Source organism: Cricetulus griseus, chromosome 4 (assembly GCF_003668045.3).
Source record: "Cricetulus griseus strain 17A/GY chromosome 4, alternate assembly CriGri-PICRH-1.0, whole genome shotgun sequence".
NCBI classification, from domain to species: Eukaryota; Metazoa; Chordata; class Mammalia; order Rodentia; family Cricetidae; genus Cricetulus; species Cricetulus griseus.
In genome coordinates this window covers 53,634,437-53,771,554 of record NC_048597.1, presented here as the reverse complement: position 1 = coordinate 53,771,554, position 137,118 = coordinate 53,634,437, and the positions used below count along the sequence as shown (strand labels likewise).

The window sequence follows — 137,118 nt, the reverse complement described above, 5'->3', positions numbered from 1 at the left end:
AATCATAAAGGTCTATTTCAAACTAACAAAATGTTTATACCACTCAGTCCATCCTGTAAGCCATTTACAAAGGTACAGTTTTTATTACAAAAAGGGATTTTTCTCTAACTAAAGGCAAACTTTTGACTGCTGAGATACTAAACAGACAAACAGTCCTCAAATGCTCAGAGATCTAGAGAATATGGCATTTAAAATGTTTTGTTAAAACGCTTTCTATAACAGAGAAATAGGCCAGCTGCTGGCTCCACCCCATTTCCTCCAAGAAGACTGATGGGCACTGAAGAAACTTCATCTCGAGTCAGTGACAATGCTAGTCATTGAGCAACCCTGCCCTTCACCCTTCACCTCAACTGATACAAAGTACTCCAGACCGTGGACAAGAGGACAGTGGAATCGACTTTCCCTGCATTGCTTGGGCCAATGGTAGGGAGCCTTCCTGTAGTTGGTAATCCACAGGTCACATGCTATCAGCAAGAAGGCAGGTATCCTGCAGCCCGCTACTATGGTTGGAGGACCTTGGGGATGGCTGTCCATGCAGCTTGCTGGCAAGTCTCTGTTATTCTTTACTCATGAGTTCAGGTAAAATCTTATCCTTCTCAAGAACTCTGATGCTTTTGACGACTGGAGTCTTGCCAGCTTAAAGCAAAACAGATTTCAGGAACAGGTGTTTTAGGGTTTATCTATGTGAAGATAGGAAACTGTAAGGTGTATGAAGGTTTGGGAATGTAGTTACGAAGGTCTGAGGATGGAAAGGTCTAACACGGTGGATAAATGCAAGTTATGAAGGTCTGAGAATGGAAGGTATAAAGGTCTGAAAATGGAAGGTCTAAGATGGTAATGTAAGGTGTATGAATTAAAGTTATGAAGGTCTGAGGATAAAAAGGCTTAAGTGATGATAAAGTGAGTTGAGACATTAAAAAGAATGAAATATGTTCCTGATTTCTCTATTTCTCATGCTACTGTTCATAGTCAGTTCTACAATACCGCTGTACGATCATAACTACTAGGTCAAGACTAAGATGCTTTTCATTGTCCCAAAAAATATCTGTCAATTTTAAAATGTTAATGCTTTCAGCCAAGTTGCTTCTAACAAGAATATGCTGCTAATGTGTCTAATACTTATGTTTCCACAAACTAAGGATTCTTGTAAGTTCCAGGGAGTTGAACTGGATCTAAACAAACAGGTCAGATTCACTCCAGTTATTCAATCTTTCCCTGGTCCCAGGACTCCCTTCCCTTATGTTGGGACTCCTCGGGAACCCCTCCCTCATCTTATAATCATCCCCTCAAGTGACAGGACCTAAGAAAAAAATTTTTTTCTAAACTTAACCTTGTCCTCTGCTCTGCCAACATCTTGCCAGGTCTAAGAGGTGCCAGGGAGTTCCGGACAGCCTGGACTGCAATGAAACAACCAGCTACCCCAGGACATGGCAGCACCCCAACCTTCTCAGGTCCCCCAAAGATGGTCAGCATCCCCCATGTCAGCAGGAAACAGTCTTGAGAATTCGACGCCCTTATTCCTTAACCTGCTGTGTCTAACACCCCATCGTTTTAAATAATAAGTAGAGGTAGGAATGAAAGGTTCAGGCTTTAATGCTTATCGGCTCTACCTCTTTAAGAGACAGACACCCCACCCCCCACACCCCCTACCCCCGGCAACAGTCAGGGCATGCACAGAGATATACCATCACCACATCCCCATATCACCCACCGTGCATTTACAGCCTGCGTGAAGACTCTGGGCACGCGTGGAACCTCAGTGTGCATGTGCAGTCTTCCCTTTAAAAGTTCCAACTTCCCTGCTTTACTCTCTCTCTGCTTCTTGGCTCTCTGCTCTTCTCTTCTCCCACCTATAAGCTTTCTCTGCCTCTCTATGGCAACCGGCCATGGCGGTCAGCCATTACCCCTGTTCCTCTTCTCTCTTAGTCTCTCTACTCTGCAGGGCCTATTATAATAAACTGGTTAATATATATATATATATATATATATATATATATATATATATATCTCATCTTGTGGCTTCTCTTCTTCTTTATCTTTAAACAAAAACATCAGACAATCTACAAACCAGGCTGGCCTTGAACTCACAGAGATCTGCCTGCCTCTGCCTCCATAGTGCTAGGATTAAAGGCATCAGCCACCACTGCCCAGCTCCCCAGATGTTTTTAATGCCCTACAGTGATTATAAATGTATAACTTAATTGCTACTATCAGCAGATGATAGAATTTCAGCATTAAAAAAAAATCCATTTAGGAACTTGCTTTTGCCAGGTGTCAGAGGTGCACACCTTTAATCCCAGCACTGGGGAGGCAGAGGCAGGTGGATCTCTGTGAGTTCGAGGCTAGCCTGGTCTACAGAACGAGTGCCAGGACAGCCAGGGCTACACAGAGAAACCCTGTCTCGGAAAAAAAAAAAAAAAAAAAAAAAAAAAGGAACTTGCTTTTTCCTTTCTTCCTTTGTTTTAAATGAAAACATTTGTTTCATATGATATGCTTATTATGGTTTTTTTTTTCCTTCTCTCAACTCCTCTAAGATCCTCCTCACCTCCCTACCTATCCAACTTTATGTCCCCTATCTCTCAAAAACAAAAAAAATCAAGAAACACAAAAAATGAAAATCAAAACAAGCATGAAAATCAAAACAAACAAGCAAAAGATCAGTTAGGGTGGAGGAGCCAAAGGGAATCAAGTCTATCTCAGAACTAGATTCTCACAACAACAGAGGCTTCTCATCCCAGCAAAGACACCCAAGAGGGAGTCAGTTCTTTTGTTCTACCATATTGGCTCTGAGTATTGAACTCAAGCAATTCATCTAGTAGCTTTATTGGCTGAGCTTTCTTGTCCATTATGTTTCATTTTTTTAATATCCTAAGTCAACTTTAATTCTTGATGGGCAGGATCCACTGGCGCACACCTTTAAACTCAGTCCTCAGGAGGCTGAGGCAGGTGGAACTCCGAGTTTGCGGCCAGCTTGGTCTATACGGCACTTCAGGCTAGCTAGAGCTACATAGAGACTGTAAGGATTCAGGCGTTATGCTTGCTGGCCCCTGTCACCTGGCAGTACCCTGGTCAGCCCAGGGTTCCATGGTTGCATAGTCTGCATGCAGGTGCAAAGGATCCCTTTAAAAGAAAGACCCCGCCCACTTACTCCACCCCCCCTTTCCTGCTGTTCCCCTGGGGCAGACAGGACTTTTCCTGCCTCCCTCTTCTCTCTCTGTGTCTCTGTGTCTCTTTACCTCTTTTCTCCCCCCACCCCCACCCCTTTCCTTTATAATAAAACTTCTCACTTAAGCTCTGTCTGCCTGGAATGTTTGTCCCTCCACCTGGGTCATCCTCGCCTGCCATGGAATCCTCCAAGGTCCCCCACAGTAGGTTCACCTTGCGCTTAATTATAACACAGAAACCCTGCCCCAAAAAGTAATAAATAAATAAAATAAATTTTTAATGAAGGCAGAGTGTGCTTGAATCCATTTAGCCTTCCTTTTATTTTCATTAATAATGTCTTTCCTGCTGTTCATATATAAAAAGAAACAATTACATGAAAAGACCAAAGACATAAACAGTTAGCTTATAGACCTCCAGATTGTACAGCAAGCTTATACCAGCCTTCAGTTATCCAGAATCCTTTCTCTCTTTTCTATTAAAAGCATCCTGAATTTTCTTTGGGAGCAACCAACGAAAGCTGACATAATGATCACCTCTAGCTAAGCATAGAGCATGTGACTTGTCTTATCCCTCAGTATATTGGGAGTTTATTCCTGGTTGCAACAACGACATAGACTTTTCCAATCAGAAGGACTCCGGGGTTCTTTTGAACACCTCCTTCCCACGAATCCCACTTTTGATGAGTAATATATGTTATCACTGGATATTCTTGCCTGAAATGGGCCTGAATCTGACAGCTGCCATCATTCAGCATGTAAAGCTCAAAGAAAAAAGAAAATACCACTGAACAACCAAGAAAATCAAGATCTAGACCAGTGTTCTCAACCTTCCTAATGCTGAGACCCTTTAATACAGTTCCTCATGATGTGCTGACCCCCAACCATAAACTTATTTCATTGCTGCTTCATAGCTGTAATTTTGCTACTGTTATGAATCATATGTAAATACCTGCCTTTTCTGATCATCTTATGTGACCCCTGTGAAAAGGGTCATTAAACCCCCAAAGTAGTCAGGACCCACAGGTTGAAAACTGCTGGTCTAGATAATGTCATTTTATCACCTGGATCCAGCTATACCTGAAGCAGGAAATGCCTGAACTGTATCACATTATGAGACATTAAACTCCAGTTTTTGCATTAACTAGTATAATTTGTATTTTGTATTACTGTAAAAACCTTAAAAATGAAATTAAATGTTTTCACTGTGGTTAATTGTGCGTACCCAGCTCTTATGTGCCCTGGATCTTGTGACACATTGGGGAAGAGGAGCTGTCAGATGACTGTGGGAAATGAAGCCACCTCCCAGTAGAAATGCTGATAAGGCTGTCTTCTGCTGAGCCCAACACATCATCACTAGAAAGGCTCATGGTGGTTCATAGCCAAGTGCTCCAAAAGGTGAAAACAGGGACTGACAGACCGGCTGCATGTCTAGTCCTTACAATAGAGACAGAGAAGCTACCAAACAGAGGAAGGGAAGGCTGTAGGTGAGCACCGATGCTTAGATGACATACCCTGCAAACACGTCTCAGAGTAGCAACTGAGAATCATAGACTCACGATTTGACAGCTGAGTTCCTAATAATGTCATTTTGAGAGGTCCTGGGTGTTTCAGAGGCTGGGTGAAGTTGGCCACTGTTGTCAGGTCCTTGGGGTGTATATCCCTGGCTCCCTGCTTTCTGCTTCCTCATCCACTACAATATGAACTGAACCCCTTTGCCATGCCTTCCCCGATGATGGTTCTACACTCTGCAAAGGTGAACAAGGTAAGACCTTCCTCCCTTAAATTGCTTCTGTCAGGCTTTCTGTCTCGTCCATACCAAAGTAACTAATATACTTGTCTAGAGGTGGGTGATCAATCCAGCACTGATTTGCTAGTTTATAGCTACAAGAGACAGTGAGGATCCATAACAATCAACAAAGAAATAATGAGACAGTTGACTAGGACTTCCAGCTCACTTCCCTTCCCTGCTTTGCCGGTTTTCTATTCACTTTCTATCCATTTGCTGGTGTAGATTCCAGGTGCCTTAGTTAGGGCTTCTATTGCAGTGATGAAACAATGAGACCATAAAGCACGTTGGGGAGGAAAGGGTTTATTCAGCTTACACTTTCACATTGCTGTTGTCACTGAAGGAAGTGAGCACAGGAGATCAAACAGGACAGGATCCTGGAGGCAAGAGCTGAAGGAGAGACCACAGGGGAGTGCTGCCTACTGGCTTGCTTCCCATGGCTTGCTCGACCTGCTTTCTTTTTCTTACTTTTTTGTTTGTTTGTTTTGACACAGGGTTTCTCTGTATTGCTTTGGAGCCTGTCCTGGAACTCGCTCTGTAGACCAGGCTGGCCTTGAACTCACAGAGATCCTCCTGCCTCTGCCTCCTGAGTGCCACTAACGCCAGGCATTTTTACACTTTTTTATTTATTTTTTACATTCCAATCCCAGTTCCCCTTCCCTCCTCTCCTTCCACTCCCCCCCACCACCCCCATCTGCTCCATGGAGAGGGTAAGGCCTCCCCTAGGAAGTCTACTAAGTCTGTCCCATCATCTCCTTGAGGCAGGACCAAGGCACCTTCCCAACCCCCACACCCTTGTGTCTAGGCTGGGCAAGGCATCTCTCCATGTAGAATGGGCTCCACTAAGTCAGTGTGTGCATTAGTGTTAGATCTTGGTCCTACTGCCAGTGGCCTCATATATTGTCCCAGCTGCAACATTGTTACCTATATTAAGGGAGTCTAGTTTGGTCTTATGTAAGTTCCCCATTTGTCAGACCTGAATCAGTGATCTCTCACTAGCTCAGCTCAGCTGTTTCTGTGGGTTTCCCTATCATAGCCTTGACTCCTTTGTTAATATCACTTCTCGCTCACTTTGATTGTACTCCAGGAGCTTGACCCATTGGTTAGTTGTAGATTTCTGCATATTCTTCCATCTGTTTCTGGAGGAGGATTCTAGCTTCTCCGGGGTTGTGTATTGTAGGCTGGGTATCTTTTGCTTTATGTCTTGTATCCACTTATGAGTAAGTACATACTATATTTGTCTTTCTGGGTCTGGGTTACCTCACTCAAGATGTTTTTTTCTAGTTCTGTCCATTTGCCTTCGAATTTTAGGATGTCATTGTTTCTTTTCACTGAGTAGTACCCCATTGTGTAAATGTACCACATTTTCTTTATTCATTCTTCAGTTGAGGTGAATCTAGGTTGGTTCCAAGATATGGCTATTATGAATAATGTTTCTATGAACATAGTTGAGCATCAACTGCTTTCACATAGAACCCAGGACCAGCAGCCCAGGGATGGCACCTCCCACAATGTGCTGGGGTCTCCCCCATTGATCACTAATTGAGAAAATGCCTTACAGCTGGATCTCATGGAGGCATTTCCTCAGCTGAGGCTCTTTCCTCTCTGATGACTCTAGCTTGTGTCAAGTTAACACACAAAACCAGCCAGTACACTAGGCATGAATTTGTGTTTCAGAAAAAATAATTAGTTAATAGGAAGGCATGTTCCCTGATTGTTATACTTTACTGTGTGTCATGGGAAGTTGTTTTTAAAGTCCTGAAACAGACAGAAAATAATAAACCCAGGGAACATTCACATCTAAATATTTTATAAATGATATTAGGCAGCCACATATTTCAAATGAGTGTTATTTTCAGTCCAGGACTGTGCCTGAGAGGCAGGAGCTGTCATGAGATGGCCCCTTTCTTCACACTGTCATAGAATATACTTAGCAGCTCATATTGAAAGATGCCAGCTTTAACTATTTTACATGCTGAAGAGGAATGTTCCCAGTGAGTTCTATTACAGTACTGTTCACCTTACAAGCAATGAGCATTTTTAGCAACATTTCCTAAAAGCAAAACATTTTTCTCTACATGACAAAAAGAAAGCCCAAAAGTGTCAGCTGGTCTTGATGATGTGATGGGCTTTGGCACAGGCTGTCCGGGCGAATCCAAAAAATCAGGCTGCATATGTCTGAACCTATTTGTGTTGCTTCCTAGCTGTAATCGTTTGGAGAAGAATGGCCCTTATAAGCTCATGTATTTGAATGTTGGTCCTCAGCTGGTAGAGCTATTTGGGAAAGATGAGGAGGTGGGGCCATGTTGGAGGAGGTGAGTTGTGGATTTAAGAAGCCCACTCTTTTTCTCAATATTTCTCCTGTCTCCTATAATTACTCTCAGCTACTGCTTCAGCTCCACAAAAACCTGCCTGTTGTCATGCTCTCCACCATGACAGTCATGGACTCTAACCCTCTAGAACCCCGAGCACCGTATTAATGCTTTCTTTTATAAGTTTTGTCACGGAAATAGGAAAGTAATAAGGTCACTACCTTTTCAAAGTTCTCCTTAATTACTCAAGTTCCTCATTTTTAAAATGGAGAAACAAGAAACAAGTTGAGGCCACAAACAGGATTTGAAAATGGTATGACTATGGTGGCTACTCTGGGTTGTCAACTGAAGGGAACCTCAAAAGCTAGGCAACAAAAAACCTTTTCCATTTATAAGACAATTGGTCTCAGGTATTTGTTATAGAAACAGAAGATGACGAGCCTAGGACTGAACTTGTAAAGACACCAAAAGAGAAGAAAATAAAGAAGAAAGGTGGGTGAAAGAGGCCTGGGTTCTGCCACTCACTACCAGACTCCAGGTAGACACAACCCTGACTCTACTTAGAGTAAGTCCAAAAGAATGTAACTAATTCAGGATGTTCAAGTCACGAAACAGCAAGCCTCTCCCAGTCACTAACAGGGAAGTAGAGGTGTACATGTGATCATTATTTTCTCCAAGACATCAATTGTTATTTTGTATTCCATCACCTTATATAACTCAGTCCCTCCCATCAGTGCAGCTAAAAAAAGAAAAGGAAATAAGTACACAACACATCAGTTACTGGAATCTGCACCTCCATTTCTGAGCAATAGAAACAGCTGATGGCACAGATAACTGTGAGGCCCCGCCTCTCTCTCCGGTTTCAGTTCCTGACCAGTTGAACTTTCTTTTAATCAGAATTACTTTCTTTATCCGTAGTGAAATGATAGGTTTATTAGAATTACTCACAGGAGCTTGAGTGAAGGGGTTTCTTACTCAAAATCAAATGCATCACAGAAATGCACCACCCAACCATGGGTGATGACCCCCAAAGCTGAATGACTCCCACCCCCAACTCCCCAGATTCATTCATTCAGTTAAGAAATTGTTGAAGGTGGGCAGTGGTGGTGCACACCTTTAACCCCAGCACTCGGGAGGCAGCAGCAGATAGATCTCTGTGAGTTCCAGGATAGCCTGGTCCACATAGTGAGTTCCAGGACAGCCAGGGCTGAACAGAGAAACTGTGTCTCAAAAACAAAACATCAACAACAACAAAATCCCACCAAGTATATTATTGTATTGCTCAATATTTGGGGTTCTGTTTAAATGTATTATCTGCCTTAAGCTATTCAATCCTTAACAAAACAATGAGTAGGTCTTCTCCATTTCATGGATTCACTGGATCTCAGAAGTGGGGTGGCCAAGGATCCTTAGTTAGTGCTTGAACTCTGGCAGTCAGTCCTCAGACCACTGGAGCCACTGTTCTACTGTCCCAGGAGAGCAATGTATGGGCTCATTCACCTGAGCTTTTCAGGACGGTAAAGGCAATCCCACCTTCCTCTGGAGGCTGGAGAACAGTCTGACAGAGGCAGGCAGATCTCTGTGAGTACAAAGCCAAGCCTGGTCTACAGAGTGAGTTCCAGGACAGCCAGAGTTATGTAGAGAGATCCTGTGTTGGAAAGAGAGAGAGAGAGAGAGAGAGAGAGAGAGAGAGAGAGAGAGAGAGAATAAGAGAAAAAGGAAACATTTTTGGAACAATTTGAAGTTTTTTGCACTCTATTATTTTATTAAAAAGGAGTAAAAATGTGCAAACACTATGTGTCAATTAGAAATTTGAAAGCAATACAGGACTTCACGAAAGGCCGTTCATTATCCAGCCTAGCAATTTTAGGCAACTGCTGAATAAAGAGTGCATGTGTTTGAAGATAGTTATTACAAAGTTGTCAAAATATTTTAAAAGCTGGAAAACAGAAAAGGTGAAAAGTTCAGATGCTAACAAGAACCGTGGACCTCAAAACTACAATGGAACTGGCCATTTTGTCTGAGTTATTTGATTCCGCCTACACACATGTAATCAGGGAAGTCCTTAGCTGGCTTCAGCACAGTGAATATTTAATCAAGGTTATGGTTTCACCATGTTGGTCAAGTGCAATGACAGCTGGGTGGAGGTCGTAAAAACAAGGACTCTGCACTTTGACATCCTGGCTGGGAATTGATTCCAATGCTTCTTCCAATGCGTGACTGCTCAGTTCTTCATGAGTCATACACAGGCCAACAGAGTGCTTCCTGTGCAGGGATATTTGACCATCAGAGACAATGGATCAAAGGGGCTCGGCATGCACAAAGCTTAAGCAAGTGTTAGTTATTTTATCACTATCAAAAGACATACACACACACACACACACACACACACACACACACACACACACACCGGTCATCCACTATGTATACCATGCTGGCCTCGAACACAAAGAAACCCACTTGCTTCTGCCTACCTAGTGCTGGGATTAGATAAACACACCACCATGCCCTGTAAATATCTATATGTCTTGGATTATGTGGGTGAGCTCTTTAAATTTTTTTCTTTTTTGGTTTCTTTGTCTAGTCTCTGTCTTTGCTGAGGTGCAAACCTTCCTTAAACATTAATCTTTCTCTGCAAAAGAGGCTTGTGGGAGAGCAGACGTCAATACTGGTGCAGCAGCAGGGACTGTGGGGGAGGGATGATGACTCCCAGCTCAGTGCAGCCTGCTCTCACACCGTTTTCTGTCTAGCTCATCTCCCCAGGCCCTGGTGCCCTACATCCCGAATCTCCCTGGTCCTATTTCTTCAGTGAACTAACCTCCCGTAAAGAAAAGAGCTTGCTGATGGGATAGGGCAGGGCACTTAGGGCTGATGCTGGTGATTCAGGATGTCATCCAACTCTACCTTCATCTGCATACTAGTCTCCAGCCCACCCCGGTCACTGTGGCCTCCAAGTGTTATGTCTTTGGTGGTGACAATTTCTGTACTGTTTTCCACTCAGTTACCCCGACTGGTTAGCTGGTTCTTATCTTGTAAAATACATTATCTTTTGTTCATTGTTATTTTCCTTCCAAGTCCCCCTTTTCCTTTGCTTGTTGCCTTAATGTAATTTCAGAAGGGTGAGACACAAATAAATGTTTATGTTCAATTTCTCATTTTACAGCTACTTTTGAGTGGTCGGTAAATTGGATAAATATTCTACAGAATCACTTCTGTAGGTTTCACAATATTTTGCAGTTGAGAAAGTATTAAAACTTCTATTTGTGTTTTATCTTACCCATTAATTTAAGATTCAATGTTTTTACAATACACACTGTATATTGGTTTAGGAATAAATTATAAATCCAGGTAGTGGGGTTCAAAAGTGTTACATCAGTGGGTGTGGTCCAACATCTTAGGAAAAATCAAGGAAAAATGGATTGAGTTCCATTTCTTGTTCAGTATTATGTACAGAAGAGCAAAAAGGAGACAAAATGTAAATACCAACTATAAAAAAATTCTTTGGGATTTCCACTTGATGATCTAGTGAATGCATCTAAAAGTGTAAATGACCACAGTGTTAAAATGGAAACAATAAATGGTTGCAGTGTTAAGTGGGAATTTTCCAATTCCTCAGCTATCCAATAGTAACATGAACCCCTAAGAATCCCACAAGGTTTCCTCTCACCTCAGAGACTTAGCCAAAGCATTGGGATTCAATCTAGGAATGCTCTTGTTGAGTCTCGACGCTGAGACTTAATTTGCTTTGTAGGTATTGCTCAAGGGAAGCCTGGTGGAGAGTTAGGCAGCCCTTCTAGTCAACAATTAGTGCAGGGAAAGAACTGGGCAACCCAAAACACCTATTCTACTTTAGCATCATGAATATTCATCTTATTATCCTGGCAGTGAGGAAATCCAATACCTTTTTGTGACCACTGTTAGGATATTTCTCATCTTTTGGACCCCAATATCTGTGGCCCTCTACATCAGAAGTGCTAAGGAAAGAGTGGGTTTGCCTTGGGTGAGGGAGGGCAAAACCTTCAGCCTACTTGGTTGGTAGGCACTGTGGTGGTTTGAGTGAAAATGGCCGCTATAGGCCTACTGGGAGTGGTACTATTAAGAGGTGTGGCCTTGTTGGAGGAAGTGTGTCACTGGGGGTGGGCTTTGATATTTCAGAAGCTCAAGGTAGGCCCAGTGTCACTGTTTCTTCCTGCTGCCTGCTGATCCAGATGTAGAACTCTCATCTATCTCTCCAGCACCATGTCTGCCTGTGTGCTGCTATGTTTCCTACCATGACAATAATGGACTAAATTAATTGCTTTCTTTCTTTTATAAGAGTTGCTATGGTCATGGTGTCTCTTCACAGCAATGGAACTCTGACTAAGACAGCCACCTTATAGGATTGGCTAACAGCAAAGCCATGGGTTTCATTTCCTTGTCCAACCAAAGCCTCCTGAAGACATCATTAAAATTCATATTGGAAACCTCCACAATTAAATTTTTGTTTTGGAATGAAAAAGGGGCTTTTTAAAAAAAAGTCATATTAGTGATGAAACTGAGCAAGGGTGACAGAGTAGAGTTAAACAAAATTCAAGTGATTGGTCCATTTTAAACATCATGAAAATTCTGTTGGTAATTTTTCCTCAATATGTCTTTGAACAAAAAAGTCATGTCTCCACATATTTTATAGCTACTAGGGGATAAAAAGAAGAAAAGCTTTAGGTTAAATATTTTCTAACTATTATTCTGTCCTGCCTCCATGGGCAAGTCCACTCACAAATCATCTCATGTAACCTTTGAATTGTGTCTGACCTCTGGGAAGACAATACTTCCAACTGCAATGTTAATAACTAAGCTGGATGGTTACCCCAGCACTCAGGAGGTAGAGACAGGTGGATCTCTATGAGTTCTTCAAGGCCAGCTGGGTCTACAGAGCAAGTTCCAGGAAAGCTGGGGCTACACAGAGAAACCCTGTGCTCAAACAAAAAAAACAAACAATCGATTATTTTTTTTCTGGTCTAGCTAGCACACATGTTAGCACACAACTTTTATCCCAGCTCTTAAAAGCAGAGGCAGTGGGTCTCTATATGTTCTAGGCCAGGCCAGGCTACACAGTGAGACATTGTCTCAAACAACAACAAAAACTACTTCATTACTTAATTAATTTCTGGTTTACATTTCTGCCTATCCCTTTTTCTTTTTGCTAGGTTTATCAAGATACAGTTTCTCTGGTTGGGACCAAAGGCATGTACCGCCACACCCAGCACAAGAGTTTATTTTTAACTTATAATAATTGTTATTATCAGCATATTACTAGTACAGAGTATGGCTTCCACTGTGACATTTTTATATACAGATACAAAACATTTATCATATTTACTACCTCCATTAACTTCTTTCATTGCTCCTCTCCTTTCCCTTTCTACACACAGCCACTCCCCTCCCCCACCCCTAATTTCCCATAATAAGAGAAGACACGTAATGCTCATCTTTCTAAGCTTGACATGGTGATCACCAGTTCCTTCCACTTTCTGAGGAGCAAGGTAATTTCATTCTTCTTCTTCTTCTTCTTCTTCTTCTTCTTCTTCTTCTTCTTCTTCTTCTTCTTCTTCTTCTTCTTCTTCTTTTTCCAGGCAGGATTTTTCTGTGTAGCTTTGGAGCCTGTCCTGGAACTAGCTCTTATAGATCAGGCTGGGCTCGAACTCGCAGAGATCTGCCTGCATCTGCCTCCTGAGTGCTGGGACTAAAGGTATGCACCACCACCCCCGGGCTTCATTCTTCTTTATAGCTGAATAAAGCTTAACTGTGGGCATGCACTACACATTGTGCATTCCTTTACCCATTCCTTCTTTATGGGCATCCAGGCTGACTCTAATGTCTGGTCATTACGAATAGTGCAGTGAACTAGGCTGACTCTATAACTCGGCTAGTATGACTAGTGCAGGGACGAACAGGAGTGTGCAGACCTCAGTACCGTGAGCTGATTTTGATTTTGGGGGGCATGTTTCCCAGGAGTGATATACCTGGGTCACATGATAGTTCCATTTTAAACCTATATACTGGCCATTAACTTATGTTCCCTGTAGCTTTGTCAGCATTATTTATTTATTTATATATTTATATATTTATTTATTGCTTTGTTTTGATTTGTTTTGTTTTGTTTTTTTCGAGACAGGGTTTCTCTGTGTAGCTTTGGAGCCTATCCTGGCACTTGTTCTGGAGACCAGGCTAGCCTCGAATTCACAGAGATCCACCTGCCTCTGCCTCCCGAGTGCTGGGATTAAAGGTGTGTGCCACCAATGCCTGGCCTTTTGTTTTGATTTTTGAGATAGGGTCTCTCTACATAGCACTGGCTGTCCTGGAACTTACTATGTTAACCAGGCTGGCCTGGAACTCAATAAAGATCCACCTGCCAGTTGTAGAATATTAGTTAAAGATGTGTTACATGTTTTATGTCGAATTTGTTTAACTCTGTGAAGCTGTGTTACTTTGCCTGTCTAAAAATACCTGATTGTTCTAATAAAGAGCTGAACAACCAATAGCAAGGCAGGAGAAAGGATAGGTGGGGTTGGCCGGCCAAGAGAATAAGTAGGAGGAGAAATCTGGGAGAAGATCAGGGAGCAAGAAAAGAAGGAGAGAAGGACATAAGGGGCTACACAGCTACACAACCAGCTACACAACCAGCGACAGAGTAAGAAGGAAAGGTATAGAGAGTAGAGAAAGATAAAAGTCCACAGGCAAAAGGTAGACAGGATAATTTAAGTTTAAAAACTGCCTAAAAATAAGAAAAGCTAGGCTGGGGAAGTCATTAAAAAAAGAATAAGCCTCCATGTGATTTATTTGGGACCTGGGTGGTGGTCCCTCAAAGAGCCAAAAGAGTAAGGAAAAAAAAAAGCCAATGATACCTGCATCTGCCTCCCTAGTTCTAGGATTAACCTAGTTTTTGTTTTTGCTTTGGCTTTTCCAGACAGGGTTACTCTGTGTAGCCCTGGCTGTCCTGAAACTCACTCTGTAGACCAGGCTGGCCTCACGTTCAGAGATTTACCTGCCTCTGCCTCTCAAGTGCTAGGGTCAAAGATCCTTATGCAGCCCCTTTGGACTGTCTTTCTAGCCATCCGCCATGGCAGGTGGATGGAAGACTCGAATTAATATGGGGTTAGCTGATTAAACAACAATAAAGCCTCGTGCAGTTTGCAGCAAGCTTTTGCCTCAGCCTGGTGATTGGGGTGGCCAAGGTCCTGGGCTAAGACCCCGGAAGCCTGAGTTTCAGGGGTCTTACAGCACCACCACACCTGGCTTCTTTTTGTTTTCTTGATGACCAATATTGTGATTAGTATGAGATGGAATCTTGATGTGGTTTAAATATATATGTATATATTTTTATTTTACTTGTTTTTAATTAATTTATTTATTAACATATATGGATGTTTTGCTTACATGAATGTCAGTGCATTATATGAGTCGCTGAGGCCAGAAGAGGGTGCTAGATTCCCCTGGAACTGAACTGTAGTTACAACTGGTTGTGAACCACTATGGGATGCTGGGAATCTAACCCAGGTCCCCTGGAAGACTAGCAAGTCCTCCTAACCACTGTGCCATTTCTCCAGTCCCTCAGTTCCCCAAAGAGTTTCTAAAAAATTAAAACAAAACACAACATGAAGTTGGGTGGTTAGTGAGATGGGATGGGTCTGAGGGGTGTTAGGGTAGGGTGAATATATTGTATATAAAATATTCACAATAGGGGGAGGAAGCACACTCAGAACATACAGTACTTGTTTTACACGCACAATTTGATCAGTCTGATCCCTAGAGCCCACATAAAGGAGGAAGAAGAGAGCCGCCCCCACAAAGCTGTCCTCTGACCTCCACATGCCTGCCTGTACACACAGATCATTTACAAAATGATAATAATAAGTAAACAGTTTTAGTGGAAGTCGGCAATAAATATCTTAATTATATTGCAGTGATACCTGAAGGGGACCATCATAGGTGGATAATACTAGCTGTAATCTTGAAGACTTTGCTATATGCCAGGGGCTAAGTGACCTATACTAATTATTTTAAGTTCCACAGCACTCTTGATAATATACCTATGTGTTTTTATAGATAAGGACCTTGAAATGTTTGAAGAATATTGACCAGAGTTTGTTCAGTAGTGAGATGGTATTTGAACCCTGCCAGAGCTGGCTTTACAGTTGGTCTTTGAACCAACTAAGCTCTTCCTAGAGTGAGAAATAAATTAACTACAATGTTATGCCACAGTTTTTCCCCCTTGGTCTGATTACATTCTCGAAGCACCCTCTTAAAACTCAGTTGCAGCCCTCACAATCACCAGTAACCATGACAATTATCTTTCTCACTGCAAATTAAGTAATTACAATTCCAGCTTCATAAAGCATGTCTGTTTGGTTTTATTTGTATGAGTCAGATCAACCCTGGATAAAAAGATAAGATTTAGCAGCTCAACCTGCTGATCTCAGGACAAGGTCCTGAGCCCACATTCCAAGGTAGTCCAAGGACTTTGCTCTTCAGAGAACACAGGGAAAGCGGCCTCTCTGATATCTCACTAGCTACATCAAAAAGAAAGTCTGTTTCCAGGGGCTCATAATCAGAAAGCCTCCGAATTTCTCAGTAGGCTTGGCTTTCCCATTAGTCTTGAACGTGTGTTGTCCAAACAGAGATGAATCTCAAGGTCAGACAGGAATTGTCATGTAATTCAATCTTGTTTGTAATTCAAAAAAAAAAAAAAAAAAAAAAAAGACAGGTATTGTCTTGAAGAGACCAGCTTCCCTTTTGGCAGCCATAACGGCCGAACACGTGCTTCTATGACCTTGTCCTAGACACTAGAAAGTCAGATGCCTGCCTTGTGACAAGGAACCAATCAGAAGTTAGCTGGTGGCGCTATGCTTTACGACCCTGGGTGTGCTTTACGAACAAGTGCACAGCAATGACCTACAGAGCATAGCAACCACCCTGGGAGGGCCTATGGGCCATAACAACCAGTTGACCAATCAACACAGGTCAAGCCCTCCAAGCCTGGAGGCACACCAATCGGGAGCCTGTGCGTACCCCTAGACACTCCCCTTACGCTGTCCTATAAGATCTCTTGGGAGGCCCTAGGAGGCGTCTTTTGCTAGCCATCCGCCATGGCGGGTGGGTGAAAGACCCGAGCTAACATGGGGTTAGCTCGTTAAATTACAATAAAGCCTCGTGCACTTTGCAGCAAGCTCTCGAATCCGCCTGGTGATTGGGGTGACCGAGAATGTGGCCTGGGACCCCGGATACTTGAGTTTTCGGGGGTCTAACAGTCTTAGGGTTTCTATTGCTGTGAAGAGACACCACCATAATAGCCAAGCTCTTTCTCTGTCCCACCAGCTCCCAAATAATGACACAGAGATTTCCTATTAATTATGAAAGCTTGGCCTTCTGCTTGTCCACCAGCTCTTTTAAGTTGATTTAACCTGTTTCTATTCATCTATGTTTTGCCTTGGAGATTTTTACCTTGCTTTCATTCTGTATGTCCTGCTTTCCTGCTTCCTCCATCTCTGTCTGTCTGTTTGGCTCCTGGTGTCTCCCTGTTTCAAACACAATTAGCATATACATTAAAGATAATACAAATTTTGAAATTAATAACAAAAGCCAGTAAGCCAAGCTAGCTGTAGCTCAGCAGGGAACTGCTATCCAAGATTGCATGAAGCCCTGGGTTCAACTCCAGCCTCCATTAAAGCAGGCCTGGGGCTGCTTGTCTGCAACCCTCAGCTACACAGCAATTCAAGTGCCAGCATGAAACCCATCTAAAAATAACAAAGATCTGGGTCACTGAGATGGCTCAACCTGTGACTTTTGTCCAAGCAGTTAGTTGCTTCCAAGCCTAATGACTTGGATTCAGGCCCTGGGACCCACATGGTCGAAGAGAAACCAAGTCCTGTAAGTTGTCCTCTGACCTTTACACACATGTGCATGCATATACACTTAAGTAACATAAAATGCAAGTTAAGGCAAAATTAAAACCCTGGTAAGTAGGATATGAGACCATATTAAGGGAACAATTTAATTTCAGTGGCTAAAATGATCTCCAACAGATACCTTCTGTTTTTGCATCAGTGTTATAAATGCTTATGGTCTCTGAGTTAAACTCAGAGATACAAGAAAGAAAACCTATCAATTCAATCCCAGTTAAGATACCCACATGATTTTGGATGTGGTGCGTCACACCTTTAGTCCTGTACCCTCGAGGCAGAGGCCCGTGGATTTCTGTGAGTTTGAGGCCAGCCTGGTTCACATAGTTCTACGACAGTGAGGGCTAGATAGAGAGACCCTGTTAAGTTAGGATGGGAACTTGGACTATTACAAACATTTGGGAAACCAGTTCAAAGAATGTATTAGACACACCAGACCAAGGAAAGGATGTAACTCCCTCACCTGAACTCCCAAAGAGAAACACGGTAGCCTTGTGATGGCAACTAGAGCCACCAAGCTATGATCTTGAGGGACTGGAAGTTAGGCCGACTCCTTGATAGGCAGACAGCTAGAGGGGCCATGGCTAACTAACAAAGATGGTGAACTTCCAGATGACTGGCTTCCTCCTTTCCCTGTGGATCTGAGACAAAAGCCTAAAACAAAGGCCTTGTGGGCTTTTTATCCTGCCAGTAAGGCCTCCACTGCCCAAGGACTCATTCAAAGTGCTCAGGGCAAGTGTACACAACAGTTGTGGGAGATCAGCCATCCTGTCTTTTGTCAAACAGACCAAACCTAAATTAGGAGAGGAAAACCCTTCAGAGGCTTTAAAAACTCCCAGCCTTCAGGGAGAGGCTGTGCTGTTCTTATGTTTCCTCACCCCTCATCAAAGCCTTTCTTCAACTGTTGATTCAGTCTGCTTGGCAGGCTCTCCTTCACGGCCTAGGCTGATGTTGACCCACCCATTGTCATTCAAGCCTTAGTGGCTTTCACTTTCTCTTCTGCAAAAATGTAAACAGGAAAGTTCTGTCCTGTTCTTTCCCATGTACACAGTTGTCTTCTTAGTTGGGGCACACAAAGCCTTTATTTGTAGCAAGTTGGCCAGTTGCAAGATTGGAATTCTTATCCTTAAAAAGCCATCTTCCTTGGCAGTTGCGGAGTAAGGCTTTTATAGGAATTTTTGTGGGGAGCCGGAAGGCGAGGAGGCAGATCAAATGAGGGGTACCTAGACAGCTGCGGGTAACTGGTGCCATACTTTCCTCTGCTAGTACCTTCAGATTGCAGGGTGTCCTGGGTTCTCTAAATCTAAAATAGAGTTACAAATGGGAAAGTCTGATAACTGTATTTTTCAGTTCCTTTTTCCAGAAATTGTTCTATAGCTAATCATTAGGATATAAAGAACAGGGAGACAGTGGAAAGCAATAGAACCCCTGGGGACAGGGAATGATGCCCAAAGCAACTTCCACTGGACCTGATAGGACTTGCAAGTGGGTCTTGCTGTATATCTCATGCTGACCCCAAGCTTGCTATGAAGCTGAGGGGCTCCTCCTGCCTGGGACATCAGGCTTGTACCACCATTTCCAGAATAGTTCTAACCCATTAGATATGATTCAGTCTGAAGCTCCATCTATTGTAAAGCTAGAGGGAGATTGATGATAATTCACTCAGCCATGTGACCTCCTAAATTAATGATTTGGGGAAAATGTGCATTTGTTTTTTATTTATGCATATGTATGTGAATATGTATGTATGTATGTATGTATGTATGTATGTATGTATGTATGTGAGTATGTATGTATGTATGTATGTATGTCTGTATCACATGTATGCAGGAGCCCACAGTAGGCAGAAAAGGGTATTGGACCTCTAGGAGCTGGAGTTCCATTGAGCCATTTCTCTAGCCCCTCAAATTAGTGATTATTTTTAATTAGTTTTTTTGAAACAGGGTTTTTCTGTGTAGCCCTGGCTGTCCTAGAACTCACTCTGAAGATCAGGCTGGCCTTGAACTCAGGGATCCAGTTACCTCTGCCTCCCAAGCACTGGGATTAAAGGCATGTGCCATCACTGCCCGGCTACCACCATATTTTCATTAACAGAGATAAATTATTAAGATAGCAGGAGAATATGTGAGTTACTAAAATTCAGTCACAAGATTGGGAGGACAGTTCCATTAGCATTTCATGAAGGTGACAGTACCAGCAGTCAGATCAAGGCCATCACATGTTGGTCCCCATATCTTGGATGAGCATTACTTCTGGTTTGATTTTAGACTCTTCTGTGGCAGGGGCTTTCCATGTGCCTGGTCATATAGTCCATCATTCACATAATACATAAAGCTTTGGTCACTGGACTCATCATCATCATCAGAGCTGCTCTGGACCTTCAGTATGAATTTCTGTCAATGACATTAGCTACAAGCATGCCAACGGTTGTGCCATAGTATCTGCCAGGCTCAGCTATGATTCTCACTCCAGAGTCTGATAGGAAATACTGATCTGGTTTGATCAAACTGGTGATTTCATCAAATGCAAGCTTAAAATCTTAGATCCAGGAAGTGGGCCACTGATCTCAAGAGATATATGCTGACATTAAACTCAGCTCTAATAACAGAGATGCAGCACATCCAAACTCCCTGGAGCCATATGACCATGCCCAACACGGAAGCTGACACCAACAACCTCAGTGATGAGCTCTCTTGTTCTTTCCAAAAGAAGTCTGCAGGACATCTTTGCTGTGTGTGTGTGTGTGTGTGTGTGTGTGTGTGTGTGTGTGTGTGTATGTGTGTGTGCGCGAGCGCGCGCGCGCACACACGCGCACGTGTCAGTTCAGGGGCCCACAGAAGCCATGAGTGTCAGATGTAGATAGAGCTTGGGTTAAAGGTAGTTGTGAGCTGCCTGATATCAGTGCTAAGAATAGAACTCAGGTCCTCTGGAATAGAGTTCAATTCCCAGCAACCGCATGGTGGCTCACAACCATTCATGATGAGACCTGGTGCCCTCTTCTGGTGTGCAGATATACATGGAAGCAGAATGTTGTATACATAATAAATAAATAAAATCTTTAAAAAAAACAACTTATTTTAATTTTATGTGTATGTGTGAGTGTTTGTATACATGTGTGTTCACCACATGCATGTCTGGTGCCCATGGATAGAAGAAGAGAGTGTCAGATCCCCTGGTGCCAGAGTTACTAGCAGTGACAAGCTAGCCAATGTGGCCATTGGGAATTGAATCTTCTGCAAGAGCAAGTGCTCCTATCCACTAACATATCTCTCCAGCCTTGGGGGAAAAAAAAGAGCTTTAAACCACCTTAGCTGTTTCTTTAGACTGTCTTTGAAGTCCACAACAACATCATCAGAAGAAACTTCATTAGTTTTTTGACTCTGAATGTCCTAGGCAGTGAAGTCTTCATTGAGGACACGGCAGTCAGATTCTTCCTTGTTGAAGCTGTTCATGGTTTCTCTATGAACCTGTGGAAAACTATGAGATGGAATTAAAGAGATGGTTTCTAGCTTATCACAAAAGTAAACCTCCAGGAATTCCAAATCTTGTCTCCTTGGAGCAGCAGGGGAACCTGGCTTGGGGTGTGCCAGGGCTCTGGGTAGGTGACTTCCTTTTGTTGTTGGGGGTTTTGTTGTTTGTTTTTGAGACAGGGTCTCAGCCTTGGCTGTCCTGGAACTCACTGTTCAGACCAGGCTGGCCTTGAACTCACAGAGCTCTGGCTGACTCTGCTTTCTAAGTGCTGGGATTAAAAGTGTGCTCCATGTAGGTGACTTCTAAGAAAGAAACAAGGCAGAGGGACATTCCAAAGAGGAACCATACAGGACAAAGACCAGAAGGACAAAAGTATAGCCAGTGCTAAGGGAGAGATAGAAAAAAGCGAAACAGAATAAAAAGTGTTCTATGGCCAAGCTAGCTGCAGAACTGAGATTTTCTTAACTAGGCCAGACAATCAGCCTCAGCATTACTTCGGAACTTTTACATTCTTGGGCCCACCCCCACACCTACTGGGTCAGTAATACTGGGGGTAGGTAATTGCTATCTGTATCCAGGTGAGCCGTTTAAAAAAGTGTGTGTGTTTCCCCAGCTGCACCTACCTGATCTTATGGTCGAAGGAATTCCCACAGAATTTAGAGCATTCTATGTACAAAGATATAAGGCTGTCTTCTTTAGTGTTAAATTAAGACTTTCTGGTATGTCTGTGTGGTGGTTTGATCAGCTATATTTGACTGGTTTGTCATTAGAGCGGCACTACTAGGAGGTGTGGCCTTTTCAGAGTAGGTATGTGCTTGGTGGACAAACTGTGCTACAAGAGTTGCCATGGGGGAGGGCCTAGGTCCTGCCCCAAATGACTGGACAGATTTTGATGGTAGAAGGATCTTTTCTAATTTAAATAAAGTGTATAAAATCATTTCTATTTCAATAAAATGTATAAAATTGTTTCCAATTTAAGTAAAATTTATGAAGAAAAAAAAGTGTGTGTTTGTGTGTGTGTGTGTGTGTGTGTGTGTGTGTGCTCGCCCACGTACACGCACCATGCCTCATGTGTACAGGTGGCGTATGTGTGAGGGTGCCCAAGAGGCCAGAAGAGGGTGTCAGATCCCCCTGTGTTAGAGTTACAGGAGATTGTGAGCTGCCAAGCACTCTTAGCCATAGAACATCAATCCAGCCCTGTATCTAGTTGACTCTAACCTAAGATCAAATTTACAAAGCACTGCTTGGGGCATCAGGAGGCCACCAAAGACCACCTCAAAAAAGAGATTAGATAAGAGTTGTTCTCTCAAAACATAGTGAAGGGTGTGAATAATATTGCATTGTGTATATGAGCCCATTTTTACAATTTTTGATTATTTTTATGGGTATTACCTGCTGTGTATGTATGTGCACCATGTGTGTGCCTGGTGCCCATGGGATCAGAAGAGGGTGTCAGGGCCTTTGATTCCCAGGATTCAGGAGGCAGAGGCAGGCAGATCTCTGAGTTCAAGGGCAACCTGATCTACAGAGAAGAGGGTGTCAGATCTCCTGGAACTTGAGTCACAGACACATCTGAACCGCCATACAGTACTGGAAATTGAATGGTCCTTTATAAGAACAGCAAGTACTCTTAATTGCTGAGCTCTCTCTCTCTGACCCTGAGAAGCCTGTTTTCTTTTCTTTTTTTCTTTTTTCTTTTGGTTTTTCAAGACAGGGTTTCTCTGTGGCTTTGGAGGCTGTCCTGGAACTAGCTCTTATAGACCAGGCAGGTCTGGAACTCACAGAGATCCGCCTTCCTCTGTCTCCCAAGTGGTGGGATTAAAGGCGTGCGCCCCCACTGCCCAAATGAGAAGCCCATTTTCTTTATCCATTCACCCAGCAATGGGCACCTAGGCTAATTCCATGAGATGAGTTGCCTTTGGTGGCCTGTGCTTCAGTGGATGTTCATGTACAGGGACCTGGAGATCACTGTGTTGATCAAAATAAGTTGAACTCAGAAAGACAAATACTGCATGTCAGGAGGTGACATGAGGACTAGAGAGGACCGTGGGTGGTGGTGAAGATGATCAAAGTGCACTGTGTGAAACATCTATGACACAGACTGTTTTCGTACTAATAATATATACTTTAAACGGGGTGGTGGTAGTGAAGTGGCAAGAAGTGAAACAGAGTCACTGAGACTATTTCTGTCATCCTGGTGAGACAATGATGAGGAAGCCAAACAACACTGGAACTTGAATAGTGAACAGCTGTGGATAGGAGGGCTGCTCAAGACAGAGGAGCCACCGTGCCACCAAGACTGTATTTTAACAAGCATGTATTTTACAGTGACTCATGTTTTCCTAGGAACAATTTCTAGTAGTGCTCCCTCCATTAGAAAATACGGTGCCTGAAGTTGACTCCTGGGGTCCTTTCCAGCTTAGCCACAAAGTAAACAAAGCTGCCCGAGGTGGCCTGCTGTGTCTTCTCCAGGGGTCTTAGGAGGTGGCATCCTGTCTGGTGGTAACACATAGGGTGTGTTGGCTTCTATCTCTCTTTATATTCACTGCCTTGAGTCTGCAAATAGTGAGTATCTTAATCTTGACCTCAGTGACTGTGTTTTAGACCCCTCAGGACCCAATCAATTAAAATACAAACACTGTGATGGCTAAAGAAACTCCATTTTACAATAGGCATCCATCCTGGTACCCACTAGCCATTGTCTCTGACTTCAGTCCCTGGAAGATAAGTTACTAGTTGTCCTGACTCAGTAACCCCCATCCAGAAATGTACTGCCATTACTATCTACATGCTATGATATGACTAGCTGCTTTCTTGACTTCTGTGACCTGCTCATGCAGACATTCAAGGACTATTTTGAGGCCGCTGACCACTTAAGCTTGGCAGAGTGGAAGAGCTCTTGGCTTTCTTGTGCAGATACTCAGTCTTCTCATGGTTTTCATCTTTAAAGATCCTTCCTCGCCCTCACTTTGTGCAGTGATCTCAAGTTCACCTCACAGATTGCTGTCCTGCTAGCAACAGATTTAACAAATGTAACTAATTATAATCCTTACTGAGTCTGTGGTCTTTTCCTGGGGTGCCAAACTCCATACTACTATATATGCTAAATACTACTACTACTAATATATATGTTAAATACTACTTCTAATAATACTGCTAAATACTATTACTACTATTAATGCAAAATACTACTAGTGGTAATAATAATAATGCTAAATGCTACTACCACTGCCTATAAATGCTGTCTACCACTACTAATGCTAACTACTACCACTAATAATAATGCTAAATAAACTCCCTTTTTTGAGGAGACGGTTTCAAGGCAGGGTTTCTCTGTGGCTTTGGAGGCTGTCCTGCAACTAGCTCTTGTAGACCAGGCTGCTCTTGAACTCACAGAGATCCACCTGCCTCTGCCTCCCGAGTGCTGGGACTAAAGGTGGGCACCACCAACCCAGGCCTAAACTCCCTTATAGAGATCAAAGTGGCAACAGCTCTAAAACAGTGAGATAAGAATAAGAGTTTCAAAGAAACCCTGTCTCAGGAAAAAAAAAAGTTAAATAATAGTTTGATTTTCCTCCTAACTACATCTTCATGTTATTCTTAAGGAAATAGTAATATCTTGATTTTTTACTGTTTCTCCTTTGGAAAGGAGAGTGCCCCAATCTGCTGGTGGTACTCAGTAAGCAAGGACAGGGCAATAGGTTTGATAGGAGACTAAATCTGCTTTCTATAATTCAAAAAGCTGAAACTGTAGCCTACTTAAAAAAACAAATATTTACTGGGCTGGAGAGATGGCTTGGAGGCTAAATGGGCACCTTTTGCTCTTGCAGAGGGCCTGGGTTCCATTCCCAGCTTACATAACTTTCAACTGTTTGTAACTCCAGGACACCCTCTTCTGATCTCTGAAGGCACGGCGTATATGCAGTGCATACACATACGTGTAAGCAAAACATTCATACACATTAAGATAAAGCAAAAATCCTTTATTTGGTGTGTGTGTGTGTGTGTGTGTGTGTGTGTGTGTGTGTGTGTGTGTGGTGTGTGTATGCCATAGCATGTATGTAGCAGTCCGAAGACAGCTTACAGAGTAGCTTATCTCCTTCTACTATGTGGGCTCCAGGCATCAAACTTAGGTTGTCAAAGTTGACAGCAAGCACCTTTACCCTTTGACCCATCTCACTGTCCCTGTGGTCTACTTTTGTCTCTATAGCAACCTATACTCACTAGGCAGGAAAAATACTGGAAAATATGATATTTTTGCAATCAAAAGTGAAGCTTATGAAAAAGAGTTGTACTATGATGGTTGAGCTACACAATCAACCCAAACACCCACACACCACTCTATACTGTGCGTGTCATACGAAATACTCAGAATTCCAACCTAAGGAGAATGCAATGAGAAATGAGAGAAACCAGTCTGTTGTTCATAAGGACCTAATTTTATTTAAGGCAGATAATAACACCTTGCAGAGCAGGAACCCAAATACCACTAAGCATTCACACCATATGGAATTTGCGTATGTACATGTTATAAAATACAAGATCCAGAACTTAACAGAAACTTTTTTTTTTTTTTTTTTGCTTCTTTGAAGTAAATTTAACCACTAGATTAGAAGACAGAAAATGATCAGTTAGTCTTAATGATAAAATCTTGGTGAATCATCAACAGGAAAAGGTCTAAGCTGGATGTAGAAGTGAGGCACAGGGTTGCATCCTTGCATCAGGAGGCTGAGGAAGGCAGATCCTGAGAGATCTGTTGTGGAATATTAGCTTAAAATGTGTTACAGTTGGGCCGGGAGGTGGTGGCGCACGCCTTTAATCCCAGCACTCGGGAGGCAGAGGCAGGTGGATCTCTGTGAGTTCAAGACCAGCCTGGTCTACAAGAGTGAGTGACAGGACAGCCTCCAAAGCCACAGAGAAACCTTGTCTCGAAAAACCAAAAAAAAAAAAAAAAAGTGTTACAAGTGGCCAACAGCAAGGCAGGAAGAGGGATAGGTGGGACTGTCAGGCAGAAAGAATAAATAGGAAAAATCTGGGAATAGAGATCGGGGATCAAGAAAAAGACTTCAAAAAACCAAAACAAAACCAAATAAAAAAAAACCCAAACAAACAAAAAACAAAAACAAAAAAACACTGCCAAATGGCGGTGGCCCACGCCTTTAGTCCCAGCACTCGGGAGGCAACGGCAGACAGATCTAATTGAGTTCAAGACCAGCCTGGTCTACAAGAGCTACTAGTTACAGGACAGCTTCCAGAGCCACAGAGAAACCCTGCCTGGAAAAACAAAACACAACAAAAACCCAAAAAACAAAAACCAACCAACCAATCAAACAAAAAACTACTACATTTCAGGTAACAATTATTAGAAAATGTTAAACTAAGGCCAGGTTATTTATCTGTTAATATTTGAAAGAGACATATTAAAAAAGCATGACATAACATGTGGGGGTAAAATATGAAAACATGTTGCAGGTCTGTGGCAGGGCAAGTGCACCCTTTAGGGCAGGTTCCAAGGACCAGCGAAGATCAGAGCACACAAGAATGACCTGGTCAGAGTCCAACCAATACGTGTTGGGGTAAGAAACTATTTTCTAAAGAATGCCAAAGTCTCCAGTTCCCCTTTGGCCAAAGATTTGAGGAGCATATTTTCTTCATATGCTCATCCCTCTGTTGAGATACTAGCAACCTGAATCAGACAACAAACACACATTAAGCATCACTGTCTACTAGGCTCTGTGTCCTGAACAATAAGACTCTTCTTGTTCTACTTATTATCAAAAGTTGCCTGACCTCCTGGACATGTTTCTGTGGGTAGGAAGGGAAGTGTGGTTTTTTTTCCATTCAATTCTGTTTTTAAACTTCCAGTTTACACAAGGGTTTCACTTTCCCATTTACACAAAGGCTTTACTTGTCCAGACAGAGATTAAAAACCAAACAACTAATGTACTACTAGAGAGATGGCCATGGAACAGGATCACAGGTCTTGGGATGGAACTTAGTAGCCTTCGGTTTAAGTCCCAACACCAAAACTAAACCAACCAAAAACAAAAAGCAACAACAAAAAACCCCAAACAAACAAATAAAACCAGGCATGCAGCACATATCTTTAACCCCAGAACTCAGGAGGCTGATGCAGGCAGATCTAAATTCAAGATCAATACAGTCCACAAAGCAAATTCAAGAGCTACACAGAGAGATCCTGTCTCAAGCAAGAGAGGTTCAGTTAGTTGCCAGTGGTTCAAGTGAAAGATACGGAAGATGATTTCATGCCAGTCAGCACGCCATCAGATTTCCTCAAGAAAATTTGAAATCCTTTATCTTTTTCTTTTCTAAAATTTCTCTTTGTGTCTCTCTCTCTGTGTGTACACATGTGTATAGGTGCATATGGAGATCAGAGGGTGATGTTAGATGTCTTTATTTCTGTCCACCTAATATTTGTTTCATTTGCTTTGAGATAGAGTCTCACTATGTAGCCCTGGATGTCCTGGAACTTGGGCTATGTAGACCAGGCTGGCCTAGAACTCCCAGAGATTGCCTGTCTCTGCCTCCCAAGTACTGGCATTAAAGGCATGTGCCACCTGATTTCTTGGGACAAGGTCTCTCAGTGAACCTGGAGCTCATGTGTTTGGTTTTGGCTAGACTAACTAGCCAGTAGGCTCCAGGAATCCTGTCTCCACTCACCAGTACTAAGATTATAAACATATGCCATCACACCAACTTTTACATGGCTGCTGCAGGTCTTCACACTTTACAGTCTCCCTAGCCCATGCATGCCCTTTATATTTTGTCTTCCATTAAAGAGTAACACTCTAGAAATGACTGGCAAGCAGACTTCTGCTTTTATAGAAACTACATCTACTTAGCATCGAAAAATGCTACAGTTTTTCTACAAAAAGATTTAGGCCGGTATTAATACACACACTTCTTTTGAAAGTGAATATGCGTCTTCACAGCACTTTTACTACTCAATTCCTTTTGCTTTCAGCTCTTCCTTGACACGTTTCAGGTAATCAGGATCAGGGTAGCCAAAACTGCATGAAGAAAAAAGAATCCTGTTAGCTTCCTCCCTAATAATTCTTAAGTAGCCAGGTATGGTGGCACACACCTTTAATCCCAGCACTTGGATGGCAACAGAAGTCAGATCTCTGTGAGTTCTGAGCCTGGGCCACACAGTGAATCCCTGTCTCAAAACAACAACAAAAACTGTGCAATTTGTGTTTGAGCATCTAGTATTCTGGATTTCAATATCCTCAGTCATCCAGATTTAAATGCTGACTGAGGAGCATCTGTTTTCCAGCCAGATTCTTAAATTCTTAGCTTACTCTAAGTACTGATGCACATAATATTATAAATGCGGAATTCTACAGAGAGGGTAATCATACAATAGTAGGATTTTCAAATCGAGGAATTTGAAAAGGTCTCAGGATATATTTCTTTTGGATGCCATAAGTAGAGTAATTCTGAGTTTTATAATTCAGATTTCCTGGAATACATCTCTTGACATCTTAGGACTCTTTATAACTAAGACTTTTTTCTTGCATGTATCAGTCATGTGAGTTCAGCATCTTTGTGAATTGATGGGAAGACGGGTAAGGAAGAGTAAGATGACCTTAAAAGAAATCAAAGCAGGGCTGGAGAGATGGCTCTGTGGTTAAGAGCAAGGGCTGCTCTTCCAGAAGAGTGGGTTCAATTTCCAACACCCACATGGCAGCTCACATCTGTCTGTAATTTTAGGGGATCTGACACCCTCATACAGACATAAATGTAGACAAAACACTAATGTACATAAAAATAAATAAATCTAGAAAAAAAAGAAGTCAGAACAAATAACTTACCTAGGATCTACCTTTCAAATCAACAGGAAACTCTAAATCAACTTGGGTACCATTCATCTTGGATTCTAAAACCCCTTTCTTTTGACGCAATTCTGTTGTTGAGACAAGGTTTCTCTATTTAGCCCTTGTTGTCCTGCAAATTTCTCTGTAGACCAGGCTGGCTTTGAACTCAGAGATCTATCTGCCCCTGCCTCCTGAGTACTGGGATTAAAGGCATGCACAACCACCACCGAGCTTTGATGCAAAATTTAATACACAAGTTATACCTTATGAATGGCAGAGTAGAAGATTGAAGGAACCATTTTTTTTTCCTTCAAGACAGTGTTTTTCTGCATAGCCCTGGCTGTCCTGGTATTCCCTGTAGACTAGACTGGCCTCAAACTCAAGAGATCCACCTGCCTCTGCCTCCCACATTCTGGGATTAAAGGCATGCTCCACCACTGCCTGGCTTAGACCAATTTTTTGTCTTTGAAATTGTCATTATGGATTACTAATTTGCTGTGTGTGTTGGCTAGTTTTATGTCAACTTGACACAAGTTGGAGTCATCAGAGAGGAGGGAACCTCAACTCAGAAACTGCCTCCTAGAACGGTGATGGCACACAACTTTAATCTTAGCACATAGGCAGCCTGGCCTGGTCTACAGAGTGAGTTCCAGGACAGAGAAACAGCCTCCATAACTTTGGGCTGTTGGCAAGTCTGTAAGGCATTTTCTTAACTAGTGATTGATGTGGGAGGGGCCCAGACCATTGTCAGGGGTGCCATCCCTGGGCTGGTGGTCCTGGGTGGTTATAAGAAAGCAGGCTGAGCAACTCCTGGGAAGCAAGCCAGTAAGCAGCACCCTTCCAAGGCCTCTGCATCAGTTCCTGTCTCTAGGTTCCTGTCTGGTTTGAGTTTCTGCCTTGTCTTCCCTCAGTGATTGTGATTCAGGAGATTGTCTTTTCACACCCACAGCCTCAAAGGGCAGCATTTAACAATCCTATACTTTGCTCGGCAACCATTACATTTAAAAGGCTCTTACTTTTCTGGTCCTCCAAACGTGGATGTTTTGTGATGGATATCATTCCATGTAATGACGTCTGAGGCTCCTGTTACTCGAGAATTTCCTATTGTGAAAATCAGCTTCTTTCGAAAGGCTTCTCGGAGCAGATCCAAGACTTCTCTTCCCTCCTTATTATCAGGCAAGTATGCAGATCTATGTGTTCCAGGATAGGGCTTTCCTGGGTTTGGGTGCTCATTCTGTATGAAGAAAAGAAAGTATTATATAGATCTTCAGTCTAACACTCTCCCACTTGAGCTATTTTGGCTTGCTCCCCAGGGCTTAACGAAAGTTAAGTTTAGTTATTTAGAAACTAAAGGTATGTTCATTGTAGGTGAAGCCTATTGAAACCAAAAATAAATAAATGAATGAATAAAAAATTACTGTTTTGCTCATATTCTGAATAATTCATAGTTACCCTCTTCAAATTACAATACTACCTACCCAATTCCTCCCATCCTAACATATGATCTCTACCTTTAAAAAGACATGAAAGGCAAGAGGTGTAGCTCACAGAGTGCTTGCTTGGCATGTCCAGGTTCTGGGTTCAGTCCCTAACACTGTCAAAATAGTCTCAAAGGCATGTAAGTTCTAAGAAAACAATATGACCTTTGCTTCTATCTATTATGCCCCTGCCAGCAATCACAGAATGGTTTCCTGGGAAAATCTTCATCTAAAAGGCTTTAGGACCGTCCCTTGGGCGCTGGTAATTGTAGCATAGCAAAAAGAAACTCACACTCCTCAGGCACACTTACTGTTTGGATGCCACTTTTTATATCATAGCGAATCACAATTGTGCCACAGTCTTCATAACCAGGAAGTGACTGTCTTAAAGTGTCAGAAGTCATGGTTCCTCCATCTGGCTGGTTCCCTCTCTGGATACCATAGGAAGTCTGACACACAGGACAGACAGGTTTCAATGACATGGCTTTGGTGATACAAGAAGTACAGAATTCATGCTTGCACTTAGACAGCACACGCTTGTTTCTAATGGTATCCATGCAGATGACACAGTAGTCTTCAGTCTCATTTGCCTTCAAGGCCCCAGAGCTATCAGCAGAGCCTCTGAGAGGAGGTACAGCCGCATTTGAATCATTTTCATCAATATCCATGGGTGTCTCATCATCCACATTTAATTTCTCTCCAGACGATGGGGACAGTCCCATTCTTTTGAAGACATAGTGCTTTGCCTGTGCAAGCTGGTTCGGCAAACCAATCAAAGTCATCGACTCTCGAGATATCACAAAGTGTACATTTGGGTGCTTTTTTTTTAAGTCATCGACAAACTTGGTCTTGTGTAAGTGAGCTTTCCCCTTGCCCAAATGTTTCAGTGACAGGACTTCTGTCCTTAGCTGGCACGTGGCATGTTGGAAGGCATCAGTGAAGCTTGCATAAGAGTGCACGGACAGGTCGATCTCCTTATCCTTGGGGTCAAACTGAATGCAGGTTTTCTGGCTTTTCTCCTGGACTTTCCCGGAAGTGTTGTACTTGCTCTCTATCTCCGAGATTTCCTGGAGCAATTCAGGTTTTAGAAGGTTGAAGTGTGTGGAGTCAACGTCAATCCCTGCCTTGTAACCAGACGCCATTATTTTCACAGGCGTCTTGATGGAAGTTTGGGAGACTTTTTCTGTGGCGGCTGAAATGTCAGCTTGAGAGCCTAGGAGGGTTAGCGTTCTTTCTTGTCCTTTTATCAGGAGCTTTGGGAAGCAGCGATTCAACTCTCGTCTGAGTTCCTTTGCTATCTGAGGGTCCTCTATAGAGACACAATCTTGCTTCAGAGATTGGGTACATTCCTGAAAGTCTCTGACAAAAGACTCACGGGCTGCTTCTATGTTGCCCGATTGGCTAGTGGTGAAGACTACAGAGACCATATTGGGAGTACTATCTCCGACTTGAATGTTTACACCAAATTTTTTCTCTATGGACTCTATTCTACCAGGACAAGCATGTCTGAAATATTCAAGGAAAAGCACGGGAACTTCAAAAGCATCTTGTAATCTGGCTTTTGGTTCTGAGGAGGAAAAGCCCCTGCCTGAGTCTTTGGGAGGCTCTCTCTCCACATCGGAAGTGGGGTAGTTTTGTGGAGGGTACTTCTGTTTCTGCTCACTTTCCAAAAGCTGCCCACTCAAGAAATGATGAATCTTCTCAATATCTTTGAAGTTGCCACACACCTTCGCAATTCCGTCTTTACCCTCCACACTTCTGACACCAGGGTAGACAGTGGCTATGCGTGCCCTCTGCTCTTTAGAAAGCAGTTCACAGTTCAGCTCAGCGGTCACAGCAAGAAAGACCTGGAAGTTTAAAAGGCACAGGTACAAATAATATCTCTCGAATATCAACCCCTCTTCAGAAACCACACAAATGACCATTATCTACAGCAAATTGAATGCAACATAAAAGCACAATATCTAATGATTTGTTCCTAATGGAGGTTTTTGCAGATGATCTTTAATCCACATGGAAGATTCTTTCTCTAGGCTAGAGCTTCAAGATGTTTCCGAAATTCAGCCGCTTTGTCACTCCTCTATCAGGACTGTCCAGAATCTAGGTCATTGTCATCATGTACCTGGCCCACTGTAGCCTCTGACCTTGCAGCCTGGCCCTTTCCTATGATTGTGCATCAAGCCAGCAGCCAGAGTGATCTTTACAAATGCAACCTAGAGTCGGGCGTTGGTGGCACACGCCTTTAATCCCAGCACTCGGGAGGCAGAGGCAGGCCAATCTCTGTGAGTTCGAGGATAGCCTGGTCTCCAGAGTGAGTGCTAGGATAGGCTCCAAAGCTACACAGACAAACCCTGTCTCGAAAAACCAACCAACCAAACAAACAAAAAACCAAAACAAACAAACAAACAAACAAAAAACCCCCAAAACCAAATGCAACCTAGAGGCTGGAGCCATGGCTCAGTGGTTAAAGCACTGGCTAATCTTCCAGAAGTCCTGAGTTCAGGTCCCCCAACTATCTATAGTGGGATCTGATGGCATAAAGTCCTACATGCAGACAGAGCACTCATATACATAAAATAAACAAACTTTTAAAAAAATGCAATTCAGATCCCTCACCATCAGGCTCAAAAACATCAGATGAAGCCACACTGAAGTTCAAATTCTAAGCCCTGCCGTTACAAGTTCCCTTTCAAGTTCCTAGCACTCTCCTTTTGCCCACTGCTCGGCCCCCAGCCCCACTTGCCCCATTGAACCTTCAGCTCTTCTGAGGCCTGAGCATGTGTTTCCCTCAGCCTACAATGTTTCTTGCCACAAAACCATGAAGCTAGGTCCTTTAATTTACTTATGTCCTTTGGATGAAGCACCATTGGGGTTTGTTTATTTGTACCCTATTTATGACAGTGGTTCTGTCACTGTCACTTATCCTCCTTTATTCTCCCTGCACTTGTCACCAGACATAAGTTTATTATACATCTATTTACTATTCTTTGTTTTCCTTACTCGATGTTAAGGGCCCTGAGAGCAGTCTACTATGTGCCTGCACCTCCAGCCCCTGCCTGGCACATCATAAGCAGTCCCTATCTATTTGTCGAACACATTTTTAAAAAATGCCTGGTGACTTCTCATCATTTAAGCCTCAGGCTAAATGTCACCTCAGCAAGCAGGTCTCCCATCTTCCCTTGCCTGCCCTCATGCTGTTCCTCTCTGAGGCAATACTCCATTTTATTCTCCTAGCTTGTCTCTATCTTTGAAGTCCTTATCCTCAGTTCATTAACTTGTTTATGGTGTGCTCACTTCCTTACCCCTATACAGGCTGCACCAGGACAGGAATCTTGTCCCTGTTTGTTTAACTCTGTAGCCAAGTGCCTAGACCAGTGCCTAGCTCATAGCTAGTGCCTGGCACAAGGCTGTCAGACCAAAACAGACAGAAGCGGTGACCACAGAGGCAGTTGTAGCAATGGTGCTGGCTCCTCTGTCAACACTCACCTTTTGGACAACAGAGTCAACAGAGTTAGAAGCAGACTCTTTATCAGACAGTGGTTCATCCAGAGACTGTGTCAAAGATGGAGGTCTGGAGCTTGGTGTCTCAGATGTTGACTGTGTCAAAGATGGAGGTCTGGAGCTTGGTGTCTCAGATGTTGACTGTGTCAAAGATAGAGGTCTAGAGCTTGGAGTCTCATCTGGTGACTGTGTCAAAGATAGAGGTCTAGAGCTTGGTGTCTCATCTGGTGACTGTGTCAAAGATGGAGATCTGGGTCTCAGGTCCTCCACTGGCTTTTTAATGGTTTCCAGGAAAATGGTCACAGGTTTGTCATCAATCAACATCTTGTGCTCTCTCTTTTTCAGTACTCCCTCCTTAGCTTCAGGGGAGACATTAAACACACATATTCACACAGGAATGAGAGAGAATTTACAGACGACCCTAGTGTCCTCTCTGGGTTGATTCTAGGAACTTCTGAGGACACTAAAATCCACAGATATCCCTTACAGGCTTTCATACAAGCCACCCATATTCTTCCATGTGCTTTTTTTTTTTTTTTTTTTTTTTTTTTTTTTTGAGATAGGGTTTTGCTATGTAGTCCTGGCTGTCCTGGAACTCACTATATAGGTCATGCTGGCTTTGAACTCTCAGACATCTGCTTGTCTCTTCCTCCAAAGTTCGGGGATTAAAGGAGTGTGCCACCATACCTGGTCTTCCATACACTTTTAAAATGACTTTAGTCCCTCATACAGGGTAAACACTATGGAAACACAGGCAATCTTGCATTGTTTAGTTGGAAGAACCCTAGGAGGTGGGATTGTTGTGTAAATTTCCTCAAGATGGAAACATTCCATCCCGCAGGGAAGCTCCTAAAGCAAGAAGGTAAACAACTTAAAACAGCTTCAGGAAGTCCCTGAAACTGACCAGATTCAGTAGGCTCCTCCCCGATTGAATAATCGATAATGATTGCTCAAAGTCCTTCTGACACTTAACAGAATAGAGATGCAAGAAAGATGCAGAAAAGTGGCTCTGCAGGGGAGATGCTTGTCCAAGCCAAGCTGCCTGAAAGAAGCAAAAACCTGCCCAGCTACCTGGAGGAGGTTTAGACCAACTGAGGCTCCTGGAAAGGACACTCTCACACCTGTTGGGCTGCCTGCAGGCTGTGCAGTGTGCTCCATATTCCAGCTTTGTGAGCTTGTCTGGGCTTTAATGATGCAACTGTCTTTGAGTAATTCCTGCTTTTGTAAGTGACCCTTCACCCATATTCCTGTAAGTAACCTTAATGAAACTCTTGGTTCACCAAGTTAGACTGTTACACTGTATCTGTACTGTGGCGGGATCCCTATCTGGGGCGAGTGGATATGTGTGCTGTATCTCCCAGGAAAAGTTTCCTATCACAATAAGAACAGAGGACCTGAGCAAGTTGTTCCTGTTATCCTGGAATAGCAGGGTTGATGGGAGAAAGTTATCCAGAACTCAAAAGTAGGCAGCTCAAGTTTTACTGTATAAAATCATTTGGTTATTAGAAGCCAATTTTCTAGGCATAGTGGTTTACTACCCATAATCCCAGCACTTAAACAGCAGAGGTAGGGGTGGGAGTGGGGGTGGGGGTATCACAAGTTCAAGGTCAGCCAAAGCTGCATAGCAATGGTCTGGAATTTCTCATTTCAATGACATACAACGATATTCACTGTATAGTTAAGTGGTGAAACCCCTGCCAAACCAAGAACCCAAAAGTTTAGAGTGATTTAAATGTATATTCATTAGCTGATTTCACAAAAACGAATACATGAAACTGTTCCCATTGTAATTTTTCTATTGACTTTTTAAAAGTTATCACATTTTATTTTGTAATCCTTAAAAACAAGTCAGTGGAATCAGTATGTATAACAGGAAAGTAGCTCTGTGGTGCAGCACTTGCCTAGCTAGCACAGGGCCCTAGGTTTCCGCCCCAATCCCCACCCCCACACACTTTCCTTTCTCCTCTCAAGTCGGTCTGCTGGGAAATTGGGCAACTCAGCTAGCAAATGGAAACCGTCCCTAGGAAACCTGGTCGGTGGCTGGGCCCAAGTAAGGCTCTATCCCCCAGGATAGAGGAAGTTATAGGCGGCAGCGGCTCCTACAGGCAGTGCCACACTCTCGTGGAAGCACGAATGGTTCTGTTCAGAAACTTTCAGGGTCCGCCTCTGCACCCGATCCCAGCCCAGTTCCCCTGTACCGGCTCACCTGCCCTTTCTAGGAACTTCACCTCGAAGGTGTCGGGGGCGTTGGGGCCCACGGGCTGGACAGTGCACTCCCCGCCACCCGAGGCCCGGCTCTGGAAGTATTTCTCTAGCTTCCTGTGCGCCCAGGGGATGGACTTCGGCAGCCGCACCAGTAGCGGGGACGACGGGCAGTTACTGGAAGCCATGGCAGTCCTCGTCTGGATCGAGTGGGGGAATCAGGGACTGTGTGCAGCCAGGACAGAGCAAAGGCGCGTCCTGTCCCAGAGACGGGGCTGCAAAGTTTCAGTTTCGTTTCTCAAGAGGTCCCTCCCTTTTCCTCACAGAGCCACCTTCTTTCTTTCTCTGTGGTCTCCTTTGCCCAGGTGAGTAGTTTGTACCCCGGGAGGTGGGCTCGTGGGGGAACTAATTTCTCCGGGGTCGCAGGTCGCCCTCTTCTCTTGCAAGATCGGAAGAGTAGCAGGAACCTGGATGCCAGAGCCAGGCCGTGTAGCAGAGTAGAGAGATTAAGTTTTCCCCATGTTTTGCGCTTCGAAACAATGGTTATGATTATTTTTTCTTTAGATACCTTTCTGAATTTAAGTTACAGTTATCTGGTTTCTTTGCAGTTGAGGGCGTTTACCTGCTGGATGACCTGTTAGATAGGCATTTAGGAGTTTTCTGCTCTAGGTTCGTATTTAGCCAATAGCACAGATCTATTCGCTGTCCCGAGTCCCCAGAGAGTGGGGCAGAGTAAGAACCTATGACGAAAACAAAAGCCAAAGGCCTCCAAGATCTGGTTTCAAGCAGAATCTTAAGGTGAGGTTGGGGAGGGGAGGAGAATACCCCAGACTGGGAGAGCTGTAGTGAGAAGTCTCTAAGGGCTCAGTCCCAGGCCTGGGAGCAGATGAGATGGGGTCAGAGAGAGGAAGAAGTGTCTTTGAGAATCTATAGTGGTGGCACACTCAGGAGACAAAGGCAGATGGATCTTTGAGTTCAAGGCCACCCAGGGTTACATGAGATCAGATCAGTTTAAAAGGGTAACAGAACTCACACCTTTAATCCCAGTACTCATAAGAGGTATTTAAGAAAAGAACTGGGTCTCGGAGCTGGCATTCATTCTCCAGCCATACACTGAGGAGAGGCAGCAAGCAGTCTGGGGCTTGGTGAGATCTGGTAGAGACAGGATCAACCCTTTCAGTGTGAGGGCAATATTCCTGCCTATGTATACCAAGCAATACGACTGGCAACTGCTTTTTTGATCTTCAGTGGCTTTAAAAAATTATAAACAAGCCAGGCGGTGGTGGCACATGCCTTTAATTCCAGCACTCAGGAGGCAGAGGCAGGCAGATCTCTGTGAGTTCGAGACCAGCCTGGTCTACAAGAGCTAGTTCTAGGATAGCCTCCAAAGCCACAGAGAAACCCTGTCTCAAACACACACACACACACACACACACACACACACACACACACACACACATTATAAACAATATGTTGTCACCACAATTTTCTTTCTTTCTCTTTCTTTCTTTCTTTCTTTCTTTCTTTCTTTCCTCCTCCTCCTCCTCCTCTTCCTCCTCCTTCTTCTTCTTCTTTTTTTTTTTTTTTTTGAGATAAGGTTTCTCTGTATAACAGCCCTAGGTGTCCTGGAACTCCCTTTGTAAACCAGGCTGACTGCCAACTCACAGAGTTCCATCTGCCTCAGCCTCTCAAAGTGTGAGCCACCACGCCTGGCTGTGAGGGATTTTCTTCTTTCTTTCATTCTCTCTTTCTTTCTTTCTTTCTTTCTTTCTTTCTTTCTGTTTTTCGAGACAGGGTGTCTCTGTGTTGCTTTGGAGGTTGTCCTGGAGCTCAATCCATAGACCAGACTGGCCTTGAACTCACAGAGATCCTCCAGCCTCTGCCTCCCAAATGCTGGGATTAAAGGCTTGGGTCACCATTGCCCGGTGGGATTTTCTTAAATTGGATCATTTAAGGCAAGTAGACCCACCCTAAGTCTGGACCAAACCTGGTAGCAGTGTATATAAAAGGACAAGGAAAAAGGAAGCTGTTGCTTCTTGCCTGCTTGCTTCAGGACAGACAAGTGCACATTCTGAAACAGATGCCCAGCTGTAGCCTTGCAGAAACCTTACAAGTCTTTCTTCTGTGAAAACAACATTGCCCACTGGAGGTAAAGCGGATCATTTCCCTGCAGTCCGTTAGTATCCAACTTACTCAAGGTGTATGACAATGTGCTCTGATGTTGTACAATTTTTCTATTGCAAAGACATCATAAATTGCTCCAGAGACTTCATGATAGCAACAGTTTTAGACCACTGTATTGTAAGTTTTAACCAGGAGTCTGTTCATAATCTTTAGTGTTTATCTACTAGGCTAAAGTCACCATAATATATTTTTACCCAGAGTTTCTGACTTTCATGCAGGTATCCTTAGGTCAGAGTTGTGTTTTACAGGTTCAGGCAGTTTTCTCAGTCTTCAAAGGCCCTGTGGGGAGCTTCACTGCTCATAGGGCTGCTCTTTGTTACCAGTTTGTAAATACACTAATAATGTCAATGTCTGGCTCCTGTCTCACTTCCAAAAAAGCTTTTCCTATTCCAGCCCCCAGAGTCCCCCATCGTCGTCGTCCTGTCCACCCCCTATCTCCCCACGCCCTACCCCCCTCTCCACCCTCCCTCTCCACCCTCCCACCTGCCATCCCCATCGCAATCTCCATCATCCCCCCTTTTCAGGTCTCCTATAGTATATCCTTTTCTTCTTCTTCCTCTTCAACTCTTCTTCTGGCTTTATTTTTTTTTCCAAGAAGGGTTTTCCTTTGTAGTCTTGGCTTTTCTGGATCTCTGTAAACCATACTTGCCTGGAACTCAAGAGATCCAGATGTCTCTGCCTCACAGGGCTGGATTAAGGGTGTGTACCTTGTGTGTGTGTGTGTGTGTGTGTGTGTGTGTGTGTGTGTGTGTGTGTGTGTGTATTTGTTGTTGTTGTTGGTTTTGTGACAGGTTTTCTTTGTACCAGCTCTGGCTGTTTTGGAATTCATTTTGTAGACCAGGCTGGCCTTGAACTTAGAGATCTGCTTCCCGAGTGCTGGAATCAAAGGTGTGTGCCACCACGCTTGGTGGCATATTCTTACAAGATCCTCTCAGCTTTAAAGCCTTTAATATCAGCACACAGGAGGCAAAAGCTTGTAAATATCTGAATTGGAAGCCAGCCTCATCTACATAGCAAGTTCCAGAGCAGCCAAAGTAACATGGTAAGACCCTATCTCAAAAACAATAACAACAACAAACCCCAAATTCCCTTCCCTTTTGGTCAGTGCTCACTGTATTCTTTCTGTTTGGATTCCAGAAATAGATCACCATCTCCAGGACTGACAGACTATACTTGGAAACATAAAACAGTATAAAGAGCTAAAGATCCACGTACGACCTGAAGGATGGCCTTTTACATGGTAAAAACAGAAATACCTTTTTGTCATGAAGTTCAATCTTTGTATGAAGAGTTCTCCCCATAACAGTAAGAAATTCGGGGTCTTCAGCTACAACTAGCATCCTCATGGTTTTTTTAGCCCAACTAGGGGCTGGACAGGTGGCTCAGTGGTTAAGAGTGTATATGCTCTCCTAGAGGATCTAGATTTGGTTCCTAGCACCCACATGGTGGCTCACAGTCTTGCCTGTAACCTGAGTTCCAGAGGGTCTGATGCCCTCTTCTAGTCTTTATTGGCTCCTAATGCATGTGGTGTACACAAAGTCACATAATTTTCTCGCTTTGTGGCTAAGAGCACTGGCTGCACTTCCAGAGAACCCATGTTCAATTCCTAACATTCACATGGTGACTTATTGTCTGTAACTCTTGTTCCAGGGGGTGTAATGTCCTTTTTTGTCCCCTGTGGCACACATGTGACGTACAGACATGTGTTCAGGCAAAATGACCATACATATAAAATTAAATTAATTTATGAGAGTTTTTTCTAGTACCGTGTGAGAAATGGAATATCAAGATATGCTAATATAGTTAAATATGGTGGCACATACCTGTGATTCCAGTAAGTTGAGGCAGAAGAATCACCATGAGTTTCAGGTCAGCCTGAGGTTCCCTCTCTCTAAATTCAAAACATAAATAGGAATATACTAATATAATTAGCAGAATCAACTTGGGGATGGATGATTTTTTTTTTTTTATGTCATCTCCAGGGCCAGGAATGTAACACAGATGATAAAGGGCTTGTTTATATGCATATGGTCCTGGGTTCAATATCCAGGATCACATAAATTGAGCATGGTAGTACCTAGCAAGTTTAAGGCCAGACTGGGATGCATGAAACCCAGCCTCAGTCACCTCCATGTCATGTGGATTTTCTTCACTCATTTAGCAGTTCTTTCAGGATGGGTAAGGAGTGATAAAGGAATGAAACCGGGAACAGAGGAAGGCACCCTGGGCAGTAGATCTGACAATTCCCACTTAATGTCTGTGTATGAAATAGTAAATGGAAGTGGACCCTTACCGATGTGAGGCCCTGCGGCTCCTCAAGTTTTCTTCCTGGCCGGGGAAACTGCACAAGACTGGAAATTGGAGCCTGCCTGAGCTCTTTGACTCATTCTGGCTGAGGCCTTTGTGCCTTTTCAGGTGTTAACCTCCAGCCTTTTATCTTATTCTGAATTCAAAGTGCATCAGCAGAGCATGGTAGTACACACCTATCACCTCAGTCGTGTGGAGTTCTTGCTAGCCTGGGCAATGTAGTGAGTTCAAGCCAGCCTGGCCATGGTGTGAGATAACAGACAAAAAGTGCATTGCTCTCGAAGAGGCATAGGTTCAGTACTTGATGCAGCTTTAGTATTTTTAGTGTTTTAGTCACACTGGTTAAAAACAACACAACAAAAATCAACCGAATAATGAATCTACACAACCAACAACCCAAACATTTCCTCTCCAAACCCCAACCCAAAAACCTGTGCTCTGAGCAGTGCTTTCTCTTTCTAGACTGTGTGTCCTGTCGGTCATCTCTGCTTTTGCAGCTTCCAGCTTTTAAAGGAGCCGTTTTCATTTTTTCACAGGGTTCTGAAACAGCAGCTTACACCGAAAGACCAGGTATGATCGCCTCTCTCTCTCTCTTCTCTTATTTAAGAAAGGCTTTGCTCAGCTCTTCCCTCAGTGCTGAAGAGGGCACATGGAAGGGGACTGTCTCCCCCTAGGGGCTCAGGTGTGTGACTGCAGGTGAAAGACCCCAGACCCCTAAGGGCCTCAGGATCCCGAGGAGCCCTCGAGACTCAGAAACCAGACCAAGAGCTGCAAAAGTAAGAGGGTTTATTGAACGAATGTGCATTCGAGTGTCAGCAATATTGGGAAATCTGCACACCCCAGCATGGGGTGTAAGCTCCTTATATAGGAAAAAACTGCAGATCAGCATATAGGCAAGGGGCACAAAGTGATTGATTATAAAGTATGATCTCATGTTAGAATAGTCACCCAGGTGTGACCTGCTTTTTTACAAAGGAAAAAAACCACAGAATGTACCCTAAAAAGTCTCCGATTGTCTGTTGGCCAGATGTGACCCAAAAAGGATTGTTTGTCTGCCCTCGGATTGGGGCCAACTTCCTTGTCCTGGGCCAAGGTCTGTGGGAAACTTTTTCTCTCAGCAAACTAAAATCTTTCACAGGCACCTGCTTCAGAGGCACTGGGACAGCTGAAGACAGGTTCTCTTAGGGTTCCCACTGTCCTTTTCCCTTGTCAGCAGATATTAGACTTTTTTCTCTTTTGTTTGTTTGAGAGGGTCTCAGTTTGTAGATCTGGCTGGCCTGTACTCAGATCTGCTCGCCTTTGCCTCTGAGTGCTGAGATCAGAGGTCCACATCGCTCCTCTCCATCCTGTGAGATGCTTCTGACCATAGACAGACCAACAGAATGGGCAGAAAGGGTGGCCAAGAGCTGAAAGAGCCAACCTTCCTAATTCTAGGAGTGGCCCATCTGAGGTTTCTCACGGCACCCATTTTCCTTTCTCTGATACAGAGGCTGTGTTGGTGACAACTCATTGAAGAATAGACACTTTCTCTTAGGATAGTTTAGATCAAGAGCAAGCCTAGAATTGCAATCTCGACTTCTGTTCTTAATCTTTCTGAAGTTTGTGGTCTGATGTCTGTCTGTCCTATGTTCTGTCTCTATTACAAAGGGCTTTCTGTTTATTTGACAGCACAGATAGCACAATATGGTAAAGGAATTAAGAATTTTTTTTGAATTGTTTTAGAAAGGAAGAAGTTACTTTACTCACCCCAGCGGACCTACAAACAGATAATTTTTTTTGGGGGGGGTTTCAAGACAGGGCTTCTCTGTGTAGCTTTGGAGCCTATCCTGGCATTTGCTCTGGAGACCAGGCTGGCCTCGAATTCACAGCGATCCGCCTGCCTCTGCCTCCCGAGTGCTGGGATTAAAGGTGTGCACCACCAACGCCTGGCTCAAACAGGTATTTTAATCAGATTTTCTCAACCTATATTTCTCAAACATGTTGTTTTCAGCAGTTATGAGTTATTTTGTTTAAAGTTGGTTTCAACCTATTGGCTGCTTTCAGCAAATGATTACCACAACACATCCAGGCTCACACATTATTCTGAGTCAGGGACATGGGAGAATCATAGTTTAAGATTAAAGCTATACATTTAGTTTACGTTATAAAAGGGGATTGCAAATGAAGTATATATACTATTGCATATTAAGGTTATATTATTTTCTTTTTAAAAAGATTTATTTATTTATTTATTTTGTATACACTGTTCTGCCTGCATGTATGTCAGAGTACCAGATCTTATAATAGATGGTTGTGAGCCACCGTGTGGTTGTTGGGAATTGAACTCAGGACCTCTGGAAGAGCAGCAATTGCTTTTAACCTGTGAGCCATCTCTCCAGCCCCACATAGTTTTCTTTTCTTTTCTTTTTTTAAAGATTTATTTATTTGTTATGCATGCAATCTTCTGCTAGCAAGTATGCCTACACGACAGAAAAAGGCACCAGGTCTCAGTATAGACGGTTGTGAGCCACCTTGTGGTTGCTCCGAATTGAACTCAGCACCTCTGGAAGACCAGCCAGTGCTCTTAAACTCTGAGCCATCTCTCCATCCCTATCTTGTTTTCTTAAAGCCAAATTTAGAAGGCTGGATATATAATAGGAAAACAGATTGAGTACATAATTTTAAGTGGTTTCTAGATATATTATTAACTTGGTTGCAAGGTCTGACGAAAGTTCAGTTTCTGAAGGCAAGATGGGTTTTCAGAAAAACACATTATCATTCCACAGGTTGTATGGTCCAGAAACTAGATTTTGAGGTAGAGTGAGGATGAAGATCTGTGGCTAGGTGGGTATGGTTGTAATTCCAAGTTTTAGGAGATAGACACAGGAAGATTTACAGAGCAAGGCCTTGTATTACCACCACCAACAACAAAATTATAGTGATAAACCCCCACCAAACTAAAGTCTCTGGCAGCCTGAGGTGTTTATTAGAGATGCCCCCAGGTATAAGTGGCCTTGCTTGACCTTTGATGCTCGGGGTGTTGTCCTGAAAACTGTGACTGGTGCTCAGGTGAATTTTAGTAGTTATTAGATGGAGGCTGTCAGCCAACTAGATTGTTCCTGTATAAACACATTAAGAAGGATGTTAATAACATCTTTTGGTGTGAAATATGCTATAACTTTCAGTGTGAAATATGCTGAAATATGTGATTTTTTATTTTTAAACATGGGGTCTCACTATGTAGCTCTGACTGATCTGGAACTCACTGTGTAGACTGAGTTGGTCTTGAACTCACAGAGTCTGCTTGCCTCTGCCTCCCCAGTGCTGGGATTAAGGAAAGGCATGCATCAAAGAGTAAATAATTTTTTTGGTTGCTTGACTCTTGGTTGATTGTGACTGTGAGGACTGGAGTAGGTGCCATGAGGCAGAGGTTGCTGACCTACCTATTGGTTGGTCCTGTGTTGCCCATCTCCCCTCAGGACAGCTTTGAGGAGTGACTCATGGAAGCTGGATACTTAGCTCCTGTAATGACCTCTCTAGGGCTGTAACTTAGTTAGCTGAACTGCTCTGCCCTGTAGTAGGGTTAAGCTTCATTGCTAACTAACACACACATTATCCTTTTTTGTTCTTGTTTCCCTGTCTTAGTTTCTTACCTTCTCTCCTGAACAGGAAGCCCCGGTGTTTTACACTACTTCCACTCTAAAGTCTTACCTCAGAACTCTCTTGTAAGCAAACGTAAACTGAGACACTAAAAAAAAGTGAAGTTATGAATACAGTGTCCCTATATTTTTGATGCACAATTAAGTCATTTTCGTGTGTGTGGGCATGGCATGAGTCTTCCCAAACTCACAATTTTTACATACATTCAAGACATGCTTACCCCTGATACAAGGTTTTCTCACTTAGAGAGTGCTAACTAAATACCATATACAAGACTGAGCCCAGCAAAAAGATCACCATTTCCAACTGTGGGCAACTCTAATTCTTTTGACTTTCTGGCTTCTTACTTGCCAGACCATCCCTTCTGTAGCCCAGGAGGGCATCCCCACCCTATCTGCTTGCAATGCCCTGTTATCTCTGCTCTCACTGAAATCCTTTGGGTTCCATATTTTCCTCATTTCCCTCCAAGTCTAGCTGGATTGCAGAGTTAAGTTTATGATTATGAAATAAAAACTAAGTAAGAAAAACAACAACAACAACAAAAAAGACTGACCCCTTTCAAGTGAGTTGGCATTGAAGACACTTAGATGTTCTTGGCCTAATTCCATGTGTGGGTGAAAAGCAGAGTCTGTAAGGAGGGGCGTGGAAGTTCATCTCTCTTCAGAAGTAAGAAACTCAATTTCATAGTGTGGAAAGGAATCATGTCCTTTTCAAAGGAACCATTCTTCATTGCTTTCTTGTTTTGTCTCTTCTCCTTTTCCAGCCAGCAGTGCTTTTGCAGAACACAATAGATGGCAAATTCCCATTAAACACAATGTCTTCGAAATTTTAAAAAGTAATGAGGATCAGTTGTGTAAAGTCCTCCAGAATAAGTTTGGGTGTGTCTCTACCCTGAGCTCTCCGAGGGTAGCAAGAAACAGCGCTCCTGCTCAGCAGGTCTTCAGAAGGATGCTGACCCCTTGGATAGAGTTATCTGTCTGGAAGGATGACCTCACCAGACATGTTGTTGATGCTGTGGTGAATGCAGCCAATGAAGAACTTTGGCATGGAGGTGGCTTGGCTGGAAGCCTGGTGAAAGCTGGTGGCTTTGAAATCCAAGAAGAAAGCAGAAGACTCATTGCCACCTATGGGAAAGTTCCAACTGGTCAAATAGCTATCACAAAAGCAGGGAGGCTTCCTTGCAACTGGATTATCCATGCTGTCGGGCCTCGGTGGACAGGCAGCCAGACATCTATTGACCTTCTGAGAGCTGCCATTAAGAACACCCTAGACTATGTCTGCATACAAAATACACACATTAAGACGGTAGCAATTCCAGCCCTGAGCTCTGGAATTTTCCAATTTCCTCTGGATTTGTGCACACACACAATTTTAGAAACTATCTCACTTTATTTCCAAGGGAAGCAACCCATCCGTTATTTGAAAGAGATTCATCTGGTGAGCAATGAGGACCGCACTGTTGCATCCTTTAAAGATGCAGCGGAAAACATCCTGGGGAAGATGGAGCTGAGCCCCTGGGAGAGTCCAGGAACGACCCCTTCTTCCAATGTGATGCTTCAGATTGGCCAGGGCCAGACTCTCCAGATTGTCCAAGGCTGTATTGAACTGCAAACAGTAAGTCTGCTTTTATTCTCTGGCACTGACAGAGGGGAATCCTGAAATTAATTGTTTTAACTATTTATTTATTTATTTTAATGTATGAGTGCTCTGTCTACATGTATGCCTGCATACCAGAAGAGGGTATCAGATCCCACTATAGATGGTTGTGAGCCACCATGTGGTTGCTGGGAACTGAACTCAGGACCTCTGAAAGAACAGCCAGTGCTCTTAACTGTAGAGCCAGATCTCCAGCCCTGAATTAATTAGTTATGAATATGTTTAAAGTGGAAACCATAAAATGTATCTCATTGGGGTTAAGAATGTGGATGTTGGGGTTAGGGCATCTGGATTGGAGATCACCTTTGTTAGCTCCTAACTCAACTACTTTCTTTTTTCCAGTTTTCAGTCCTTCCTCTGTAAAACATAATGGCAGCCTTTGACATCTGAAAGCTGGAATCAGCACCCAAGAAATACTTCCAGTCATGTGTGGCACATGGTTAATATGGAAGCTAAAATTATTAGGCTATGATTCTTAGAAACCATAAGGAGTTAGAATACTCTTTGATCCCAAAGAACTTGAACTTTGTCTTATGTCTTTGTTGTTTTTGAAGCAGGGATTTGAAGCATGGTCCTCCTGCCTCAGTCTCAAGCACTAAATTTTTATTTTATTTTTCTATAACACCTTGGCTGTCCTGGAACTTGCTGTGTAGACCAGGCTGGTCTTTTTTTTGTTTTGTTTTCGAGACAGAGTTTCTCTGTAGCTTTGGAGCCTATCCTGGCACTCACTCTGGAGACCAGGCTGGCCTCCAACTCACAGAGATCTGCCTGCCTCTGCTTCTGCCTCCCCAGTGCTGGGATTAAAGGCGTGTGCCACCAATGCCCCGCAGACCAGGCTGGTCTTGAACTGTCTCAAAAAAAAAAAAAAAAAAAAAAAAAAAAAAAACAAGGTTGTGGTGCATGCCTTTAAACCCAGTACTGAAGAAGTAGAGACAGATGGATCTCTGTGAACTTGAGATCAGTCTGGTCTACACAGTGAGTTACAGGCCAGCCAGGGTTGCATGGTGAGACTCTGTCCCCAAAACAAAAACAATAGAGCAACCAAGGCTGGGATAGTATGACTGTTATCTAGTAGAGGATCTTCGTTTTGTCCTCACCACCTGAATCAGGCAGCTCACAGCTCTCTGTGACTCCAGCTCCACAGAATGTCATATCTTGTTCCTGATTTTGCAGGTACTATACTCATGTGTACAAACCCACACAGAGACAGACACACAGTTTAAAATAAAATCTTAGTATTTTATGGGTATAAGTATTTTGCCTGGGTGTCTGGCACCAATGCATGCTTGGTGCCTTCAGAGGTGAGAAGAGGGCTTTGGATCCCATAGGAGTGGGTTACTGACAGTTGCAAGCTGCCATGCGCTAGCTGGGAACTGAACCCAGGTCCTCTGCAAGAGCCAAAAGTGCTCTTAACCACTGAACCATCTCTGCAGTTTGAAAATAAAGTCTTGGGGCTGTAGAGATGGCTCAGCAGTTAAGAGCACTGGATGCTCTTCTACAGGTCCTGAGTTCAATTCCTGGCAACCAGATGGTGGCTCACAGCCATCTATAATGAGACTTGGTGCCCTCTTCTGGCCTGCAGGGACACATAGACACATACAGGCAGAATGCTGTACACATAATAAATAAATGTTTAAAAAAAAACAAAACAAATTTAATTCCAGTACTCGGGAAGCAGAGGCAGGCAGATCTCTGTGAGTTTGAGGCCAGCCTGGTCTACAGAGTGAGTGCCAGGATAGGCTCCAAACTTCACAAAGAAACCCTGTCTCGAAAAACAACAACAACAACAAAAATAATAATAAAAAACAAACAAAAAGAAAATAAAGTCTATAAAACAAAAGAAGCCAGAAGGAACGATCAGAAGCTTGAAATTAAGGAAGTATAATTCATTAAAAGGTGAATGCAATAACAGCATCATCCATATAAGTACATAGCTTCAAAATAGGACAAACAGCTTCATGGTAATGAAATGAATTCTCTAGAAACTCAGTCTCTATTGTGAATCAATTTTGTGGATTTGGGACATTGAAAAAATAATGGGAAATACAAATTAGTCATTTAAGAAGTAGGGATTTAACACTGAATCCTGTGTTTTCTTCCCTTTTCAGACAGATGTCATTGTTAATTCTGGATTCCTACATGATCTTAAAAGTGGAAGTGTGTCACAGTCAATTGTTAAACAAGCAGGACTTGAAATGGAAAGGGAACTTGACAAGGTTAATCTGTCTTCAGATTACCAGATGGTACTAGTCACAAAAGGATTTAAATTGTCCTGTCAGTATGTGTTCCATGTGGCATGGAAATTTGAAAAAAAACAACAGGTAAGTTCAAAATCAATTTATGTTTGTATGCATGCATCATCTAAGCAGTTTGTTAAGTTTCCATTGTTTCATTTTGTCTATAAAATATTGTCAGATGGTATATCCCTGTCAGAAAACATGCCTGTGCCTGACTGAAAGGCTGAGCAAGTGTGGTTGCTCCAAGTTCTCTTAAGTTTGATTTGAAATGTCTAAGTGTACACACTGCACATGGACACTGAAACAACAGAACCCTTCCATCTGAATGCCAGGTTTGCTCCACAATACACAATGGCCTGTGCTTTCTATAGTGAGATGGGATTCAGCCTTTCCATACTTCCTTTCACAGGTTAAATTTCAGCAGAAATTAGATTCCATACCATTCCAGTCAAATCTATTGCCCATCTATTCCAGCTATGCCTGTAATGAATATTGACTCTCAGCCAACTCCTCCCATAAGACACAAAAATTAGAGAATAGAGGGAGTCCATTCAGAGGAAGAGAGATGTTTAATTCCATGTGCCTTTGGTTATCTTTTTTTGTTGTTGTTGAGATAGTGTCTTTCTTTACATAACTGAACTCATAGAAACCTACCTGCCTCTACTTCCCAAGAGCTGGGATTAAAGGTGTGTGCCAGTCTATAATGGATGAACTTTTATTTCTTTTTTTCTTTTCTTTTTTTTTTTTTTCTCGAGACAGGGCTTCTCTGTGTAGCTTTGGAGCCTATCCTGGCACTCACTCTGGAGACCAGGCTGGCCTCGAACTCACAGAGATCCTGCCTCTGCCTCCTGAGTGCTGGGATTAAAGGCGTGGGCCACCAATGCCTGGTGACCTTTTATTTCTTGAAGAGGCCAATTTGGATGCCAAGATCTGATGCAATTATTGTTACATCAACACCTGTGTCTACTAGAACTTCAATGATATTTTTTTTTTATTTCAATCATTTATGTAGAGTGGGTTTTTAGGAAAAATTTTAATAATTGTAATTAGACCAATTTAAAATTGGAAACAAGCTTCTTTTACACATCAATCCCAGTCCTCCCATTCCCCGTCCCATGTCCTCCCGCCCCTCAACCACTTTCTGCTCCACATCAATCAATGACATTTTTAAATTTTGGTCTTGTTCGTGTATAGAAGTTTGCCAAAATACTTGCTTTATGTTTTCTCCTGAATTTTTGTTCTTTCTTCTATAGCTTTGCTATCATCCAGAGCAATAGGCGTTCTTACAATAGGCATTAGGTTCTGTAATTGATCTGGGAGGGATTTTCCTCCTCAATGATAGGAAAGAACTGAACGGAATTTGACATGGGGGTCTGCCTCTGCCTTCCGAGTGCTGCCCCCCCCCCACTGTCCCGCATGTTTCCAACTTTTTAATGTGGGAAACAGCTCTCTTTTAACTAATTCCTCCCTTTAAGGATTTCAGTTGTCCTGCTAAATCTGCCAATGATGATGATTCAGATGATGGTGAAGTGTGGTAGCAGCCCAAGGAGGGGTCCAGGGAAATCCCACAACCCACTGGGAGAAAAGAAGCCAAAGAGCCAGTTGTCTTCCTTGGGGGAATCTAAGAACTCGGTTAACTCCTGTGGCTATTGGAGACTAAAAGCCTATGGAGTTTTCTGCAGATAGATAAATAGGCTGCAACAGAAAAATCCCAACTGGCTCAGAGGCTTAAGGAAGAGAAAGGAAAAACTTAGCTGGTGGGGTAGTGACGGGGCCTCGTGCAGCTTCCGCCTGTGCCTGTAGCTGCATAGCCACAGGCAAGCGGCTTTTTGTGAATTTGTGTTCCGAAAGATGGGTGTCAGATATAGGCGAATTGTATCTGCCTCCTGAGTGCCAGCATTATAAGCCATCATAGCTAACATGAGTGTGTGTGTGTGTGTGTGTGTGTGTGTGTGTGTGTGTGTGTGTGTTTTCTCTGCTACATCTTGTCCTCTCTTAGAGAGCTCTCTAATCCCAGATTGGCCTTCCAGTCAGTCTATTCTATATGCTTCATCTTTCCTAGGTTCTTCCACAGACAACCTTCCTGTCTATATATAATAATTCAATATAATACTGAAAAGTTGATAGAGGGTTAGCCTGGATTGGTGGCCCACTCCTTTTTTTGTTTTTAATCTCAACTCTTGGGAGGCAGATGAAGGCAGAGCTCTGAGTTGAGGCCACATACTCTACACGGTGAGTTTCAGGCTAGCCAGGATGAATATTAAAACTTTTTCCTTAAAAAAAAAAAAGAAAGAAAGAAAGAAAGAAAGAAAGAAAAAGAAAAGTTGATGGAAGTTTAAGTCTGCTAAAACTATTGGCACGACTCCAGGAGAAGGTACACAGTAGTCTTAGTCATGTTGAAGGAACACTGTTTGCCTCATTTTTAGTCTTCATCTCCTTTAAAGTCAGGGACTCTTGGTTGATTTGGGAGTGGCAGGTGAGTGGCACACTGATGCCTGGCTCCCTGAGCTAGGGGGACAGTCAATGCTACATAACTGGGAGAGAGCAGTGCTCAAGTACACTGGGTAACATTCAGTTGCCTCCATTTCTTATTTTCTACTCTGAGGTTGATCTTGAATTTGTATTTATCTTACAGATATTGAAAGATGCGGTGAAGACCTGTCTGGAAAAATGCCTCCAACTAGATGTAAATTCCATTTCTTTTCCTGCCCTTGGGACAGGACTCATTGAGATAGAGAAGAGTACAGCAGCCATGATAATGGTAGATGAAATTTTAGCATTTTTCAAGATGCACATGAAGAAAACCCTGACTGTTAGGATTGTGATCTTTCCAGTGGATGTGGAGACATACAGGGTGAGTTAGCATCTTGGAAATGTATTAAGAGTTCCTTGATTCATCACCAATGTCTAACTAACATCTCTAGTCTAAGGTGACGGGTTAGGATCCCACGATTTAATTTAATTTCTGCAAATTACCCACCCTTGACCAAAGGTCACCATGAGCAAAGGTCATTTTCAAAGCCAAGTTCAAGCTAATTTGCTTTTTTCTTTTCCTGTTGCATTTATTCTCTCTTTTCCTTAAAGGTCGGCAGTCTACTTTTGGTGTGGGGTCATACTTTCTCCCCTGCCTTTGGGGTATTTTGTGATGGATTTTGCCCTGTATACAGCTGGGTATCTATAGAAGGCAATAGATAGTTATTAGCAAATATTTCTTACTTACTATTATCCTAAGCCAGGCATTTGTCTCAGAGTAAGGAACAGCTCTCCAAAGCATTCTTTTGGCCTCTCCCAGATCAAGTGTTCATCCCTATCGGACGGAGCTGGAAGAACACTGCCACACTTGCCCTTTGGTTCCACCTCTCAGTTTTTCATCACATTTCAGTTAACATTTTTACCTAACCCTGCAACATCTCCTACTTCTAAAATGACCTACCAGAGAACTGACTTTTATTCATTATATATGGCCTCTCTTACAGTCTATCATTGGAAAGTGTTAGCTCATTTGCTTTATTTCCAAGGAAATAAATATGGTTAGATCAAGGGATTTTTTTTTTTGCCTTGGAAATAGAAGCTGAAAATACAGTTTATAAAAGGAAATGTTTTGTAGACTAAGAAAATTCATTGCTGAGTTGGGTCTCTTGGTATATGCCTGTAATCCCAGCACTTAAGAGGCAGAGGCAGGTGGATCTCTGAATGAGTTTGAGCCCAAACTGGTCTACACAAAGAGCTGATCCAGGAAAGCCAGGGCTACACAGAGAAACCCTGTCTCCACACCCCCCCCCCAAAAAAAGAAAAAAACCTCACAAGGAACCAGGATCTCTGAGTTTGAGGCCTGTGTGGTTTACATAATGAGATATAGGCTATTCAGGGATACAAAGTGAGGCAATGAGAATCTGCCCAAATACATACATACACACACACACACACACACACACACACACACACACACACACACACACACACCACTGTCACACACACACACTTCATTTTTGAAGTACAGATAAAGATAAAGCAAAAATCTAGTCTTGTATTTATCTTATCAATATTAACATTTTTTCAATAAAGTAATTATTGCCCATTGTATCAGCTTTGAATAAGAAAGGTATTGGATAATGTGTGTCCAACACCTAACACATTTCATTTATTTCAAGTAGACTCTCTCTTAAAGGATATGCCTGGAAATAGTGACTTCTTTTCTCTAGACTATTATGTAACAATAATTACCTTATCTAACATATATTGAATATTCATTATGAATCAGATCCAATTTTAAACTTTTACAATAATTAACCCATATAAAACAGTTTGATATGCTCATAACATTTAGAAGTAATCTATGTTTTTATTTGAGCTTTAATGCAGTGCCTACATTAATACCTATTGAATAAATGAATCCTTATACTTTGCCTAAGTTCTACCAGGTTTTGTTTTTCTTTTAATTTTTACCTGTATTCATTTCTCAGATGTTCTAATACAGTGATTCTATGACCCTTTAATACATACAATTAAATTATTTCTTTGTTACTTCATAACTGTAGTTTTACTACTGTTATGACTCATAATGTAAATATCTGATATTCAGGATATCTGATATTTTATCCCAAAGGAGTTTCCACCCACAGGTTGAGAACCACTGGTATTGGGAATGGAGCCTAAAGAGAGAGTGGTGTGGTGTATGCAGGCAGAGATTTTGATTACAACGCTTGCCCTCCCTGTTATGACTGTTGTGCTTTGCTTATTTTAGGCTTTTTGTGCTGAAATGATGAAGAGGTCCAATGAGTTGAGTCTCAGCAGTAACAGTGGTGAGTAAGAAATTAAGAGTCCTACAGGCATTGTGGTACCTGGATGGGGGCAGAACCATCAGGAGTTCAGGTCATACTCTATTTAGATAGCAAGTTTGAGGCCATCCAGGGCTACATGAAAAAAAAGTGGGGTGCCTGCTCACAGATTCTGATTATAGGTTCTGATTCAGGAACTCTGGTCTAGGTCAAGCAGGTCTCTTTAAAAGCTGTTTAATTGATTTCACAGCTGAGCTAGGTTTGAGGTTCCTGGGATTGATGGATTAAACCAATCTTGGATGTTGTGTGCTAGTGACATTAGTTTTGTCTCAGACTGGAATGTGAGTGGGCAGTGGTGGAATGTTTAATGGCTCATTAGTGCTGGAAGTACAGAAGGGTAGCTCTGTTAAGAGTCTAGGGTTGGTACTTAGGAGCCTTTATTTTTTTGTCTGTAAAGTGAGGATAACGGTAGGTGACTATGGGCCAGTGAAATGGCTAATGAGGTAAGAACATCTGCTGCCAAGCCTGATGACCAGAGTTCACCTCCAGGAACCAACATGGTAGAAAGAGCAAAGTGACTCTCCCAAATAGTCCTTTGACCTCCAGATGTATACCATAGTACATGTGGCATGTACACACACACACACACACACACACACACACACACACACACACACACAGAGAGAGAGAGAGAGAGAGAGAGAGACAGAGACAGAGAGACAGAGACAGAGAGACAGAGAGACAGAGAGGGAGCAATCATGAATTCTAATTTAAATAAATAACAGACAATATTTTGATAATTTCCAATTATCAAAGGATGTTTTATTGATTAAAATTACAAAGCATTAAAACAGTTCCAGGAGGCAAATAAGAAGGGGTAGAGTAGAAGAGGGAAATATTCCTTCAGACTGGGGAGGGAACAAGAATGGCTTTCTGGACAAGGATGTTTCTAAGGTGAGCTTTGGGATGGAAAGATTTCCATCAGCCAGCAGTGGAGGGGCAGCACTTGAGATGAATAAAGCAATAGGAGCAAACAATACACCACATGTTTGGGAAGTCACGTGCAATACAGAGGAACAAGTAAGGGATGAAGTTTTAGGTCAAGCTAATGCAAAAAGGGAATATAAAGTTCTATATGTCATTAAACTGAAGTGCAGAGACAAGGATGATTTATTCAGTAGTTCTTGAAAATATCTGTAAAGAAATTAGAAGTCATAGGAAAATAATTGCCATTCAGAATGTTTGATGCAGATTGTCTTAGATTATCAAGGAAAGGTTAAGCTAGCCAGAGATGAAGAGAAACACATTTTCATTAGGAATATTTATATAATAAATAGTTAATTGAATGCATTTTTAGTTCTTAGAAAAGTTACCCTTAGTGATTTGAACAATTCAGTTATTGGGAGTAATTCTTTTCTCCTCAGAGTGACTGATCAAGGAAGAACCATTGTGTGTTGTTTTTGTGCCCTTCCAGAAAGCAATGTAAATTCCCAAAAAGTATTTAAAACAGCAAAAAGTATGCCTCCAATTAAAATTCCCTTTTCACTTCTGTTGTCTTCAACATTGGCTCAGCTCCCTAGCTGCTCCCTTCTGTCCTAACACTTTCCAGAGTTCCTGGTTCTACCCAGCTATGATGTCAGCAGAAAGATGATACTGAGTACCTGGTGTCTTCTCCCCCTCCCCCATGGAACATTTATTTAGCCCCAAGTGCATTTTTAAAAATTTTTTTATTTAAATTAGAAACAAGATTGTTTTACATGTCAATCCCTGTTCCCTCTCCCTCCCCTCCTCTCCTGCTCCCCCACTAACACCCTACCTATCCAATATCATTTCTGCCTTCCATGGGGGGCGTCTTTCAGAGTCTCATATCCTTTGAGATAGGGCCTATGCCCTCCCCTGTGTGTCTAGGCTGAGGGAGTATCCCTCTGTGTGAAATGGGATCCCAAAGTCCATTCCTACGCTAGGGATAAGTAGTGATCTACTACAAGAGGCCCCATAGATTTCCGAGGCCTCCTCACTGACACCCACATTTATGAGGTCTGGATCAGTTCCATGCTGGTTTCCCAGTGATAAGTCTAGGAGCTAAGAGCTCTCTTTTATTTTGAGACAGGGTTGCTCTGTGTAGCTTTGGAGCCTATCCTGGCACTCGCTCTGTAGTCCAGGCTGGCCTCGAAGTCACAGAGATCTGCCAGCTTCTGCCTCCTGAGTGCTGGGATTAAAGGCGTGCACCACCAATGCCTGGCTACCCTTGTGTCTTTTTAAAAAATTTTTAGTTTTAGAAGGAGGTGAGCACATACATGTAAGAGTGTTTTGCCTTCAGAGGCCAAATATCCCTCTGCAGTTAGAGGTAGTTGTGAGCTGCCTGATGTGGCTGGTGGGACTAGAACTTGGGTCCTCTGGAAAGCAATATATCCTCCTCACCACTGAGCCATATCTCCAGCCCCTTCCCTATGATCTGAGGATCACTACCTAGAAGGAGAGTTGTATAACCATTAGGGTCAGATGCCCCCATCCACTAGCGTGGTGGATATGATTAACTAGTCCTACAACCATGTACAAGTTACTTAATGACTCTGGAAATTTTAAGTGATTTCATTTGTAAGATGAACTAAATAGTTCCTGTCTCATAGAATTGTGTGGCTTAAATAAAGGACTATATGTAAAGCCCTTAGAACAATGTCCTGATTAGTTCTCAACTTGCTCTTTCTCCCCTCAAAATATGTTTCTGTCTGTGTGGTGATGGCTCGTGCTTTTAATCCCAGCACTCGGGAGGCTAAGGTAGGTGGATCTCTGTGAGTTCGAGGCCAGCCTGGTCTACTGAGCTAGTTCCAGGACAGTCTGCATAGCCACAGAGGGGCCCTGCCTTGAAATCCCACCCCCCCAGATATATATCTATATCTATATCTATCTATATCTATATCTCTATATCTATCTATTTCTACATATATATATCTGTGTGTGTGTGTCTGTGTATATGTATGTATGTTTCTGTGACTCAGTCATGTAAAGGTAATGTCTTCATCAGTACAGTAACATTCCATTATTGAAGGGCATCAGGTTACTTCCATTGAGAAATTAGCTCCAATGTGAACTTGTAAGATGGCTCAATGGATAAAGGTGCTTGCTACCAAGCCTGAACACCCAAGAAAATTGTTTCTCTCTCTCTCTCTCTCTCTCTCTCTCTCTCTCTCTCTCTCTCTCTCTCTCTCTGTGTGTGTGTGTGTGTGTGTGTGTGTGTTTTGGTTTTAATTTATATAAGAATGCCTGTTCCATGTTCCATATTTATTTATTCACTTTTTGGTTTTTCGGGTCTGGGTTTCTCTGTGGCTTTAGAAGCTGTCCTGGAACTAGCTCTTGTAGACCATGCTGGTCTGAAACTCACAGAGATCTGCCTGCCTCTGCCTCCCCAGTGCTGGGATTAAAGGCATGCGCCACCATGCGCTTGTTTCATTTTTATATAATAGATATTTAGGAGTTCTATTTACTCTATAGATTTCTCAACACTTGATATTGTTAAACTTCCAAGTTCTTGCTCAACTGGTGGGTGATGGTGCATGTCTCTGATTGCTATAAGCCATAATGTTTGCTTTCCAGTGAAACAGTTTGCCTAACTGACCTCTGTTTTGCTACTTTTCTTTTCTTCCTTCCTTCCTTTCTTTTTCTTTTTTTTTTCTTTTTGTGTGTGCATTGGTGTTTTGCCTGCATGTGTGCCTGTGTGAGGGAACTGGATGTATAGACAATAACTTGTGAGCTGCCATGTGGGTGCTGGGAATTGAATCCAGGGCCTCTGGAAGAGCAGCCAGTGCTCTTAATTGCTGAGCCATCTTTCCAGCACCTTGCTACCCTCTTTTCTTTCTTTCTTTTTTTTTTTTTCTTTTTGGTTTTTTGAGATGGGGTTTCTCTGTGTAGCTTTCTTTGGAGACTGTCTTGGAATTCACTCTGTAGACCAGGCTGGCCTGGAATTCACAGAGATCTGCCTGTTTCTATATCCTGAGTTCTGGGATAAAAAGCATGTGCCACCACCCGCCCACTGTTTTTTACAAAATACATTGTATTCCTTGAATTCTGTAGCTTTTGGTGTCTGATTTTAAGTCTGGTAGGTGCAAGAGGCTAAGGATTTGTCCCTTAGCTGGTGAGAATAGGTAAACTTACTTTTGAATTCACAAATCACACAGAGCAGAGGGTGGAGATAATAGATCCATCATCTTGTAAGCTAGCTGATATGTTTATAAGGAGGCCATAAGCTGTGCCTGTAGATTCCCTTTATACCCAGTGTAGTTTTTATGGATAGGTCTTAGCTGCTGTTGCTGACAGTGATGGTAATATCCTGGGGGCAAATGGTGCCAGTGATATTCTGTACTATTGAAAAACCCACCAGCCTTCTATATCTGTTTTTGATAGTTCTTTCAGTCCCCCAGTGGACCAGAGGGGAGCAAAGAGGTGGACTTGAAGCCGGATCCCCTGCCATCAATCTGATGGGTGTAAACGCAGAAGAGATGTGTGAGGCCAAAGAGTGGATTGAAAGGTTGCTGACTTCTGAGGAACACCACATCATCGAGAATAATCATATTCTCTACCTTGGCAAGAATGAGCATGACAAGCTGTCTCAGCTCCAGACAGCCTCAGGTGTCTCCATTTCAGAGACTGTCAGTCCCCTGAAAGCAATGCTAGAGATTAGAGGTGCCCAGGCTGACCTCATTGAAGCAGTAATGAATGTTGAATGTATGCTGTGTGAAGTTCAGGGAGAAGTGGCAAGAAAAAAGGAGAAAAGTCTTTTCGACTTGTTAGGTGAGTAATTGCATATTAAGGTTAAAAACTCTTGCTAGGCATTGTGGCTCACACCTTCAGCCCGGCACCTTCGGGTGAATCTATGTGAGTTTCGGGACCGCCAGGGCTATGTAGTGAGACTGTCTCAAAATAAATAGATGAGTAAAAATAAAAAGAGGAACTCCCTAGAGGACTAAGTGGTAAATCTAAGAAAATCAGAGGGACAAAAGCACAGCTGAGGCTATTCAGAGCCCCAGACCTCAAAGGAAGAGACCAACAGCTCACATTTATAATGTGTGACATTAGCATTCAGGTCTCTGTGTTTTGTCTTTCTACTGTCAGAGTTGTTTATTAATAGAAGCACATACTGTTGGATTTTCTTGTGATGAAATGGATTGCCTAGGAGGTAATTACACAGAAAGCCTATAGTAAGACCTACTAGAACCATGGAGGAAAATCAAGAACTCCAAACGAAAACCCAACATGCCCAATTCTGCAAATGGAACATTCAAATGTAGATATATTCTACCTGTTTACTTACCTTGAGTTTTATTACTTCTATGTATTGCTGGCATCATTATGTTTTCTAAAATTATGATTTTGAAGTCTGTCACCAACAAAAGTACTTTCTGGTATTGTGAGATATACCCAAGTACCCCTCAGTCAGTGTGATTAAAGTCATTACAGTAACTGTGCGCATTTGGGCCTATAGAGACCATTTGTGAGTCCTAGAGCCAACTAAAATATTGTCTCATTTACAATGCTCTGGGTGTTGGTGGTGCATGCCTTTAATCCCAGCACTCGGGAGGCAGAGGCAGGCGGATCTCTGAGTTCGAGGTCTCCAGAGCGAGTGCCAAGATAGGCTCCAAAGCTACACAGAGAAACCCTGTCTTGAAAGACCAAAAAAAAAAAAAAAAAAAAAAAAAAAAAGCCACTTTGATGACCAACAAGATGGCTCAGCAGGTAAAGAAAGACACTTGCTATTGACACGAGTTCAATTCCTGGGACTCATGTGATGGAAAAGAATGAGCTTCCACAAGTTGTCTTCTCTTCTGTACCCATATATCTATGGGCACAGCACATCCACACAAATAAATAAATGTGATTTAAAATTTTAAGTGCCACTTTGAGAGGAGGCAAATCCTATAATCCTAGCACCCAAGAGGCTGAGGCGGGAAGGCAAGCTTGAGCTACATAATGTCCCTGGCTCAAAAGAAGACAAAAACTTCCAAGCAAACAATAAAATCCCAATCATACGTCATCCCAGAAGACAGATTATTCCATTCATTTATTTACTACTACAGACTGCATTGTGCTAGATACTGATGATAAATTATGTGGACATTGTTCCTGCTCAAAACCTAACAAAGGATACTGATAAGTGAGCAGGTGAATTATGACACAGGAAGGTAGCCATGCTCTGGAAGTCCAAAGGACACCTTATGCCTGGAACCCAAGAAAAGACTTCTTGAAGGCATGGCAAATGGAAAGCTGAGTAAGTGACAACTAACCAAAGAACGAAAGTTTGGAGAAATAAAGAGTATAGCTGGGCAGTGATGGTGCATGCCTTTAGTCCCAGTGCTTGGGAGGCAGAGGCAGGCTGATCTCTGTGAGGTCAAGTTCAGCCAGGACTATACAGAGGAACCCTGTCTTAAAACACAAAAGAAAACAAAAAGAAGATGAGGAGCATAGGACTAACTAGCTGTAGTGGTATATGATGTGATTGTACTTAGGAGTTATAGGCAGAAGAATTAGGAGTTTAAGGTCATCTTCTGCTGCATGGGAGATTTCAGACCAGGCTGGGCTATATGAAAACCCTTCTGTGGCTCAGCAGTTAAAAGCACGTGTTGGCTTTTACGGAGGACCTGGGTTAACTTCACAATAACCACATGGCAATCAAAAACACCTTTAACTCCAGTTCTAGGGAATCTGACCCCTCTCTGACCTCAGCTGGGACCACACACATGCAGGCAAAAACATAGCATAAGAACTAAGATTATGTTTTTTCACCTGGTTTTTGATACAAAATGAATCTGAATATTTAAACTGACACCAGTGTTAGCTCACAAGACCCATTACTAACAGTATAGAGTCATGGAAGTCTCATGTTCTCCTGAAAAATGACATTTTTGGTAGAAGACTAGATATGCTGTGTCACAACATTTTGGAGGTTCAAAGGAATATCCTCTCTTACATCAAAGTTTATGTTATTAACAAAGAGATTAATTTTGAAATTCTATTGTTCTATGGGATGTCAACTGTATGTCAGTTGATTTTTTTTTAAATAGTCATTTTATGTATTTGAGTGTTCTATCGACTTTATGTCAGGAGAGGGCATCAGATCCCACCACAGATGGTTGTGAGCCACCATGTGGTTGCTGGGAATTGAACCCAGGACCTCTGGAAGAGCAGCCAGTGATTTTAACTGCTGAGCCATCTCTCCAGCCCCATCACTTGACAATTTAAACAAAAATTGAACTGAGGCAGAACCTCCTTTCTTGCTGCTTTATCCTTTCTGGTTTCTTCTGACAGTAGAAGTTTGTGGGTCTTGGGTCTCAGGTGCCTACCTCCTGTAGAGCCTGGTCTGCAGCTGGAGTTTGGTTAACATTGAATTCAAGAGACCTGAATGCTAATGTCACACATTATAAATGTGAGCCGTTGGTCTCTTCCTTTCAGATCTGGGGCTCTGAATAGCCTCTGCTGTGTTTTGTCCCTCTGGTTTTCTGAGATTTATCCCTTAGTCCTCTAGGGAGTTCCTTTGAATTTTATCGCCTGCTTTGCGTGGTTAAGCTGAAGTCCATTGACTAGGCACTGTGCTTCTGGTGAGTAAGCTTGTTCGCAGTCAAGCCACTCCCTGCCTTGTTTTTTGTTTATCTACCTGTGTGTTCAGTCAAATAGAGAGCTTCCTTGGACAAAAACAGGTGGCCTATTGAATTTCAAAATGGGAGGAGAAAGGGAAGAAGGGGACTGAGAGGAGTGAGGGAGACAAAGGGAGGAGGAAAACAAGGAAAGGAGGGAGGGAGGAGAGGAGACCATGGGTTGTTCAGCTGTAAGTGCTGCTCTTGCTCATCCCACAAGTGACACATGTTCCAGGTCTCCTTATAGAAAACCCAAACGGAAGCCAGGTTTATAAGCCAGGTTGAGATCTCTGCTTACCTAGTTGTTTGTATTGGGCAAGTTGGTTAACTTCTCTGAATTCTTGCTTGTTTATAGAGCTCTGTTGAGTATTTCAGTGGTGGTGTGATGAACACGAGGTAGAGAATGGGCTCAAAAACTGGAATGTTATATGAATATGCTTTTGTTTCCCATGCTTTTCTTGATTTTTAATTTTTTTATGTGTATGGGTATGCATGCATGTCTATGTACCATGTGCTTGCAGTGCCCATAGAGGTCAGATGAGGGTGTCTCATTGTTTGGGACTTGAGTTACAGATAGTTGTGAGCCATTATGTGGGTGCTAGGAACCAAACTCGGGAACCCAGGCCCTCTGAAAGAACAAGTGTTCTTAATTACTCAGCCAGCTTTCTTAATTCTTACTTTTGAAACCTGGCTGAAGTTTAAACATTTCTTATGTGCAATATAACCATTTACTATGATTACAGCATTACTGTAGTGGGGAGTATAAATAGCATTCCCCTTTCCGGTTTGGAAGTCTCATGACCCAAATCACCAAGAACAAATTCATCACCCCTCCATTTTACCCTGTAACTTAGTGTATTGTAGTTCTAGAACAGTTTTAGGATTAAGCTCAGCTTCAGCAGCCCCAGGAGGCTCAGCTCAGCCACCCTTCCCAGTATGTCAACTCAGAGACAGGAGTAGTGACCAGCAGAGATTTTATTGGTTCACATTGGGAAGAGGAAGTGATAAAGGGTCCCAGATCCTCCAATTTCTTCTTCTGATTATTCATGTCAGTTTAGGTTTGATTAAAGGATGAATTGGGGTACTGGTGACATGGCTCACCAGTTAAGAGCATTTGATACCTTTCAGAGGTTCTGGGTTTGATTCCAAAGACTTACATGGTCACTAACAAATAACTCCAGTTTCAGAAGGTCTCATGCCCCCTTCTCGTTTCTGTATGTATTGCATGTACACTGCTCCCAGCTATGCATGCAAACACCCAGGCCCATAAAATGAAAGTAAATCTTAAAAAAAAACAAAAACAAAACAAAACAAAGCTTGCCAGTTGGTGGTGGTGCACACCTTTAATCCCAGCACTCAGGAGGCAGAAACAGGCGAATCTCTGTGAGTTGGAGGCCAGCCTGGTCTACAGAAACAGAGCGAGTTCCAGGACAGGCTCCAAAATCAGTGGAGAAACCCTGTCTCAAAAAACAAACAAAACAAAACTTTTGAGGGTAGGCACAGAAAGCAAGCAGGCCTTGTCAAGTTTTTTCCTGCCCATCATTACCTCAGTTTGGCAGCCTGCAAAGTGGTCTCACAAATTGGTAATTGTTAATCACAGTCATCTATAGTGGGGGTGGCGGACTAACCTGTATTTTACAAGATCTGTCTCCATCATGGACATCTGTTCTAATCTTGGAAGTGGCCTGTCCTGCCTGGAAGACCTTGTGGTTCCTGGAATCCAAGGTGACTAAAGATTTAGGTGTTTTCAACCATAAGATAAGTTAAATAGGCTGACACTTTTTTTTTGTTTTGTTTTGTTTTTGTTTTTCGAGACAGGGTTTCTCTGTGTATCTCTGGCTGTCCTGGAATGACTCTGTAGACCAGTTTGGCCTCAAACTCAGAGATCTGCCTGCCCCTGCCTCCTGACTGTTGGGATTAGAGACGTGTGCCACCACTGCCCAGAAAGAATTTGCTTCATTGAATCTCCTTTTAATACTTTTTCTCTGTGTTCTCAGAGCACTGAAACAAGGTTTTTGTCTTCCTCCTTTTTTAGGACAATGGACCAATAAGGAAGGAAAACTGGATGAAATGGAAAAATTTCACACATATCTTCGTTACCCAGTACCTTTAACTCAGGAACTTGAGGACCGAAAGAGACAGTTTGAGAAGTGTGGCTTGTGGGTTGTGAAGGTATATCTAATCAAGGGAGGCTCTGGTTTACTTTGCTGTTAATTGAGTTTAGAGCCAAAATAACAATTCACCTGCAGAGAACTATCAGGCAGCTGCTCAGTCACCTGGAGTGTGGAGTGGACTGGGAGGGTAGAAATGATGTCAAGACATGCAGAGACACAGATTCTTTATGAGCAGCTGGTCTACCTATCAGTGACCACAACAGTGGAAAGCACAACAGTGCTTAGTGTGCTGTGTTACCACTGTTTAACTATTTTCATCTGACAAACCATTAGCTTTACTGGGACACGTACTATGTCTGCATTGTTGGTCGTTTCAGTACCAGTATTAGCACGTACTATTTACACAGTGGATTTGTTGTGTGTGGCGGGATATACATGCAGGGTATGAGTGTGTTGTTGAAATGAGAGGCTTCTCCAATTAAAGCATTTCAACAAGGCAAACTTTACTTCTAATTAGCAGGGTGTGCTACTCAGAAAGCAGAAGAGCTGGCAGACTGGGTGGGGAGATGGTTGGTTTATATTCTAACACAGGTGGTGACTGTGTGCTCTCCCCATAGACTGTGGTCTGACCCACAGTCTCTCTGTTGGCTAGCTGTAAAAGAAACCTGAAAAGGAAGTGAAGGAAAGGGGGTGGGGGAGTGCCAGTGCCTAAATTACTTAAGCTCTGACAATGCTGTCTGTCCATTGCAAATAAAAAAGATTTATAGGGGAGGGATTGAAACATTTGTATTACAGTCTTACTAGTGGGAGGAGATGAAAGGATTTGAATTTCTTCTCAGAAAAGACTAATATTTGATGTTTCTAACATGTGGAGGTCAGAGAACCCTGGCTATTGTCCTTCCTCAGGACACTCATCTTCCCCAGCTCACCTTGTTTTTTGAGACAGGGCCTATGGTGGTTCCAATGAGAATGGCCACCATAGGCCCATATGTTTGACTGGTTGGTCCCTGGTTGGTGGCATTGTTTTGGAAGGTTTTGGAGGTGTGGCCTTACTGGAGGTGTGTCACTGGGGGGTGAGCTTTGAGGTGTCAGAAGTCCATACCAGGCTGAGCGTCCACTCTCTACGCCCCCTGCCCATGGATTGGGATGTAGAGCTCTCTGCTCCTGCTCTGGCACATGCCTGTCTGCTCCCTGCCATGATAATCATGATATAGTCCTCCAAAAGTGTAAGCAAGCCCCCAGGAAAATGCTTTCTTTTGCAAGAGTTGCCTTGATCATGGTGTCCCTTCACAGCAATAGAATAGTAACTCTAAAAGACAGGGTCTCTCACTTTTACTTGGAACTCACTAACTAGACTAAGTTGGCTAGCTAGTGAGCCCCAGAGACCAGTTCCCTCCCTAGTGCTGGGACCACAAGCTCATGACACAATGATTGGCTTTAAAATGTAGATGATGGGGATCAAACTCAGGTTTTTATGCTTTCAAATCAAGCACTTTACCAATTAACTAAGCCATCTCCCAAGCCTGTGAATTTTTGTTACTTTTTTTTTTTTGAGACAGAGTTTCATGTAGCCCAGGCTAGCTTTGTATTTGCTATGTAGCTGAGACTGCCCTTGATCTCTTTTTGATTCTTTTGACTCCACTCTTGGAACTACAGACATATAACTGACTTTAGTAAATGTACTTAACTGGAGTAGATTTTGAAGAGAGAAACCAAGTTAGGAGAGAATTGAAAAGCAAAATGCATGTATTTCCATGCACATATTACATGTATTTTCCAAGTAGTGCAGGAGACAATTTAAGTAGCTGTTTTTTCAGACCAATTCCATTTTTTTTCTTTGCTTATAGGTGGAGCAGATACAGAATAATGCGCTCATGGCTGCCTTCCTAGAGAAGAAGAAAATGATGGAAGAGAGAATGCCGAGAGGACCTGGGAGTCAAAGGTTGTTTCAGCAAGTCCCATATCAGTTTTGCAATGTGGTGTGCAAAGTCGGCTTTCACAGACTGTACTCAACACCTCATGGTAGGTATCAGCCTCATCCTCAGGGCTGCCAACATGGGCAGGGCAAGGAAACATCAGTGTACAGCTGTGGGGCGGGCTCCTTTGCCACTGACCTTTAGAGGTGAAGTCTTTTGGAAGTGGTTGGTATTTTATCATTCATTGGTGGCTGTTACTTTGATGCAAGTGTCAACAGCAGGATATATTGTATGGTTCAGGTTTCAGTCTCATTCTTGTTTCTGTGTTCCCTCTGCAGAGAGCATCTTGGAGTGTCACTGCTTTGCCCTTTTCATCTCAACAAAACTATCAATACCAACCCCCCATTCCTTAGTTAGAAGCACATTTACTTAACATTTAAGAAACCTGTGACTTGCACCTGCTCCTGGTTTAGTTTTGTTTTGTTTGTAAGACAGAGTTTATGTGGTCCTGTCTGGTCTGAAACTCACAGAGATCTGCCTGCCTCTGCCTTCCTTACATAGAAACTGGGATTAAAGGCATGTACCACTATGCCTAGCCCTTTCAACCTCTATTTCCTGTGACTGAATCAGGTATAGTCTGGCAGGTAAAGTGTCCCCTCTTACTCATTACCTAATGGTATGAAAAGAACTGGGGTAAGTGTAGTCCTAACTCCCATTTTGAAAGAGGAGAGGGAAAACACAGAACAATTACTTACCATGTGATGCTCGACAGGAATAAGGAGCATTGCTCACTCAAGTCAGGGAAAAAAAAAATCTCCCTTACAGCCTTTGTTCATTTCTAGGTCTACTGCATTACCAGGAGACTCACCTTGCATTGGCTCACAGGCTAGAACATGCTCAGATTATTACCATATTACAATTTTCAGCAATATGATTCCTTAAATATTCAGCAAGCTCAGTGGTTAAGAACACTTGTTGCTCTTGTAGAGAACCCAGGTTTGATTCCCAGGACCTACATGGTGGTTCACAACCATGGGGAACGCCAGTTCTGGGGATTTGATGTCCTCTTCTGACATTCTCAAGTTCCAAGCACATAAATGGTGCACACATATTCATGTAGGCAAAACCAGTCACACATAAAATAAAAATGAAAAAATCAAAGATGTTTTTAAAAATCCCAGCAGGCAGTGCTGGAGATGACTCAGAAATTGAAAGCACTCGTTCTTCCACAGGGCCAGGGTTTGATTCCCAGCACCCACAAGATGATTTACAACCATTTGTAACTCCAGTCCCAGGCAGACCCAGTGCCCTCTTCTGGCCTCTGTGGGCACTGCATGCACATGGTGCACAAACATACATAAAAGCATTCACACAGACACACACTCAATGTTTTTGTTTTAATTCAGCAAGTAAGAGAACTAATTTGAGGTCAAGCTCATGTCTTCATAATGCCACAAGGGGACACAGGATCCCTTTTTCAGGATCTTGGTTACATCACTTAAAGTCTAAAAATGGATTCGTCAGGGAACTCAAAGACTACTTCACTAGAGTGAGACAAAATAATAGGGCAGGCAGGCAAGCTGGAAGTCTGTGCGTTGGTTTGGCAGAGGGAAGTGGAAATAGGAGGACGGTTATATTTGCTGAGCTACAAGTCAAGATTGCAGGCAGGTCAGCAGTGGGAGTCTGCATTCACAGGACACAGTTGGGGAGATATGAGCTTCAGAGCAAGTGAGATGTTCAGTATCAGGCAGACAGGCTTAGGGGGGTAAGTTGGGGAGGGGAACGTCACAGTTTTTAGGTCGGAACTATTTACATGTCTTTCTTATTATTTGGTTCTATCAGCTAGAAGAGAGAACTTTCAAACTGAGAAAACAGCTCTGAGAGCATCATGCTTTATTTTCCTGTCGTTTTTACTTTAAAATCACAACAGAAAAATGTTCTCAGTCCTTCAGGTTCTTAGACTTTGGTTGAAAAACACCTTCTCTGAAAACTAAACTATGGAAGCTAGAGTTTTATAATTTTCTTATTAATTAAAAAAATATATATACACATATGAATAGGTACATATAGGTACCTGTTTTAGATGAGTATATACGTATTTAGAGACTTTGTTCTAAGCTTTAACTCTTTTGTCTTTGAGGCAATATTCAAAAGGAGGCTCTTGCAAAGAAGAATTCATTTTTAATCTCAGACTATTATTATTTCGGCACATAGACTATTTGGCACTGTATCTTCTATGTTTACACTGCTGGGAGATTGTTTGTGATGTTTTGAAAACAAAAATATTACCATAGCCATTTATCACTGCACTGTTAAGTGTGACAGCCTCTAGCCACACACTCTAGTGAACATGAGATGTGGTTAATTGGAATTGAAATGTATTATAAAAATAAAGTGAGCCGGGCGGTGGTGGCGCACGCCTTTAATCCCAGCACTCGGGAGGCAGAGGCAGGTGGATCTTTGTGAGTTCCAGACCAGGATCTCTGTGAGTTCGAGACCAGCCTGGTCTACAAGAGCTAGTTCCAGGACAGCCTCCAAAGCCACAGAGAAACCCTGTCTTGAAAAACCAAAAATAAATAAATAAAGTGGATACCGGATTTCAAAACCTACAATAAATGTAAATATCTCCCCAGTGAATTTTTAAAAAGTATACAACTTTTTTAAAGGTTTATTTTATGTGTAGTAGTGTTTTGCCTGCATGGATGTTCATGCAGCACACCATGTGTGTAGGGTACCTGTGGAGGTCGGAAGAGAGGCTGGATTCCCTGGAAATGGAGATAGGGATGCTCGTGAGCCACCATATGGGCTCTGGGAACTTTTCTTAGTTAGGGTTTCTATTGCTGTGAAGAGCGCCATGACCACAGCAACTCTTATAAAGGAAAACATTTAAATGGGGGTAGCGTACAGTCTCAGAGGTTTAGTCCATTATCATCATGGCGAGAAGCCTGGCAGTATGCAGGCAAATACAATGCTGGAGGAGGAGCTGGGAGGTCTGTATCTTCATCCACAGGCAGCAGGAGACGACTGGGTGCCACCCTGGGTATAGGTTGAGCATATGTGACTCCAAAGCCCACCTTCACGGTGACACACTTGCTCCAACAAGGTCACATCTCCTAATAATGCCACTCCCTCTGGGCCAAGCATTCAGACACAGGAGTCTGTAGGGGCCATAACTATTCAAACCATTGCAGAACTGAACTTGGGTGCTCTGAAAAACAAGAACCACTGTCCCAGCCAGGCGGTGGTTGGACAAGCCTTTAATCCCAGCACTCAGGAGGCAGACGGAGGCGGATCTGTGTGAGTTCAAGGCCAGCCTAGTCTACAAGAGCTAGTTCCAGGACAGTCTCCAAAGCCACAGAGAAACCCTGTCTCGGGAAAAACAACAACAACAACAACAAAAAACCCCACTGTCCCTAGTGAAGTATACTGTTAACTAGATACTGAAATGATACTTTTACTCCAATTTGATTTCATATCCCCCCCCCACCCTTTCTGTAGTTACTAGAAAACATAAAGTGGCATATGGGACTTGTATTGCATTTCTACTTTCTAGTGGTGCTCTACACCCTGAATAAGTGTTTGGTTCAGTAGAGAAGGGACAGGAAGAAGGAAGGAATGGCAGGATAGCTTCAAAGAAGTTTTAGTGTGTTCCCCTCTGCATGAGGTTATTTGTTTTCAGTGCTGAGAGTGAACCATGGCTTTGTGATGCTAATATATGTCACTAAGCTGCATTAAGTCCCTCTACAGTAAAAGGCAGTTTAACTCTTAGTCTTAGAGGGTTTGGGTTTGCTTGTTTTCATTTCTGTTGTTTTGCTATTTGAGACAAGGTCTTCTTTTATGGTCTCAGGTTGCCTTGAACTCTGAATCCTCCCACATCAGCCTCCTGAGTGCCAGGATTACAGATGTGTACCACTATGCCTGGCTCTTCAGTGTTGTTAATCCCACAATCTATAATGTTGATAGGGGTTATAGTAGAATGGAGACTATTCACCTCTAGTAGTGGGAATGAAGCATCACCTTATTACTGTCATAGTCTCCAGATTGCCTGATGGGTGGAAATTATCTGGTCAGCATGAATCTTGTTCAAGACAGCGGAGGGTACTTAGTGAGGCATTGTGCCAGGCCATAGTAAGAAGCCAGTGTACCTTGTTTTCCAGGGATGATGTAAGGACTATGCTCTCCCAAACCAGGTTGTCCTTCTTGAAAAAGAATCAAGCATTTACATCTTTTTTCCTCTTACACTGCCCAGGACTCTGACTTCTTGCCCCCTCCCCTTCTCCTTTTGATTTTCGTGCTGTGTATGTGATCCTGCTATCCTAGTGCTGCCTGTTCTTACTGGACGATATTTAAAATCTGTTTTCTCAAAAGCTGTAGAGATACACCTATCTGTAGCCTGTGTAGCTAGCCAGTTTTCTAAGCACAGACTTCCTTACTGCTGAGAACTGCCTGGTTAAATAATGACTTGAATCATAATTCATCCCAATCCTAGATTTTCATGCTTTTGATGAAAATACTATTCAAATTACAGATTAATTGAACCTAATCAATGCAAAATTGCTTTGAGAGCTAGTGACTTCTGTGTAAATTCTAATGATATATTCTAACATAAAACAGTTGTTGATGGTACCAGTGATACTGTTTCAGGAGCAACTTAGGGTGGAGGTAATTATGTGAAGGTCTAGAGAGAAAATACATATCATATTAGTACCCCAATAGACACCATCTACTATAACATTTTTTTTTTTTCTCTTTCAGACCCAGTTTATGGAGCTGGCATACATTTCACCAAGAGCCTCAAAAAACTAGCAGACAAGGTCAAGAAGACCTCTAGCACAGATAGACTAATCTATGTGTTTGAGGCAGAAGTGCTCACAGGCTCCTTCTGTCAGGGTAATAACTTAATTATTACCCCACCGCCATTGAGTCCTGGGGCCTTAGATGTTCATGACAGCGTGGTTGACAATGTTTCTAACCCTGAAACTGTTGTTGTTTTTAATGGCATGCAGGCGTTGCCCCAGTATTTGTGGATTTGTACACAGGATAGGACATTGTTACAGCACCAGATGTGGGGACAGGACTACTCATCAGGTCTAGCGATGGTCTCTTCACCACCACAGTCCTGGTTGGAGGTCTCATATGGCAGCACTGTTTAGTCTCTATGTCATTTTAACAACCAGCAGGGCTTGGGTGGATTGAAAAAACAATGACTGTCAGTGACTTAAACATAACTGGGTTACTAAAGGCACCAACCATACACTAGTGTCTCACTGCCTTCTTTACCTTTGGCCTTGGGGTGGATAGATGACAGCTAAAACTTGTTCCTGACTTTCTCTTCTCCTTGACATCCTATAGTGGGAAATTATCAATACAGAGTCAGGTAGAAATAAAAGGGTATTTAATAGGGAAAAGCCTTACTTACAGAGCGACCTAGCCAGCCGGTGGGTCAGCAGCCTGTACAGCAAGCAGCAAAGAGAAACGGAAACGGCAAACGCAGTCACACTACGTCACTCTGACCACGCCCTCACAAGCATGGTCAGGCACACCTGTAGCCAGCCCCTAAGAAGGCGTGGCTACAGCTTCCCCTACAACATCCTTCATCTCCTTTCCTATAGGCAACAGCAAGAATATTTTACATGTAACTAAGATACTCTTTTTTTAGTAAGTCAAACTAACTAAATAGATGATAGTATAAAATAGGACAACGGAATGATTTTAGATTTTCTATATAATTTTGTAAAGTGCTTTGGATATTCAAATAAATGACCTTTGTGTGAGTAACTGGCTCTGAGTAGTTATGTGTGAAATGAAATAATGGGAACTGGAAGGACATCAAAAGATTGATACTCAGTTTGGATTCAGTGCTATCAAACAGTGCCACCCAGTGGTGGGTGTGGCAACCTATATCTTTAGTCTCAGCACAAGAGAGTCAGAGGCAGGAGAGATCTCTGAGTTCAAGGCTAGCCTGGTTTGCAGATTGAGTTCCACAACAGTCAAGGCTACACAGAGAAACCCTGTCTGGAAAAACAAAATACCCACCTCCCATCCAAAAAACTTCCCCTAAAACCAACCCAAACAAACAAAAATCCAATGCTGCTCATCTGCCAAGTGGCTTAAGTATTAACTCACCAAGCATTTACTAGTCATTACAAGTGCTTTATTTACTTTGTGGATGCTGAGCAAGACTAGTACCCTCAAAACCTTTATCCTGAATAATCAGAAAGGCAGATATGGATATGTGAACAAATGTGAGTAGGTATAACTAAAGGAGGATATCAGAGTCTTTGGAAAAATTTAAGTGATAACTTATATGTCCTGAGAGCTGGACAAAAATCAAGGACTGGGAGAAAGCTTCCAAAAGAAATAGTGATAAGACAGTAAAGTGGGGACAGAGGTGGAAGTGTGTTGCAGGCAAGAGTATAGCTCTTATAAAGAATGAATCCACTTCCATTGGGCCCAGACTTCACGTGCTATTTGCAATAGAGGGGCTAATCGCACCACCTATGTTTTGCCTACTTCCAAGACCACATTGATCTGTCCTTCCAGACCCTCTACCTCTCACTCTTCAACATCTCACAAGAACATTCGCTCCTGGTCTTACTTTAAGCTGTATTCTCCTTATAAGAAACATGCTTATTTTATCACATGGTCCAGTCCTGGAATCTGGGCAAGAAAATCTCTGCTTTAGACGATTTGCTTGAAAGATTGCCTATCGTGGTCCCTTGTTTTAGAGGTCTCAATCTAGGTCTGCCATAGTTGGGCCCATCAACACAAGGAGGTCACAGGCCAAGAGAGCAGACCATGAAGAGCCTACAATACTCACTCCCGAGCCAACCATTAGGTATCTGGAAACTCAAATTTTCTGCTTAAGGTGTTCTGAATCCATCTGCAGAACACATTGGGTCCCTTTCTTGTCTCTCCCCAAAACAGAGTATGTTACAGTTAGGTGACTGGAATGCTTGCCTAGCCTATGTGAGGCCATAGATTCAATCTCTAGCACACACACACATTTAAAAAAAGATGTGGCTGGGCTGTGGTGGTGCACCCCTTTAATCCCAGCACTGCGGAGGCAGAGGCAGGCAGATCTCTGTGATTTCCGGACCAGCCTGGTCTACAAGAGGTAGTTCCAAGACAGCCTCCAAACCACAAACTGTCTCAAAAAACAAAAAACAAAACAAAATAAAACAAAAAAAATTATGGGTGGGCTGTTGGTGAGATGCTCAGAAGGTAAAGTCACTTGCTGCCAAGTCAGATGACCTGAGTTCGATCCTGGGATTCCTATGGTTGAAGGAGAGAGCTGACTCCTGCAAGTTGTCCTCTAACTGCTACACAAAACCCTTTCCAATATAAATAAATGTAATAGTAATAAAAAGAAAGAAGAGCCAAAGGGTGAGAATTGTCAGGGAAATGGGGCCTGAATGTGTTGCCTGAGGTCTCCACATACATGTGTGGATACATGCCTGTGAGGTCTGTGGTACCAAGCTGCAAGTGAGAGAACAGGTCATGTGTGAAGAAGCCCTGTGGAACACGGAAGGGGTGGGCTGACTGAGCTGTTCAGTGTTACTATAGTGAAGCACAGGGGGAAAGACTAACATTTTGAAAATAGAATTAGTTCTACATTGTTAAGTATGTTCCCAGAAAAGAGCAACCTAAATTTCTTTACTCAAACTGTAAACTTATTTAAAATTTAACTACAATTTTGTAATTTCAGATAACATTTGTGCTTAACAGCTATTTTCTTTGTGGAAAGAGGTTTTATATATGGTAGGTATTGTTATTATTTTGTGGTCCTAGGGACTGAACCTACAGCTTTAGGCATGCTAGGTAAGCACTCTACCACTGAGCTATACCCTAGCCCTAGAAAAGATGTTTAACTTATGGTGGCATACAATGTGCATCAAAGTGCTTTTAAAGTGGTGGGTATATGAGATACAGAGTCTTCATGGTTAATTTATAGCTGTAAAGGATATGATTGACAGGCTGTACACACAAAGTAGGTAGCCATTCTGGAGGAGTGAAAACCAATTCTTTTGTGTGTTGATTTGCAGAAAGTCTCACATAGCCCAGAACTTGTTTGTTTATTTGTTTGTTTATTTACTTATTTGTTCATTTATGGGACCTAGGCATGAAACAGGTTTGGCCACCAAGCCAGGCATCAAGCTAGGATGAACAAAGGACTGCCATGTGCTCTGCCCCTGCCTGATGTACCACTACGTTGTCTCTGCCCATTGACAGGAGTTTGTTCATTTATTTTTATTTATGTTTTGGTTTTTTAAGACAGAGTTTCTGTGTGAAGCCTTGGTTGTCCTGCTCTGTAGACCAGGCTGGCCTTGAACTCAGAGATCCTCTTATCTGTGCTTTCCATGTGCTGGGATTAAAAGTGTGTACCATCACTGCTGGGCAAACTTTGAACTTGTTATATAATGGAGACCTTGAACTTCTGATTCTAATGCCTCCACCTTTCAAGTGCTAGGATTATAGGCCCAAGCCATCATACCTAGTTAAAATGAATTCTTAAGAAGCTTCAAACCTGCTGTGCCAGTAAATAAGTAATCTATGCCTGTGTACTTTTTGAGAGAAATTTGAGCTTGATGTCATTATGTTGCACTGACATGAACCACTACTATGAAGGCATAAAAGCAGAGCTGCAAGTCAAATTAATTTCATGTTTGACTTTTGACATAAAAAAGACATCTCCTGAAGGCAGTTCATTAAAGTATTAATGGAAATGCCAACAGAATAAAAATATTCAACACTGTCAGGACAGAGAGGTTCTTTGTGTATCCCTAGCTGTCCTGGAACTCACTCTGTAGACTAGTTTGACCTCAAACTCACTGAGATCTGCCTGCTTCTGCCTCCCCAGTGCTAGGATTTATTTTTAATAGTACAGATAACACCTGTTTAATTAGTTCTTTTTATCATACTTATATTTTTTTAATAGTCTTTAAAGTACAGAATAAGAGGCTGGAGCTAGGACTTAGCTGGTAATGTCCTTGCATAACATGAAGCCCTGGGCTTGATTCCCTAGCACCACAGCATAAAATCAAGTGTGAAAGAAAGAATATAAAATAACATTTCCTGCAAAATTTAAACATACAATGAATTAAATCCCATCCTTGAAGCAAAGGGATATAAACTTTACAAAATATTGCCAGTTTTGTTATACCTGTTACTGAATTGGTCCTTCCTCTATTGATTATTAGCTGCCATTTATAACCAGTCCTGTTGCCATTTTGCTTTTAGTAACAGGATACATATAACAGAAAAGAAATATGTTAAACTGTATAATTCCAAGTAGATACCTGCTTTTTACATTTACATGTTAAAGTAATAACATAAATATACATTTGCGTTGTTTTTATTTCTATACCTATTAGATTGGCAGCTTTTTTTTTCTCTCCAGTTTCAGCTTGCAGAGCTCTTCATTTTGAGATGGGGTCTCACTATGTAGGCCAGAGACCTTCTTGCCTCTGCCTCTCAGAGTACTGGGATTAAATGCCTGTGCTTTCATGCCCAAGTGTGTGCATATGTGTGGGTTTTGAGACAAGGTTTCTCTCAGTGTTCTGGGGTATGCTAATTAGGTCATTAGGCCAGGCTGGCTGACCAGCAAGCTCCAGGGATCCACCTGTCTTAGCCTCCGCAGAGCTGGGATTCAAAGCCTGTATCAACATACTTGGCCTTTTGCTTAGATGCTGGGGATTGAACTGAGGTCCTCAGACTCTATTGGCCAGTACTTTACTGAATTCGGTATCTTCCTACTCTCAACCTGCTGGTTTTTTGTTTGTTTGTTTTAAAAACTGTATCCAGGCAGTGGTGACGAATGCCTTTGATCCCAGCACTTGGGAGGCAGAGGAAGGTGGATCTTTTGTGAGTTTGAAGTCAGCCTGGTCTATAGAGTGAGTTACAAAACAAGTAAAGGCTAGACAGAAACCGTGTCTCAAAAAAACAAACTAAACAAAAAGATTGGTTAGTTGAGTTTAAACTTTCATGAAACAAAGCCAAAATTGTGAGAATAATAAAAGTAGTAATACATAAGATGAAAATAGTTTACAAAGAGATGAAAATAGATGAAAGATAAATATCTACAAATTTATGTTCCAAATGTTAGAAAACATGTATAGAAAATGGAATCTTATATACTGTTTGTAGACTATAACTTGATGAAATAACCCAGCAATGCCCAAGTGTATTAAAGTTTGCAATTGCTATGTAATGGATTACCACAAACCTAGTGGCTTAACACCCATGTATTATCTTGGGGTTTCTTTTGGCCAGGAGGGTGTTCACAGCTTACCTGGACCCTCTGCTAGGGCCTATCAAAGTGGCATTAAAATACATATTCCTCACACACGAAGGCTCAAGTCAGGAAGAGTTGGCTTTCAAGCTCGCTCAGGCTGTTAGGAGAGTCCATTTCCTGTGATTATGTGACTGCAGGCTCTAGATTCTTACTGAATGCTAGCTAAAGGCTATTCAGGTCCTAGAAGCCATTTGTAGGCCCTACCAGTGGCCTACTTTTTTAATTAATTAATTCAGTTCATTTTAATTTTATATGCATTGGTGTTTTGCCTTATGTATGTCTGTGTGAGGGTGTTGGATCCCTTGGAACTGGAGTTATAGTTGTGAGCGGCCATGTGGGTGCTAGGAATTGAATCTGGTTCCTGTAGAATAACTAGTGATCTCAACCATTGAACCACCTCTCCAGCTCCTAGCAGGTGGCCTTTTATAGGCAAGTCTTGTTTCTTTAAGGCCAGCAAAAAATTTTTAGTTTCATAATATATGAAGTATTACATAATGAATGTTAGCACAGGAAGTCTTCCCACTTTCCAGTTCTATCTGTTGACTAGGAATAAGTAAGGGTCCTATAGACATCAAGTGGTGGGGATTATACAGGGCAGCACCAAGAATCAGAGATCATGGGGTTATTTTAGAATTCTCCTACCACATCTAATGATATTAAAGATTCAGTGTCCTGGGGCTGGAGAGGTGGCTCAATGGATAAGGGCACTTGCTTCTCCATTCCACCACCAAAAACAAAAAAGCAACAGGGAAAATACTAAAAACATTAATGAAGAGGTATGAAGGTAGTGCAAAATATGGAAAAGAGCCTTACATTTCCCATTGCTTTTCTGAGCCTGCCTTGACTGCTGATTCTACAAGCAATGGCTAAGACACTGAGTAGAGCTTTGGCTGTCTCATGGGGTTGAAAAGAGATGGATACCTGTGACTTTTGGTTGGGACTCTTAAGGACCATACTTACCTAGGTGGATTAGAGAATAAACCAGCCTCCATGAAGACTTAGCTCCCAATAAGGATCAGACATCAACTCAGCTTTGGTCAGGTTAGGGTTTCTATAGCTACAATGAAACACTATGACCAAAGAGCAAGTAGGGGAGGAAAGGATTTATTTGGCTTACATTTCCACATCTAAGTGCATCACTGAAGGAAGCCAGGGCAGGAACCCCCAACAGGGCAGGGCTGATGAAGAGGCCATGGAGGAGTGCTGCTTACAGGATTGCTGAGTAGGGCTTATTCAGCCTGCTTTCTTTTTGTTTGTTTTTGAAACAGGGTTTCTCTGTGTAGCCATGGCTGTCCTGGAACTAGGTCTGTGGATCAGGTTGAACTCGAACTCACTGAGATCCATCTGCCTCTACCTCCTGAGTGCTGGGTTAAAGACATGCACCATTACACCTGGCTTCAACCTGCTTTCTTTCTTTCTTTTTTTGTTTTTGTTTTTTGTTTTTGTTTTTTGAGACAGGGTTTCTCTGTGTAGCTTTGGAGCCTATCCTGGCACTCAATATGGAGACCAGGCTGGCCTCAAACTCACAGAGATCTGCCTGTCCCTGCCTCCCGAGTGCTGGGATTAAAGGCGTGATTAAAGGTGTGCGCCACCAATGTCCGGCCTTCAACCTGCTTTCTTATAGAACCCAGGACCACCATGCCAGGGATGGCACTGCCCCCATGAGCTAGGCTCTCCCCCATCAATCACAAATTAAGAAAATGCCTTATAGCTGGATCTTTTGGAGGTTCAATTTTACTCAATTGAGGTTCGCTCCTTTCAGATGACTCTAGCTTGTGTCAAGCTGACATAAAAGTAGACAGCACATTGGCCCTAAGTCTCTCTGACAGAGCACTTTCTTTTTCCAGCTGCCTTGCTCAAACTTAGTTCTGATTGTAATAAATAAACACGATGATGCAGAAGGGAGTCAAGTTTGAGGGAAGGATGGAGGGAGGGAGGGAGTTGTTCTAGTTTGCTTTCTATTGCTGTGATTGCACACTAACCAAAGCAACTTGGAGGCAGGCATTCCAGCTTACATCTCTAAGAGGAGCCAGGGCAGGAATTCAAAGCAGGATCCTGGAGGCAGTAACTGAAACAGACCATGGAGGAAATGTGGTTACTCTATCATTCTCAGCTTACTATCTTATACAGCCCAAGGGTGGCACTGTCCACAGTGGGCTGGGCACATCATGAGTTAGGAAAATGCCTCACAGACATGCCCACAGGCCAATCTGATGGGAACCAGTCTCCCATTCAGGGTCCCTCTTACCAGGTGACTCTAGTTTGTGTTAAGGTTATTAAAACCGCCACTGGAGCCAAGACAAACGACCATTGCTTTACCTAGGATTCAGTCAGTGTGGTCCTTTGTCTCCCTCTTTCTTACATTTATAAGGGTGTTGACGCCGTCTGTTGCTCTTCAGTATTCCTTTTAAACAGACTCGTTAAACCATGTCCTGTGTGTGAAATTCTTCAGTGACCTCTGCTTGGCTTGCTTAAGGTGTTCTTTTGAAGCCACAACCCTACTCTCCAGAAAGAAAAACAATCATTTTCCTAAACATTTTGTTTGAGAGAACTTACTCAGATCAATGCCAATGTTTTTACTAAAAATTAACATCATCGAGCCAAGGTGTTCCTACGTAGTAGTCATGCCGGTCTAGAACTTGCCATTCTCCTGCCTCAGCCGTCCCAGTGCTGAGTGGTGTGCTAACGATCCAGGCTCAAAAATTATTTTGTTAATGTTTTATGGGACTAATAAATTACTAGGCAAAATGGGAGAGAGCCGAAGAGAATACCCAGAAGGTTCCCACAAACGAGTGGCGTGTGAATTCTTTGAACGTGAGGCACTGACGTATTTCGCGATACTCCCTCAGCCTCCAACCATGCCATCGTTCATCCAATAAGCGCGCTCGGTGTGTGAGGCACCTACCATGTGAGAGGGTGGCTATGGAGATGTGAGGTGTGTGGGGAGGGCGGTATCCGTCCATTCTAGAAGAGCTTAGTAAGGACACGTTTGTCTCCATAACTTGTACGTGTCTTTACTTTTCCGGACTGCAAACCTCGTTCTCAGAGACCCACGCCCTGGCCGCGTCCACTCGGGAAAGAACGCTTCAGAGACTCCGCTTCCCGGCAGCCCCTGCGGCGGGCGGCGGAAAGGCGCACGCAGGCGCGCAGGCCGGCCCCCGCACGCAGGCGCACTGCGCACGCCGGCTGAGCTGGGTCTCGCGGCTCGGTGCGCGGCGGCGGCGCGGCGGCGGCGCGGGCGGCGGCGAGAGCGAGGCCTGGTGAGCGCCGCCGTGGTGCGCGCCGGCCGGTCAAGGTTGTGCGCGGAAGAGGCGCAGCGGGCCGACAAGAAGCGAGCGTCTCACCCTCACGGCGGCACCGGGACCGGTCGCCTGGAGCCGGTGAGTGGGGGGCTTCCCCGCGGCCCCTCCCCCTCGGCGGGCGGCTCTGGTTCCCTCCGGGGACCCGAGGGAGGCCCCGGGGCGAAGGCGGACGCGGGCGCCGGCCGGGAGCTGTCGCTGTCGCGCCGGGGACCGGACCTTCGCGTCGCTCCGGTGCGTCACGGGACTGGCGGTTCTAACGGCCCGCGCGGCGGCGGCGGCGGCGGAGGAGCGGGGTGGGGGTGGGGAACGCCGGTCGGGGCGGGGCGGCGGTGGAAGCGGCGTCGGGGACTGCGGGGCGCCGGGCGGCGGCGCGGAGTCTGCGCGCCGCGCTAGGCTGAGGGCGGGGGCGGAGGCGGGTGTCGCGGGGTGCGGTGGCCGAGGCCCAGGCGTGCGGGGCCGTTCCGGGAGTTGGCAGGTTACCGCCCGGGCCGGTGTTTGGAGGGAGGCGGTGGGGGTGGAGACGGGAGGCTGCAGTTTACAGATGTCATAACTACGCGGGCCTGGAGCTGCTGACGGGGGTGTGGTAATTATAGCAATGACAACTTGGTCGTCTGTGTGAGCGGTGATGCGAGGGAAACCGCCAAGCGTTAGCTGAAGCTCGCAGTGGGAGCAGAAAACTGGAGGGCGACTGAAGTCAGGGATGTCGGCAAGAAAGAAGGAGAGGGTTGAATGCGTGCGATCCTCTTGGCAATGAAAAGTTTCAAATGAATTGATTTTCTTTTTAAGGCTTAAACTTCGGTTTGGTAAACTAGTATCAGAATCAACAACGGAGAAATGCTTTTGAAATTCTGTGTGAAACACTAACATCTATCCTTTTTTTTTCCCCTTAAAACAGTTCCTTCAAATCCCACCTCCCTGTCACTCTCCCCCCCCCCCTTTTTTTTTTTTTTTTTTGAGGATGGGTTTTGCTTGGTAGGCTGTCTTTGTGCTTGTCCTGGCTTCTTGGGTGCCAGGATTTCCATCACCCTAGATGATATTCCCACGTTCTTGTTGCTTTGTTGCCTTTTCTTTGTTTTTGAGACAAGGCTCACTATGTAGTCATGGCTGGACTAGCACTGGATACATTGCCCATGGTTGTCTTGAATTCAGAACTGTCTTCCCTCAGCCTCTCAAGTGCTGGGGTTTTAGGAACAACAGCATGCCTGATTGACTCATACAAATTCTGAGACAGGGTCCCTTTACATATTCCTCCTAGAACTCACATGTAGACCAGGCTGTCTTTGAACTTAGAGATCCACCTGCCCCTGACTCGTGAAATTCTGGAATTAAAGACATGTACTGTCACGCCTCCATTGTTTTTTTTTTTTTAATGTTTTAACTTTTTTTTTTTAAAGAATTATTTATTATACAGTGTTCTGCCTACATGTATGCCTGCAGGTCAGAGAGGGCACTAGATCTCATTGCAGATGATTGTGAGCCACCATGTGGTTGCTGGGAATTGAACTCAGGACTTCTGGAAGAGCAGGCGGTGCTCTTATCCTCTGAACCATCTCTCCAGCCCTCACACCTCCGTTTTAAAGTTTACAAGGTCTAAATTTTGAAAGGAAACTGAGAGTGATTTGTCTGTAATTTTGGTGAAATAACTTATTTTTTGTTACCTTTTTATGTAATGTTTTTGGATGGGTGATTTAAAATAAGATGGAGGTCTGAGAGGAAGTAAAATAAAACAAATTTACAGTAACTTTGAACTAGATGTTAACTTTTCCTAGTATAGATGAAAGCATGGAAGAGCACAGTATTTTCAGAATAGCTTGTTTCTTAAACATATTTTGCTTATTTTTTATGAATGTGAGTGTTTTGCCTGAATATATGTAATGCATCATGATCGTGCCTGGTGCTTACAGAGGGCAGAGAGGGATTTAGATCCTTTGAAACTGAACTTGCAAAGGGTTTGAGCTGCACTACGGGTGCTGGGAACCAAACATGGGTCTTCTTCAAAAGCAGCAAGTGCTCTTAACTGCTGAACCATCTCTCTCATTCAGAAATCACTGGAAGAAGATGGCATAGCTCTTGAAATCTTAGTCGTAGGGAATCAAATTGTTACTCATTGACTATAAAGAGTAAGAGCTAGGGCCGGGCGTTGGTGGCGCAGGCCTTTAATCCCAGCACTTGGGAGGCAGAGGCAGGCAGACCTCTGTGAGTTCGAGGCCAGCCTGCTCTCCAGAGCGAGTGCCAGGAGAGGCTCCAAAGCTACACAGAGAAACCCTGTCTCAAACAACAACAACAACAAAAAAAAAACAAAAACAAACAAACAAAAAAAAGTAAGAGCTAGTAGCTTGTGCCAATAATACTAGCATAGCAAAGCCTAGTATGGGGCAGGAGTGTAGCATGCCAGAGGCCTGGAGTTGACCGCACACACAATTTTACAAAGAGCCTGACAAAATCAACCCTGAAAAACCTCCAGTAAAGTAATGAGAATAAAGATATTACTTGAAATCAAATATTTGGATTATGCTTTTTTTCTTTCTTTTTGAGACAGGGTCTCTCTGTAGACTCAGCACCCTTAGAACTTTGTAGAGAAGTTGGACTCAAAGTCACAGATACCCACCTGCCTTTGCCTTGAAAGTTCTGGGAATAAAAATGTGTCTCACTATGCCAGGCTATTATGCACATTTTATTTTATTTTCTTGGGGCCAGGGATCCATTTCCTAGACTTACACATACTGGGTTTGTGCTCTGCTATGGGACTATGTCCCCAGTCCTTGTATTATGTGTTTTTTCTTGCATTATGTATTTTTTGGTGGTTGTCATGTAATGTTATATACCTTGACTTTTATCTAGAATTGACATATGCCAAAGGGAACTAAAAAAAAAAAAAAGTAAAAACACCCCTGCAAAAACAACAACAAAAACCTTTGTTGCTTGTGGTAGCCTTTTAATTTTACTAATTTTTATGTGTGTGGGGTATATATATTGGGATTGCAAGCACATGATTTTTCAGCTTCCTTGAGAAAGGGTCTCATTGAAGCTGTTTTTGCTTGTTAGCTAGACTAGCTGGCTGGCAGTTGAGCTCCGGAGATCTGCATATCTGCTCCTAAAGCTGGGTTTACAGCCATGTGCATCCATGTCCCTATTTTTTTATTTGGGTGCTGGGCAGTGAAACTCATACCCTCATCCTCACCCAGTAAGAGCGCTCACCCACTGAGCAATCTCCCCAGCCCTGGCTTTTTTGTTAAAGATTTATTTATTTATTATGTATATAGTATTCTGCCTGCATGTATGCCTGCAGGCCAGAAAAGGGCACTAGATCTCATTACAGATGGTTGTGAGCCATCATGTGGTTGCTGGAAATTGAATTCAGGACCTCTGGAAGAACAGCTAGTGTTCTTAACCACTGAGCTATCTCTCCTCTGTGCCCCCCCCCACTTTTTCTTTAAAAAAACTTTTTATTATGTGTATATGTGAGTGTATGCTTCATGTGTGGGGTTGCCTGTGAGGAGGCCAGAAGAGAGTGTTTTGGATCCCATGGAGTTGGAATGACATACAGGCAGGGGTCAGCTGCCCAACATAGTTGCTGGGAACCTAATTTGGGTCCTTTGGAAAAACAGCAAACTTACAGGTACTGAGCTATCCTTTCATCCCTAGGTTTTTTTTTTTAATTATTTTTTAAAGTAAAATTGCTTTTATTAGGCTAATGCTTTGTAAACAGGCTTGTTTCTGTGTTGACAGGTAGGCTCAGTGGGTTCAGTTTTTGTAATTTTCTTAAGTCTCAATTATGTCATAAATTCTTTTATACCAGACAGTCATTTCCTGGACTTTTTGCTGCTGTTTCTGGTGCTTTCAATGTTTTTTTAACTTTACTTTTCCCATAGAGGGAGAATAGGATTACATATGGTCATTTCTAGGGTTAGCACCAGTACTTGGGAGGTGGAGACAGGATATTGGGAATTCAAATCATCCTCAGCCCAATGTGAATATGAAACCCACCTGGCCTCCATGAACCAAAACAAAAGTCAAGACCTCTGGTTGGCTAGATGACTGACTTGCTGATAAAGGATATCCCTTAATACTCTTGTTATCTTTGTACTTTTGTTGGAATTATGAATTTAGGTATAGTTAATAATCATAATGTTGGCTATGGCAATTTATTTAGCTGAATTGAGCTGATTTCTCCCTTGATGTAGTGCAGATGAGACTATCATTAGAAGGATTGTGAAGTAGTGTATTAAAAATGTGGGAATGGGGACTGATGATTGTAATTTCTGTTTGTTTGTTTGGTTTTAAAGACCTTAGCAACACTGCAAAGTAGACCTAAATGAAAAGAAAAATGATTCTGTCCCAATGTTATAGACTAATTGGGATAATTCTTGAGAGCTGGCAATAATCCAGAATGTGGATAATGGGGATAATCCTCTTCATATAACAAGAATAATGCTGCCCTTCTTATACAAAGATAAGTCTGCTTGCTCATCATGAATGGTTTTCCAGCACTAACAAGGATATGTGCTGAGTTGTCCATGTGTCCATTCTCTTATGCTTTGTGACCAACAAGACAGCTTGGGGTCAGAATGAGGGCTTCTAACTGAGGAACAGAAAGACTCACAGAAAGTAGTCAAATTCATTATGGGTCAACCCTGTCTACATCAGATAGTTTTCAGTAATTATCCTTGCAAAAGCACTTGAGGGAGGAGGTTGCCCTGCTGCCTGATTAGGTAACTTGCCCCACTTCACGCTAAATGATGGGGCTGTGAGTCAAGCCATTAGGCTGTTTATAATATATTTATACTAGTCATTTAAGCTTGGCTTTATCAGCAGTTTAGTCTTTATTTACATCAGGACAAACTGGAGGCCAAATTTATTTACAGTTAAGAGATTGTCTTAAGTTCCTTTTTTTATGACCATTAAAATTACCTGAGTTTTAAAATAAGATAACAGAAAAAACCTGCCACCCTTGTTCCAGTCTCTGTACTTTAGATGGTACCTATTTTTCTTCTTTTAAGTGTCTCCTCACTTATATTTGTAAATACCTTTGTTTTATTGCCTCCCTCACTGTGGTTTAAATTTATCTCTAATGGTCTCACTGTGTAATCCTAGCTGCAGCGATCTTGCTCTGTAGGCCAGGCTGGCCTCAAATTCACAGACCTTGAACTCAAATTGATCTACCTGTCTTTGCCACTCAAAGTGCTGGGATCAAGGATGTTCAGCAACACCCCCTACCCCCCACCGAGTTTCTCTGTGTAGCTCAAATTGTCCTGGATGTCACTCTGTAGGCCAGGCTGGCCTGGAACTCACAGAGATCTGCCTGCCTCTGCCTTCCAAGTACTGGGATTAAAGGCATGTGTCACCACTGCCCATCACCCGTTGCCTAGTTTGTTTCTTGATGGAATAATTTTACTATGGCTTTTCCTTAGCTTAAAATATTCCTTGGTGTTACATTATCAGTTCCACATAAACTTAACACTGCCTCTTCCTTCTCAATATAGTTATAGTATCTGCTAATATAACTAAACATAGCTGAACCATATACTATGTTATAATTTCTTATCAACTAGTTGATGTTTATGTAGGAATTAATATGTTTTTTGCTTAATTTCTTCAGCTCTTCCTTGGAATAACTTCCTTCTTTTTTTTTTTTTTGGTAAAATTTATTATTCTTTCTTGTCCCTTAGGTAAAAAGGATTTTAAAGTTGATTGCATCTCCACTTTGACATACCAGATTATACATGATACTTTAAATTATCTGTCTTAAATTTCTGAGCTCAGGCTGGAGAGATGACTCAGAGGTTAAGAGCGCTGGCTGCTCTCCCAGAGGTTCTGAGTTCAATTCCCAGCAATTACATGGTGGCTCCCAGACATCTATAATGAGATTTGGTGCCCTCTTCTGACATGAAGCCAGAACACTATATGCATTCTAAATAAATAAATCTTAAAGAAAAATATTTTAAGTTTCTGGTCTCTACTTTTGTTCTTTCCTGTAGCATTGTGGAATCACAGTATTGGTTCAGCTGTGAATATTTGCAGTTGTAATTATACATGATTTATTGTGAAATGAAATATCAAGGTGTATTGTGTAACTTGATGGTATACACTGTATGAAGTGCTCACCTGTGTCATAACCAGGCTTCAGTGGAGTTATTGATATAGCACAGACTAGCTCTGCCAAAAACCTCAAATTCATTATGCATTTCAGTTTGAGTTAAGCTTTGGTTATTGTGTAAACTTTGCAACCTATCCATTTGGTGTTGGTGGGGTTTTTTGTTTGTTTGTTCTGTTTTGTTTTGCTTTTTAATTTTATCATGTGTGATATGGGAGGGCACTACTCCTGGACCATGAGGATCATGGAGTCAGTTCTTCCACTAAGGGTTCTGGAGGTGGAACTCTGGTCAGTAGTGTTGCTGTATAAGTACATTAACTTGCTAAGCTATCATTCTGGCCCTAGTACTAGTCCCGTTCTTCTTCAGAAGTTTTGTTATACACCTTGCCCTGTTTAGTTTGAGCAGTGGTTCTCAGCCTTTCTAATGCTGCGACCCTTTAATGTAGTTCCTCATGTTGTGGTGACCCCAACCACAAAATTATTTTCATTGCTACTTCATAACTAATTTTGCTACTGTTATGATTCATAATGTAAATATCTGTGTTTTCCAATGGTCTTAGGCAACCTCTGTGAAATGATCCTCCATTGACACCCACCCCCAAATATGTTGCCACCTATAGTCTGAGAACCCCTGATTTAAGTTTGAGACTTGCTTTACAAACTTAAAACCAAACCTGGCTTACAACCCAGGCTGTCCTGGAACTCACTTTGTAGGCCAGGCTGGCCTGAGACTCTTAGTAAAACCTGTCTCAGGCCTTCCTGGGCTGGGATTATGGGAGTGAGTCATCACCACACATGGCTGCTATTTTTTAGTGTTTTTGACTGTTGGGAACCTTTCTGTTTTGCTACATGTACGCACTCACACTGTGGAGTTCCAGTAATTGGTACATTATTCTATGGCCCGTGTAGGGGTTGTAGTCCCTGGGATGTAGTTTTTTGTTTGTTTTGTTCTTGTTTTTCCAGACAGGTTTTCTCTCTGCAGCCTTTGCTGTCCTGGTACTTACTCTGTAGATCAGGCTGGCCTTAAACTCAGAGATCGGCTTGCCTCTGCCTCCCAATTTCTGGGATTAAAGGTATGTGCCCCACCACCGTTCAGCTGTAATCCTTTCTTACAGTTTTAGTTTTCCAGGTTAAAGTCACATCATATTTTCTTAATAAGATGGTACATTATTTCTTACAATTAAAGAGTGCTTGCTGGCTGGATGACTCATGCCTTTAATCCTAGCACTTGGGAGACAGAGGCAGTTGGGGCTTTGTGAGTTCAAGGCCAGCCTGGTTTACAGCGAGAGTTCCAGTATACACAGAAAAACTATCTTGAAAAACCAAAGGGTGGGGCGGTGCTTGTATTTGGAGACTAGAGAGATGGCTTAGCAGTTAGGAGCACTGGCTCTTCTTCCAGAGCACAGGAATTCAATTCCCGTCATCCACTTGATGGCTCACAACTGACTGTAACGCTAGTCCCAGGGGATCTAGTGCCCTCTTGTGGTCTCTGTGGGAACTAAGCAGGCACATGATACAGTTATGCATATAAATACCAATAAAATACCAATATACGTTTAAAAAATAATATAGTTTGTGGTGTTCCCTTATGGTATTGTAGCTATTAAATGTTTAGCCCATTTAGGGTGTGTTCAGGTTTACTGACAGGATAGGATGATTTAGCATGCTGGGAATATATGATACTTGAATATAATAAAAATAGAATCTTCAATCAGTGAGTTTTGGATATAGATTGACAGAGAGTAGAGGTATTGTTGAATGAGTCAAGGCAAAAGCATCTTCTATGACAGAGAAGTTCAAAATTGATCAAAGTAGTGGCAAAGGCATGATAGGTTCTTACATGTTGAAGTAAGTCAGTGAAGTATTGGGGTTAACCTGAGAGCTATGTGGAAGATAAAGTGAACAGAGTCTGAGGTTGAGAACATGTTTAGAGCCGTGGCAGGTGGGTAGTTATGGATAAGGTACTGAACAGAGATAGTAACTGGCAGGGGCAGATAAAATCAACTGTGGATGGTGTGTGTGTGTTTTCAGTGCTGTGAACAGACACCAGGACCACAACAGCTCTAATAAAGAAAACATTTAATTGAGTTGTCTCACAGTTTCAGAGATTCAGTCCATTATCATTATGATGGGGAACTTGTCAGTGTGCAGACAGATGTGGTGCCGGAGTAGCTGAGAGTCCTACATCTTGCAGGTAACAGGAAGCTGACTGAGACACTCGGTGGTACCCTGAGCATAGGGAATCTTAAAGCCTGCCTTCACAGTGACACACTTCCTTCAACAAGGGCATACCCAGTCCAACTAAGCCGCTCCTCCTAATAGTGCCACTCCCTGTGAGATTATGGTGCCAATTACATTTAGACTACTACAGTGGCTAAGGTTGGAAACTAGAGAAGAAACATTTCTTTCTTTCCTTTTCATATTTGATAAGAGGGAAGAGTATTTCAAAAGGCACAAGTACACTCACTGTATGATGATAGGACTTCTTAGTGTTGGAGGCATTTGTAAGTTCCTACAGTTTAACAACAGTTGGTAAAATGCTTGCTGCACAAGCATGTGGACCTGATAGTTGATCCTGAGAACCCAATGAAAAACCTTTGTGGTGCTGTATGTGTATAAAACCCAGCTCTGGGGAGGCAGAGACTGGAGGATCTCTGGGGTCTATTCTAATTGGTGAGCTTCAGTTTAGTGTTGAGACCTTGTAGGAGAAGACACCGCTTCCCATTCTCATATACATACATGTGTGCTTGAAATGTGTGGGTGCATACATATGTGCACACAGAAGTAATGAAGAGAAAGAAAACAAAGTGTTGGCATTTCTTATTTTTCTTTTCTCTATTTTGGAGAATAATTGTTTTAATAGACGAGACTGCCATTCCTCAGCAAAGACTTTTTGACTTTTTCTTTTTTAGTTTTAAATATTTATTTTACACACCCGTGGGGGGGGTGGCACAGAACTTGTCAGATCTCCTGGAACTAGAGTTACAGGTTCTGTTCCATTGGACATGGATGATAGGAACCTGACTCTGATCCTCTTTTAACACTGTACCATCTTTCCAGCCTCTCTCTGACTTCTATGCCTGTTTTGGAATTTTCTTTTTTAACTTCGTCTGCTAAAATATTTTCTATCATTTACAATTTAGCTGAAATACTTTTTTTCTTTCCTCTTGGTTTTTCTTTTGGTATTGGATATTAAACCCAGGGTGTTAGAACTGTGCCCTAGCCCAACTATCATCTATTCTTTTGGACCATGGAGATCTCTAAGCATTGAGAGTTATTTATAACTCTTCCTTCACTCTTCGTATATCAAATATGGATCAGAAAGTACAAGTATGCTATGAAATGTTATGTTCTCTTTACCTTATGAGGTTTTAATATCTCCATTGTAGAAATGAGGGAACCAAGCTTCAGAGAAATCTAATGTCTTCATTTAATTGGTTGTCTTATGGCATTTTAATAAAAAGGTACAACTGAGTTCCTTTTTACTTGTTGTTTGAGACAGGGTCTCTTTGTAGCCTGGGCTGTTCTGGAAATTGCTGTAGACCAGGCTGGCCTGGAACTCATAGAGATTCCCTTGCCTCTGCCTCCTGAGTTCTGGGATTAAAGGTGTGTGCCATAAGGCTTGGCTTATGTCTTTTAAATGTACACATTATACTTTTTTTTTTTTTTTTGAGACAGATTTTGTGTAGTCTTGGCTGTCCTGAAATTTACTCTGTAGTTCAGGCTGGCCTTGAACTCAGAGATCTACCTGAGTGCTGGGATTAAAGACCTGAGCCACCACTACTGGGCTGGCTACATTGTATATTCTTTATTACTGCTCAAATCCAGTAAAGCTACTTTATATAAACAAGTTCTGGTTTTCCTTTTTGCCTTTAGGAAAATTTTTGTTTTGAGACAGATTTTTGTTATGTAGACCAGATTTCCCTTGGCCTTGAACTTGCTATGTAGCTGGGGGTGACCTTGAAATCTTAATCTTCTTGCCTCCATCTCCCAACTTTAGGGATCACAGGCTTAAGCTATCACGTCTGACCTCTTTTGGGATGGGGCTTGAGTTTGTCGAGTGTAAATGCCTGCAGTGGTGGCTAGAGGTGTCAGATACCCTGGAGTGGAGTTCCAGATGGTTGTGAGCCACCTGACATGGGTTCTGGGAATTCAAACTTGGGTTCTCTGCAAGAGCAATATGCATTCTTAACCACTGATTCATCTCTGCAGCCCATCTTGTTTTGTTGTTTTTTGAGACAGGGTTTCTCTGTACAGCGTTGCCTCTCCTGGAACTCACTCTGTATACCAGGCTGGTCTTGAAATCACAGATATTCACCTACCTGTGCCTCCTGAAAGCCCATCTTTTTTTTTTTTTTTTCCTCAAAGATAAGACCTAAAGTAATGAGAAAGGTGTGTGGTGTGTGTGTGTGTGTGTGTGTGTGTGGTGTGAGAGAGAGAGAGAGAGAGAGAGAGAGAGAGAGAGAGAGAGAGAGAGAGAATGGATAAATTGACTAATTATCCTTCATTATTATACTTTTTTAGTAGGTAATAGGTCAATGAGGAAACTGTAAATCAGGTACAGTATTCCTCTATTGTCTTTTGGTGGAGACATTTTATTTCCCTCAATGGGTACTTGAAACCAGGTAATGTTGAGTCTTACATACCAGCATTGTAGTATGATGACCACAATGACTGTTTAGTTATTAGCAAGTGGGTAGTGGATATAGCATGAGTATACTGGGAAAGTTAATGATTTGCTTACCTGACATGATGGAATAGGATTGTATAAAATTTCAACAACAATTTAGAATGATGGGCAGTATAAAACTTATGAATAAAACTTACAAAACTTATTTCTGCAATTTTCTAAGTGTGGTTGACCATGGGTTTCTGAAACTTTGGAAAGCAAAACTAAGGGAAAGGGGAGGGTTACTTGTACAAAACCAAAGCAAAGTTGGGGACATTATTGGCTTGATACTTACAATAAAGAAGATTATAAAAATGTAATCAACTGTTGTATCACAGTAAAGGCTTAGATGAAACAGACATATATCTGTCAAAACTATCTAAATAAAGAGTAACTATAAAGTGTGGAGCTGTAGAACAAGCTACTCAACAGAGAAAAGCTTAGGCCTGCTGGTTTCATTACTGAATTCTACCAGATATCTGAAGACTCATGACTAATTCTTTACAAAGTCTTTCAACACTCATCTCATTTTATAAAGTACATATCAAAGTCTGATACCAAAGCCAGACAAGATATTCACAAGAAAAGTACAGATTAATATCATATTTTGAACACAATTCTCAACAGAGTACTTAAAATGGAGCCCAACAGTGTATCAAAACATACTTACACATTATAGGTAGATAGGATTTTTCTTAGAGATGAAGGATTGGTTTAAAGTCTAAAACATGTTAATGTAATATATTAGTAAAATAAAAACAAAAAGTACATCACAGTAGACATAGAAAAAGCATTTGACAATCCTTCAGTGGTAAAAACACTCATCTAGGAATAGAAAGGAGTTTCTCAACATGGTAGAGTACACCCATGGAAAACAGATGGTTTAGTGGTTACGAGCACTTCCTGGGCTGGAGAGATGACTTAGCTGTTAAAGGCTAGGCTTACAACCAAAAAATACAAGAGACTTCCTGCTCTTCTAGAGGACCTACCTGTACTCAAACTACCTGTAACTCCAGCCCTCAGGGTTCTGACACCCTCTTCTGGTCTCCCTCTTCTGGCCTTTGTGTGTACCCAAGCACACCTAACATACAGAGACACAACATGTACATACCCATAAATTAAAAATTTTTTAATGACTCTGAAGAGTAATGTCATGCTTAATGGTAAATGATTGCTTTCCTTGGATGTCTGTTTTCTGCTTATATTCAGCTTTGTATTGAGCTTTAACTAGGAAAGTAAAGAAGACATAAAGATATCAAGATTAGAAAGTATAAGTAAAGTGATCTGTACAGTAAATGATATTGTATGTCTACTGAAATAGTGTTAACACTAATAAGCTCAGCAAAATTGAAGGATATTTTAGGTCAATATTTACGAATCATTTGAAGCTGGGTGTGGTGCACACATAGAATCCTGGTACTTGGGAGGTGGGGTTTGAGGCCAGCTTGGGCTACATGAAGCACTGTCTCAAAAACATGAAAACCAAACCAACCAAACAAAACCCTCCTAACAGTAAGTTGTATTTCTTTAGACATGTGATGAATAACCTAAAATAAAATTAAAATTTGACTCACCAGGTCAAAAAAACAAGCACCCTTTTCTGGTCTCCCAAGGGGCACCAGGCACATATATGGTGCACATACATGTAGGCGTGCACGTGCGCGTGAACACACACACACACACACACACACACACACACACACACACACTGAAATAAAGGTTAAAAAAATGCTGTTAGACAAACCAAAACTATAAATTGGAAGTTGTATTGTCTTAATAAATTGGAATGTTTAGCTTGTTATGACAACAGTACATATCAACTAAATTGATATGTAGATTCATTACAATGCTGTCAGAATCTGTGCTATTTGTAGAACTTGACTGGTTCTGAAAATTGATGTGGAAGTTAAGTACAAGAGATCTGTAATGGCTAAGTCAGTCTTTTAAGGGAACTTAAGTAGGAAGGCACATACCTCCTTGTTCTAAAGCTTACACAAGACATTGATAATTGAAAGAGTGATTGAATAGAATTGAAAGTCATAAAACTAAGCCTATATAGGACAAACAAGAGTACTGTTAGGCAGCTGTATGCTTCACAAGTAACAGAAATTAATTTCTTATGGTTCCGGAGGCTGGAAAGTACAAGACGAAGGTTCTGGTACATTCAGTATTTGGCAAGAGGCTGTTTCATGGTTCATAGGGCCTGTTTTCACTTGACAGAAAGGGCAAGCAAACAGTTTGGTGTTTGTTTGTTTGTTTGTTTTTTGAGACAGGGTTTCTCTGTGTATCCCTGACTGTCCCAGAACTCACTATGTAGACTAGGCTGACATCAACCCAGGAGATCTGCCTGCCTATATTCTTCCTGAGTGCTGGGATTCCAGAGGTATGCTGTGAAGCATGTCTGGTTGTGTCTTTTATTAAGGAATTAGTCTCATTTCTGTGGGGTCTGCCATCATGACCAATCGTATTGGACTCACCTCAAACACAATCATAGGATTTTCTATACAAATTTTGGGCAACCACAAGCATGGCATTCTATGGATCACTGAAATATCATCAGATACCATTTAAAAAACTGTATAGACATGTAAAAGAATGAAGTTCAGTTTTTACCACATATCATATACAAATATTAACTTGGAATGGACTAGGAGAAAACCTGTTTAAAACTCTTAGAGCATAAAGTTAAGGATTTCTAGGTATGACATCAAAAGCATTACCAAAAAAGGAATATTATTTAGGGCCTTCATTAAAATTAAGACCTTTAAAAAAAGTGTGTGTGTGTGTGTGTGTGTGTGTGTGTGTGTGTGTGTGTGTGTGTTAATGTTTTGCCTGCCTGTATGTATGTATGTATGCTTGTGCACCATGTGGGGGTGCCCTTGGAAGTTAGAAGAGGGCTTCAAATCCACTGAAACTGACTGGGCATTTGTGAGTCACCATATGGGTGTTGGGAACTGAGTCATCTCTGTAGTCCAAAATTAAGATTTTTTTAAAGAGTTTTATCTGTAATCTGTAAAACAAAACAAAACAAAACAAAAACACTTAACAAGTCAATGAGGGCTGGAGAGATGGCTCAGAGGTTAAAAGTACTGACTGCTCTTCCAGGGGTCCCAAGTTCAATTCCCAGCAACCAAATGGTGGCTCACAACCACCTACAATTCAATCTGGTGCTCTCTTCTGGCACGTAGGCAGTAAATGTAATAAATAAATAAATCTTTAAAAAAAGTCAATAAATAAAAAGTCAAGTAATCCAATTTAAAAACAAATGATCTGATAGATTTTAATGATAGATACCTACTTAGATAATTATGAAAAGATGTTGTATTTCGCCGGGCTTTGGTGGAGCACGCCTTTAATCCCAGCACTCAGGAGGCAGAGGCAGAGGCAGAGGCAGAGGCAGAGGCAGAGACAGGTGGATCTCTGTGAGTTCGAGACCAGGATCTCTGTGAGTTCGAGACCAGCCTGGTCTACAAGAGCTAGTTCCAGGACAGCCTCCACAGCCACAGAGAAACCCTGTCTTGAAAAGTAAGGAGGAGGAGGAGGAGGAGGAGGAGGAGGAGGAGGAGGAGGAGGAGAAGAAGAAGAAGAAGAAGAAGAAGAAGAAGAAGAAGAAGAAGAAGAAGAAGAAGAAGAAGAAGAAAAGATGTTGTATTTCATTGGTCATCACAGGATTACAAATCAAAACCATGAGATAACACTTAATACCTTTAACTTCAGTTAAAGAAATCAGATTAGCTAAGATGTAGAAAATTGCAACTCACATTAGGTGACAGGCATATAAAACCATAAAGCCACTGGGAGGTGGTTGCACAAGACTTTAATCCCAGCACTTGGGAAGCAGAGGCAGGCAGATCTCTGTGAGTTCGAGAACAGCCTGGTCTACAAGAGCTAGTTCCAGGACAGCCTCTAAAGCTACACAGAGAAATCCTGTCTCCAGAAAAACCAAAAACCAACCAAACAACAACAACAAAAACCTGTTAAAGCCACTTTGAAAGAATAGTGGGCAGTTTTCAAGTTATTTAACATTGAGTTGCTGTGACCCACAAAACCACTCCTAATTATTTATATATGAGAAATTAAAATATGTCTGTACAAACCTTCCTAGTAAATGTTTATGGAAACATAGTTCATAATAGCCAAAAGGAAGAAATAGCCCAATTGTCCATCAGCTGATAAGAGATAAATGTAATTGTTGTACACAGATACAATGGAATATTATTTAGCTATAGAAAGGAGTAAAATATTGATAATTTGCTACAGTGAAAATCAATCTTAAAGCATTAGGCTAAAGGAAGCCTATCAACAAAAGATTGTATGTCACATGATTCTGTTTATATGAAATGCCTAAGAACAATAGCTAATGAGCTAAATGAAATAGGTTTCTTTATCTGAGTTAGCATCTTAGACTCTTTGTAGGCCTGGCTGTCCATAAACTCATGGAGATCTGCCTGCCTGTGTCTCCGAGTACATGGTTTAAAGGCATGTGTCACCACCACCTGGTTTCTTTTTTAAGGTGATAAAATACTCAAATTCAGTCTGGTGATAGTTGCACGTACCTGTTAATATAGTAAAAACTGTTGAATATTTTAAATAAAGCATTTGGAAATAAAATAGGGGTGGTTAGACAGGCTGTGGAGTAAGATGCTTGCCACCAATTCTAGCAGCACCAGTTCCATTCCCAAGACTATTGTGGTAGAAGGAGAGAACAGACTCCTGCAAGTTGTCCTCTGACTTCCATATAGTACGCTGGCATCCTCCCCCATACATAAATGAAATAAAAAATTGAAAATAACCATTTTTAGTGTCCTGCCTGGACATATGCATACATGTATGTTAAAGACTGAGCTCAGATAATAATAAAACTCTTAAAATTCATCTGTTTTCTCTCTGTTCTAGAAATCATGACCACGCCAGGAAAAGAGAACTTTCGCCTGAAAAGTTACAAGAACAAATCTCTGAATCCTGATGAGATGCGCAGGAGGAGGGAGGAAGAAGGACTGCAGTTACGGAAGCAGAAGAGAGAGGAGCAGGTCAGCTCTTGGTGCCCAGCTGTCAGTCACCCACTTCTGCTGTACATAAGTTACTGAATTCTCAGATGACAAAGCATTGCCTCTCGTTAGAAAATTTTAATTGAGTTTGAAAATAAAACAAAGGACAATGAATCTTATAAACCTGTACCGTAACTGTCATCAGCGTGCAATGGTTGCTTCATGTTTCTCTATCTTTACAGGCTTAATACCTAATATTTTAAAGTAAAATTTCAGGGAATACATATTTTTTCAGTGTATTTTATTCAAAAGGACATTTTGGATAATGCTTTTAGAATTATTATTATTGTTAGGTGGTGGTGGCACTCACCTTTAATCCCAGCACTTGGGAAGCAGAGGCAAGTGGATCTGTTTGAGGACAGCTAAGGCTGTTAACACAGAGAAACCCTGTTTCAGAAAAAAAAAGGGATGATGATGATGATTATTTAGATTACGTTTATTTAAAGTGTGTGCATGATGTTTGTGTTGCAGAGTAGGGGTGGGCTTATTAGAGCCAAGGATGTATGTGGAAGTTAGAGGACAGCTCTCAGAAGTTGGTTCTTGTCTACCATGTTGGTACCAGGGTGGTGTAGTAGGTGCCATTGAGCCATCTCATGGGCTCCCTTAATTATTATTCTTCAATCAATTTATTTGTTTGTTTGTTTTATGTACATTGGTATGAAGGTGTCAGATCCCCTGTAATAGGAAATACAGACAGTTGTGAGCTGCCATGTAGGTACTAGGAATTGAACACAGGTCCTCTGGACGAGTAGCCAGGGCTCTTAACCCCTAAGCCATCTCTGCAGCTCCTAATTATTTTTTAATAAGAAAATGTATAGGAAGATAAGGGACTTTAAAAATGTCCAAGGCAAAGCTGAGTGTCGTGGCTCACAGCTGTAGTTTGAACTGCTTGGGAAGCTGAGGCAGGAACATTGTTTGAGGACAGCCTGGGTTACAGACTGTCTCAAAACAAACAAAACTTGGGGTGACCAATGCTTGATTCAGTGGGTAAACTTTTTTTCCCCTTGTGTCACAATGTCAAAATGTTGGAGGAGCCTGAATTGTTCAGTTTACTGGGTGTGTGTGATTGTTTTTTTTTTCATGCTTCAGTGTTATTACAAATTTCTCAATGTTCATAGTATATAAATTGACAAATGAGACCACACTTCTGACGAAAAGTATTTGTAGTTGAAAGTTTACCATACTTATAAAAATCTGAAATTGTGCTGGGGCTTAATCTTAACTTTTAGCTGTGTGTGGTGGTAGGCCTTTAATCCTAGTACATAGGAGGCAGAGACAGGCACATTTTTGTAAGTTTATGGCCGACTTAGTCTACATAGCAAGTTCCAGGTCAGTCAAATACCATGTCTCAAAAACACAAAAACAAAACAAAACAAAAAAACCAAAAAACTTTGTCACTTGGTAAATTCTGTTTTGTACGGGTAACAAATTAGTGCCTCCTGCCTGGTTTGTGAGATAGTGAAGATAAGGAAAACCGGAATTCATTTGGTACTGTTGATCCTCCCACAGCTGCTTTCTCATCTATCTGGAAAGCCGGCTTGTGCAGCTAGGTCTGAGTGAAGTGTAGCAGTTGATGCTGCCAAGTACAAAGTATTAGCTGCATCTCTTCAGCAGACTAGAAATTAATATTTGTTATCTAGACAAAGCATGTAAATGACCTGTGTCTATTTCTCAGACAATTGAAGCTAAAAATGTTTCCTGTACAGAAAGAACCTTCTTTGTGTTTACTGCGCTATAGATCCTTGTTGAGTTGATATGATACAGTCATATGGTTCATAAAAACCAAAGTGATAAGCAATGAAGGTCTGTTTGGTGTTTTTAGTCAAAAGAAATATCTTCTGGAATAACAGGTTGATGAGCTGGACTGTCGTGTTTGCCATCAATTAGCTTAACTGAGGAGTTCAGATAACTTGTGTTTGAGGTAGTCTATAAATGATGATTGTCTGGGTGGTTATGTTTTCTTTTCACATCCTACTTTGATATGAATGACTGGTTCACATAGTAGAGGAAGTCAAATAGTATTAAAATACTTCAAAATAAACTAGCGGTTTCCAGGTATCATTCCTATTATAAGATGCTTTCAACTCTTACGGAGTTAAATTTCTAGTATTTATCTAGTATTATTTATTTATTATAGCTAGGTCTCATTATGCAGCTTTGGCTGTCTTTGAGCTTGCTATTTATTATATAGACCAGGCTAGCCTCTGCCTCCTAAATACTAGAATTAAAGGCATACATCTCTATGCCCTGTTAATTTAAATTTTTTTTTTAAATTTAGCTTTGTAAACTTTTTAGATAATTTGTTGGCTTTAGTATTTTTCTTTGGAAGCCTTCCCCCTCCACATGTTTTGCCCTCTTGGATCAGTTAATATAGCTTATCCTGTGGGTTTGCTTTGCTTGTAGCTATTCATTGTACTGAGACTTCTTTATTGGGGATTTTATTAGGAGTTTCTTTCCTTTTTCTTTTTTTTTTTGTTGTTTGTTTTTTGAAACAGGGTTTCTCTGTGTGTATTCCTGACTGTTCTAGAACTCGCTCTGTAGACCAGGCTGATCTCGAACTCACAGAGATCCTTATGCCTCTGCCTCCCAAATGCTGGGATTAAAGGTGTGTGCTACCATTGCCTGACAGCCTTTTTTCTCATAATAATTCTTTGTCCTTAATCTCATGTTTTTCTAGACAGGTGGTTCTCAACCTTCCTAATGCTGTAACCTTTTGATACAGTCCCTCATGTTGTGGTGACCCCAATCATAAAATTATTTTTCTTACCATTTCATTACTAATTTTGCTACTGTTATGAGGCATAATATAAATATCTGTGTTTTCCGATGGTCTTTGGCAACCCCTGTGAAAGGGTTGTTCAATCCCCAATCGGTTGGAGATCCATGGGTTGAGAACCATTGTTCTAGAAGCATTTACTTCCTTTTGCTAAAATAATTTCTTTAGTAGATTCCAGAAAAAGGTCTGATTAGATAGCACTGACTGGCCCGGTATTCATTGTGTAGATCAGACTGTCCTTATACTTGTATCAGTCATTCTACCTCAGCTTCTCAAGCACTCAGGTTTTCTTAGAACATCGAAACTTTTTTTTTTTTTCATACTGGTTTCCAAATTCTACTACAGCTTCTTTGTATATTTTATTTCCTTTTTAAATATTTTCTTCAGCTCTACAATTTATAATGATCTATGTTGGTGTTTTTAAAAAATTACTCACTGTGATAGGCTTAATTAAACAATTCACATCTTTGAAGTGATGTGACTAATGACCGACTTCATAGGCTGGTCTTGATTTCTCTTTTCTAGTTTTCAAACTGTCCTTATACTCTTAATTTCTGAGTGTTTCCAGTGGCCAATTAATATGTGACTGGTTCAAACTGTGATGTGTGATACAAACTAAGTACTGGATATTTTGTTTTGTTTTGTTTTTTCTGAGACAGGGTTTCTCTGTGTAATAGTTCTGGCTGTCCTGGAATTTGCGCTATAGACCAGGCTGGCCTCGAATTTATAGAGATCCACCTGCCTCTGCCTCCTGAGTGCTGGGATTAAAGGCATGAGCCACCAGCACCAGGCTTGCCCTTGGGTATTGGCGTATGTATTGTGGTCAGTTGATTTAATTGTAAGACTGTAGAGAAAGCAGTCTAAAATCTTTCCACACCAGGAAATACTAAAGACAGAACAAAGCTTTAGAATTAAGGTGTTGAATTCCCTTGTGTTCAAATTGTATTACTAACATTCTTTTACTTTTCAGTTATTCAAGAGAAGAAATGTTGCTACAGCAGAAGAAGAAACAGAAGAAGAAGTTATGTCAGATGGTGGTTTTCATGAGGCCCAGATTAATAACATGGAGATGGCACCAGTAAGTATGATAATAAAAAGAACTCTTTGGTGTTGTGATGAGGATAAGAGATGTTGGTTTTCTTGAGTTTAATAGAAAGGTTAACTTAACTGGACATGATGATACCTGTCAATAATCCAGTACTAGGGAATCTGAGGAAGGAGGGTAGTTTGAGGCCTTTCTTGGCCTCACAGACCTTGTTTCAAAAACAAAACAAAACAAAACAAAAAAACCTATTTAAAAAAAGAAAACATGTGTTGAAACATCTCATTGTACTTGATGAATGTGTATAGTGTATCAACTAAAAATGAAGGTTGGGGGCAGGTGAGATGGCTCAGTGGGTAAAGCTGCTTCCCACCAAGCCTGGGTTCAGTCTGTGACTCAGGTGGTGGAGGGTGGGAACTGACTCCTCTTTTCCTCTGACCGCCACCTGTGGCATGTGTGCCCTCCCAAAGTTCTGATAATAAAAACCAACATGTATATATGATTTAGGAAATTGGATTCTTTATTAGAAGTATTAGATAGTTTTGTTGTAACTTCTGGGGGTTACATATTCGATATAGAAATACTGAAATAGATTAGATCTGCTGAGATTTTTCTGTATAACTAAACAATTTTAAATATATAAAATATGGGGGCTGGAGAGATGGCTCAGTGGTTAAGAGCACCGACTGCTCTTCCAGAGGTCCTGAGTTCAATTCCCAGCAACCACATGGTGGCTCACAACCATCCATTATGAGATCTGGTGCCCTCTTCTGGTGTGCAGATATACATGGAAGCAGAATGTTGTATACATAATAAATAAATAAAATCTTTAAAAAAAAAATATATATATATAAAATATGCTATGCATTTATGAAAATACCTCATTGAAGGCAGTTAGTATATTTTAAAGGTATTTTTATTTTATTTTATTTTTACTTATTTATTTTCGTTTTTGGGTGTTTTGAGACAGTTTCTCTATGTAGCCCTGGCTGTCCTAGAATTCATTCTGTAGACAAGGCTGGCCTCACAGAGATCCATCTGCCTCTATCTCCTGAGTGTTGGGATCAAAGGCGTGAACCGACACCACCCGTCCCTTTTTATGTATATAAGTATTTTGCTGCAAGGAGGACAGAAGAGGGTACTGAATTCCTTGGAACTAAAGTTATATGTGAGCTACATTGTGAGTTCTGGGAACTGAACTCAGGTCCTAGAGGGCATCGGATGTGATAGATGGTTGTGAGCCACCATGTGCTTGCTGGGAATTGAACTCAGGACCTCTGGAAGAGCAGCCAGTGCTCTTAACTTCTGAGCCATCTCTCCAGCTCCTGAACCCAGGTCCTCTGCAAGAATAGCAAGTGCTTTTAATGGCTGGACCATCTCTCTAGTCTCCTGTTTTGAACAATTAATATATTTTAATAAAATCACATCCATAATCTTTGTGGTGCTGGGTATTTAACCTGGGGCCTTTTTCAGGGTAGACAACAGCATTGTCACTGAGCCATCACACCCCAGCCCTATGTATGTTGTTTTTTTTTAAGTATCTGCCACCTTAGTCACCAAATATTTTCTCCTGGTAACCACTATTAGTCACTTCTCACTTATTCTTTATGATAATTTCTGTGTGTGAGAGAAAACAGGTTTCTCTTTTTCCCTATACAAATGGTGGCATGTGATATCTTTTCTGTCTCTACATAGCTCTTCAGTTTACATAAAATAAGATTCCTTTTAGATTTAACAGAGTGTAGTTCCTTTTGGAATTTTTAATAGAATGAAGTTTTTAGAACATTGAGATTCGCAGCAAAGCAGTTTAAAGAAAGCAAACATTTCCCTGACCTGCCCCACCCCTTACCCACCATGCATAGCTTCTCCCTTCAGCTTCATCATCAGAGTGATACATTAGTAGTTAATGAGCCTTTGTTACGATATCTTCTTACCGCCAAGGGGTGGTGGCACACACCTTAATCCAGCACTGGGCGGGCAGAGACAGGTGGATCTCTTGAGTTGGAAGCCAGTCTGGTTGACAGTGCTTGCCAAGACAGCCAGGGCTGCACAGAAAACCCTGTCTTGACCCCCTGCAAAAAAAAAAAAAAAAAAAAGAAGAAGAAGAGAGAAAAAGAAAAAAATAAGTCTTAGAGAAGTCACTTAGAGTTCAATTAGTCACTTAGAGTTCAATAAAAGCCTTAGAGTTCATCACTGAGGTGATTGAACTCAGAATAGAGAGGAGCTTAAGTGTCCATGAGGTAGCTTAGCTTGAGATTGGTCCCCAAGATGAAGTGGTAACCCACTGACCAATTACTTCTGTTTTATAAAATTGAGCCAAGAGAACCACAAAATAAATCATAGATACCGCAGGCTCAATAATGTGGCATTCTGATCATAAAACTAGGAAACAGTGAAATTTTTGAAATGAAAAGACATGGACCAAAAGTTGTATGTACTTCTCAAAATAAATTCAAACCATATCTATACTATGAAATAAAATGTATTTAATATAGGCCACAATTTGGAAGAAATGGACTATTTTAATAATAAGAGATTATTGTTTAATTATAAATGGGTAAAAAATACAAAAGATGTATACAGACATAGGTGAGTTGTAAGCCTACCTAAGGAAGTATTTCAGAATGGTTAGAGTACTTATTCTTAGTGAATAGTAACAAAATTGTCCCATCCAGGATTTCATTAGAAAACAAATGAAACAATTTGTGGGATGGTTTTTGTTGTTGTTGTTGTTGTTGGTATACTGTTGAATAACCCAGGAACTTGATCATATTGGGTAAGAACTCTGCCAGAGAGCTTCATCGTAGCTCCATGAATGGTGGACTCAAACATTAATTTGATGAGAATGTATTAAGGGACTTTTTGCAAGACTTTTGTGGAAAATGTTATAGTTTGCCTAAACCAAGAGGAATTGGAGGAGGAAGTGGTTTCTGGAACATGTATAACTCCTTTTAGAATTGATGAAGATAGGACCAACATTTTAATTGGTTTGTGGTAAATTTTTCTCAGGCCTTTAAAAAGTCTGTCTTTTGGGGTTGGAAAGATGGCTCAGAGATTAAGATCACTAACTACTCTTCCAGAGGTCCTGAGTTCATTTCCCAGCAACCACATGTGGCTCACAACCATCTGTTATGAGATATGGTGCCCTCTTCTGGTGTGCAGGCATACATGGAGGCAGAATGTTATAAACATAATAAATAAATAAACCTTTAAAAAAAAAAAAGGAAGTCTGTCTTTCAGCCAGATAGTGGTGGTCCACACCTTTAATGCTAGCACTGAAAAGGGAGACAGGCAGATCTTTGTGAGTTTGAGGCCAGTCTGATTTACACAGCTAATTCCAGGACAGCCAGGACTATATAGAGAAGCCCTGTCTTGGGTGGGCAGGGGATAGGGGAGTCGGTCTTTCTAACTACTAAAGGGCATACTGAGTGAATATAGTAATTTTTTTTTTTTTTTGGCTTTTGTGTGGGGGTGTTTTCGAGACAGGGTATCTCTATATAGTCCTGGCTTTCCTGGAACTCACTCTGAGATGAGGCTGTCTCAAACTCAGATCTGCCAGCCTCTGCCTCCCGAGTGCTGGGATTAAAGGTGAGATCTACCACTGCCCAGCCAGTAATGTTTTTTTTCAAAGAGATATTTATTTTTAAATATGTATATAAATGTCTCTGTGTGTGGGTACATACTTGTGTGTGTGGGTGCTTGAGGAGGCTGGTAGCAAGATCTTATCTCCTGGAGTGGGAGTTACAGGTACTTGTGAGTAGCCCAATATGAGTTCTAGGAACAGAACTTGAGTCTTCTCCAAGAGCAGTATGTACTGCTGAGTTACCTCTTCATGCCCTATGAATATAGTATGGTAGATGTGTTATTCAGGGTTTCTAAGAGAATGAATTGGGGAGAGAGGTAAAGAGAGGTGGGGGAGACGAAGATCCTGGTAGTGGCTTTTGTGATGGGAGCTGGCAACTAAGTAGTCTGGAGGGCAGGTCAGTAGGCTGGAAATTTGGGAAGCATCCCTTTGCAATCTGAGTCTGAATTCCTTCTCTTTTGGGAAACCTCAGTAAGAGGCCTTTAGCTAATTAAAGGTCACCCCACATTATGAAGAGGAATCTTCATAGTCTGCTCTATTCATTGTCCTGATTTAATGTTAATCACATCTAAAATACTTTCAGAGTAACATTTAGACTAGTATTTGTCTAGGTAATCTGGTTGACATAAAATTAGCTATCAGAATCTACTCCTTATTTTTCAGGAGTACATGTACTTAAAAAAAAAACATATTGAGCTTCAAATAAAGATAACAAAATTGTTCCTTCATCTAAAATGGTATGGCTTTTCTACATATCCAACCTTCTCCCTGGAAGAGGATACAAAAACTCTGGGTAATGTCCACTCCTTTTCTTGATGTCCTGTAATTTAAATGCCATGATATAAATCTGTACAGCTGTAAGAGAGGATATAAAAAGGAAGAAAAAGATAGTTGTTTGCTACATATATAATACTACCATCTGGCTTTGCCCATGTGAAGACATTTGTAGCAGTCCCTTAAACACTCAGGAATCAGTCTTCCTACATTGAAATTAGTTAGTTGCTTTTCTAATCTTAGGCAGAATGCCTCTTGAATTCCTCTATAAGAATTCAGACAGGATCTCACTATATAATAACTGATGTTAAATTCTCTACCCCATTGCTTCAGCCTTTCTTTGCTGGGGTTTCAGGTATGTGCCACCATGAATGGCTCTCTAATGTGAGTTTTTCAAGTGTTAGAGGTTTAATGTCAACTACGTAGTATTTCCAAAACTCAGTGTAGATTTCTTTATAATTCATCTTGTTAACTATAACTTTTTTTCTTTTCTTTTTTCTGTTTTTGTTTTTGTTTTTGTTTTTTTTTGAGACAAGGTTTCTCTTTGTGGCCCTGGCTGTCTTAGAACTCTCTCTGTAGACCAGACTGGCCTCTAACTCAGAGATCCACCTGCCTCTGCCTCCTGAGGGCTAGCATTATAAAGGCATGTGCCACCACTGCCCATTTGACTGTAATCTTTGTTAAAATAAAAACTTTGTTTCATTGTGGTGAATGGTCTTAAGAAAGCTAACTGCTGATACTAAGCATAGATTGTAGTAAGAAAAAGGAAGTCCTAATAAAACACTAACATTGTAGGAAACAGAATTTTAAGACAAATAATAGGGATTTAAGTACTCAATTCTTCAATTTAGCAGTGGTTAGAATCTAGCTTCTGCAAGACCACCACCAACTCCTTTACTAAGTGTTAGTTGAACATCTCCTCTCCTGTGTCACAGCCATCAGTAGTAGTGATTGTGTTTAGAAATACTTAATCCTGCCCTATTAATATGTACAACTTTATGTCCCTATATATCCGTTGAAAAAATAAATACAAACTGCAAGGTTATTTGCTTTCAAGGAGATTATAATAAAAATGGGAAGTTCGGGTGTTAACAAATATTAGGAAAATACCTAGTAATAATATGAATTTGGTATGTGATATGCTGGGTCTATGGGATGTCTCAGAGTGCTTGCCTAGTATGTATAAAGCTTTGAGTTCAATCCCCAGTTCTACATAAATTGGGTCTGGTGGCCATGCGTATAACTCAGAACAGAAATTGGGAACAAGATAAGAGTTTGAGGCCAGCCTGAGATGTAGGATACCTGTTCTCAAAAAATAGAAAAGAATAAACTAGAAGTGACTGATGTAACAGAGATACAGAGGAGTTGCTTTAGATTTAGAGGTCATGAAAAAGATCTTAAAATTTTTGTTTTATTTTATGTATGTGGGTGTTTTGCCTGAATGTATTATGTGCCTGTGTACCACTTGGGTTCCTGGTGCTTGTGGAGGCCAGAAAAGGGCTTGTGATCCCCCAGGACTATCGGGACTAAGTGGTTGTGAGCTGCCATGTGGATGCTGAGACTGGGGTCTTCAGGAAGAGATTTTTAGGTCCAGTGTTCTTAACACTGAACCATCTCTCTAGCCCAGCCTTGACATTTTCTAATATTTAGGTTTGATAACAATAGTAGCCGTTCATGTGAGGAGGTAGGTGAAGAATGATAATATATGCTTGTTTCAGCATTTACTACTTGGATAGCTTCCTCACTATCACGAACGTCTTTTTTTTTTTTTTTTTTTTTTTTTTTATGTTTTTTAGTTTTTGAGACAGGATTTCTCTGTGTAGTCCTGGCTGTCATGGTCACCCTGTAGACCAGGCTGGCCTCAAACTCCAGAGATCCACCTGCCTCTGCCTCCCGAGTGCTGGGATTACAGGGGTGTGACAGCACTGACTGGCTGTCCTGGCACTCGCTCTGTAGACCAGACTGGCCTCGAACTCACAGAGATCCACTTTCGTCTACCTCCTGAGTGCTGAGAATTAAAGATGTGTGTTACCACCACCCGGCATATCATAAGCTTCTTAATAATAAAGAGTCTGACCTCATCATACTAACTTTTGGAAATATGTGATTAATTTGATAGCATTTTATGTTTCCTTCCTACTGAAATAATACTGAGTTACATTTGCTTATCTTTGATTCAGGGTGGGGTCATTACCTCTGACATGATTGAGATGATATTTTCAAATAGCCCAGAGCAGCAGCTTTCTGCAACACAGAAATTCAGGAAACTGCTTTCAAAAGGTAAGTCTTGGATATAGTAACTTTACTTTTTCTTTTTAACTGTACTTTTTCATCTCTGTGTAAATTATTCCTTGTCCATAATCCCTTTTCTACAGCTCCAGGTAATTTGTTTTGTAGTAGTGTGTTTTATGAGTAGAAAAAATAAAGAGGCATACAGATGTGTACAATTTTGAGCCCTGCATTTCATTTCCTTATTTATAGGATCTTATCAGAAAGGAATATTTCATTTGGGGGCTGTCATGTAAAAGACCTTATAGTAAGTAATAATGAATAGCTTATGCTGACTAAAATTGAGAAGCTCTGCTCTTTATTAAAAATTACCTGAACATTACTGACTTTAATGTTAGCAGTTTACACTGAAAGTCAAGTATAGATATATTGTGGAATAGGTTAATTCCTCTTTTTGTGTAATTAGTATGAATTGGTATATAGTACTTGTTAATCTGGGCATGTAAAAATAATTCCAAAGCCGAGCAGTGGTGGCCCATGCCTTTAATCCCAGCACTTGGGAAGCAGAGACAGGTGATCTCAGTGAATTCTAGACCAGCATGGTCTACAAGAGCTAGTTCCAGGACAGCCTCCAAAGCCACAGAGAAACCCTGCCTTGAACCCCGCCCCCCCCCCCAAATTCTGAGCCATATTAAAATATTGGTAGTAAATAGTGAACCATACAGTAGTAAATTATGTTTATTTAAAATAATTTCTTTTTAAAAATATTTCTATCTTGAGATAACTGCATTAAAATATCTCCCCCATAACATACACATAGGTATGACAATTTGGTAAAATTCTGTGGCATGTCACTTTTTAGCATGCTTTTCCCCCCAAAGGGCAATTTACAACCATTACTTTCCTACGTGTATTCTAGTTTGCCATAGGGTTCCTTCTTTAAAAAGTGATAATTAGAACATAGTACTGCAGATGTGTTTATTATAGTAGTTGATGACGATAGACTTAGTACTTTGTCTTGAGAAGACTATTCATTTCAATGTCAGTTTAAGAAAACAGTGTTGCTCATGGCATAGTTATATATCTGAATTTTCAGCACAGAAAACTCTTTTCTTCAAGAACTGTAGTTTTGAATGTTCTAGTTATTTGTTGTTTTCACAAAACTTTTTGGGCAAAAGCAGCGTAGGGGAAAAGGGGCTTATTTGACTTACTTTTTTTTTTTCTTAAAGATTTTATTTATTTATTATGTATACAACATTCTGCTTCCATGTATGTCTGCACACCAGAAGAGGGCACCAGATCTCATCATGGATGGTTGTGAGCCACCATGTGGTTGCTGGGAATTGAACTCAGGACCTCTGGAAGAGCAGTCGGTGCTCTTAGCCTCTGAGCCATCTCTCCAGCCCCTTAGTTGCTTTTTTTATTGGTGTGATAAAACTTACTTTATAGAAGGAAGAGTTTATCTGGGACTTACAGTTCCAGTTGGTTAGAGTCCATGATGGTGGGGGGATGGTAGCAAGAGACTAAAGCAGCAGCAGCTGAGAGTTCACATCTCAGACAATAGAGAGGAAGCAGAGAGCACATAGCATGATGCTATCAGCTGGGGACCAAGTGTTCAAATGTGTGAGCCTTAGGGTGAGTAAGTCACCATAATCCATCATAGAGTATTCCATGCCAAAGAACACACTTCATGGCAGAAGTGTGGCAGGGTCTGTGGGGAGCCTGTGTGCTGGTTAGCAGGCAGGCTTATGTTCCCCTGCTTGCTCACATTGTTCAGGACCACCTTCCTAGAGAATGCTGCTGCATACAGTGTGCACTAGGCCCTCCTACATCAATTAACAGTCAAGATAGTTTCCCCCAGGCCACTCTGATGTATCCAGGGTTTCAACTGAGATTCTCTTACCAGATAATCATGTCAGGTTGACAGAACCTAATCAGGACAGTGAACTTGTGGATTAAACAAACAAACAAACAAACAAACAAAAAAGCCCTTTAACAAATAAAATGGCTCAGATGCTAAAGATGCTTGGTTCCCTGAGTTTCATCTTCATAGTGTGTGTGGTGTGAACCAACTCCCATCCCCATGGGTTATTCTGTGACCTCCACACATGTGCCATGCCACACCCAGCGAGACAAACAGATAAATAAGTAAACTTAATATATGTACTAAAAATATATAATTGTTAAGTTGTGTGCTTAATTACTTGTCACTCTAGGAGGTGGAGGCAGGAATCTGAGAACTTAAGGCTAACCTAGCCAACATAGTGAGACCATATCTTAAAATATGAACAAAAACGATCAACTTTTGTGGTTTAGAAATGTGACTTAATGGAAAACTGCTTGCCTCTAATACACAAAGCCTGGGGTTTAGCCTCTGTGCTGACAAACAAAACAACCAAAAGGTTGCTTTTGTTTTATTTTCCTGGTTATTGTGTTTTTGGTATGTTACTCTTTTATACAGTGTTTCTGTAATTCAGACTATTAGCTAGTTTATCTTTATTGTTACCAAATTTGTTATGTTTGAGTGATTGATAAAACTGTTGAAACATGCCGGGTCTTGGTGGCACACGGCAAGCGGATCTCTGTGAGTTTGAGGCCAGCCTGGTCTCCAGAGTGAGTGCCAGGATAGGCTCCAAAGCTACACAGAGAAACCCTGTTTCGAAAAACAAAACAAAACAAACAAACAAACAAACAAACAAAAAACTGTTGAACCAGGCAAAGGACATGTTATTAGAACTTCTTTCCAGATCAACATTGAACTAGTTAAATCTTTAGTCAAAACAAAAACATAGGGCCTTAATGTAGCACACAGGTTGTCCTGTAACTTGCCATGAGGATAACCTGACCTCTGCGTCTGTCTCAGCATGTGGAGTGCTGAGATTATTGGTTTGGACCACAACACTTGGTTTACCTTTTACGGTAAGGCTGTTTGTTGACTTTGCTAAGGATCTCCCTAGGTAGTACTTAAAGTCTCCTGGAATTACTGACCTGATTATCTGATATTTATGTTCTGTTCATCCAGTGAGTGTTTATTAAATGACAATTTAAACTCATTCTTATAAATCAAAGTGAGATTAATTTGGCAAGTAAATGTTAATGAATTCTTGCTGGCACTTTCTTGTTAGTGCTGATATGAAATCCTATCAGTGCATTAAAAATCCTGTCATTCAGGTTCTCTAGGCAGGTATAATGAAAACACAGATTGAAGCCTCTTGTACTGAAAAAGGGCCAGAGGGAAGTATATCAAAATACTAATAGTAGTTGGTTTTGGATTTCTCTGCTTTCTGAGTTTCCTAAAATAGTAGAGTTCTGCACCTGTGGGTCGTGTCCCATTTGGGAGTTGAATGACCCTTTTTTGGGGGGTGGGGGTTCGAGACAGGGTCTCTGTGTGTAGCTTTGGAGCCTATCTTGGCACTCACTCTGTAGACCAGGCTGGCCAGGAACTCACAGAGATCCACCTGCCTCTGCCTCCCGAGTGCTGGGATTAAAGGCGTATGCCACCAATGCCCGGCGAATGACCCTTTCACAGGGTTCATGTATCAGATATCTTGCCTATAAGATATTTAGATTATAATTCATTACAGTAGCAAACCACAATTATAAAATAGCAATGAAATAATTTTATGGTTGCAGGTCATCACAACATGAGGAACTTCATTAAAGGGTTGTAGTATTAGGAAGGTTGAGAACCACTGTAGCAAAGGCATTAATTTTAAGAATTCTTGAGACCTGGCAGTATAGCTTACTTGCCTAGCATACAAGGTTCAGCATTGAGGATGTACACATGAAAGACTTTGCTTGTACTGCAACAACAAAGAATTCTGCTCTTCATTTTCAATATTAAAGCTTATATTTTTGTGATACCTTTTAAGCCACACTACTCTAAAAGTGACCAAATTCAATATTAACCTTTGGGGGGGTAATATATTTTTAATATGAAAGCTGAACAATGAATGATGAGGGGGATATGGTAGCTAATTTTGATCTCTAAAGTCATTATATTGAAATCTTTTATTTTATTTTATGGGAAAAACAGAACCTAATCCTCCTATTGATGAAGTCATCAACACACCAGGAGTAGTGGCCAGGTTTGTGGAGTTCCTCAAACGAAAAGAAAATTGTACACTGCAGGTGCGGATACTTTCATTTCTTGCCTTAGAACTTTGTTCTTCGAAACTTTTAAAATAAAAGTTACTTAATCTATATGAAGGCTGCTTTGTTCATAATGGTATTGGTGATAACTACTTTGTAAACTATATAGGTTTGTTAACATGTAGGTCCTAATCAATAATTGCTAGAATTTGTGTCTGTCTTGAATTTTTAGCAGGAAGAGTCATCATAACAAAGAGCCTATGCAAGCTATGTGACGTTTCTTGTGGGGAGGATGTTAGACTACTTGTTGGCTTCTCAAGATGATGTATATATTACATGGACTGGCCTAGAAACTCAGTAATCAGACTTGGTCTTACTAACCCTCTCTTACACTGAAAGCCCACAAAGAAACTTGACCACGAGACCTTTTTGCTTTATGTTTGATTTTCTTCTAATGGATTGTACAGGGAGTTTACCACCTTAGGATTGAATAATTTCTACAGTAAAAGGAGCCAGCTGTCAAACTTGCCTTTGAGTATCTGGAATTCTAAAAATACTACTACTTTTCCTGGATAAAGTCAAACTTTTTCTACTAATTTGATTGTTCAGTAGCAGAGTCCTTCAATATCTGAGTTATTGACAAATACCTATAATCCATAAATTCTCACCAAAGTATTGTATATAATCTGAAGGGCTCAGACCTTTAAGGATAACTTGCAGTTAGTTATAAATTTTGGTTAAATTGCAAGTAGATCACAAGATGGGAGAAATACTTGGCCAATAGTAAAGTAATTCCCACCTCCTTTGTCACTCTTGACTGAAGCATTTCATAAATGTCAGTTTTTGTCCCAGGCTCCTTATTGGCTAGGTCATTGCAGATGACTTGTGAGTCTTAATGCTATGTCTTGGTATTTCTCTCTTCCTGCCCCATCTTTCTCTTTATTTTACATCTTTATTGCGGTGATGAATTTCTTCCAGAGGAGAAGGAAGAAATCCAGCAAAGGTAGAGTACTTCTCTGTCCCATCAGTTTTCTTCTCCAGTTTGACCTTTGCCAGTCCCTGTGTTTATTTGAATTAAGATTCTGTTTTGCTTGCTGCCTCCTGGATTATTATAATTCTGGTCTCCATCTAAGTCCAGAATCACCAGACAATTGGAAAATCATGTTTACCCTGAGAGCAAGGGAAGAGAGATTTTTCTCAGAAAAAAAAGGAAATCCAGATGACCCAGCACTGCAGAGAACAGCGCTTGAGCCCCTAAGCAACCTGCCAAGAGAACCATAGGGACCAAAAGAGGAGACTTACTGCAGTTTATCATTTGAAATGGTGTGCAGGAAAAGGGAGGTAGGGAAGATGACCATTTTGTTAATTGCAAATTATAAAAATGTTGTTTAGTCTCTGAGAAAGAATGTAGTTGAGTGGTACAAGTTATACTCTCAGATGGGCAGTTTTTAATTAGGTGTTTACAGAGGTCTACTTTCTTATGCACTAAAGAAATAAAGCAGAACCTTCTAGACTTAGAATGAAAAACCTTGAGAAACAAATTTCCTTGTCTCTACATTCTCCTGTACTCTCTATAAGCAGTGTAGTGTATTCATATACAGTGCCCTTATCTATATCATTTTGTGATTCATAATCTGTTAGAACTTGGTGAAGCCTTCAAAATCTGATTTGCTTTTATCTAAATTTCTAGATTCCACCCTTGTCCAGACTAGTAATTGGGATTAAAGACTGAAAAATGATTCCTCAGAGTATCTTATCTAAGACTGAGAACTAACCAATCTAGTATTTGAGGCTTGTTGTCTCCTGCTTTCCTTATGCATGTTAAGCACGCATGGCATTCTCTCGCCAGTCTGAGTATTGGGTAACATGGATCACATCCAAAGCAGTTAAGAGCAATTATATTCAAGGAGGAGCCAGTCGACATAATTGCTCTGCCATGTCTTCAGATAAATAGATGTGTTTTGGAAAAGCTTGGAGGGCATTCCTTGCTTTGTGACTTGGGAGCAGTGCTAAATGTATGATAGTGAGTAGCACATCTTTGGAATAATGTTTTTGCCATTTCTCTTTCAGAAAGAGACTAATAGTATATGGCACAACTGAAATTGTATGGCTCAGTTCTATAATAAACCCCAGGGTCAAGTTTTTTTCATCTCATAGGTAAAGAACTGAGTTTTAGTGGGCTTCACTACCATTTTGTCTTCTCAAGAGAAATCAGTGAATTATCTCAAATAAGAGAGCTCAGAATGCCTCCATTGGGACATCACTACCCAGATACTCTCTTGCCATTCCAGCTGAGGTCAATATGGGTAGAATCTATGCTTTTGGATTTAAACAGTGCCTTAGCCTTAGAGTGTTGTCAAGCTTAGTGACACTCTCTTCTAGTCTTTCGTATGAGATTGGTCTGCCTTGATATGTTCTGTGGGCTCACTTGTTTGAGATCAGGGCCAGCATCTTCATACTATCTTCTGCATTGCTAAGATGCTGTGTGGCCAAACCTTTTATAAGTTATTATCGAGAAACAATAAATGGTTTCCTGCTTCTACATATTACATGGCACTCTTCCAAAAGTTGTAAATTTGAATCAAGTTGGCTTAGTTTTTTTTCCCCTTTCTTGGCTTTCTTGTCCCCTCTGGAAGCTTAGTATGATAAACTGCAGTAAACCTTCATCCTCTTTACCCTCCCTGTCTTCACTGATCTCTACCTTTCCTGGAGGGTTGCTCAGATACTTCAGGTGCTCTTCTCTGCAGAGTTTGATAATCTGGGTTTATTTTTCTGATATGAGCCTTTCTTTTCACTTGCTCTCCAGGTGAGCCTGGCATTTGCTAGGAACCAGAGTGGAACCGGCAAAGTGGCCAGCAACAGAGTCCTGATCCAAATGGAGAAAGGGAGCCAGGCGTACCTCCACCTGGAGTGGGAAACTTGATAGGAGGTCAGAAGTACTTCAGCTTTGGATTCTCATTTTCCTTATTAAAGGAACTGAGCACCAGAAGGTAGAGACTCAGAAAGAGGCCAGAGAGAAAACCTCAAATCTGAAGAACACAGATTGCAGTTGTAGCAGCCAGTCCTTATTTAGCAAGGTCCTATGCAGAACATCAGTGGAATCATAATGTATAAGCAGTTACAGCTGCACAGTAGGTTACTTCCTGTAATGCGGTCCGTGGACTGCTAAGAATTTGTTAGTATAAGACAACATAAAGAAAGCTAAGGCTGTGATTATTTTGTCCATGATTTGTTACTTTTGGTGTTCTTAGATATTCCCTTTCACTTTTCAGGTTATTCTCTTCTTGAGTTAAAACTCCAGATTACTTGTTATTATTATTGTTTCCTTTGCTTGTTTCTGTCATATCTTTATGTGTTTGTATTCACCATTAGTTTGATCTTACCTGTTTACAATCTCTCTCTGGTTGCATTCTAGTCTAGCATCTAAGGCCAAAATATTAAAAACAAAGTTATAAATCTTAGTTAAATATAGTACAGACTATGAGGAAAGGGCATCTAGGTAGCTTACATCCAAGTTTTAAGAAGGTATACCTGAACATTTGATAGTGGCTTACATTCCTGAAGTGAATTCCGCCTTTCTCATCCCCCCCCTTCTCTCTCTCACACACACTCACACACTCACACACACACACACACACACACACACACACACACACACACACACACACACACACACAGCTCATTATAAGGTGAAAACATTGAAGTAGTAAATACTAAAACTACTTTTTGTTCTGGAGTCTTTTGTGCATTTAAGTGATCATCATTATGATTATGTACTGAATATAAGCATTGCTCTGGCACATTAGCTTTTGCATATTTACCATCCATGCTCAGCTGTTGCTAACTTTTTCATTTTCCTAATCATAATCACAGTTGTGTTTTTCTGTTTGATACTTATCTGAGTAGGCTTTTGATTCTTGGATTTTTCTCAGACGCTTTTGTTGTTAAACTCAGCCAGCAGTATGAACCCTGGCACCATTACTATTCTATTTGTTTTTTCCCACTGATAATTCTTTAATATGTTCCTTATGTTATCAAGGTGTTACTGTGATTTGCATCAAAATCTGACTGCAACCCTTTTTCTCATGGATATGTAGTATCCACATATGATATGCTCTTTCCAGATCACTTTTCCTCAGAGTTTTCAACTTCCTCTTACTTGATTTCTAGTAACTGGCACTGAGTTTTTAAACTTTGAGCCTGCCTTTTAGTTGGACAGTTTGCTGCTTTCCTACATTATTTGACTTGTATTTGACAGTGAGTTACATGTCCTGCATTTTAGGCAACCCCCTCCTCTATAGTCAAATAAATGTGGTATACTGTTTGGAATTTCTTTCTCTAGGTGGCAGAACTAAAAGCATTTGAAATGTGTATTTTTTCAGAGAGATTGAAAATAACTTGAACATTTCTTTCATTAGTAGTTTAACTAGAGAAGTGCTTCCCCCCCAATAATATTTTTGAGTTTAATTTTTAACCCCTTCGCCAGTCTTTGTTGATGTAGTTAACATGTGAGTCAGTTGTATATCATTAGCCTAAGTTTCTGCTTTCAGAGGTGTCTTTGAGAGCCTTTATGTTCTGATGTCATTTTTCCAACTATAGACCCAATCATGGATGAAGACCCCCTTCACTATATACATTACTCTTAAAAACAAGCAAACCAAAGAAGTCTCAAGGGACAACAAAGAACACTTAGTTTCTCTCGTGTTATTCTGTGAATTTAGTGTCAGTCACATGGATCTGTTCTGCTACCTTCAATGAGTTATGCCTCAATTTCCCCTATGACTGTTGCCTTAAAAAAAAAAGATTATTTATTTTGTGTGTATACAAGTGCTCTATCTGTAGGTATATCTGTACATCAGAAGAGGGCATCAGATCTCACTACAGATGGTTGTGAGCCACCATATGGTTGCTGGAGATTGAATTCAGGACCTCTGGAAGAGCAGCCAGTGCTTTTAACCTCTGAGACATCTCTTCAGCCTTACTGTTGCTTCTTTTTTTGTTGGTTTGTTTTTCGAGACAGGGTTTCTCTGTGGCTTTGGAGGCTGTCCTGGAACTAGCTCTTGTAGACAAGGCTGGTCTCAACTCACAGAGATCCACCTGCCTCTGCCTCCCGAGTGCTGGGATTAAAGGCAACTACAATTATGTTTTTGATGACATGTAATTCATCTCTCATTTAAAGTTATACTACTAAACAGAAATGTGACTTCTTTTTTTTTTTTTTTTTTTTGACTGCATACATTATTTAAAGGATAGAGAATGGTGGGAGGAATTAACCTAAAATGCAGGGGTCTTGACTGAATATAGGGATATAAACTTTCATTCTTGGATTGTTAATGTTAAGCTAAAGCTCAAAGTTAAAATGGATAATATGCTATATAGTTTTTGTTGGCCATTATTTTCTTCATATTTTTTTGCTTGCCAATGCTGTAATACTAGATCTACTTTGATGCAATTTACCTTTGCCACCACCTCTTCATCTTCCTCCTCTTTTTTTTTTTTTTTGTCAAGAAAATTACCTCTGGCTGGGCATAGTTCAATTGTCTTTTATCCCTCCTCTTAGGATGCATATGGAAGGCATATCCATGATTTCAGGGCCAGCCTGGTCTATATAGATAACTCCAGGACAGTAAAGACCACTTAGTGAGACTCTGTCTCCAAGGGGGCCAATTTATTTTAAAGAAAAAAAAAAAGAAACTTATCTTTGGACTTGGGTTTGAAGCCTTCTCATCTATTAGATGCTCATATATATGAAGCAGACATTGCTATTGAGTAGATTCCTGTTAAATTGTTTTTACCTGCTTAACTTACTTACAGAATCATTTGCTCTTTTTGATTTTAACTGTGTAAAGTACATTTTATGCTAATGTTCTCTTTCTATTTCACTTTGTCCATCCCATAGAAATTATTTATTAGATCATAAAAACAGTACAACAGTACAAGGCCCAAAGGAACGTAGACTGTTCATTAGAGTAGTTTTTCTCACATTTCCTAATCATCTAGGTCTGTTCATATAGGCAATAAATATTGATGATTTCTTGTCACTCTGTCTAGAGATAAGCTGTACAATACGTGTATTAATGTACTTACTTCCTTTTTAACCTTTTAATTAATGAAATGGTATGTTACTGTATTGAAGTACATTATTTGTCATTTTATTTCTTTGATTAAAAGTTTTGGAGATCACTTGAGTAGTGATGTTGCACACTTTAAATTTCAACACTTGGGAGGTAGAGGCAGGGGGATGGATCTCTGTGAGTTCAAGGCCAGCCTGGTCTACAGAGTGAGTAACGGGTCAGCCAGGGCTATACAGAGAAACCCTGTCTTGAAAAACAAAAATTTTTTGTTGTTGGAAATCATTCCTTACCAACTTATGAAACACACTTTTCCCCCTATGGCTTCATGGTAACTATACTTCATCCTGAAATTTTAGGCACTTTATAGACTGAGGAATTCTGGAAATTATTTTTGAATTAATAATGGTATTTATAATAAGTCAATAATGATCCCAGACTCCTTTTAAAGTACAAAACATCATATTGCTTTATGTAAACAACCTTCTAAATTTTAATAAGATAATGAAACTTGCTTTTGTCTTTGTAGTTTGAATCAGCTTGGGTCCTGACAAATATTGCTTCAGGAAATTCCCTTCAGACCAGGATTGTGATTCAAGCAGGAGCTGTGCCTATCTTCATCGAGTTGCTTAGCTCAGAGTTTGAAGATGTCCAGGAGCAGGTAAAATCTCAACAAAAATATAGGAGAACACACCTTTCACATAGTTATACCCAGCTTGAATTTGATTACATACTCACAATGATTCATAGCATGTTTAAATAGTAAAAATCTAGAATTTCCCTTCCAACCATGAGGTTCTTCCAGATTTTAGCTGGGTTTTTTTTGTTTTGTTTTTAAGTAATGGACATAATACTTATAAAAGGGCCCTTTCTAATGTGAATCTCTGTTGGCTACTATTAAAAGTCTTTGTCATTTGTTCAGAAAACAAACTTTGTTACTGCCAGCCTTAATAAGTTTATAAGGATAAATCACTACTAAGTGAATATGATTTTCATTTGTAGTTTTGAGAGAATTAGAACATAATAAACTACCATACTTAGATGTATACACCTGTGAAGCATTGTTATGAAATTGCATTCACTACCTTCACAAGCTTAATAAATGTGTCTATATTATTTCAGTTATCTGCTTAAAGTTTCCTATTATAAGCAGCCTTAAGTACATTTTTAATCCACCAATTAAGCCATTTAAATGCTTATTCTGTACAAAGGACTGTATAAGATATTACTTATGACATTTCCTTTTGTTTATTGTACATAATCATATTTTCTAACTCTGATCCTATAGCTGGTTTGACTCCCTGATGAATGATTTTTAGAATATTAATAGTAGTCCTTGTGTAAATCTTGATTTTTATAAAGTGTTACTCTGATAATGCTGGCATCTCTTTTTAAAGAATTAAGAGGGAATGAAAGTATGCAACTTTATTGATGAATAACTCTTTCACAGGCAGTCTGGGCTCTTGGCAACATTGCTGGAGATAGTACCATGTGCAGAGACTATGTCTTAGACTGCAATATCCTTCCCCCTCTTCTGCAGTAAGTCTCCTTTCTCTTCCTGAATAATGAATATGTGAGAAGTATTACATCTTGGGAAGTCAGTTTGTGTTTCCTAGTGTTAATGTGATTCCAAGTATTTTCTTGTTACATTGTTAGGGTGATGTCTCTTAATGAAATTCTGAAATAATCTATTAGAATTGATGAAGTTTATCTTCAAAGAATGAATAATTTAGGAAAGGAATTAATGTATTATGGAGAAAGGTTAAAACATCTCTGCATCAACAGTATTACATATTTTCTTTATAGAGAATTAATACCTTTCATAATTTACTGTGGGTTTATTATACCTGTAGGTTATTTTCAAAGCAAAACCGCTTGACCATGACCCGGAATGCAGTATGGGCTTTATCTAATCTTTGTAGAGGGAAGAGTCCTCCTCCAGAATTTGCTAAGGTAAACACTCTGCTTGTGGGAAATTGTCAGGGGAGTGTAGGAAACGAAAGTGTGTTTGTAGAGACAATGCTTTTAGTGTTTTTCTTTTTTTTAATTTAGGGTAATTTGCCAGTACAAAGCTCTGAATCACTCTTAGAACCATGGCAGTTTTTGTCAATAAGAAAGTTCTGCAAAAGAATTTTCCAGATGTAGTATTTATGAAAGTTCCTTTACCTCCTTTTCTCTAAGTGTGTACCATAACAAAGAGTTCTAATTTAAGGATGAATGAATAACATTTTTCTTCCTGAAATCATTTTCCTTGGGTTCTGACTACCTTAGGTCAGTAAACTGAATAAGTACTGACCGAATTGCCAGAGATTGAAAAGTCCTTCAGACACTTGAAGTGTAAACTGCTTTGTAACTCATCGAGTGTCTGCCTGATAGGCATCTTGAGAGTCTTAATCTCACTTCAGTTTGTTTCTATTGAATTTCTTTCTAATCATCTTTTCTTTTCTAGGTTTCTCCCTGTCTGAGTGTCCTTTCTTGGTTGCTGTTTGTCAGTGACACTGATGTACTAGCTGATGCCTGCTGGGCCCTGTCATACCTGTCAGATGGACCCAATGATAAAATTCAGGCAGTCATCGATGCAGGAGTATGTAGGAGACTTGTGGAGCTTCTGATGTAAGATGATCTTTAAGAAAGTGTATCTGTGATAAACCACACCAAAAACAACTTAGAGAAGGAAGGGATTTCAATATTTGACTTTCACTTCCAGTTCACATTCTGTTACTGAGGGAAGCCAAGGCAGCAACTGAAGTAGAAACTGGATGAATGCCACTTACTGACTTATTCTCTGTCTTGCTCCTCAGCCCATGCTCAGCCAGCTTATCACTAGGGTTGGTGTTGTTCACAGTGGACTGGGCCCTGCCCTCTTATATTAGTCATCAGCTAAGACAGTCTCTCACGGCCACAGTCCAGTCTGATTTGGGCAGTCCCTCAATTGAGACTTACTCAGGTTACTCTTAGGTTGTGTCAAGCTTACAGCTGGTGCTAACTTACACACTTTACTATTTTCCATATTTCTAGTACTTTGGTTACATATTTTACTGATTTATTATCTGTTGACTGATTGTGTCTTATTTATATTGATGCCATTTTTTGGTTTGCTTTTTTGAGACTTAATGAAGAATCTATTTTATTCCTGTGCCATTACAAGTCTGTTAGCCGAATTATTTGGAAAGCTTTGCCTATGTAATAAATTCTATCTCTGTTGTTCTACCCCACACTGGAAAACCTAAAGTCAGGTACTGGAAACCAAAGGCAAATTTCTGTGGTAAATGGCCATTTCTTACTTTCTTTTTAGAAAAAAAAAAAAAAGAGTAGTATCAGACTTTGAATCCTACTTTTGAAATGCTTTTGGTAACAACATGGAAAATTTACCTATGGCATAAATAATTTGAGACTATATTAATCAAATGTTTAGCTAATACTTAGAAGAAAATATAGCCACAATATGATGGCAAGTAGTACAGTTATAAGCCACATGAAATTAATTGATACACAAACAAGTTATAGAGATAGTGTCTCAAACATGATGTGACATTGGTAAGTATAACATTACTGGGGCTGATTATAGATTGGTTGCAGACCAGCAGTGTGGTACTGGTACAAGTTAAAGGCAGCATGGTGCTACTGGGGTCCAAAGAATCAGGATCTGGGAAATAGTTGCTTTTGTCCTTTAGTTATTAAGTTTACTACATGTTTCATTTTAATCATTGATCTTAAATGTGAAGGAAGAGAATAGGGTCTCAGAGGAAAATCATAAGGGTATCGCTTTATTTACCCTGAAATCTGTGCTTACTGTCTGTTTTCACATATATTCAACAGGCTTTGTGGAAAGCTTTTGTTTTTGTTTTTGTTTTTGTTTTGTTTTTTTTAAACCATAAAGACAGCCTTGTAGGTTAGTGAAACAGAAAAATGTTTGAGAGATGATTGTCACTTTGGTTTTGAAGTTAGCTGAATTGTTGACATAGTTTTAGAATATGAGCAGTGTATAGATGTCATCTGCACTTCCCAATCATCTCAGTAGTTCCAGGAGACCAAGAAAAGAGAAGAGAGGCTGTAGTAAAGAATAAGAGAAAAATGTGGAATTCAGTGCTGGAGTGCCTGGGAAAAATTACTAGGAAAGAATCTACTTTGAAAATAAAGGGAAAGATTGCTTTTCTAGGTAATGATCAATTCTGCCACCATGGTAAGTTCCCTAAATAGCCATAGTGAAAAAATTACCTTTCCACTCTATAATTGAATCACATCTCCCTTATTTGGGATTTCATCCCTTAAAAAAAGATTCTGGATAGAACTGTTGGGTCTAACATATCTCTCTCTCTCTCTTTTAATGGCTGCAGGCATAATGATTATAAAGTGGTGTCTCCTGCTTTGCGAGCTGTGGGAAACATTGTCACAGGGGATGATATTCAGACACAGGTATGAACATGTGCTAACCTTTTTCTAAAGGGTTGAACTCCGTGAACACAGTTCTGTTATATTGAATTCTGTATTGTTACGGTTGACTGACACTGTTTTGCTTGTGTTTGCTTGTCTCAGTATCTTCAGTATCTCTTTGTTGTCCTGTGACTTGTAGCAATTGTAGGTTCCCTTAAGAAATAAGTTTTTCCTAAGTCTGCTTTTATTTGTAGTGGATCTTAAGAGCACCAGGTGGGCTTTCTAGCAGTGTTCTTTCTGGTAGCTTCCTTTTGTGTATGCTGAGTTTTTGTAAGGAAGTATCTTCCGTTATAGTTTCCAGTGTCCATTCTGCTTTGACTAACAAGGCAGGTTATCCACAGGGAATTGTTTTAGCCTTTTTTCCCTTCCAGATGTCTCTGATGCATCAATGATGATGTCCTAAAATCAGCTTTCTAGGCTTCCATGATAATGGAATACTCTGGCTCTTTGTCTCTATTTCTTCTTAGGAAGCTCCTTTTCCTGTTGTCATTTGTTTGTGGGCATGCTCTAGGGAGCAATCTTCAGCCTCATTTCTGGATTCATAACCCTTATGTACATGGCCTTTAAGAATTGAGTTAGGTTTTAGTTATCTCAGTCAGCTTCAATTTTCAGCAAGGTATCCAATAGTTTTACTTTTCTAATCGCTAAAATGAAGGAAGTTATAGATTTGTGTTCTCAAGTGTCTTACAATTTAATGTTTTTAATTCGAGTTTATTCTGTCTACAAGGGAACTCATTTCTCCCTTTTTATCTCCTCCTGTTTTACTTTCCAGTCTTAGTATTTGGCTCTAATATTTGCTCCTGCCAGTAATGCAGGTACTAACTTGATTCTGCTCTTGGCAGTCACTGTTTCTTGTTACTCCATCGCTACTCATCCCTTGCATTACTTAGTGTAGACAACTTAGACAATAGAAAAGAGAATATATATTTGATTGTATTTGTATAAAATTTCTCTGGGACAGCACATACAAAATTAATATCATTGATTATCTGAAGAGAACTTGGTTGGAATATAGGTACAGAATGGAAGAGAAAGGAGTCTAACCTATATAGTTTGAATTTTTATATACATTATGTAAATATATTTTATATACATTATATATAGCACATTACCTTTATGCATTTTGAATTTTTAAAATACTGTATGTCTGTATATACATGTATATGTCATAGCTCCTGGAAGTCAGAGGACATCTTTGGAGTTGATTTTATCCTTTCATTAAAATGACTTATAAAGATCAAAATCAGGTTTCCAGACTTACGTAACAAATGCCTGTACACACTGCCATCTTACCAGCCCATGTCTTGAATTTTGAACCATGTTAATGTATTTTCTTAGTTGGGAGGCAACTTTGTAGGGCTGAGATACAACTCAGTGATAAAATTGCGTGCCTAGCATATGTGAGGTCCTGAGTTGAACTCCTGGCTCCACACAACAAAAAGTTTTCACCATCTCCCCTGTTCCACCTATGCTTTTTGATCTTGCCCTGTGTGGTCATTGAATTTTGCCTGACCACTTTTACCTCTGTGTTTTTACACAGACTTGTTTTCTTTCATCCCCATCCCTGCCATAGCCACCATTTTCCCCATATCTATACTCTTGTTGGTAATGATTTATTCTTTGTGCTTTTTATAGTATCATTTATATTAGCATTGTTTCCTTTGTAAAGCTTCTTTTGACCCTCAAACTCTTTAATTTAGGTGGTAATCTTTTTTTTTTATTTTTTTTTGTCTTTTTTTTTTATTTTTTTTTTTTAAGACAGGGTTTCTTTGTATTTGTTTTGGAGCCTGTCCTAGGTGGTAATCTTTACAAGAGCATTCATTGTACTGTGTTGTTACTATACTATACTATACTTTATAGTTATATTACATTTCTCATCACGGAAGAATGCCTTCCCTTTTTGGGCTGAAAGTGGTGGTTGTTTTAATCCCAGCACTTGGGAGGCAGAGACAGGTGTCCTCTGAGGACAGCCAGGGCTACATAGAATAACCCTGTCTCAAAAAAAAAAAAAAAAAAAAAAAAAAGTATGAAGAGGAGGAACAAAAAAGTTTATGTGACTTATAGCTTCAGATAGTTCTACCTGTAGTCACTTGGTTCTGTGCTTGGGGCCTGTTACAAGCCAAACATTATGGTTCTGAAACTGTAGCAGAGGAGCTTTTCCATGTCCCGTAGAAAGAAAAGCAGACAAGACTTGGTATAATCTTTAAACACAACTCCATGAACTGCTTCCTCCAGCTAGTTCCCACCTGTCAAACTTTCTACAGCGTTCTAAAATAGTGCTACCAGCGAGAGACCCAAGTATTCAAAACATGAACCTATAAGGAAATTTCATATTTAAGCCATACTCGATTGTATAATTTTAGAGGTATACAGTGTTAGCTTTATTTATGTCTGTGCCTCTATAATCTAATAGGTCCTGATATAGCACATAGAGACTCAAATATTATTGCTAGGTGGGGTTGTGCATGCCTCTTGAGTGCATGCCTATGATCCTAGCACTTGGGAATCAGAAGCAGGAAGGTTTTGAGTTCTTGGCCTGTGAGGCTTTTTTTTTTTTTTTTTTTTTTTTTAGGAGGTGTTTGGTGGAATGGGTGAATTATTTTTGCTATTTTGTTTTATGTGGGTAGAATTGGTCCTCTCGTGCTACAGCAAGAGCTCTGCCATTGAGCTGCATCTCTAGCAAAAATGTTCTGAACCTATTCTAAGTCTCCTGTATCCAAGTAGTCTGTTAGCTGTTTCCTTTTTGTCTCACAATTTATCTGCTTACTGAAAAGGCAACTTGTGATTATAAGTTTCTTTCCTTTCAATTAGTAACTGTTCTCTGTAATCCCAGGCTTGAAACTCTGCAGTAATATCAGGTTCTTCTTGGCTTAGTTTGCATAGCTCATCAAGTCTTACTGCTGCTTCTGATTGTTAGATCCATGGATAAATTCTTTTGTTTTCATCCCTGTCTTCTTACACACGAGAGGTTATTTTTTACACCATATCTACTTGATTTACCTTCCTGTTTGTCTCAAATCATTATTCCTCTCAATTTATTCTTCCCTGTATAGCCTTTCCCCCAGGAGATGCATAGAAACACATAATCACCACAGATAAGGTAAAAACAGACCAAAGAAAGGATTCTTCCCAAGTCGGGCATGGGGAAACAGTGGGTTTGTTGGGGTTACTTACAGGAATATGGGTGTCTTATGGCTGTATCATTGACATTTGGGAAACTGCTTCATTGGAATCCAATTTTCAGGAAGTTCCACACATCACTACATAATCTCCTTCCAGGAGTTGAGTAGCACTCACATCACAGTCTCAGGGAGCAGACTCATGAGAAACAGCTCCAAAACACCAAGTATAAAGTCTCAGTATCGCCACAAGTGACCTCTTAACATAGTGTATTTTCCTCTCAGAAACAGTTTCTGTAGTGTTATACAGAGAGCCTGAAGAATTCCTAACTTAGATTTTAGTTCCATTCTTTTTTGGATCCTACTTATTTTGGGAGTATAAACTTTTCATAATAATAGCCTTACTCCTAGTCACTGCTCTTGTTCTTAGGGTGCGTTCTGGTTTTGGTGTCAAGATAATACTGGCTTCATAGAATGAATATGGTAGTGTTCCTTTCTGTTTTATGGAACAAATAAAGAATTTGTATAAGGTCTTCTGAAGGTTGGAGAGTAATCAGCTATGAGTTTTTCTGGTCCTGGGGTTTTTTTCTTTGAAGAGAGGATATAAATATATATTTTATTCAATTTTTGGTTTTTCATGACAGGGTTTCTCTTTGTAATAGTCCTGGCTGTCCTGAGACTTACTTTAGACCAGGCTGGCCTCAAACTCAGAGATCTACCTACCTCTGCCTCCCGAATGCTGGAATTAAAGGCATGTGCCACCACCACCAGCTTTGAAGACAGGCTTTTAATAACAGTTTCAGTCTGATTGCTCATAATGGGTCTGTTATATAGCTTTAGGACTTAATTTTGGTTAATGATACACATTTAAAAATTACTTTTCTGGGTTATCTAGTTTTTCAGACAGGAGTTGTGAAAGAAGGTTCAAAGCTAGTTGTTTTTCAAGTTCTAATTTTGTCATGGATTTCTGGTGGTGGATGAGCAAATAATTTATTCAGTAGTGAAAGTATAAAATCCGCCATGAAGCTCCACAGCTTCAGAATGGCTGCCCTAACTGTATAGAGGTTCACTAAGATGTATAGACTTCAAATCTGGTTGCTTTTGGTGTATGATGTTTATATTATTTGCAATTTTTTTTAATAATGAAAGTTTATAAAATAAACTCTTAACATTTGTGACAAAATTGTTTTTAGAAAGTTCTATTTACTTTTTTGATTTTCTGTCATATAAGGGCAGAATATTTGTCCCCACTGGCTCTTCAGCCTTTTGCCACATTGGAGATGCAGTAAGAAGGTCTCTTACACCAGGTATTGGTGCTGTAACTGGATTTTCCAGCCTCCAGAACTGGGGGAACTAAATCTCTGCCGCCTCCTCCTCGTCCTCCTCGTCCTCCCCCTCCTTCTCGTCCTCCTCCTTAAATAAACAACACTTTTAGCTTGTAGTTTAGTAGGTAACACGTGGCTTTGTTTTAGTTTTCATTTATTTTATTGTGAAGAATTTTTAATTTTTTCTTTTTAATTTACATAATTAAGATAAACATTTACTCTAGTGTTTTTTGTGTGTGTGGTTTTTTTTTTTTTTTGGTTTTTCCAGACAGGATTTCTCTGTGGCTTTGGAGGCTGTCCTGGAACTAGCTCCTATAGACCAGGGTGGTCTCGAACTCACAGAGATCTGCCTGCTTCTGCCTCCTGAGTGCTGGGATTAAAGGCGTGCGCCACCAACGTCCAGCTTATTCTAGTTTTTTAACATATATTTCATGTATTTTCTTAAATTTATTTTTATTTCATGTGCATTGGTGTTTTGCCTGCATATATATCTGTGTGAGGGTTTGGAGATCTGCCTAAAATTGGAGTAATGAACAGTTGTGAGCTGCCTGGTGGGGTCCTCTGGAAGATGAGCCAGTGCTCTTAACTGCTGAGCTGTGTTTCCAGTCCCGTGCGGGGGCCGCGCCCCCCCCCCCCCCCCCCCCGTGTGTGGTTGTGTGTGTGTGTGTGTGTGTGTGTGTGTGTGTGTGTGTGTGTGTGTGTGTGTGTGTGTGTGTGTGTGTGTGTGTTTCATTTTTTTTGAGACAAGGTTTCCTGTGTGACAGCTGTGGCTATCCTGGAACTCACTCTGTAGACCAAGCTGGCCTCCAACTCACAGAGATCCGCCTGCCTCTGCCTTCCAAGTGCTGGGATTAAAGTCGTGTGCCACCATACTTGGCCCCTATTTGTAGTTGGCTTTTAAAGATTTATTCATTTTATTTTATGTGTGAGTCTTTTGTGTGCATGTGTATATGTGTACAACATGTAAGCTGGGTGCCTATGACGACCAGAGGAAGGCATCAGATCCCCTAGAACTGGAGTTGAGGATGGTTGTGAACCACTATGTGGGTGCTGGAATTGAACCTGGGTCCTCTGCAAGAGCATCAAGCGCTCTTAACCACTGAGCCACCATCTCTCCAGACCATAGTATATTTTTTAATACTAATGTCATTGTAGTTGTGTATTATGGGTTTTGTTCTGTTTGTTTTCTCAAGAGCAGAGTATGACTGAATCTATCAAACTGTGCTTATATTCAAGATCTTCTCATGTTTGACTCCCAAGTGCTTGATTATGTACCACCACACATCCCAGTGCTTGTGAATGTACACAGTGAAACCAGATTCATAGTCTTTAATGTATTTCAGACTAGTACTAAATAGTTTTTAAAGGACTGAAACGTTGTCCCAAATGGTAAAAGCACTTGTCACCAAGCCTGATAGCCTAAGTTTGATTCCTAGGACACATGGTGGAAGGAGAGAACCAACTCCAGCAAATTTTTCTCTGATTTCATGTGTACTATGGTATGCTCAAGTCCAAACACATACATCTTCCCCATGAATAAAGCTATTTTTTTTTTTTTTTTAGAATTCCAGAGTTTTTCTTCTACATTTGTAGTAAAATAAGTTTGTTTTAGGTTTTTTTGTTTGTTTTGTTTTTGAGACAGGGTTTCTCTGTTTTTGAGACAAAAATAAGTTGAGTGAAAAATGCACTTATTACTACCTCTTGGGAGGTGGACAGAAGATGATCCAGGATTTCAAGCTCATCTTCCAGGATGCACTGAGTCCAGCCTGTGCTGTATAAGACCTTTCCTCAACAGAAAAACCAACAAAAATCCAAAACCAAATGATATTTGAAACTATACCGTAAGTAAAACTTAAATTTTTTTTTTTCTTTCAGGTAATTTTGAACTGCTCAGCTCTTCAGAGTTTATTGCATTTGCTGAGTAGCCCAAAGGAATCTATCAAAAAGGAAGCATGTTGGACAATATCTAATATTACAGCTGGAAATAGGGCACAGATCCAGGTAATGCCTTTTTATCCCTGTGTGTGAGATACATTTTCAGAAGATTTTATTTATTTTTATTTATGTGTATGTGCCTGTTTAACTGTGTGTATTATGTGCATGCGGTGCCCTTGGAGACCAGAGGAGGAGGGTATTGGATCTCCTAGAATTGGAGTTATAGGCAGTTGTGAGCCTTCTGTAAGTGCTGGGTATTGAACCTGGATCCTCTGAAAGAGCAGTAAACACCTGAGCTGTCTTCTCCAACCCCTTTTCTATCCTTTCAGTAATAGGTGAAGTTATTTTGGTCAGCCTTTAAAATACAGCCTTCCTTATTTCTTCTAAAACTACCAACGACCAGTGTCAATATATCAGTCTAAGATTATTTTCTTCTAATGTTAGTTTTTGATACTTAGACGATGTATTTTCTTTTTACCTTTTAAGTTTGCTGATTTTACCAAAGATCAAAAAAAAAAAACCTTTGTGTTTTCAGAATGTTTTGGTGGACTATATGCTAAATAAGTTGGCTTTACTTCGTATTAAATTATATTTTCCAGTGAACCCATGTGTTGGGTTGTGTAAATTTTTCATGGACTATTGAAGGCCTTTTTTGTTGTTTGAGACAGGACCTCATTTTGTTGTAACCCCAGCTGGCCTGAAACATACTGTTTAGACTAGACTGTCCTTAGAACTCAAAGAGATCTTTACCTCTTGAGTGCCAGGATTAAACATGTATGCCATCAGGCCCAGGAGGATGTTTTCTTTAACTATGCCCCTTTGGAGAATTTCTCTCTCTCTCTCTCTCTCTCTCTCTCTCTCTCTCTCTCTCTCTCTTCTCTCTCTCTCTCTCTCTCTCTCTCTCTCCTCCCTCCTCCCTCCCTCCCTCCCTCCCTCTGTCTCTCCCTCTGTCTCTCCCCCTCCCCCTCTCCCTCTCTGTCTCTATTTTGATTTTATTTATTATCTATACAATGTTCTGCCTGCATGTATGCCTGCAGGCCAGAAGAGGGCACCAGATCTCATTATAGATGGTTGTGAGCCAACACATGGTTGCTGGGAATTGAACCCAGGACCTCTAGAAGAGCAGTCAGTGCTCTTTACCTCTGAGCCATCTCTCCAGCCCTATTTCTTTTGGATAGAGGAAATTGTACTAACCTGTGTTAGGTTCCTGGGCTAGTTTCAAGCTTGAAGAAGGTATATGAGGAAGACTAGTGATGATATATAAGTGGGACTGAGGAACAGTATGCCATTAATAAGACACCTTGGGGTTTTTGAGACAGGGTTTCAGTGTGTAGCACTGGCTGACCTTTGAAACTCACTGTGTAGACCAGGTTAGCATCAAACTCACAGAGATCTGTTTGCCTCTCCCTCTCGAGTGTTGTGATTAAAGGCATGCATCATTTCCTGGCCCAGGGCATTAAATATATGTCACCTTTATTTATTTATTGTTCGTGTTTGTGTCATGCAAAGGTAGGCACATGCTATCATTTTCATTTTCAGCTTGCCACCACTCTGACATATCCAATAGCTTCTATGGATTATAACTCTTTGCCAGTCTTGTGTGGCAAGAGCTTTTCTCCATTGAACCATCTCTTCTGCCCTGATGAGACATAAGACCACAAACTCCATAAGAGTATTATCTATGGTACGAGGTTTAAGTCTCTTAAGGAGATAACAGGGTTTACAGGCTGGCCCAGTAGGTAAGAGCATTTCCTGAGAGCCAAAAGACCTGATTTGATCCTCAGAACCCATGGTGGAAGGAGAAAACCAATGCTGTGTCTATGCATTCCCACATACATATATAATACTCATGCAGTAATGAATGAAATGAAAGTTTTAAAATGTCAATGGTAAAAACAAACATTTGTCAAATTAGTTCAAAAGCTATGCTTTTAATTTCAGCACTTGGGAGTCAGAGGCAGTTAGAACTCTGAGTTGTGGGCCAACCTGGTCTACATAGCAAATTCCAGGCTAATCAGAGCTACATAGTGAGACCTGCTCTCTCTCTCTCTCTCTCTCTCTCTCTCTCTCTCTCTCTCTCTCTCTCTCTCTCTCTCTCTCTCACACACACACACACACGTAAAAGCAACTTATAGTGACCATTAGTAGTATTTTTACATATAATGTAATTTATTTGTCCTTTTAACTTTTTCTTCAATTTCAGACTGTGATAGATGCTAACATGTTCCCAGCTCTTATTAGTATATTGCAAACTGCTGAGTTCCGGACAAGAAAAGAAGCTGCTTGGGCCATCACAAATGCAACTTCTGGAGGGTCAGCCGAGCAGATCAAGTAAGTACTACCTAGGTAGTGTCTCACAAATTAAAGGAAAACAAGTATAACCTCTTCCCACTCACCCACTCCCAATATGTAATCTAAAACAAAAGATTGATGCCCTTGATCACTAAGAAATCTACTTCTTGACTATGAATGATTAAGTCTAGCCCTTTGGGAAATTTTTTCAGCGTTAGAATTAGACTCAGAAATACATTTAGTCTTTTTAAGTTTTATTTTTAAAAATATTCCAATTCATATGTGTATGACTGTGGGCATGTGTGTATATAAATGCAAGTGTCTGGAAGGCTAGACAAATCAGATCTGAGAATTGGAGTTAGAGGTAGTTTTTTACTCTCTGACATGGATGTTGGGGATATAAGAGTAGCAAGTGATCTTAACTGCTGAGCCATCTCTGCAACATCTACATTTAATTTTTAACACTTATCTTCCCTATCTCCTTTGCAGTTTTTAAAAAAGATGTGTGTGTGTGTCTGTGTGTCTGTGTGTCTGTGTCTGTGTCTCTTTCTCTGTGTGCCTCATGTTCATAGGTGTTAATGAAGGCCAGAAGAGGTCTTCATATTCCCTAGAGCTGGGGTTACAGGCAATTGTGAGCTGACTGATGTGGGTGTTGGGAACAGAACTTGGGCTCTCTGGAAGGGCAGCATCATTCTTAACTACTGAGTCATAGCTGCAGCCCTTCATTCTCATTTTTTGTTTTGTTTATTTTTTTAAGACAGTTTTCTGTGTATACCTGCCTGGCCTGGAACTCAAGCTGTCTTTCTCTGCCTCTGAAGTACTGGGATTTAAGGTGTACATCAGTGTGCCCTACCAAACTTACACTGTTTTCTGGTATTACTATAGTGACATTATGTTTTTCATTTCAGAGTCTAACTGTTCATTACTGGAATATAAACAGTTAAATTTATATATTAGGTTTGTATTATGCCTTATATCATACTTTTTTTTTTTTAACTTATTATTCAGACCAGTTTGGGCCAGTCTTGTTTTGTTTTGGATTTTGTTGCCCATCCCCCATATAAAATAATGAAATAGTTTTCTTCTATTCTTGTCTATATATCTTTTTTATTTCTTTTAAAAAATGGTTTGAAATGACATGTGGTATGCAGTAGGAATAGTTAAGAGGGTACCCTTCCTTATTCCCTATCTTTGTTCTCAAATGTGTTGGCTGGCCAGTTCTTGTTAAGGCTCTTATCATAGTCCCTCTATCCTTAGTTTGCTGTGAGGTGTTTTGATTTTAATTGGTAATCAACAGTGGATTTAATTTTCTCTTAATCTCCATGTCATCAGTGGTGGTTTCCCTCTTTACCATATAATGTTAGTGATTTTATATGTTCTCTTCCTTCTAGAGATTTATCTATGTATTTAAGTTTAAAGTAGTATAGAAAGAAAAGACTAGTGCCAAGTTCCACAATGACATTATTCACATATTCAAGTTTCAGCTACATTAGTTATTTCTGTTTTTTTCCATGTACAATTTGAGAAAATTAAATAATAGGGAATTGCATAAATAACTGGTAAGAATATGGTACGGCAATTTATATCTCTTATTCATTATACTTAATCTGGATTACATGTTAAGTCTTAACTGAAATTTAAAGAAATATAACTGTAGAGTCCTTCTATTTGTTTCATTCTTAGTTCACAATATTTGTACTTGAGAAGTGTGACTACATAGAGAAGTAATGATAACATTAACTCATCAAAACTATATACACTATTTTGGGTGAGATTTAGTGGTTAAAGTCCTTCTGCACCAAGTAATTGCTGCATAAGTCTGGTGGTCCAGCTGTATTACTAGTCTCAGAAGGCAGAGATCATCTCCTAGGCATGCTTGCAAGGGAGACTTGCCACATCAGTAGGTTCTGTAGGTTGCTTCCATCAATAATATTGAAGAATCATCAAGGATATTCCTAACACCAGTCTTGTGCCTCGACTTTCATTTGGGATACATGCTATCTCCATATCCCTTACATGTACCCATATACATATAAAAACACATTTTGGAATACCTCCCATGTGCAAAATGGAAAAAGAGCTGGGTGGTGGTGCATGCTTTTATGGATCTCAAGGTCACCACGTTCAAGGGTCAAGGTCAGTCAGGGCTACCCAGAGAAATCCTGCCTTAAAAAACTGAAAGAAAGAAGGAAAACCAAAACATTACTATTTTGATGAATCACTCATACAAGTGGGAAAAATTCCTATTTTTTTCCCCAGTACAAAAATTATGAAGGGAAGGGGAAAGATGTACTAGATAACCCTGTTGTGGGTCTTTTTTTTTGGGGGGGGGAGTAGGGGAGTGGCTGTTGTTTGTACTTGGTGATAAAGCTATATAGTTGGAGCTGCCAAGATGGTTGAACAGGTAAAGGCATTTGCTGCCAAGCTTTATGACCTGATTTTTGAGTTCTAGGCACTTACTTTGTGCAAGTACAGTGTCAGCTTTCACACATTTTGTCTGTCTTCCACTTGCATACTATGGCATACATGCCCCTAATCAATCGACCAGTCAGTCGATAAATGTAGTAAAATTGTTATTATTTTGAGGCAGGATCTCACTTTGTTAGCCTTGGCTGGCCTGCAACTCCATAGGTAGACTAGTGTGGCCTCCAGCTGCCAGATTCACCTGCCTCAGCCTCCTAAATTGTAAGATAAAGACATGTGCCCCCACTCCTATTGTGCTAGTTATTTTTCCTGTCAGCTTGACCTAAGCTAGTTGAGAAAATGCCTTCATTACTCTGTTTTGTAGGCAAGCCTGTGTGGCATTTTCTTGATTAATGATTGGTAGGTGAGGGCCCAGCCTATTGTGGCTGGTGTCATCCTGGCAGCTGGTCCTGGGAGGTAGTGTAAGAAAGGTAGCTGAACAAGTGTCGGCTGGTAAGTAGTCTGTTGCCCTGCTTGAGTTCCTGCCTTGGTTTCGGAATTTCTAAGACAAATAAACTCTTTCCTCCCTAAAGTGCCATAGTTACAGTTTATTTTTATTTCTACAACAAGCTTGAAGATGCCTCACAGATAAAAACCTAACAAAGTTAAGTATGACTAAACTGTGTTTTATTGTTGTTTGTTATCCAGGTACCTAGTAGAACTGGGTTGTATCAAGCCACTTTGTGATCTCCTCACTGTCATGGACTCAAAGATTGTACAGGTTGCCCTCAATGGCTTGGAGAACATCCTGAGGCTTGGAGAGCAAGAAGCCAAAAGAAATGGCTCAGGCATTAACCCTTACTGTGCTTTGATTGAAGAAGCATATGGTGAGATACTTAGACTGGGTCAGCCTTTGGAGTTAGGAAATAGACATAGGCATATAAAAACACGAATATAGTAGGTACTGGGTGATACTGGCTGTTACAGAGCTTGTTACTAAGATGTTGGTTTATAATATTAGCATTCAGATATAGTAGTAATCATTTTTATATGAGCATACAAGATATGTGAGAATGTTTATATCAAAGAAATAGACTTGAAAATGTAGTTAACTAGGATTTTCAAAAAGATTCTTATTCTTCTTTTTAGGTCTGGATAAAATAGAGTTTTTGCAGAGTCATGAAAACCAGGAGATCTATCAAAAGGCTTTTGATCTTATTGAGCATTACTTTGGGACCGAAGATGAGGACAGCAGCATTACACCCCAGGTTGACCTTAGCCAGCAGCAGTACATCTTCCAGCAGTGTGAGGCTCCTATGGAAGGTTTCCAGCTTTGAAGCAATCCTCTGCTTTCTTGTTCCTGTGTCAGACCAGGCTACCCAGTCAAGTCCTCTTGTGGAGCCCACAGTCCTCATGGAGCTAATTTCTCAAATGTTTTCCATAATACTGTTTGCGCTCATTTGCTTGCCTTGCGCACCTGCTCTTTTACACACATCTGGAAAACCTCTGGCTCTCTGTGGTGGAATACCCTTTTATTACAAGGGTAACCAGAATGGCCCACTCTCTTATGGAAAAATCCCTAAGCTTTGGAGATCCGCACTAATATTAGAGTCATGGGGATATACACATATTAATGTGGCTCCCTTTTTTGTGGGGGAAAAGAGGACTCTTCCTCATTCCGTAAAGTGGGGAAAATGACATTAAAGATAAAACTAAAACCTTTATCTTGAATTTTACACAACTACTTGGACAAGGGAGATACTTAGACTTGTGCATACATCAGAGTACCTTCTCGAGTTCTTCCACAGTGAACCAACCCTTGGAGTACCCGGTGGCTTTTTCTAGCCAAATTTGCATTAATCCTTATTGAGATAGGATGGTTTTCTTTCCTCTAATGGAGTCATTCTTCAGATATTAAAGTTAAACCATCCACTCCCTCACCTTCAGCCTTCAGTGAATGTGCTTCTAGTTGTCAGGAATGCTGAAGAATTAACAATTTGACTTTTAAATGTGATACTGGCTTGGCAGATTCCCTTACAGCAGAAAGAGAGGAGCACAGATTAATGTGTATGGCTTCTGCTTCTCTTTGGTTTTATGTCTCTTGGAAGTAGTTCAGTTTTAACACTGGTATGAAGATAAAAGTCCTTAGTAAAACCATGTTCTAAAATTCAGTTAGAGTCAGAAGAACATAGAACCCATTACTTTCTCTAAACCAGTGTGACTAGAGGCTGTGTTACTGCATTACAAGACTCAGGCTTTGTGGTCCTGATCAAGGTCCTGGTAAATTGGAGTTCACCCTAGGTGCTTTTCTTCTTTGTGACTGGCAGATAACACGTATTTAAATGTTACTTAGGGATTTTTTCCCTTAGTCAAGTGCAGCGCGATTCTAATGTATCATGCTGCATACATGATCCTGCAGTGCAGCATCCTTATCTTTAAAAGCTAACAGTCTCCTCAAAATGACCTCTAAACTAAAAGGGCAGTGATCTTTTTCTAATAACCTCAGTGTTCCCTGGTTTTATTTCATCTCCTACTAGTACCCTACCTCCCCAAGTAAAAACAGTGCCCACCTCCTGTTTATTTAATGGTGACTGTAATGTATCTGCAAATGGCGCTTCCAGTACTGTGTTCACTGATCCACATTTTTGCTTGGACTAGAAGGGGAGAAAATCAAAGAAAGCTTAATTGCCAAGAGAACTGCAAATGAGTTCAATGCGACTTCTCGGTGCTAGTTGGCCATCTTGGCTCAATGTTGGGACACTATCAGAGAAGAGCTTTTCTTGATGATAATTCTGTTCAAAATGAATTCTGAAGGAAAAGTTGCTCACGTCTGTTGGGAGCATACCCTTTTAAATCTCTTTAGACTGCTCTTCTAGAATTCATTGTAACCCCAAAGTATAAAAGCTATCTGGGAGATGCCCCTGACAAGCTATTGCACATCTCTGGTGAATCCTGCTGAATGTAAGGGATATTCAGAACTTTCATACCTCATCATGATGTTATTTAAGCAGCCAACTTACATGACCCGATTTACTTTGAAAAATTTATTTCATTCAAATGAGAAAGTTGCAGAGACAAAGGACATTTCTCAGCCAAGAGTGTGATGCATTCTTGCTCTAGTCTTTAAATTGTGTCTGTGCTCTGGGATGGATACCGTCTGATGTCTGTTATTGATGGAGCAGGCACTACAAAACTAGTCAACTCCCATCTGTCCTGTTGTTTTCTAGTGCTGCTTTGTGCTGAGAGAACATGTTAGTTTACTGAACTTGACCTGTACAAGACTGATTCTTTGTAATTTTAGGGATAAATTAGGTGGTTAATTTAAAAATGATCTTTCAATGTTGCCTTTACATCACATTAAAATATCACTTCTTTCAGAAGGGTAATAGAAGCACTGATTCATAGTAAAAATCTTGTTTTTAGCTTTGACTTTTTTTGTGGCTGTTTTGTTTTTTTAATTGTAAATTACTGGTAATGTATTTCTGTAGAATGTTTTAAATTATGTACCTTCTACTGGATAGTTAAAACCTTTGCATCTTACAAACAAGTTTGAATGAAAAGTTCAAAGCACACAGAGTTGTCACCCCACCTTAACAAGAGTATACAGCTGGGACTTCTGTAGCAGTTTCAGGGTTATCTAGTGAGGTCAGGTCAATTAACCAATGCAGTCTGTTTTATTGAAAACAAAATAGTTACCTTAAGGTTGACCCTAGAAGTTCATGAACTTTAAATATTCTGAACTTTGTTTTTCTAGTAAAATGATAAATGTAAAGATTGGAGTTGGCTAAAGTTAAACCCCAGCAAATTCAGATGTTCTGGAGCAGACTGTTTTTTTTTTTTTAATGCAAGTGGAATTTTAAGGGGTACTTGTAAATCCTATTTTTATTCCTTCACCTGGCAAAGTCTATTGATTTAGTTTAATCTTTGGAATATTTTTTATCAGAAAGGTGTTACTTATTACAAAAGCATGTTAGTATTTATAACACAAGAAAACTCTTACGTTTTTTAGATAGTGATCAGAGCAAAGTGGCTTTGTTTCTTTATCTTTCCCTGTCTTCCTTCATACTTTCCAAGTATGTATTTTATACTGAGAACTTTGGTTTAAAAAAAAAATTGTATTCAGAGAATTTGAGATGTAAAGGTATTTGGCACCTGAAGGACCAACAGGTAGATATGATTGAGTAGAGAAATAACCCAGAAAGTACAGATAGCGGATATAAAGAAAAGAGTTAGGAGACAGTTCTCCGTAGAACTCTTTGTTCTTGTCAACAAATCAAAGCCATTTTCTATTGCTCTAATCATAGTCCCCTGCTGGAAACCATTGCTCTAGGGTTGTTTCTTCCATGTAGCAGACAAAGCTATTTGACTCTGGGTGTTTTTCAGCCTTACAGTCCCATAAAAAAATCTGAATTATTCCAGTTGCTGCTGATTATGCCTAAGAAAACATATGTAAGTATAATTTGTCAACCAAACTCTGTTGTACATGACTACCTACCGGCAACTTTGATTGATTCTGTAGTGCTAAATAAACATTTCAGTTGTCTTACCCCAGACCTGGGGCTGCATTGTAAAACAGGATTTCCTTGGGTTTCTTTGGGGTTTATTTTATCTCTGATTAATTGTGTGAATATTGTCACACCAATAAGCAAGCCACTTTAGCTGTATTTAGAGGCTTGAGCTTTTTACTTAGGTTGGAAATTCTGTTCAGCAATGCACAATAAGAAAAAAAGAGTTGCTTTTTGAGAGGGGTGTTGTTTCCTTTCAGGATACATACATCATGTGTGCTACCTCCTGCATTCCAAAATGTGCTCTTTGCAGTTTCATTTTGACATCTCAGATTAGTAGGGCCATTTCCTTATTTTTTGAAGTAAACAGATTAGTATCTATCTTCATAGTTGGGAAATATTTTGGGTTACCTTTTCCCATCATTCAAAATTAGTTAAAAGTAATTGGAGATCAGATGTGACCAAGTGTAATATGTTGACTATAATATAAATGGTACTCTAATAGTCTTTACTGTTAGGAAAGGACAGGTTGTTAGAATGAATACTAAGACATTAGGATAATGCTTAATAAAGTAGGCATCAAACTTTATTATTTATTTATTTTGGTTTTTTTAAGACAGGGTTTCTTTGTACAACAATCCTGGCTGTCCTGGAACTCACTCTGTAGAACAGGCTAGACTTGAACTCAGAGGTCTACCTGCCTCTGCCTCCCAAATGCTGAAATTAAAGGGATTAAAGGTGTGGGCCACTACTGCCTGACTGATACATAACATTTTAAGAATATCAAATTGCTGGAGCTGGAGAGATTTTTCTTCTGTTAAGGGATCATCTGTTACAAGAGGTACTGTTCTAAGGAGGATGGGAGTTACAAGAGGATGAGCACCCACATCAGGTGGCTCACATTTGCTTGCACCTCCAGCTCCAGGGGATCCAGAGCCCTCCTGGGCCTCCTCGGGTGATAGGTGCACACGGGGTGGACATGCCCTGCACACCTGTGAGCAAACACTCAAGACAGAGAAAAACAAATCTCGGCTGGGCAGTGGTGTCGCATGCCTTTAATCCCAGCACTTGAGAGGCAGAGGCGGTCAGATCTCTGAGTTCGAGGCCAGCCTGGTCTCCAGATGGAGTTTCAGGACAACCAAGGCTACACAGAGAAATCTTGGCTTGAAAAAAAATTTTTTTTCCTTAAAGAATCAAATTACTGTTGGACATAAAGCTTGAGATAAGAATTAAGGTGTATTAATTCTGGTGTAGAAATTCTGTTTTCAGCTAAGAGTAGTCAGAAATGTCTTTTCCTTTAGGTCAAATAAAAGCAAGTCATGCTTATTTGTGTCTGTTGTATGCCAGGTAATTGGCTAAGGGCTTTCCCTTAATCAGTCCTTGATAAGATCAAGACTTAATGTGTTACTCTGTTCCATTTTCACAATTCTTAGATGGTGGTTGTCCAAAGGAGAACTTTGCAAATTCTGTTCTTCATGGTCATGCAACATTTCTGTGCCCAGGAAGTCCTGTGCTAGATTGTAATGGTCAGCGGTGGGCAAGCCTTTTGTGTTGGACCATTTTTTCCAGCTGATCCTCATCAGCAATGCTGTCAGTGGCTCCACCTCAAATATCACAACTGCTATTAATTTGCATATTCAGATAGATGAAGTGACCCCCCCCTTGTTCCCAAACATCTTTCACCTTCTGTAGTACTAAAATTATATTTAGCCAGACAAATATAACAAAGAATTAAAAGAAATTCAAATGGTTGGTTGTGAATTTAGTAACATAATGGCTGAACTCAGAAACATCTTTTTGTTTAGATGAGAATATAGAAGGTACTGACAGGGGACAGTTGGGGTATGCAGAATAATCGCTGGTTATACTCAACATCATGGGTGTAAAGTTAGCTCAGCCTACTACTAAAAAGTATATTTTCAGCCAGGCGTTGGTGGCACATGCCTTTAATCCCAGCACTTGGGAGGCAGAGGCAGGTGGATGTGAGTTCGAGACCAGCCTGGTCTACAAGAGCTAGTCCCAGGACAGCGCCTCCAAAGCCACAGAGAAACCCTGACTCGAAAAACAAAAACAAAACAAAACAAAACAAAAAGTATATTTTCCCATAGACATCTCCCTTTATTTTTACCTGTTGGGTATTTCCTACCTCAAGACATTTTGGCCATCATGTGCCCTTTCTCGAGAGTGTTCCCACACTTGATTTGGAATGGCTATTAATTCTTTGTATTTAAATGCACTCTGCTAGGCCATGGATGAATGCTTTGCACATAGTAAATTTTCAATAAATAATGAATGAGGAATATATAGCTGCTAGTAATGGGTGCTTGATGAAAAAAGAAAATGCAGAGGAATTCTTTCACATGGTTGGCCGAAATCAGAACTGGTAACTATTAAAACAATTGTCTCAACATAAATAGTCTGATTTCAAGATACATAAAAGGATCTGAAGTTTACAAAAAGAAACATTGTCAAAGCAGAAGTCTGTGACATCAAAACAAGGGAAAGAAAAGTGTATACAATATTCTGCTTCCATGTGTATCTGCACACCAGAAGAGGGCACCAGATCTCATAACGGATGGTTGTGAGCCACCATGTGGTTGCTAGGAAATGAACTCGAGCCCGCAGATAACATTTTTAAAGTTTTAAAAGTTTTGTCAGGCTGGAGAGATGACTCAGTGGTTAAGAGCACTGGCTGCTCTTCCAGAGGACCTGGTTTCAGTTCCCTGTACTCAAACGGCAGCTCACAACTGTCTGAGACTCCACTTCCAGAGGTCTGACACCTTCATACTAGTTCACATAAAACAAAGTTAAATTATTTTTAAAAGTTTTGTTAATATATCCAACTAATGTGGCTAGGCTGTTAAGATTTTCCATTTTCATATACTGTGTGTATTTTGCAGGAGAATGGTTTCTTGATTTCTCCAGGCTTATGTGACAAATGAACAAAAAGTATATTTCTTTAGTCTGACTGTTTGCACTTTCCCT

The 137,118-nt window shown here is 41.0% G+C and overlaps 3 protein-coding genes and 1 long non-coding RNA gene across 9 annotated transcripts; 2 read left to right on the top strand and 2 right to left on the bottom strand.

Moving 5' to 3' along the window:
* Positions 1-26,043: 26,043 nt before the first annotated feature.
* On the bottom strand, positions 26,044-35,908 carry Dtx3l (deltex E3 ubiquitin ligase 3L). 2 transcript variants are annotated; one of them, XM_027412762.2, is made up of 6 exons: positions 35,695-35,908; positions 33,713-33,847; positions 33,474-33,667; positions 30,299-31,834; positions 29,526-29,743; positions 26,044-27,702 (listed from the first exon to the last, which is right to left on the bottom strand). In XM_027412762.2, exons 1-6 carry the CDS (start codon positions 35,876-35,878, stop codon positions 27,633-27,635), a joined length of 2,337 nt encoding a protein of 778 aa, XP_027268563.1. In that variant the 5' UTR covers positions 35,879-35,908; the 3' UTR covers positions 26,044-27,632. The 2 variants fall into 2 exon arrangements, with proteins under 2 accessions (XP_027268563.1, XP_027268562.1); XM_027412761.2 differs by having other exon boundaries at positions 33,474-33,847.
* A 7-nt stretch (positions 35,909-35,915) lies between these two features.
* On the top strand, positions 35,916-69,929 carry LOC103164543 (poly(ADP-ribose) polymerase family member 9). Of its 3 annotated transcripts, none has more exons than XM_027412759.2 (11): positions 35,916-36,055; positions 39,012-39,114; positions 40,718-40,751; positions 44,584-45,434; positions 47,585-47,797; positions 50,349-50,567; positions 52,458-52,515; positions 56,893-57,279; positions 62,152-62,288; positions 64,078-64,252; positions 68,902-69,929. In XM_027412759.2, the coding sequence occupies exons 2-11, from the start codon at positions 39,100-39,102 to the stop codon at positions 69,297-69,299; spliced, it is 2,487 nt and encodes an 828-aa protein (XP_027268560.1). In that variant the 5' UTR covers positions 35,916-36,055; positions 39,012-39,099; the 3' UTR covers positions 69,300-69,929. The 3 variants fall into 3 exon arrangements, with proteins under 3 accessions (XP_027268560.1, XP_035300468.1, XP_035300469.1); XM_035444577.1 differs by lacking the exon at positions 35,916-36,055 and adding an exon at positions 36,466-36,488; XM_035444578.1 differs by lacking the exons at positions 35,916-36,055; positions 39,012-39,114; positions 40,718-40,751 and adding an exon at positions 40,813-40,957.
* Positions 69,930-75,752: 5,823 nt separating this feature from the next.
* On the bottom strand, positions 75,753-77,607 carry LOC103160731. 3 transcript variants are annotated; one of them, XR_003484868.2, is made up of 4 exons: positions 77,346-77,607; positions 76,760-76,938; positions 76,423-76,508; positions 75,753-75,804 (listed from the first exon to the last, which is right to left on the bottom strand). It is a non-coding gene; the product is annotated as an uncharacterized LOC103160731 (long non-coding RNA). The 3 variants fall into 3 exon arrangements; XR_003484869.2 differs by lacking the exon at positions 75,753-75,804 and having other exon boundaries at positions 76,153-76,508; positions 76,760-76,943; positions 77,346-77,604; XR_003484867.2 differs by lacking the exon at positions 75,753-75,804 and having other exon boundaries at positions 76,153-76,508; positions 77,346-77,595.
* A 55-nt stretch (positions 77,608-77,662) lies between these two features.
* LOC100765686 (importin subunit alpha-5) lies at positions 77,663-134,181 on the top strand. The gene is made up of 14 exons (XM_027412758.2): positions 77,663-77,820; positions 93,402-93,535; positions 97,300-97,407; positions 103,909-104,008; positions 107,994-108,088; positions 114,650-114,781; positions 115,571-115,659; positions 115,974-116,073; positions 116,570-116,733; positions 118,458-118,536; positions 124,874-124,999; positions 127,137-127,264; positions 130,337-130,515; positions 130,778-134,181. Exons 2-14 carry the CDS (start codon positions 93,407-93,409, stop codon positions 130,963-130,965), a joined length of 1,617 nt encoding a protein of 538 aa, XP_027268559.1. The 5' UTR covers positions 77,663-77,820; positions 93,402-93,406; the 3' UTR covers positions 130,966-134,181.
* The last annotated feature ends 2,937 nt before the right edge of the window (positions 134,182-137,118 follow it).

Bases quoted from the DNA above. Each gene is read 5' to 3' on its own strand.
- Dtx3l (XM_027412761.2), bottom strand. From the start codon at position 35,878: ATGGCTTCCAGTAACTGCCCGTCGTCCCCGCTACTGGTGCGGCTGCCG. The intron at 33,848-35,694 runs GTGAGCCGGTAC...TCTCCCCTGAAG, and splicing joins GAAGTTCCTAGAAAGGGCAG to CTAAGGAGGGAGTACTGAAA. The intron at 31,835-33,473 runs GTGAGTGTTGAC...TTAAACTTCCAG, and splicing joins TTGACTCTGTTGTCCAAAAG to GTCTTTCTTGCTGTGACCGC.
- LOC100765686 (XM_027412758.2), top strand. From the start codon at position 93,407: ATGACCACGCCAGGAAAAGAGAACTTTCGCCTGAAAAGTTACAAGAAC. The intron at 114,782-115,570 runs GTAAAATCTCAA...ACTCTTTCACAG, and splicing joins TTGAAGATGTCCAGGAGCAG to GCAGTCTGGGCTCTTGGCAA. The intron at 130,516-130,777 runs GTGAGATACTTA...TCTTCTTTTTAG, and splicing joins TTTGATTGAAGAAGCATATG to GTCTGGATAAAATAGAGTTT.
- LOC103164543 (XM_027412759.2), top strand. The intron at 40,752-44,583 runs GTATGATCGCCT...CTCCTTTTCCAG, and splicing joins AGCTTACACCGAAAGACCAG to CCAGCAGTGCTTTTGCAGAA. The intron at 52,516-56,892 runs GTGAGTAAGAAA...TGTTTTTGATAG, and splicing joins GAGTCTCAGCAGTAACAGTG to TTCTTTCAGTCCCCCAGTGG.